Genomic DNA, 121,896 nt, shown 5'->3' with positions numbered 1-121,896 from the left:
TATCTGGCCAATCAAAATAAACCTTATAAATCAGCTACAGCTGATTCAGAATTCTGCGGCCCGAGTGCTGACCAAAACCAGAAGGAGAGAACACATTGCACCTGTTTTAAGTCAGTTTCCGTATTGATTTTAAAATTCTTTTACTTGTTTTTAAAGCACTTCACGGTCTTGCACCGGCATACATGTCTCACATGCTCACAGTGTATGAACCGGTATGGCCCTCAGATCCTCTGGCACAAGTCTGTTAGTTGTTCCAAAGTGCAGGACTAAACCTAAACACCTTTGGTGAGGCAGCTTTAAGCTTTTATGCCTTGAGCCGCTGGAACAGTCTGCCTGATGATCTGAGAGCAGCTGGAAGTGTTGAAATCTTTAAATGTAAACTTAAATCCTACCTCTTCAGCCTGGCTTTTGATTAAGTCTGGTGTTTAGTGTGTTGGCTCAATTTTATCTGTTTTATATATATATATATATATATATATATATATATATATATATATATATATATATATATATATATATATATGCATGGAGGGTTCCATCCCAAATCCAGCACCCTGAGACTGTACGCTAGCCGTAAGGAAGGCGGCCGTGGACTAGTGAGTGTGAGAGCCACTATCCAGGATGAAACATCCATGATCCACAAGTATATCCAAGATAAGGCCCCAACAGATGACGTGCTCAGGGAATGTCTCAGGCAATGGGGAACAGAGGATGACGTGCTGGAGGAGGGACCATCATGGGAGGACAAACCTCTACATGGGATGTACCACCGGAACATAACTGAAGTGGCTGATATCAAGAAGTCCTACCAATGGCTAGAGCGGGCTGGATTGAAGGACAGCACAGAGGCACTCATCATGGCTGCACAGGAGCAGGCCCTGAGCACCAGAGCAATAGAGGCCCAGATCTACCACACCAGACAAGACCCAAGGTGTAGGCTGTGCAAAGAGGCCCCTGAGACAATCCAGCACATAACTGCAGGGTGTAAGATGCTGGCAGGAAAAGCATACATGGAGCGCCATAACCAAGTAGCTGGCATAGTGTACAGGAACATCTGCACGGAGTGTGGACTGGAAACCCCGAGGTTAAAGTGGGAAACACCTCCAAAGGTGGTAGAGAATGACCGAGCCAAGATCCTGTGGGACTTCCAGATCCAGACTGACAGAATGGTAATGGCGAACCAGCCTGACATCGTGGTGGTTGACAAACAGCAGAGGAAAGCCATTGTGGTTGACGTGGCGATACCAAGCGATGGCAACATCAGGAAAAAGGAACATGAGAAACTAGAGAAGTACCAAGGGCTCAGAGAAGAGCTGGAGAAGGCCTGGAAGGTAAAGGCAACAGTGGTGCCCGTGGTCATCGGAGCACTCGGGGCAGTGACCCCCAAACTGGAGGAGTGGCTACAGCAGATCCCTGGAAGAACACCAGACATCTCAGTCCAGAAGAGTGCAGTACTGGGAACAGCAAAGATACTGTGCAGAACCCTCAAGCTCCCAGGCCTCTGGTAGAGGACCTGAGCTTGAAGGATGAGACCACCCGCGGAGGGTGAAGGACAAAGTATATATATATATATATATATATATATATATATATATATATATATATATATATATATATATATATAATTTTAAAAGTAGATGTTGCCCATATTTTGATAACATTTTCAGATTGGAGGAGTTTTAGAGGGTTTTGGGTGTCATTGCATTGCAGCCCGGATTTTAGACATGTGCATTTTTCATTAGATTAAGTGAGATAACTTTTCATTTCAAACTCTACTACTGTACACTTTTACTGGACTGTATAGGTCTTAAATATGAATGTGCATGCATGCTGAACGTGCAAACTGAACTTGGGACCTTGTGCGTGTGTGCCTCGTCTTCAAGCACCGCCCACGTCTGCCAGTTGACCTATGAACGGCTCCGTCTTAACTCGCACATGCTCCCGACGTCTCCTCGCTTTGGTCTTCCGTGTCAACATGGCGGCATCCATGGCATCCCAGGCTGCAGTGAGAGGACTGAGGACAGCAACCTCAAAGCACATACTTCTGGACAAACTCAAGGTACTACAGCTTACATGACCTAGACTGCGGTTTTCACCTCTCACGGGTGTGTTCCGCTGTCGTATGTCCGTTGTCATCGTCTCAGGGAGCTGTTAGTGTAGCTACGTGGCTAGCAGGTTAGCATGTCTGAGCAGAGGGGTTTGACAGAGCAAAGTTGAACAGTGTGACAGTGCGCTGGTCATGTAACGGCACTCTCTTCAATGGAACCTGTAGTGCTGTAACAATTGTAATCATACAGGTCATGTAATGACCGCTGTTCTTCAAAATTAGAGTTATTCGACAGGAGCTTTTCTGAGGAAAACTTCATTAAACTCTTCACTAATGTCTGCTATAGAATACTAAATAGGCTACAGCGTTTATCTGTCACTCTTGACATTAACCTGTTATGTATGTATAAGCCTGTGTGTGTGTATATATGCAATTTTATTATCATTCAGGTTTGATTAGTTTATTTTAATATTTGTACAGTGGGCTGTGTGAGCACTTGGTTCATTATTAACAGCACCTACATGTTCACAGCTTAGTTATAAAGCCAACTGAGGGAGATGTACCTAAAGACTGCCACCAGGACATAATAGTTCAAAGTTTCTGACTGCAGCCCCATTTCAGATAAGACCACAGTGAAAATGTTAACTCTTGCACTTTGATCCTCCAGTGTCTGTTTGTGAGCTGTTGTTCACAGCTCACAGAATTTATCCGATTAGGTTTATCTACGTACACAATGGCAAATAATTACAGTTATATCATCCGCTTTGGAAACAAAGCATTAGGCCTAATGTTTAAAAACGGAATGGAATAAAATGCTGCCAAAGCCACGAAAAGGAATCAGAAATAAAGCCCCCTGGCTTGTATTGGTTAGTATATGTGTTTGTAACACTTGTACAGATGTCCTGACTGAAAGGACAAAGTAGGAACCTGTTGATACTGTAAACACTGGTCCAGTTAAGTAGGCGCACTCTGTTTTGCACAGTGTCAGCAGTACAGTTGGACTTTTGCAATCTCATGTCATGTTTACTTTTTCATGTCTGCTTTTGCTGTGTTGCCCTGATACTGGGCCTTTTGTCTTGACACTTGAAATAGGTTTTAAATTGAGTGGAACAGGGTGTTTTTGATAGCTGGTGGTGTGGATCTCAGTGGTTTGCATCAAACACAGGATTGAAAATGTATTGTACTTTACAGTATATTGCAAACACCAGTAAAATGAAAACATTTCATGATCCCGATTCTCAAGATCAGCATGGGATATCCCTTTTCTAATATTAATTTTTAATAATATATTTAAAAAAATCAGAAAATAATGTCCATAGGAACTTTCCAGAACCACAGTTGTTGGCCTCCAGTTGCTTCTTTTCTTGTTTGAACAACAGTTACAAAAACCAAAAGAGATTTATTAAGTAAAACAACGGCAGAGATATTATGATACTTTGGCTATTTAAAGGTGGGGTATGCGATTCTAATCCAATACACGTCTTTTTGTCAAATTCAGCGAATATCTCCTCACGGTCCGCTCGCTGTCTGTTCTGTGTGTGCGCTGAGAAAAAACTCTCTGCTGTTTGTACACTGCCCTGGCTCTGTAAATTGGAAATAAACAAAGTGGCTCGGACCGAGCCACACAACACTATTCCAGCCATTCCAGCCATGATTTGTGTGTCAGGTAACGTTAAATGACTTGCACACGGACATTCAGCTTACTTTCTAGTTTGCTAAGATATGCTGTTGTTGTGATGTTAGCTATAGTAGCAGTAGAGTTGTGAGTATCGCTGTCTGGGGCTGGTTTGCTGGCTCTGGGAAACGTCTCGTCCTCTCTGGCTGTTAGCTTCTCAGCAGCATCTGTAGTGACAGTTTGCTAACCCACAACCTAGCTAACGTTAGTTATTTTACTTGCTGTGTGGTTGTTCCCTCTATATTGTGGTATTTGTCATGGTTTTGAATTTCTCTAGAATCGCATAACCAACCTTTTTAAAGCATCAAACTGGTGGAGGCAATCCCTAACAGGGCTAGGCTACTTTAAGTTCAACATGAAACAGATTGGTATATTGTTAACTATACCTAACATCTGTTCCAACAAATGCATGTTCCACAAACTTAGTTTAGCATCACCATCCAATAAAGCAAGTAGAGTCTACAACACCAGGAAGTAGACCTATTTCTTGGGGACGATCAGAGAATCACTCCTGCAAGCAAATGTAACATTACCTCTGCTCTGCCAGCGTTAATAGACCCATCACACATGCTGTTGCTTTTTTTAATGGCAAAAGACATGGTGCAGAGAAAATTGTCACATTTAAATGGAATTAATCTATTATAACTAAAGTAAATTATAACAATTACTTCTCCACATACAAATATCAAATTTCTGTGATATAAAGCATCCTTTTGGTAGTGGCCCAGATATTGATATCATCATATTATTATTGTTGAATCATTCTTCCGGATGTCTAAAATGTGTTTCCCAAGTTTGGTTTGCTTACCTACCCTGTACCGTGTTCATACATCACCTACATACATGTAAGACTCCATGCAATCTGAACAATCTGGAGGTCTACCAGTGTTCCCAAAATGTATTGTTTTACTCAGTGGTGTATGCAGTGGCATGCCCTTAAAAAGTAAACTCTTGCAAAACTTCTAATCTCACATTTACTGGCTGTTATACCTGCTTCTCTTCCACTACTCCCACTTCTCTCTCTCTCTCTCGCTTTCTTTCTCAAGCTCTCTCTCGCTTTCTTTCTTTCTCTCGCTCTCTCTCTCTCTCTCTCGCTCTCTCTCTCTCTCTGTCTCTTGGGCCAGGTGATAAGAGTAATGATCAGGGATTCTCTCTGGTCTGTAGCACAGTATCAGAGCCTGAACTGATTGACAGCCAGGTATCTCTACAATAGAATCAAATCAGCTTTGACAGTATGTCAGCTAAGCTGAGGAATTCAATTTGCGATGATTTGTCAACAACAATGCAGAGGACATCACAATATTCACATGGTTGAGCCCCAGGATGCTCTTAAAGGGGGAGTGGGATGTTGTGTTTTTTTTTTTCCTGCTCTGTCTCACTCTCTCATAAATCAAATCTCCTGAATTCTTGTCTGCTACAGCGAGATAATCCTAAGGCTGTTTTTCACTGTCGCTGCACAGTGGTGAATTTGTAAACGTTTGCTAAGTTTTTATTTTTTGTAAGGTGTCCCTGCTTAGTAATAACCCAGCAGTGTCGAAGCCCAGCATGGTTTGAAGGGAAACACTGGGAAGAGAGGTGGCTCAATGAAACTCAGTCCTGAATATTTTACAGAGGGGGGTGGAGAGCCCTCTGCAACGACTTCTTTTGCTGGAACTTCAAACGATGGGCGGCTTCCCCATCTGTCTCAGCAAGAACACATTTACATTTCCTCCCCACAAGGGATACTAGAGGACGAAGTTAGCTCTAACTGGATTTGAATATCGCTTCACCAAGGTTAATAGCCATTTCTGTAGCTGGTGAGGTGCTTAGGCTTTTTCAATAATTTAGGAGGGCTGCAATCATTAGGAAATGTTGGCAGCCTCTGAAATGGAGAATGCAATGAGTGAATGCACTCCTATCAGCTTAACTTCTGCTGTTGTTCCAGTGTAGATAATGAGGGAGAAGTGGGAGTGATGCTGAAAATTAGTTGAGAAAACAATGTCAGTGATTGCTGACAGCTGTAATTCATTAAAAGTGCAGTATGTAGAACATTATATTCAGCTGCCATACTAGCTTATCCATCATCTTTGAAATTAGACTTCAAACATATCGTAAGTGTGATTTGGATTTCATCATTGAGTTTGCCTGAGGGCCGCTCCCTATGAACTTTTTTGCCTGACCTGCCCTCATCAATGGATGGAAATTTCGACAGGGTCAGTCCGGCAGCCTGATTGTATGGTATTTTTGTTGTAAAAACAGCGATGGCAGTGTTACAGTGTGACTATACACTCTGTGTTACAGAGCAACATGGCTGCTGCTAGTGGCAATAAAGACACCAATAAAGAAGCTAACCTAAAATTGTCTCCACACAGCTGGCAGTTTACTCTACTGATACAGCCCCAGACGCTTTGGCTGGATGTCAAATTTTGACCAGCTGTTTATGTATGTTTGTCCTAGACACAGTTGCCATGATAATTGTTAAAGTGATGCAAACTTTGTACGTTAAACTCTGTTTGCTGTTTTGATAGATCTATTATGAACCAGTCAAGGCACATGATAACCACCACCAGTGAATCACTCTTGTAGTGCCAATAATTTGCTATTGTTGTGTTAACGATTCATGAGTTTGGCCCCAGGGTATATGCCTGTAACCAAGTTCATACATGTGGACTTGGATGTAAATGGGGGTGAACTTTGACTTAGTTGCACATCCTTGTAATTCCTTGTCATTAATGCGTTATCTTCCCCTTAAACTTGACACCTTTGAATATGACTCTGTACAGCCTCTCATATTAACTATGCTAATTACTCAAATCCCTATCTGTAGAGACACAACAGTCAGGTTTTCCTTTCTTAAGCCTGTCTGCAGGAGATTAGACCTACCCTGCCTAAAGACCTGCCAATGATGCAAATCTCACTGATCTAAATCCTGGAGCCATGCTCTACTGCTCCCGCCTCTGTTTCTGCTCTACTGTTCTATTCCCGGCTCTCTAACAGACAGATGTCATTTTTCTCTTCATACTCTAATGGTCTGGACACGACCTTAGCTTTTAAGTGGCAGATCATAGAAAGCGACAAGTGGATGGTAGCAGTAATGAGAGCAAAAGTACCTCTTTTGTGCCCGTGTGCACGTGTGACGTTACATGATTTGTCTCTTCTTTTGCTCTATAGATGAATGGTCAACATGATATGTGATATAATCAGAAAGTAGGCTGGACCTTATGAGGTTTACAAAAAAATTTACTAAAAGTAAAGGCTAATGATTGTGAATACCTAGATGTACTGTGTAAATGCAGTTGATTAACCTGCAATGTTACTTTTGTGTGGATGAGTCATTATGCTTTTGTTAAACCAAATGGCAGCGTGGCCTTAGATTTTAACAGTAATACATCCCTACTATCTTTGCCATAACTCCTCATCCAAATCTATGAAGACAGGGCCAAAGCTGAGGACTTTATAAATTAAAGGAGACCAGGCTAGATGGCTTTCTGAATAAGCCCACTAATGCTTCATGAGGCATGCTCTTGCTACATGGTTGGCTTTAAGTGGAAATATGCCTGTGATTCACACTGGCCTGTTTATGCAGAAAATCCACATCAACTCTGCTTCTTTGCCTCCTCCATTTCCTTTACTGTTTGTCACCTCCCTCACGGCTTACTACACAGTGCTTGTCTAATTGCAAGACAGCCGGTATTTATGAGTTGCAACTAAGTAGCAAACTGCCACCTCATTAGCAGAAAAACTGCAATCAGTATGGCAATGATTTTGATAGTTTCTCTGAGTGCTGCTCTCTCTGATTCAGCCTGTGCTCATGGAAGTGGACACTATAAAGTTCCCCTTTAAATTCTTCCCGGATGGTTAGCTAAATGGATGGGGAAAAGAGACGAGTTCATAACCTGAATGGGAACAAATCAATTACATAGAATTGGTGAACTGGCAATCTGTTAATTTCTTAAACATTTGATAATGTCCCTTAAGGAGCATTCTGGTTAATTAACTCTGTAGTCATTTGTCGTCACTAATAAGGCAGTGTCATTTCAAAGGGGTTAGGGTCCGACCATGACAAGTAATGAGGATTTTAACCTCACCAGACATCTGGGAGTACCACTGTATAATATGAGATATTCAGTGCTTCTGGAAACTCCCGTTGTCCACTCGCTGTGGTTAGCAGTTTAGATCAACATGCACAGTTTTATACAGGCAAGAATTAGGGATTTTGTTGGGCAGGAAAGAACATGTCGTTTCTAGAACCTAATTCTGCAGAACTGCATATTCAGTTCCCACAATGTGGTAATTCATGATAAATGGTATGTGAATGTGGTATACAAGACTAAGAGTCCTCAGCTGTGCTAGCGACTCTGTGAGGTTGTACTTAGGCACAGCAATGCTTTGAGCTGAATGCTAATGGCAGCATGTTAACTTGCTCACAGTGACAACGCTAACATGCTGATGTTTAGCAGGTATAATGTTAACAATGTTAACTAATGGTTACTAACTGTCATGGCAATCCATCCAATAGTTGTTGAGATATTTTATTTTGGAACGAAGTAGTGGGCCGAGAGACGCCCCGTTGACAGACCAGCATTGCCATCCATAGGAAAAATAGTCAGTTGTCTTCACTGAAAGGCTTTTACTGTGTACCTACATCAGGTTCTAAGTTTACTGAAAGGTCTGCCTTGTCTCGTTCTTACTCTCGTTTTTCTACTGCACAAATTTTCTATGATGAGGAAAAAAATCCACTAAGACAGGCCACCTCAGATTTTGATAAGAGAGGAATACCCTGTGGTCATTACGATTGGAGTCCTGTAAGCTTAACTTCCTGTTCTTAAGGGAGTGTCATGGGCCACATCAATACAGATTTGCAATTTCCTCATGAATATGCCTGCTTAAAATTGTGGCTTAGCCTCAGTAGCTTTGAAAGCAACAGCGTTTTTTTAAATTTTTTGCATAGACTCTCTTAGGAATCCATCCTGGATTGACACATTGAGAGTTTCCCCAAATGGAGCTATGCACTATGTCCAGCCATTGAGACTTGTTAATGATGATAGCCTCTGTGTGAGTGGGGTAGTGTCTTGTGCTCAAGGTATATTCTGAATCCCTACTGTTCTTTACTGACTTAATGCAGCTCTTCATAGTGCTTTATCTGTATTCATAATTTATAAACCGTTGGAAAAAATCTCTCCATAAAGTAATTTGTTACTTTTTTATTGACTTCTGAAGGGTAGTGAGTGATGAAGGCTCTTGTTCAGGTGTCCTATAAGGTATCGATTCTCTCATGCAGCAGCAACCACTTTGCATGTGTCTTCCACATCATCAATCAGAGCAATCTTTCCAATATGTCTGCTGCTGTACTTCATCTAGCAGTGCACTGGGTACCATAGGTTCTCAAAGTGATGCCAGTTAAACAAAGAAAACACAACCTGAAAAAGCACAGTAGGACATGTATTCACCAATTGGGTTGGACATTATTTCATGTACAACAGTTTATTATCGCATGTACAGTTTATTACGGTAAATTTGGAGTTAGAAATATTTGGTACACCCTACATTACAATGCCATACAACAAGCTATTTCCTTACTAATAGCGAGTTGAATCAACACTTCTCTGTTTTTAAAAAACAAACAGTAAGGGTCACAAAGATAATAGTTTTATAGTTTTTGCAAGGCTGCTGTTGTATTGGTTTGCATACATGTCAGTGGGGCTGCAGCTAATGATTATTTTCATTATAGATTAATTTACCTATTGGTTAATCAAATAATTGATTGGTCTATAAAATATCAGCAAATGGTGAAAAATGCTGGAACCAGTGAATTTTTGCTTAAAATATTAGTCAAACAATCATTCGACTTTTAAAATAGTTGCCAATTAACTTTTTGTCAATGGATTAGTCAACTAATCGTTTCAACTCTACGTGTAGGTGTTTGTGATGTTGTGTCTAACCCCTATTTTTACAGAGTAATATAGCTGAAATTAAGATCACACAATTAAGATAATTTTAAGGATTTAATTTAATATCAATATACATCACAAAAAGCCTTACATATGCACAATCACATGCTGAGTAATAAAATTAATCAATGCATTTAACCACTTGTCTTATGTGTGATGATTAGATGTATTCGTAATTAATTACTATTAAAAATTAACTATTGCTCCACATTAGCATGTATGATTTTTATGGCATTACTAAAATATAGTGTTGGCTGGATTGTTAGAACCACAGTGCTGACGTCCTTAGTTAGATAAATAGCGTTCAGAGATAATGTTCCCTTAGTGTTACAACTGCCAGGGCAGAATCACATCTTCACTCACTATTGGCTGGATCCTGTCTGGCTTCACTTCCATTCAAGAAACAAATGCGTTTTTTGACCTGCGATGTCAACCCTTTGAATTTTTGAATGACAGATTAACGAGCAGTGCAGCATTGACTGGCTGCTGTTTATGGGCCTGATCAAAGGTGATTGCCTGCTTTGTAACCTTCCCCTGTAAATTAAGGCTTATGGCTCTAATAAATTTCCAAGGGAGCCAGAACTACTCTGTCAGATGGTGACTTTTTGACATTGTTCCACTCTCTCATAGTGATAAAGACAACTGCTTTAAATTAGCCCTAGGATATTGACTCCTTAAGTTTAACAGAAGGGCAAACGACAAAGTAGTGGCATGTCTTGAAGTGACTTTGCAAAGTGCCAAGATCAGACATCCCCTCACTGTGATGACACTTCTCACAACAAGTGTGGTTTGACATTGTGCATGCTGCTCTCAACCAAACACAAGACTGCACAATTTTGTGCCTCTTAGGAGAAGTCCTGATGTTGCATGATGCTGTGCTGAATACCATATGGACCAGCCACAGAAGTGTTTTGGGAGTAGCGTTGACTACACCAAGATTTTGTCCTTCAATGCCACTCGTGGTTCAGTACAGCTGTGACAAGGACTTGGCAATCTGATGCAGCTGGTGCCATAGCACTGTCTGTCCTTTCTGTGTCTTTGTGTGAGGGCACAGCCACTCTGAGTGCTCAGTGAAGAGAGCGGCCGTATGGTGACATAGTTTATTCAGCACATTTCAATGTTCCAAAGATTCCTTTGTTCTTTTTTTACTTATGAATGTCAACACAATTTCATTTTAGGAAATGTCTTTGTGAGTTGTTTATCCACTTTTCTCCTATATTCTTTGCATTTAACTCAACATTATTCCACCACATAGTTTTTGATCAAATTGGGTTGATATGCTGCATCATTTTTAATGTTGGTTTTTGTTAAACATTTCAAGTGTTGTGATTATTTTATTGTGTCAAGAGATCACCTTAACAGAGTTCTGAATTTTACTAACACAATTACTAACAGGGCTGCACTAACTGTTTTAAATATTGACTACTAAATGTCAGCTTTAGGAGGTAATATAAGTACAGTATATATTAATGGGGATCAGACTGCAAATTTTATAGGCTACATGAATTTTCACCAACAGAAAATATTTTTGCATGTCCTGTATCTATGGACTACCTTTTTCTTCTGCAAAACCAAATAGGCCCTATACATATGATTATATTTGCATGATTTGGAGATTTAATTTTATTTTGAGCCATTAATCAAATGCAAATCCATCAAAACACATTGCACAACTCTTCCCCAGTACACCATGCTTTATCAAATGTCTACTGTTTACCAGAAATAACCTCATACAATGGACTGGTACTGAAACTCACACTGATCTGCACCTTGTTGTGTGAGTGTTCTCAAAGTTAGACACTTTGATCAAAACATTCATCAAAGCACCATTTAGATCTGATCTGGTTGTTTTTGACTTTAAACAAAAAGCCTTTTTCTAAGAAAGAAAAGTTCCACCTCTGCTATATATATGTATTATATGTGTATTTCGATGACATTTTGTGATCACTCGCTGAAAGTCAAGACTCTTGCTGCAAGCCTGCTGAAAGCAAAATTCTTTCACAGAGCAAGTGCTTCCTCAATATGATTTCAGCTTCTTTCTCCTTTGCCTAATTTGAATTTTGTAGTAAAGGTTTTTCTGTGCTTTTGCATCAAAAGTGAAATACAGTTGCTAGGGTGTAAAACATAATGGAGACACTGATGTGCTATTATTAGAGTGGTATCATATTAATACTGTATGTCTTCATGGGTTTGGTCATGGCATATTTTTAGCTCCCTGGAAATGCATGTGTCCCTGACCTAAAGGGAAAGCCAGGTACATGTTTTGTGGGCCTTTTTGGAACCTGCTTCTGGCGTTTTGATGATGAGCCAAGTGCTTTGTCAGAATGGCTGATTTGAACAAATACTGGAAAGCTAAAGGCGACAGAGTTTTGCTTGTTGATTCATAAAGGCTTGTTACTAATGTGCACGCTTGCATTTCAAATTTCCACCTTGCAGTTTTTTTCTACCTGTATTCTATGGCATTAGTGCTAATGAGAAATCCTGTCTATTTTGATTTGCAAAATGAATACCTGTTCTTTAAATGTCTTTTTTTTTTGGCCTTTTTCTCCTCATCTCCATATATTAATAGAGAACATTGCTGTTTATCATTGTCACCACTCCGACTCTCTCTTGCCACTGGGCTGCACTTCTTGTCACTTGGATGCATTCATGAGAAAGATCTTGAGTGCTTTTGTGTGTAGAGGAGTTTGCTGTGAATATTTATGCCATCTAGGGCCCGTTTCAGAGCATACAACTTTGTTTGTGCCATAGTGTGTCTTCACCAGAGTGCACAACACATCCCATGTGTGTCTATTCGCTTCTTCTTTGTGTGTGTGTGTGTGTGTGTGTGTGTGTGTGTGTGTGTATGTATTAAGAATAAGTAGAGCAGTAGTTAGGTAGAAGGACTGGGTAGGATTGTCTCTAGAGTGCTGCTGATGATAATTACTGTAGAGAGAGTGTCTCAGGGGACTGCAGGCCAGCTGCCTGCTTGCCTGCCTGCCTTGCTGCCATACTGTCATTCGCCACTTACTTCTTTCTTCCAGGGCAGACGTAGCACTCGGATTATTCCTTTCCCGTCAAGACCTCAGCAGTATCACGATTTGACTATCTGATAGCATTAGCCTAAGCATGACTAGGAGTGACTGAAACCATAACTGTGGCCATGATTTGTCTGAAGGGTAGTGTATTCCACACAGAAGGACTAAAATGGGATCTCTTTATATGATATATCTACTTTTAAGGAGGCAAATGAATCTGTATTATAATTCTGTGAGTACAGAGTTGCACAATTGGTAGTCAGTATCAGTCCTTACTCCTGTCCTCTGTCCCCCTCCCTCCCTTTGTCTCAGCCAGCAGTAAGTTTACAAGAATTTGGCAAATTTTAAGGTATATGGCAAACTAAGCTAAAAGTTAGACTACATACAGGTTTTATTGCACTTACAGTAATGAACGTAGTTGCCCCAGCTTGAGTAATCTTCGAGTTATCTTCACTGTCTCCACCGCGGCTCTGCTGGCCGCTGTGCGTGCGCGCGTGTGTGTATGTGGAGGAGCTCGCCTCCGAGACAGAGAGCAGGGCAGAGGCTGCAGCGTGATAATAAATACTACGGTCTCTAGCTCCAGTGCCCGTTTAAAACCGGGTTTCGGTATCCATCCCTAAATTAATTGATTTTTCTTATTCATCGCGCTTCAGGCAGTCTTTTGCAATGTTTATCGCGCATGTTCATTTTGCGATGATGATGAAAATACGATTTATCGTCAGCACTACCATGAGCCTCAACCGACATCGCTCTGGTAAAGCAGGTCAAATATGCAAAGCAGAGCTATAGTTAATTCATAATGGTTCGTCATTGCATAACACTACATTATGATTCATAAATTCCACTAGCACTGACCCAGAGTCTGAAACTGGATGGATTTAAACTCTTGAATGTATTATTAGGTTTCTACAAAGTGTAATCTTTAGCTTCAGATCACCGTTAGCCATGCTTTACAGAATTTGAAACTGTGATTGGATGTTTCTTACCAACATGATCAGAGTGGGAATCAGAGTTAACTTCTCTCCTTACATTTTTATGTACACAGGCTTGTACCGTTGTACCGTTTTTGGACATTTTATGCCTTTATTTGAAAGTGGACAATAGAGAGGTGACTGGAAATGAGGGGAGAGAGACAGGGAAAGACGTGTAACAAAGGTCCTGAATCAGGGATGTTGTGATCATAGTATATGTTATGTGTCTTAACCACTAACCTACCACAACTCCCCAGAAGCAGAGTTTTTCTAACACAGTTGTTTATCTTTTTTACTGATGATTTCACTTGAGCTGCCAGTTACTTTACGTTGTCTATTCAAAAAGTGAACAGAACTTTTCCTTCTGAAACCCTGGATGCCTGAAATTTCTCCTCATACTTTGCAACTTGTGGGGGGGGGATGACATGCAGCAAAGGGCCACAGGTTGGAATCAAATCCGAGCCGCTGCAGTAAGGACTCAGCCTTATTGGTACTCGCTCTACCAGGTGAGCTACCGGGGCGTCCCTAAATATTTCAGTACTTTTAATGATATTTTAAGTAAGATTTCTTTTAATTAGCAAAGCAGCATATTACATTGTTTTATGGGTTAAAATCTATTTTTATAAATAATGAGAACATCGCTTACACAATGTTTTGGCAGGCAAAGCAACAGGTTGCCTCCTGTTTTCTTACTCGGTGTTTTAACTCTGGATGGTGTCAAGACAGTTGTGCCTGCATGCAGGTGGTATTACAGCATTTATGGACTTTGCCGTGACAGATTTCACAAATGGCTGTAGTAATACCAAGCCTCACTTCATCTTTTTAATTATGAATTCAAGCAGTCAAGAATACATGCACATGTCAAAACGTCTTGGTAGCACAATAAGAGAGTAGTAAACAATAGAAAGATTTTGAGATTTTGGCATCAGGCCATCATCAGAGCATAATTAAGAATACAACATTCACAAAGGACTCAGTGATTCCCACGCAGGTGAAGTTCAGAAAGTTCATTAATACAACTAGTCAGTCATGTGTCATCTCTCAGATCATCACTAATGGCAGCCAGGTAAAAATAAAAAAGTCTCAACATCATCCTTTGAGTCTCTAATATCAGACAACAGTTGTATTTACAATAAAGTAAGTTCACAAAATTACATATTTATGAAGTTACAGTAAGTTCATAATTCATCATTTCTTACTTGTGTATTATCATCATCACTCGTGTTTGTTTTTGCTTTCCATCTAGTAATATGACCTGCACTGTCACAAAGGAATTGAATATGTCGTTTCAGCCAAGTGCTATTTTATGCACTTTGAACATAGTAAAATAATTACATGCCTCAAATATGCTGACTAAAAATATTGATTTATTATGGCGTATTAAAAATCATCAAGTAAAAAATTGCTATTTGTGATTAGATTTTTCTCCTGCATCCCCAATGCATTCCCATTGCAGTCTATACCTGCTAGCCTAGTGTGGTAATAAAGTTTGTTTTAGTTCGTTAGTTGGGGAGCTCAGTTGTCCACAATGTGGAAAATTGTCTTCAGCTTCAATACTCACAATATAAATTAAAAACAAGAAACTTGGAATATTATAAATGTAACAACATTAAAGCATAGCAATTTTAAGACACTTAGGGGCTAATTATAAATAAAGAGTTAACTGTAAAATATAGAAGGATAGGGTTATTTATATGTTTATTTATATGCCATGCTATTAGTAGTTGAATTTGGCACAGAGTCTTGTTTTCGGTGGCTTATTTGAAGGTAAAATCTCTAAGTATGCGAAGGTTGGGAAGGATCACTACACATAATCTAAACAACATTGTTCTTTGTATTTAATATGTCTTAACTCACTCAGCTGCTAATGGGTTCTCTATGGAGTTCTATCAGTTTAACTAATAATTAATGCACACGAAAGGATTCACAAATGTATTTTAGGATTTATATATAAATGACTCCACAAAAATATTTTTCAATGCACACAAAAATACAGGCCCAGGAGGAGAGCGACTCAGCCATGGCAGCTCACGTTTTTGTTCCAGTAGCACCAAAACTGCAGAGAGAAGCCCCAAAAACGGGAGCTGCCATGGCTGAGTTACTCTCTTCCTGGGCCTGTCTAGTTCGTAGCATCCTTGCTAGGCTTTAGCAGACGCCTGGAACTGTATAGCCAATCAGAGAACGAGTAAGGGCGGGTCTTCCCCCAAGGCATCCCAGGTTTTGTCTCTCCCATCTACATGATTGGCTTAAGCGTAAGGAGCCATCTGATTGGCTACAGATAATTCTCCATTGAAAAAAAGCATTTGTGAATCGAGCCACGTCAGGGCAGTCTCAAAAAACCGAACCCACACACAAATGCTGTTAAGTTCACAAATGACAAGCAGTTTGTAAATGCAGGTTCAACAGTTTGTATATTAATGTAACAATATCCAAATATGTTTTTGATGAAATTTGCTAATACTTTCAAATCCATGTATTTGTGGATTTCTACCTACATTTATTTAAAACAAGAAATATTTGTGTGTGCATCAGAAATACATTTGTGTACCGTATTGTTTTATTTGTGCATTTGATTTAGATTTATTTACAACAATAAGTAGTGTTGTGTGCATTGAAAAATATTTATGTGGAGAGAGTCATTTATATATAAATCCCGAAATACATTTGTCAATCCTTCTGTGTGCATTCATTATTAGTGAGACTGATCTAACTCTATACTTTTCCATATCTATGTAGTTATGTACCAATGTTAAACTTGTTTGAGGTGATGGATTGGAGATGACGGCAACAAACAAATAAAAGTTGTGTGTCTATATCAAGTAAACTGAAACTAGGCTACACTGGCCACAGTGGTCATAAACAGAACTGAATAATGAATGTTCTAAATGTTGTCTCTTTGACAGTTGTTCTCTGATTTGCTTTTTTCTTTGCTTAGTAACTGTGTTTAGAAAAGTGCTAAAATTTAATAAAGTTTATTATTATCAATATAGTATCATGATTATGTACACTTATTGGCAACAATAAGACATCAACATCAGCAGACAGTTGTAAAGTAAAAATACATCACTGGATGACTATTTCTGTGCAGGCTGCATATGAAGGTTTATTGTTATTAGAGTGCCAAGTAAGAGCCCATCTTTGATAGAAAGTGTCTATGGGTCTAGGACATACTAGAAAGTGCCCTAGGTTCCTTTCCATTCTCTGGTGTTTTGCCCAAGGTAACTGTCAGTGCCTGGAGGGACACCTCAAGCCGCACTTGACTTCTCTAGTAAGCAGCAGCTGTTATTTTGGGAAGCCTGCATAGCTATTTTTCCTCCCCATCCTCACTCCTCCCTTTTTTGGCTGACAGAAGAACCATTTTTAATTGATATGTATTGGTTTGAGCTTCTTAGTTAGCTGGTTTGGGAAGGCTAATAGCAGATTTACATGATTGCTGCCTCTTTCTCTACAAAGGTGTGCCTTAATTTTGGCAGGAATTGGGATCAAAGATTTTTCTTTTCCTTTTAGACTATGGCAGTGGCTTTCAGGTCACATTATTGTCATCCACCAGTGGTTTTAGGACATCCTCCCATGTTTTTGAGTCTGTGTACTACAACAGTGTTCCTCCATCTAAGAGGCAGTGCACGTTTTCTGTATTCTCAACCTTCCTAAGACTTTTCTGTGTTGGCTAACATGGTTTCACTATTACTTGCAATGGATCTTTATGTGATCAGATGTGCCAGAATTACCAAACTGTTGTACTTTTGAGAATTTAATTTTAACTCTGTTTAGATCACATTAATATTTCCAAGCAAAGTTATAAATAATTGTTGGATAACATTAGTGATGCATAAATTAGAGGTGCTGGAGCCTGCAGCCAGCAGGGGGATTTATGCTGCTAATGTTATCTTGAACCTCTCTCAGTTTCTCTAAAAGTGATGCCAAAAGTGACGATAATGTGTCGTCACTGATGGATTGTTATCTCTAACGCTAAGTTGCTTTATGAGTTTCACATGCAAAAGCTTGGACCAGTAGAGTTGGGAATGACTGTAGGGTGTCATATTGCTGACGTAACCACCAGTGTGTCCATATTGAGCTTAGAGTGTTGCTGTACACACCTTGTCAACATCTGATCGCAGTGCAAGTTTGACCATATTTTGATGTTCTTTGAGTGATGAATTTCAAAATCTAATCCTAATGGTTAGACCTGCCAGTTAATGTCTCGGTGTGATCTGACAATACTTCCTGTTGAAAAGACGTGTAACCTGTCCCTGTGACAGGCTTTCATCTGCCGTTTTCTTTTGTAATGTAGACCAAAAGGTAGACTGACAGATGGAGACATGCACCCAGGCGGCAGAGCTGATCCTCCCAAGGCGAACAGTTTGAATGGCAAGGGAAGTGGATGTTTTAAGAGAGGAGGCCCTGCAGGTACCTGACAGCAGTCAAATGAGTCCACAAAACAGAGAAATCTTGTTCTGCAGCTTGGCTTGTTAAGGCTGTGGGATATGTTCCGCTTAAGTGGACATGTAGGAATGAGCTACAGGCAGAAAAAGAGTGAATGTTTAGAATCATACACACTAGCCAAGTTTTGCTCAACAACAGACAGATACAGACAGAACCATTTTGTCCAAATCTATTTTAATTTTTCCTAAATTCTGTTCTAATTTTTCCTGTCGTTGTTTTTCAGATTTATTCTTTTATTTATATTGCTATACAGATCTTTATGCAATCCTGCAGTTCATTTCTTGCCCTGTCTTTGAACCTCTACAGACTCCTGCAAGAGAGTCACATCATCAGTATTGGCTGTTTATAGAGTGCTTTGGGGGATAGACTTGAAAGCATAGCTCGACATGTACAAATACAAACTGCAATAACTGAAACATATGAATAGTATGGTATTGTAGACGAGACTGCAGAGGTGACCTGCAGATGCCCCTCATTACTGTATTCATTTATATGAGAGAAGAGGCCAATATGGATCAGCATGCATGGTTCTCCTAGAAAACAACCCATTTTGGCTCTAATGAAGTCTCCCAACAGGCTCTCACAAGAGTTGGAATGGCGAAAAGCATACTAATACAGTGTGCTGTGGCACAGAGAGGGTTGGTTTTGGTGCTGATTGTGAATTACGAGTCATGCGGTTTTGTTTTCAGTTGAGGCCCATTGATGATTGTGCTTAGTTCTAGATTAAAAAACGGTTTGGCTTGGCTTTTCCCAATTAGAGTGACCATGTCAAGCTCATTAGCTTTTAATCACTAATAACCATTAAGGGTTAGTCGGGATTACATTTCACTCCCTCCATCACTTAATGGTTCAGAGGTGTTGAACAAATACACTCCCTTTCAATCCCCTCACCCTTGTGTTCCTATTCTTTCCCCCTCATGAATGATGGAGTGACTGACAACTTTGAAAGGCACAGAGTGGCCTTGTCACGCCCCATGCACCACTGAATCAAATCGCAGCCTAAAAACACACACACACATTGCATGTGCATGCACACACATGTCCACAAAAACATCTTGGTTGTCACCGTTTCTTTTTTTGGTTACTGCTGTATGTAGAGTCTTAAAAAATGGATTTGCTTGATCAGCACCTCTGTCTTTTGTTGCTCTTGAATCCATCCATCATTATTCTTTCATTGTATATGCAGTGGTTTTAGTGATATAGTGAGTGTGATATGTTTGCACACATGCATGTGTACATATTTTCATATATTTCTCATGCACACATGCAAACATTGTTAAGGTAATCTTGGGGTATCTGGATATTGAATGAATTATTATGCATGAGAACACATGCATAATATTTATTATTTTTTGACTTTATAAGCCTTAAAAATATGACTGTGTAGTCCCTCATTCGTCCAGGAGTGTTCTATCGTAGAAAAGGTTTCAGTCATAGTCATCTGGACACTGTTTTCAGAATCAAGACGTCGGCTTGAAACGTCTTGATTCTGAAAACAGTGTCCAGATGACTACGACTGAAACCTTTTCTACGAAGCCTTAAAAAAACACAAAAAATGACAAATTTTAGAACTTCGTTCAGGTATTTGTGTAATTTGTTGCAGGAAAACACTTCAAATAAAGAATGCAATTCAACGAAAACAACAAAAACCATTAACCCTGAGTCCAAGTGTCTTGAGGTTTTTAAGACCATTCCAGAAGATTTCATTTTAGCTCCCTTCTAAATGAAGCAGTTTGCAGTCAAATGACCTAGCATAAAACCTGTTGACTCTTGGTCATTCATGGAACATGCTCTGTACTACACAGGCATTGACAAACATAATTTAGGTTTATTGTTGTGTTTCTCCAGTTCCCTAAACCCCTAAAGTTTAGTGGCGACATGTCCAAATGAAGACATGTCATATAATGCAGCCTAGACATGCTGCCTGTAGTCACTGTGTGACTCAATGCAGGTTTAAACAAAGTTAACATAATGGAGTATTCATATAACCACTTCAATATCTCTCTATATATCTTTTTAAAATTATTAATGATGTTCGTGTTCATAGCAAAAATGTTGCTTTCAACTTTGTGCCCCCAAAACACCCACTGTTGTTCAATTGTCCCATTTAAGACACTATTTTTGCTTGAGTGTAAAAGTTCTTGAGTTAAGATTGTTTTGTCAAACTACTATTTTTATTTTCTTTCACAATAGCATATTTTTAGATACTAATACTAAGGTTCTCTAAATATTCACAGCACCACTATTTTCATCTTGTAACATTTGGTCATGTCGGTTGGCCACCTTTTTGTTGCCTGTTTCAAAATAATTTCACTTGACTGCTGCAATTGTCAGTTTAGAAGGACGCAGATTCAATTTCAAGGTGCGGTGCGCTGCTTGATGCAACTGCCATATTTTAGGTTGTGTGTTTGTCCCCACAGGAATGTTTTTTTCCCACTGTGTATGCACAGAACCGACCTGGAGCAGCTGGCTACTTCTTTCAAAAACTAGTGACTGTTGTTAAGAGAAGAATATCGACCGTGTAGACTTAAGCACAGCTGTTGGGATGGGGCATTTGATTTTGCTGTATTCATAATGTATTACAAACAATGTTCCGGTAGTGTACAATAATGGTGGCATATGCCAACAACATACTATACAATAACATCTTAATAGTACCACAAGATGTCATCATCTTCTGCATTATAATGTGCACATGTGCGCCTTACAGTATGTTCATGCAGGTGTCCTCAAATAACTAGTGCATAGTGTAGCCCTAACAGAGTAACAGTAGATAACAGCTTAGGTCAGTTTAACTTAGTCAGCAACATAATGCAGTGCAATTCTGATGTTATTATCATGTTAGTTTAATCTTCACTAGGTAAGGAAATACACACACTGAAGCATCATTTAAATGCTGAACCACAATTTACCTTGCAATCCTTGTTTTCCCTTTACTTTAATGGCCTTTCTCTCCTTAACGACTCCCTGAAGATCTTTCTTGTGAAAACATTTGAATACACGCACACATACCCATACGTGCACACACACACACAGACACACACACACAGACACCCATGCGCATAGTAGTGTGTGCTGGTGCAGAGGGATTCTAACTCTAACACTGCATGTGTCTCCCCATCACATTAAAAAGCCAATTTCCTTTTAATAGCAACAACAGCTGGAGCTGACAGGGCCTGTGTCTGCTGATGGAGCAAACAGCTCGAGAGCTGTCCTGCAGCTTAGGCCCGGCTGCCTGCCTCATTACAGGAAAAGGAGAGAGAGAGAGAGAGATGGTAGGACGGGGGAGACAAGGAGGAGGAAAGAGGAGAAAGGATGTAGCCTGTGCACTCCGAGGCAGGTGTTAGACATATTTTGGTGTTGTATATGTAAAATGTGGCAGAGTGCACAGGCTTGGAGAGATGTTGAGCTGAAGAGGAAAAACTGTTATCATTAGGCATGATGGAACCCTCGAGATGGGTACCTTTTATAGCACTGTGTTAACTATCTTTCACTTACAAGTCACACTTAGTCATTCTGCCTCCCTCTTTCCCTTCCTCCCTTCCAGTGCACCTGGTTGAGTCCCAGGAGATGGTTGAATCTGCAAGAGTACCAGAGCAAGAAGCTGATGCAAGAGAGTGGTGTGGCTGTCCAGCGCTTCTATGTGGCCGACACAGCTTCTGAGGCCCTGGAGGCTGCAAAGAGACTCAGTGAGTAGAGGGGACACACACACACACACACACACACACACACACACACACACAGCCATGCAGTTCACCTATGTCCACTCGACCACAGAGAAAGGAGCAGCCTGCCCTCTAGGGTTTTTTAGTTGTTTGAAATGGTTTGATACAAGTGTCAATAAGATGCCTGAGTTAAGGTACCGATAATAAAGTCATACCTTACTTTGAGGAATTTATTTGTTTTCTTTGAATCCTTTTTATTTATTCAACGCAACAAGCCAGGCTTCTGAAACAGCAGTATGTAATGTTGTACGAACTCAAGCAACCATGGTCTACAAGAACTTTGCCAAAATAAAATATTGTAAAATTGGCAAATCTCTGACTTAAGTCAGGAAATACCATTCAGTGCTAATTTTTGATACTTCACAGTTGTCAACTCTCAATGCAGTGTCAATACTGTAGACACATTTGAGTCAGTAATTAAAACGTATAGAGGGTTGATTTTCAGCCATATTCTAGCTGGGTCGATTTGAGATTAGCTATGTGACAAATAAACTGATGAGTCTGCGTGCAAGTGAAAGTTTCTGTTTTGGGCCGAGTAGAATTACTTTTATTTAAAACTTCTTTGAAATGTCACGTTTGCCAATCTCAGTCTTTTGATGACATGGCAATATGATCTGGGATGAGTAGTAGTGTTCTCATTATTTGTGGTGCACTTTGCTCCAGTAACACATGAAGCTTGTTGAAATACATAGGAAATTGTCTGTTCGTCCCTTAAGCACGTGGGCACGACCTCGCTTCACCGCACAACTATTCTCATGTTGTATAGATTTATACATATGGTAATTCTTTAGTACTTTAGTGTTGATAATAAGTTAGTTTTAGGGTTTTGTAAACTGTTTTTTGGTTTTAATTACTATGTAATTGTACTGCTGTACACTGTGAAACTGTCCTATTTGTGCTGCATGGCTCTTTGGCCCTGCTACAGGACGTGCAAATGGCCGTGGTTAATGAGGGTGGACGTTTTATCAAGTTTAATCGCGTCTTTATGCTGTTTACTTATGTGTGGAAGGCTGAGTTTTTTGAGCTTAGCGGTTGTGTCTCCTTGGTTTTTCATCACGCACTCATCTGCGCTAATTTGTTTCACAACCTCTCGTGTTCAGTTTTTCACGTTTTGCATGTTTGTTTATTTTTTATCCTTGGTTACAATTTGGATTATTGCCCCCACACACTCGCACAAAGCCATGCAAGGAAGTGACTGTAACTCTAATTTTATTCTTGTAACCCAAATCTTCACAAATACATTGTACTTACAGGAACAAAGATGGTTTAACACACATTTGTATGCACCCACACATAGCTTTCTCTTCCATCCCCTACCTTCCCTGTTCTACTCTCTTCCCACACACCAAACTGCCCAACACATACAGTGTATATTTCCACCCTCAGCTTTATTTTTTATTCAGTGTCCTCTCGACTACAGCAGCGGCTTTCAAACAGCAGTTTGTTGGCCAGCGAGGTGCCACTCTTACCGCTACCTTTGGGCTCCAGCGCCTGGGGTGCTGCTTTCAGTGGCCCTGGTTACAATACAGACAAAGATAAACTGAATAGGAGGAAGAGTATATATATTTTCATGACAGTACCTATATTGCTTAGTAGGGGAAGAAACGGAGAGACAGAAAACTTGGAACGGAAGAGTTAGAAGGGAACAGACAGCTCGATAAAACCCAGGCCAGACTCAAGGTGTGATTTAATTATAACTCGGGATGCTTTTTTAGACGCTAACAAGTCAGATAGCATTTGTCCATAGTTATGATATAGTTGTGGGGCTGCATTGAATTTTTGTCCAGGCAACTGAAAAGTGGCACTTCAAAAAATTGCATGTTTGGGTTATTGCAAAATCTGTTTTAGGACATTTCTATGTTGAACTGCAAAATACTGTATGTGCAGAGTGAAAGAAACTTTATACAAATGGTGGCTGAAAGTGATTTATCATTGCAGGCAGTTCAGAAATATTTTAAATGTTTTCTTCAACCAGTATGTCAAGCTCAGTAGCAGAACACTTTCTTTTGCGCTCCATTGCTTTCGAGAAATGGACAAGCCTCGTGTTAAATAGCCCAGCATCAGGTCTTAATTAGCAGCAGTGCATTCAAATGAACTCGACTGTGGCTGTGACCACTTAAATCATGAGTGTTAAATTGAAAACATGCGGCAAGACAATTTTTGCAGTTCTAACCGTTGCGGTTGGCTTAGTAAATCAACCCCTCTATTCCCACAGCGTACTGCTTTGTCTTCTCATTTACATGTATGCACTAAGCTTTGGTTTGGTCAGTGTCCTAGTACGTGTGTGTGTGTGTGTATTTCTCACACTTTGTGTATACTGTGACCATTGCTGGCTCACTATTTAAGCATGCAAGTGAGCATCTACTGACGCTTTATTTCTTCAGATACACACTGTGTCTTTTCATGCTCTCACATGAATGTGTATGGCTCACTCTTGGGCCACGTTAGGTCATACATGAATGTGATAGAGAATGAGAGAAAGCGGGAGATCAGTAACCTCTTTAGTTAAGATCCGTTGGGCTAAAATGCAAACTGAGACTGTCAAGCGCTGACTCCCAGGGGGTGAGGGGGAGGCAGGGTGTGAAGCCAGCCCTAGATGGAGCTCTGTTTCATGGCTTTCCACTGTAGAGGACATGAGGTATGGCTCTGTACAGAGGATATGGATGGTTGGGGTATCTGAACTGACCAGGAGCGACTCCAATGGATTTCTGCGTGGTGCTGATATCCTGCTGTGAGCCCCTGGTTCCCTGCACACACAATAGAATGAACCAGTCAAGCATGGAAGCACAGACACAGATGAATGACATATGTAGGGTAAGCTTGCCCATATGAGCACGCAAACACACAAACACTCACACACACATGCTCACCAACCAGTATTTTCCTCTCTGCTACACTCATTTAACCATGAAGTGGTTAAGTTGACAGTTCAATTGCTGCTATGCTATAAAGAAACTCCTCTCACTCCTCTCATGTACTGTAGAGTGGTCCAACTCTCCTAAAATGGACACAGATTGATTTGTTCTATTACAACTGAGGACAAATAGCTTAAAATCTTTCTCCTTCTCTATCAAAACATAAAAAAGTATCCGACATGGACCATTGATTCCCTTTTAACTTGAATGACAGCTCTTAGGGGAGAGTTTACATTGTGGCAGATGGGTGACTCACAACAAGCTAAAGGCTCATGGAAAGTAGGGTTTGATTTCTGTGGCCCCATACTGGGAGAGCCGTGCAGGGAGTTATTAGAAAGTCCAAAGTTTTTGTAATGTGTGCTCCACTGGGACACAGAGAGAATGGCCCTGTAACTCCTGCTGTCTGTCCAAAACTAGTGACCCATATCCACTATCTCATACCCAAGCTTTTAATTTTTGTGTTGTGTGTGTGACAGCCCAAGCACTAAGCTTTAGTTTTGAAGAATACACTTTTGGACCTTGAAGTTACATAACGTAACATAACATAATGCATATATATACAGTATATGTATGTATGTATGTATGTATGTGTGTATGTAAACACAGTATATAATGCAGGTTTTTCACAAACACCTGGTTGCTGTCTAGCACTTTTGAGATTTCAGGGCAAGTCCAGTAATGAATATAGATTTCGTCTTTGCCTTCGAAGCAGATATGCACGGCCATGCACATGCACACAAATATACACAGACATATACACATACCTGTGCCCTGCTACAGTCAAAGAGAATGTGATTATGCAGTCCACTTTGTGTGTCGCCCCCACTTGACAGATGCATCTGTTGAGCAAATCTTGATGGATTTTCAGTCTGAATTCTAAATCAAAACCACATCTTCCCTCCCCTTCCTTGCTGCGAGAGCCCTTCATGTCTGCCATGCCTGCTGCCTCCCCCAGCAATCATTCATTGACAAAGCGGCGATGGAAGAAAACATTGCTTTGGATTCTTATCTTCACCGCATGTTGAACCTGTGTGATGAATGGGAACAACATATACTCGTGTATATGAACACCTCATATCAGATGAGTTCAGAATATGTTGTCCTTCTTTACCATTGTCATCCTCCTGACTTTCCTTTAACAAATTGTGTTGCGATTACATTTTCTCTATCTTTTTGTTTTTGTTTCTGTTTCAGTTACCTTAATTTCTCCCACTCCTCATTCACCTCAGTTTACCTCTGCTGCTCTTCTTCACTTCTTTGTGCTTAGCACAGCCTCACTGCCAGAATGACAATTAACAGAGGTAGGAAGCATTTTAATTTATTTCACTCGGCTATGAATATTCAGTGTAAACAGAGCAGTTTTTATGCATGGCTGTCAAATCTCATGTGTGCTTATTAGAGGGATAGTTAGTTTGATATGTTGGCTTACTGAATAATAGCGAGCTACCTTGACATTAACTCATTAATGAGACGTGTGTGTGTGTGTGTGTGTGTGTGTGTGTGTGTGTGTACAGATTTGGTTATGCTTGTGCTTCTTGTGATGGTGTATGAGGGAGAGGGAAAGAAAGAGATCTATAGGATCTATTCATCTGATAAATGTGTCTCCATCAGTTTCAATCTGCCACGCATTGCTGTCTTAAGTTGGCATGCTTGAAAGCATTCAAAATGTAGTTGACTGAGGTAAACATCAGTTCCTGCATTGAAAACATTTTGTTGGCAATGCTTATATATAGTGGTTTATTTTTTAAAAAAAGGAGAGAGGCTCTTTTTTGGCTACTGGGGATCTTCAAGAGCCCTTAAAGCCAAGTCATTGAAGCTCACACTGTGTCTCAGATGATGTGTAAATAAAAGTATCTCAAGGCCAAGGACACTGTTGTGTGTATCTTAAAGTGATTGTTTTCAGTGTGCTAATTTAGTTGTTTGCTCTCAGACTGTGGCAGCTCAGACTCCCTCTGTCTCTCGCCTGTGATCTGCAAATTGAGACAGATCTCATTGTAAACCAGGAGCTAGCATCTTTCCACACAATACTGGCATAAAGTGTATTGCGACATGTCTGCTGTTTGTGTTGTTGTGCCAGTCTTCTCGGGGAGACCTAAGCATATGATATCTTGCATATTATGTCGGCCAAGTAGCCAGCTTCTGACAACATCAGACAATCTAGCACCCTCATCACAACTCTTCTAGTGTGTGGTGTGTTTTGTTTTTATACCGATGTTTAATTCAAAGCCAAAGTCAAATTTGTGTATGATAATATCAGTACACATTTTATTAAAAAATGACAATGGATCCTCGCGTAAAAATAAATTATTCATGTGTCCAGTTTGAAGTCAGATGCTGCATGGTGTACTGTATTTGCTGAAAGTAAAGCGTGAGGAGATTGCAACAACCCAACCTGCAGCAAAACAGCTGAGGAGTGGAGGCATGCACTAGCAAACGTAGGGATGGGTGAGATCATATGATCTCTCCTTTCATGAAATCCAGTGGTATGGGCTTCCCATTGTGCACCGAACGCAGAGGAAACTCACTGCACAGCAGCCTCTGCTGGATGGACTCCCAGACTCATCCACTGTGTTTCCCCATCACCAACAGTGGGGAGAGACATGGGATATACCAGACACAGAGCCAAGGGCTTGTTAGAAGGACCCAGTGGTATAGAAGACCAGGGCAGCTATAACTGTGACAACAACTGGAAGGACAGACAGGATGTTCAAGCCATAAAATCCTGCATATTTGTGCTTTGGTGTAGAGAAGAAGCTATATGTTTGTTTGTTTTTTTATCACTTTCCTTACTACAGGTGGAGGAAAAATGTTCAAGGCCGGTACTGTACCTGCACTGCAGTGTATTGCAGTTGCAGTTCTCTAACCACAGATGTATGTAGATCTGACTGACTAGAAATTAATGGTCAAACTCAGTGTATGCAGTGCAATAAAAGGTAATTTAGTACATTATTGCCTTTCCTCAGTTGTGAAAATATATGTGAGAAAAGGGTAGATATTTGATATTATTTTAAGTAAGTAAGTAATTTAAGTAAAATGTATGCATGACACATTAAGGTAAATGTGACTGTTTTAAAAAAAAAAGGTTACTTTTGACTCTTAGATTCACTTTTTGACATTAAAAAAGTATATTCCTAATATCAGTCTGGGTGTTTGCTTCAATTTATAAAATGTTCAGTTCTCAGTAGTGGTGATATATTAGAATTGTTTTTTAGTAAGGGTGTGAAATAAAATGCTTAAGTCACCTAAGATATCGCATAACACACATGCTCATACTTGGTGTGCCTCCACATTGTTTTTTGCTGGGTGATATCAACGGTTCTGCTTTCTCTGGCAGGGTGCAGAGAAGCATTTACACCTCCGACTGGGCCTGGCGCTGGTGTATGAGATCATCTAGAGAGTGCCATATGTTTCTTCACTAACCCAACACACTGCCTAGCCTGTACCATCTGTCATATGAACACTCTTCCCCACCATGGGCATCACCACAAGCCGTTCTGAGGACTTCCTTATCTGTGCGTGACGTTTGCATACCCGAGTCCTCCCTCATACTACCCTTTCCCCCATCCTGACTGGCCTATGTGGGGGTGTTCTGCTATGCTTCCTCAGTTTATTTAGTCACATCTTCTTTTGTTTTAACATGATATTAGATGATTAGATGATTGAGACCATTAGTATGGCAGCTGCAAAGCCCCACCTGTTTGTTGTGGGTGGAGACATTTTTAAGCATTGATGTCTACCACTGTTTCAGGGTAGACTCAATTGTTTAATGAACATGCAGGGATGTCACTTTTCATTTGAAACTGTAACTACCATTTGAACATGGGGAATTAAAAAAAAAAAAAAAAAAAGATCTGTAATGATCTGTCCATTATTCCAAATTGACACTGCATAACAGATCAGGCCTTGTACTCCAGCAGGGGGCATTTGTCACTCTGATATGTTGCAAACTCTGTTACCCCATCAGTAAACCAATGTAAGCTAGTATCGTTCTCTTTGTTAATGCAACATGGAGGAAACTAACAAGCCGTGCTGAATGGATAATCCATCTGAGAAGTTGTGTGGAAGCACTTTAGATTCAATGTAAAAATCATGGATAAAGGTAAAGCTGTTTGCTACCTTTTTAATAAGGCAACTGCATTACAGTGACATTAACATGCATCTGAAGTCACCTGTTAGCTTGTCACTCAAGTGAGGTAGCGGAGATCACAGCGAATGAACAGAACAACGTCTATCCTATAATATAGTACAGGATTAGGCTACGTAGGCTGCGTTCAAATTAATTTGAATCGATTGAACGTGATTGAAGTGTCAGTCAAACTTATGTTTAGTTGCATTTCATTTATTTCTCTAGCTTTAATGTGTTCATACCCAGTGACTTCCTGAAAGCTTGTACTGCAGATAGAGACAGCTACTAAACCAGCATGAGCATGACAAAGATTTGTCACAAAGAACTTTATTTGACCATAAATTATTAGTGCTATACATTTGATTGACTTTTTCCTAATCTAAAATGATATGAAATGCCTCTATACATGGTTATACACATGGTTGTTAATTTCTTTGGTATAAGACGTGCAGTGTAGAAGGACTTCACAAATCAAAAAGAGATTTTGAAGCCCTGTCGCGTAGTGATTTGCTACTGTGGCACATTAGCAGCTCATGCTTCAGTTCCTCTTTTATGTCATTGTGTCCCAACACTTGCTCAGTGATAAAGCCATTATCTGGATAATACTGGCCTAAATTGCATGTTTTATTAAGGCTATTCCATGCTTCATTGAGCAGTGAATTAGTAAGAAGCAATGCAGTGATATTTTTTCCCCATTGCTTTCCCTCTGTGTGCCTTTTTCTTTTGTATTCATTTGAGTTTGGTTAAAATTTTTGCCTACCTAGATTTAGATAAGTGTTGTATAAGACCTATGTCATTTGTCATCAATTATGCTTGGCTCTCTGTGTATGATATCAATCCTGTGTCATCAATGACTAAGAAAATGTTTGGACATACCCAACATTTTAATAATGTGTTGAATAAAAAAAGGAATGTAATGGCTGTACTATAAACCTTATGGACACACGGGATCCACTTTCTTTTCATCTAGGGACAGACAAATATATCTTACTGTCAAACATGGAACATGGTCAGACCTCTTCTCACTGTGCATCCCCTCCCTTCTCATTCACAGTCCCCACTAGAGCCGCATCGTGCACTTCAACACTTAAGCGCCTTTTAAGATCACTTTCATCTTCCCCTTTCAGAAAATGAGGCAGAGTCTCTGGTGAAAAGCGCTGACAGTAGCAGTTAGTGCTGCATAGAGTTGACTCAACCATGGCCCTTTCACTTATGTCTTTGTCTGAAGTAGTGAGGGATAAGACGACTCTCTTAGAGCTTTGTGCGTTTGTGTCCATATGTACACCAGCTGGAATCCGTGTCCTCTTCTCGCTGGTCTACTGGACAGAGGCCCCTGAGGCAACTGCTCATCTATTGAGGGAACTGATCTTACAGTGGGTTCTTGAACTTCAAAAGAATATGCAGCCTCAGTCTTATGCCTCAGGATATTGCACTTGTATTGTTGCCATCTTCATGCTCTTACTGCCTGACATTCCATTTCCATCAGCGAGCGGTTACCATTGCCATTACTCGACTCGACTTGCTTTTGGTACCAGGTACTTTTTGTTTTCCACTGCAGCTAGTACTCCCTCAATGTAGGCAGGATTCTTAGCTGATTGTCATAGCAATGCTGCCTGAGACTGCCGTGACATCATTTTCAACGCGACACACTCTCTGGATCCTTTCATCAGCGACCAAACAGAGGAACGTCTGCCCTTTGTCAATTGACCACGGCGTTGTTTTGCTGGCTGCCATTTTTTTTTAAATCTGGGTCGAGTGATTAAAGAATTGCAGCCGCTATTGATGGCCGGTTTGTGCAGGATGTCCCGTGTCGCACAAGTGACAATTCTAGTGACTCTTCTCTCTTACCAAACAGTGGTCTGCAGTGTTTTAACTCCACCTTTTAGTATTGTCAAGCCGTGCCGTACCATGCAACGGAAATGAGGCAATAGTGTCAGAGTTAGATGAGAAAGTGTTTGGTGGTTGCAGTCCTGCCATGGATTTGGGATTTTTTTGTGGCTATTTTTTACTTGGTTACTCAGCTGAAGAACCATCCAAGCAATGGCTTGCCAGCCAATTTCTTGTTTAATATTATCTTAATAATACCAGGACCGGGGGTCATGGAGGTCAGGATATTGATATAGCTCAACAATACGATTCTCTCCATCCATTGTGACAGCTCTAACATCACAGATGTGCTCTCACTGATATCAAGATACAGCAGTTTATGTACCAGTAACAATGTACCAGTTGAGGGGTCAAGCAAGAAAATTGACCTGTGTCATCTCAGGAAAATATGAGTTGTGTTGGTACTGAGTGTTTTTACTGTGTGTGCGGGTTTACATGGAAAAAATTATGGGTGGCTGTTTTCACACAGGTAGTTTACAGACATACATCAACAGACTTAAACTGCACATTTAAATGCGTAATTCAATTTGACCCTTTAACAGTCTTTGGCGTCTTTTGCACATATATTTTACTGTGCTCTAATGGTGTCAGACACTGTATGCAACACGTGTGACAACATTGTGTGAAAGAGGCTTATATTCAGACTTGATTAGTTTGTGTCTCGAGCCTTTGATTTACACTGAGATAACTTCTTTTTACACTACTGACATTTGGCCATTTTGTGTTTGACCACTTTGTACTCAGTACATACTCGGTACTCTGTCTTTGTGTCAACTGTACACTGCAAATGTGTAGTTAGCAAAAGAAAAAAGTTATACAATTATGGAATAATAGATTGTTTGACTTCACTTTGCTGTTCCTTGTTCATTTGTGTGGAAAATGTGGATATTACACTAGTTATATATACTTATGAGACTGATCTGGTCTGTGCGCACTAATAAAAGGAAATCACTTGACAAATTTACAACCATTAACCATGTTGCTGCTGTTTACGTGGCCAGGGTGTGAAACAAGTATTATGTTAATAACTTCTACATAAATGGTTTGAGTACATTTACATAGCTATTAACTGGTAATGTCAAGTCAAAACAGCTTTGCTCTTCCTTCTGCATTTTACCCACACATTCTGACCTTTCTCTTCTCTGCTTTAGCCCCTCTCTTTTTAGCCCTCTCACCTCTTATCTCTTTTCCGCTCCCTCCAATTTGTTCACTTTTTCTCTTTCATTCTCCCTTTATTTCAGTCTGTTGTTGCTCTCTTACTTATCCACTGTGTCTATAGTTCCTACCACCTCTCAATTTATGCCCCACCCTCCTGTAAAATAAACGTAGTACTACAGCAGTACCTCAGTGTCCTTGTTTGCCAGTTTGGTCACATTGTAGGGGAAATAAATGAGTGCAGGTAGTTAGCTGGATTGAACTGCAGGTATCTCTCCCTCACCACCCCACTCCCTGCAGGGCTCCCGCTGATGGACGGAACAGCTCTCGTCCCTTCAGAGGGCTGGCCTGTAAGACAGGAAGACAGATGTTAGTCTGCAGTTTTCCTGTCTCCACTACCTGCCAAGATAACACACACCCGATGAGAAGAGAAGATGCGGAGGTTCTGGTTTGTATCAGAAGGTTATCAACACGGCCCAGCGGCCCACTGACAAACACTGCACCAGCTTCATTCAGAAACACGGACTGAAGCACATAGACAATACAAGAGCTCAGGCACAGGCACACATGCCAGACACGCATTACGCTGGCCTCTCCAAGGAATTGTTGCCATCTCATATATTAGCTGGCTCTTAGGTCTCTCGTTTGGTAAGAAAAAGCCATGCATCTGAAATTGTCTTAACAGCTGTAAATAGGCTTTGCAGGGTAAAGCGGCCTGTCTCTCAAAGAGCTGATTTCTATAAGCAGCTTAGTGTTTCCACCTCCTCATTACGCACCCTAACCTATTCATGTTGTGGGTGAGATGTGGAATTATTTCTCACACATCCCATATCGTATTAGGATGATGCTAATGTGCCAGTAGAAGTGAACATGTACCCTATTATTTGTCAGGGTACTTTGCGTAAATGAAGGCTACCTACTCATGTTGGTATTACTTTGAGTTAAGAGTTCAGCAATAGGGATTGTACTAGTGGAGTAAAATGTACAAACATCATTGTGCTTTGTTGTAGGGACCTTCAACCATTAGGCACCCTTCATTATTCATATAGTAGAAATGGCATTGCAAGTAGTCCTCTTGCCCGACAGTGCATCAGCAGCAGCAGATGTTGGTAGCTTTTAAAATAATTTTGTCTGCTATTGTTCATGCTGAACTGATGAAAAATGTTCAGTCAATAATGAGAAGTGAGCAGCTCATGTTTGTGTAGACTCTTGTTCACTTAAGTCACTTTAAAATATTTTTATGGAGATTTTCTGGAACACTCTGTTGTCTGCAACCCAGAGGTAGTATTTTTCTAGTTAACTGTCTCATGATGTGACTTGATACAAGTAAAGGTCTTTGCATGGGCTTCGTTCTCAAACAAATGACTCCCCCTACAGATATCCCTGTGGTCATTTAGCACCCATCATTCCACAACACCATTATCATTATCGTCACCCCTCTGGTTGTATGGCAGTGAAAAACTCTCAGCCAGGGGTTTGAACTGCACCTCTCTGTCAGGAGACCAGGGCCATCTCAGGATGTCATTAGAAGTGCTGTCTACCTCTGAAAGCCAGGTGGACTTGTCCTCTAATGAGGACTCGGCAGTCATGCAAGTGGTGACTGGAGGAGGTGTCACACAGAGGTGCCACTGTCGGACCGGGACGCTCCACTAAGTAGCACTGAGATGCCATCATTAGAGGCAGAGACGGACACAGGGACGGTGGGCTTAACCAGACAAGACAGTGAGATGGTAATAATGGATTTAGTTGTAGCGAACAAAGAGGTCAAATTGTTATCTGTCACTTTTTTTGTGTCTAAATCTGTTTGTTTCTCCCTTGTTATACAATTCCCAACATTTGGTCTTACAGACGTGCCAGTAGCAAGAGGACTTTGTAGAGAGGGTTGGGATTTAGCAATGTTTGTTGACTTTTCAACCTCATCTGAACAGGAAAACCTATTTAGCTTTAAGAATTCCAAGGTCATTACATGTCAAGTTGGATGAAAAACTGAAGGTTTTACTTTCCTTTTGGTTCACCTGCCATCATTGCATGAATGGAGAACCATTTTCTGTCTGACCTTTTCACAGTCTGGCAGAACTGGAAATGGTAAAAGTTTATGGAAAGCTGAACTTGTTGAAGATAATACCAGCGTTACTGCTGTGGTTAAACAACATCATCACACAAGGAGTCTAAACATTAAACAGTGACCTGTTCCATTTACTGGACCTGCCGGTGCCAAAGTGTAATTAAAACATAATGTTTTGGCAAGGTTATTACACTGAACATTGTACAGAAGTAAGTGTTGGCCTAACTTTACCTTTTTATACACATGCAAGGAAAAAGAGCATGTGCATATTCAGTTTTCTGCTTATGCAATTAGTAAAGCTTATTGAGCTTTACTAATTGAGCTCTGTTTTAAGTCATTAATATCCTGCATTGCCTATGGTACTTTTCGCTATAGTAGGTTATGAGTTTATTGTTCCCAATATAAGTGAGACATGGATGTGACACAGAGCCCTGTGGCGAAGTCAGTGCTCCAATAGCTTTCTTTTGTTATCAGTATGCAGTTGACAACATAATTTAAGTTATTTAAAGACAGGCCATGTGCCACTAGATGGAAGCAAATGGAAGGACAGATTGTTGTTCTTTATTTATAGTACTGAAATACCCCTGAATTATGAATTATATTTCAGCTGCTTGGAACAAATTGCAAAAAATACTGTGAAAAACTGTTTTAATGGTCTTGAAGACTGACATTTAAGACTAATTTCCGCCTGTTTGGCAGCAATCAACACTCATCATAACGAGGAGGTGTACTGCCATGATGAGCACAGATGCTGACGGTTGAGAGGTCTTTCGTTTTTTTCCCCTTCCCTTTAGTGTTAATGGCATTTATCCATAGGAAGGCTCAAGCTCTCTGTGGTGTTTGATTGTGGCTGTGTGTGCTTGTGTTTGTTTTCTCCTCCCTCCCAAGAGTTTGATTAGTCTTCTCCATTTAGCCGCCACATTACTTTCATTACAGCACACATGCACGCTGGGGAGGGCCTTCCTGATCTTTTTCTCTCACCATGCAGATGGTAGCCACATCTTACTCTCTCTGGATTGGCGTAGAGCCTACATCTGTCCCTTGCCATCCAGCATCCCCTTTATGGCACAGCCTTGAAGGCTTAATTAAATATCAGACAAAAGCTAACTCTGCTGCTGGCCACCCATGGGCTACCTGGAAAGGGACGAGGGGTGAGAAGAGAATAGGCCTTTCAAAAGTGCACAGAAAGAAAGGGGGTGAACGAGACACAGATTGTAGGCGAACATCCTCTTTGCCAGCTGTTGTCACTGGCAGACTGGGAGTTGATTTGCACTCATTACTGGGAAATGAGTAAGGCCTGAGGACGATGACCGCATTACTGCATGTGATGTGATTGGAGATGTTGTGCGATGTTAATCTCCTCCCCTGTGTCCCCAAGATGTAGAAAATAAATGGAGATGAAAATCTTTCTCCGATACAAATAGTAAGCGGAGAACTGATTATGCAACCACGGCTCCCTCCCCCCAAGAAAAGAGTTTTCATTCAACTAATATCCAAACCACTTTCTGCAGGAGGTATTTCTAATTATTGTGGCTGCAACAAGTAAAGAAATTATTTGTTATGCATCCAGTGCATATTCACTCGGCGTATTTTGCACTCACGGTAATGGAAACATACTTTCAAGGAAGCATCTTGGACAGAATGTACACCATATTGCAGTCTGTTAGATCATACTCAGAATGCTATGTGTGTCACCCTTCATTAGCATGACCTCTCAGTTTACAGATTTAATAATGCATTTTTTCACTGTATGAACACCTGAAGCTCTGACTCTCCCAACAGTGCTCGCTGGTGTCTTTACTGATTAACTTCAGACATGTGCCCTTCTTTCCCCTTGGTTCATCGCAGTGTCTGGGTCGAACATAAAAGCATGACTTGTCTCTGATTTTACATACTACTACTGCTTTTCCGTCCACTTCCCACTCTGCTCTGCACTCATTAGGGACCAGCCTTTGTCTGAGTGTTAGAGGCCATCTCATGTCTGTCATACTACCAGATAATGGTCGCCCTGCTCTTTACCATTCACCATGTTCACTGTGATCTTTGAGGACATCATTATCCTCTCCATGTATTTCAACAGAGTGGTGTTTCAATTTTAACCAGAGAATTTGCTATGATTCTACAGATTTTTTTTCATTCTGTGAGAATGGTACAGCATACCTTTTTTGTCTTTGCGTCCTTGAGATGCAGTGTGAATGCATTTTATCACATTAGATCTTTTGTTCTTCTCGTTTTCTTTCTTCTTTTATAAAGTTTCCTCTTGTAATCAGCACATTGCTCCTTCAGTGCCCATTCATAATCGCTGATATTACTACAATATCTTGTTGTGTGCCGCATAATAAGCAGGTTTTCTATCAATTACTAGTGCAGCAGGAATGAACACCTGCCTCGTTCTCACTCCATTACCTTCCCTGGCACATTACATGCCTTTTAATATATTTAATATACCTTCACTTTAAAACCATATCTTGCTTTTTTTTTTTTTTTTAAATCCTCATCAATGTGTCAATACTCTTACCTTTCTCCACACCTCAAACAATGCAATCTCCCTATTGGGCTACATCTTTGTTCTTCCACTTGTTCCTTTTTTTCTTCTTTAAAGCAAAAGTAATTTCCTCTGTGCCGTCCCTCTCCACTGCACATGCCCGCAGGATACCCTATTTCATCTTGCTTTGAACTCTTTTTAATTTTGCGCAGTAGCAGTTTTTTATTAACATATTTATTCATTTATGACTCCTCTCAAAGCCCTTTGCATATGAGCACACCTTTATTCTCTCATTCTCTCTCTCTCTCTCTTTCTCCCCTATCAGCATTCAACTCGACACAGAGAACGGGCCTCACTAATGCAGTGTTAGTTTAATCCCTGCCACCCTGTCAGAGGCTATTTTCTCTGGGTCCTTTTCTTACTACAGCAGCAGTGAGCACAGCCAGAGTTTTTAGGCTCTCTCGGCTCACCAGCTCCTGTCTAGATGTTCTCCAACCTGCTCATAGAGCTCAGTTGTTTTTTTGTTTTTTTTTTACACAGTCAAGGGGGAGGAGCCTGTCTCCAGCATTCAAGGTCAAGGTGTCTTTCTAGCCATCGCACGGCGGATCATCCTCTTCCACTCTCCCTACCACCCACTTCCCACCTAATGGCAGCCACCTGTCAATGGCTGAACTCCCCCACCTAGATAATAATAACCTAGCCAGAGACCATCTTTCATCATGTGTCCTCGCTCCATTTGAATAGAGGGAGATTGTGGGCAGGATGCTGAATAGACAGCTGAGGGGCCTCCTCCTGATGTGCGAGTTCTTGCAAGGTGGCAGTGACAGCAAAGGTTATGCAGGGTGGTTATATAATTGGAGCAAGGTCATGTTAAAGTTCCCAACAGTTGTGCAGTTGCTTATTTCCCTTCTTGCACTGAGATTGTAACCAGATGCCAGTAGTAAGGAAACACATCAATGGAACACTTAGAGGGGATATAGTATTTGGGTGGTATGTTTAGCCATGCTAGCAGCATGGTTCTAAGGATAGCAATGTTGGTCTGTTGGTCAGTCCACCACTTTGGTCAGGACTGAAATATCTCTAAAACTACTGGATGGATTACCTTGAAAGTTTGTACAGACATACAGTACATGTTCCCGAGTAGCCTACTGACTTTGGTGATCCTTTGACTTTTCAAATAGCACCACCAACAAGGTCAAAGTTATCACTTACCCAGTGAAATATCTCTATCTGCTAACGTCAGCATGTTAGCATGCTGACGTTAGCATTAGCATTCGCTCTATTGTGCAGCCTGACAGAGTTGCTAGCATGGCTCAAGACTCTTACGTCGTTGTTTGGAGGATCTTTTATGTACATTTCAATATAGGTACAGTAATTCCTGTAATACAGTGTAATTATTTTCCTAGTGGATGGGTGCTGAACTCCGGAGTGTAAACTTTCTTTCCTTGCTGACGTAATCCCTATTTTTTTCACATATCACACTCACCTCTCTCTTTTCCTCTTCCCCTCCTTCCTTCAATCAGATAGACAGATAAGTGGCAAACTCAAGGGGGCATTCAAGGTGCTGAGCTTATATCTTAAGTGCTCTGTCTCTCTTTATCTGTCTTTCTTTCCCTCCTGTTGTCTCTCTCTCTCTCTCTCAATCCATCTCTCTATGTCTTTCAGATGCCAAGGAGATTGTGCTGAAAGCTCAGATTTTGGCCGGTGGCAGAGGCAAGGGTGTGTTTGACAGTGGCCTTAAAGGTGGAGTGCACTTAACTAAGAAGTAAGTATGCCCCTATGTGAATTTAAAACTGTGAGGTACTGTAGGAGATAGATTCATATTATTTCTCCTACGACAGCGGCTTTTAGAGTGAACAGGCTCAAAGAGCTCTCTGAAGATGCTCCCTAGGCACAGAAACAGTCAAGATTACTTGCGCTACAAATAAACAGTTTTTCTTTCTTCCAGTGTCTCGTTTTCGAATAACTACCCTCAATTAAATGTTGAAAAAGTGATTTTAAGGTCAACAGAAGCGTTATGCACCCCATACTGAGTTTTCCTCTCTCAGGTTGATTGGGTTTTATGCTGCTCCTGAGGTTTATTTTGTTCTAGCTTAGCATTACAAAGTGTGATGGGTGTATTCCTCCGATGAAGGCTCACACTCGTACATTTTTCAAAAGGCTAAACAACAACTTGAAAGAGCTTTTCTTTGCTCAGGCACTGCATTTCCCTCTACCACGTTTTCATGTACAGTGCTATCTTTTTAGTAAAGATACCTACCACTTACTGCCGCCTTAAAGGCAAAAACATGATTTATGACAATTGTCCTAGACATGTATCATCGGCACCCTACTTCAGAGTTCGGAATGGCTGGAAACTTTTTCAAAGTGAGATATGCTGAAGTTCATCATCCCCAGACAGTGGCATGAGTGCACAGTTCACCTTCCTCTAATCTATCAAAGGTTGAGTACAACCCCTGGCTTCATTTCTATTCACTTACAAAACCAGAGCAGGCTTACAGAAGCAGCCCCGGTATGCAGGCTGCTTTTAAACAGAGAGAATAAGTAGAGGTTCATTCACAGCATGTAGATGTACCAAAGTGTCTCCAAACGTGTCTCCGCTTTGTCATACTATATTGCATTAATGCCCAGAAAATGCTGAGGCATATCTCTCTCTTCAGCTGAACAAAACGTTGGAGGAATAAAGAAATACTACTTATTCATGTTGTTGTTTAATAATAACTTAGTATACTGTCAGTTTGCCTGCTTTTCTCATCTTTCATTTTGTAAGTGTATGCTTTTCAGTGATTTTTAAAAAAATTAAGACTGTTGGTTAAAAAAGGATAATGTTTGACCTGTAACCTCTCTCCTTCAGCCCTGCGGTGGTTGGTGAACTGGCCAATAAGATGCTGGGTTTCAACCTGACTACCAAACAGACACCGAAAGATGGAGTGAAAGTGAAAACGGTGAGCCACTGTGCAGACTGAAGGAAAGAACGATATACTTTGCTCTTTCTTCTTTTTTTCTGACCTCATTTCAAGGCATTTTGAGTCCAGTAATGCAGTTCTGTAAAATTAATGACTGTGAAGGCAGTCTGGCTCTACGGTTTTTGTTTTTTTCCGCTAGGTTTAAATAGTAGCTGTCCACTGTTGTTTACTGTGGGTTTGCGCTGGCTGGTGTTATGGCTCATTGCATAAATTGAACTGGGTCCACTGTGAATTTAAAGTGTTTGGTAAACAACTGTTTCTATGTGCCACTAACAAGCAGGAATATAATTTTCTCTACTCGCATGCTGCATGCAGTACCTCTTCAAAACAGACATTTCCAGGTGATGAAGCCTTCTCAGTCTGTGACTTGTGTGTGGGTCCCGCTCTCTTTCTTTGTCTCTCCTCATTGCTGTTTACCCCTGCCACCCCCCCACTCCACCAACTCCTGCTCCTACTGCAGAGTTTAGGTGGAATCCAGTGAGTGTCACACTTGTCATTTTTATAAAAAGCACCTGCAGACCAGGAAGTTCACAAGCTCAAAATTAACAAATTAAAAGGCAAACAAACAACAAAATAAACAGAACAAAGCTTGAATTAGATGTGAGCGAGAGGAGATGTGACCTCCAGTTGGCCATCTAATTGTCTTATCAAGAACATCCTCTGAAATCAGCCCTGGCAAGAGCAGCCGTTGACTGATCTGAAGGATCGAGTACAGTAACAGTGTAGTCACAACCTGGCCTGTCAGATGACAGCCAGAGCTTAGCTGTCAACCTGCCAATGAAGCTCACATCAACCCTCAACCCATACTGCACCACAGAGCAGAGAACACCACAGGCTAAGGGGCAGCACTTCAGCATCTACATGGATTTGCTGTCATGGATAGAGATACACTGATAGAGATATGAGGAGAGAAGATAAAGGAAGATGAGACAAGGGGTGTAAAAGATGGTGGTGGAAGAAGACTGTAGGAGACTAAAACAGTTACAGGGTTTGAGGGGAAAAGGAAAGAACAAGACGGTGGGAAAAGAATATGTTTAGTTTGAGTGAAGAATCAGGCTACAAGTCAAACGACAGGGAACTTAAGAGAACGTTTGAGTGACTGGAGAAGACAACATTTGGACAAGGAGATAGGGCTCCTATCTGTTAACACATGGAGGGTAGAGAAGGCTATCCATCCTCATTCGCTGGGCGATAGGGTGGAAGCAGAACACAAGGGCTGTGCTTGTTTAAACAAACACCCCATCCAGAAAACCTGCTGTCCATTAACCACCACACAGCTGATAGTTTCCTGTCAGTTTTTTTTTCCAAAAGAGCCTCATAGCTTGCTTCCTGTTTCTGCTTATCTGCCGGACTCCAAACATTAAGTTCCTCTCTATTTGCGTCCCTTTCTCTCTTTCACAGCATATGAGATTTTCTCAGAACTATGCTTCATAGATTCTGCCAATCTATGGACACTGCTTATTTGCCTGTGTTCTATTGTGTTCAATCTAGTATTGAACATTGTGAACCTTTTTTAAAAATGCACTGTAATGTAAAAATGCAAGTTTGCAAAGGTTTGTCAAATACTAGGGGGAAGTACAGATAAATCAAATGTGATTTTTTTTTTTTTTTTTATATAGGCTACAGTAGGAACCCTTTACGTGATTATGAAGTCAATTTGGTGTTGTAGCCACATTTCTCCATCAGCCATTCTTTCTCCTGCTGTGCCATGTCCAGGTGATGGTTGCTGAGGCCTTGGACATTAGCAGGGAGACCTACTTTGCCATTCTGATGGACCGCTCCTGTAATGGTCCTGTCATGGTGGGAAGCCCCCAGGGAGGTATGGATATCGAGGAGGTAGCCGCCAGAACCCCAGAACTCATCTTTAAGGTATATGATTTGTGGTTTATACCCATCACTACATTATCAAAAGAAAGGAATAAGAAAATGAAATTTATCTGCCTCACAAACAACGCAGAAGTTGAAATCGATTGATCTTGCCCGGCACAATGGAACTCTTTAAAAAGTGCAAACCCCTCGCCATCTTTGCTTGAAGATCTTACTCTATAATTGACAAAAGTTTAATTTGGCTTGAAATCATGCCAGGAATGAATTGCCCAGTGGGTCTTACAGATAGAAGCTGTGCTTGTTTGTATTTTCTGCTAATTCAATTAAATATATTGTCTGCAGCAGCTGAACATGACGCACATATACAGCAATACACTGAAGCTAAACATGAACAGATACACACAAACAGCCTTCTGTGTTTTATATTGCTATTAATTACATTCCATTTACAGAACTTAAATCACTGAAGTCAGTTGGCTACTTGGCAACAGGTCCTTGTCATTGCTAACAGATGTACAATTTAAGCATTACAGATGGAGTTTGCCTGCATTTCCTATTGTTATATATCTTTCTTTTGCTATAGTCTACAGATGTTAGAACAGATTGTAAAGATCCTGCTGAGATTTATGTCATTTATTATTTTCACCGAAGATTTCACATTGTATAAGCAATACACAGCTGTGGTGTTGCTATCTAACACAGATGATAGCGCAGTACACCCTTCACACATCTCATTAAAATCTATATGGTCCAGACCTAGAATATACAGAATTGGTTCATACCAGCTAACGACAGCTGCTGTTTTATACTTTATTTTCTTCACCACTAAGTACCCTGAAATCCTTCATCCATTTTTATAATTATGAAAAAAGTTAAGAGAGCTTCTCTCTATCTGAAAGTCAAAGATACGAGTGTCTGATGATCATAAGTCTATCGTTTCGTCCAGTCTCCCTTTTCTCCATGTCTGGCAGCTTTCCACTACTTAATTATGATGTCAGCAGTTTAATATGAACATCCGCTTTGTATCAAATTATAGCCCAGTGTTTGAGCCTCTTGTTCTCTCTCACTCCCTTAATCTATTTGTTTCTCTCCCTCTCTCTTTCACTTTCGCTGCAAATCTTATAGGAAGTCATAGATATATTTGAAGGTGTGCGAGACGACCAGGCACTTCGCATGGCAGCTAATTTGGGTTTCAAAGGACCTCTGCAGAGACAGGTAATGGGCACACTGAAGGCTTTAAAGCACAATGCAAAGAAGGGGCAGAAAGATCGATGATGCTCTCACACATATATACAGACACAGATGTATCCTCATTCACAAACAGTCCAGACTTTGGCTATTATTAGTTTTCTAGAGGCAATTTGCGAAGTGTTATTACACTACACTCACTTGCCAGGTGGTCTATTGTCATATTTGGCAGTGACGCACAGCGCTGTTCCAGGCTGAGGGAGCTGACATCACTAATGGTACCATTATTTGATAGAACATCCCATTGATTTTGTGAGTGAATCATGCAGTAGGAAACAAATGCATCTGAATGGGCAACCTATAATTTTGAGGACATTGAAACATTTTTTCTTGTCTCCTCAAGTTTTACAAATCTTCAAGTAGCATTGGCTAGTAAAATGAGGCCACGAAAATAACAGCACAGAAACAACCCAAGTTCACATTCAGAATTGGGTATGTGTGCTAAGATGTAGAGTTCATTTCAAAGCCATTTGTCTCTTGGCATCAGATCACTAATTTGTTTTCTTTTCCACAGGCACCGTGGCATGAGAAATCAGATTAGCTCAGAATCTTAACACATGGAATACGTATATATCAGCCAAGTGAATCTGCTTCTGAGAAGCAAGCTGAGAGTCAACGATGTTCAAGCTTTGGTTGCATCCCAGTGCATTTGATCCTTTTTTGCAGGATACTGAATGGGCATTGATTTTAAACAGGCAAGGAGAGAAATAGAAAGTGACTAGTTAAGTGTCTGCATTGTCAGTATGCTTTCCCTTGGTTGCTGTGAGTCAGCTTTCAGACTGTTTAATTTGGAGATAATTACAGATCTTCTAAAATACCTTTAATATCTTGAATAAGTCTATGGGATGTCAGGATCTTTGTGTAGATGCAAGTGTGTGTGTGCATGCCTATACTGGTTGTGTGTGTGACAGAAACAAGTAAGTGAGATTGGTGGACTGTGTCTGGATCTGTGCTTTGAGAAGTCTTTCAACGCTATTTCAAGCTGTCTTCATTACTAAAGAACAGTTGCAGCAATAGAGGTATCAATTGAGATCCTTTTAAAATGGGGATTTTGACAGTGATGATTTAAGTGCTTTTTGCTGTATTCACTGGCTGAATTCATCTTTTGCCCATACACTGCTTTAAATCCTATATGAAAACAGCAATAACAAAAAAAAGCACGTTTGGATACTGCAGCCAGGTGAAATTTACTGAAATGTGCATTATAATGTTAAATTAATATGTAACTACATTAGATCAAAGTGGGCTTGTATGTGTAATTAATCTCCTATTTGCCACTCGTCACAGAAAAGTGAAAAACATTTTCCCTTTCAGCACAGAGACATACACACGCATGCAAAACAAACTCAGACAGTGTGATGTTGAAGGTGATTTGCAATGTTTTATGTAGCCTGCGTGGGAGGCTGAGTGGCCTTGGCGGGGCCGGCTGCTCCGAGCCGAACCATCATGTAATTACTGTCCTATGTGGACTTCGTAGGCAGCAGATCAGATTAAGAAGCTCTATGATCTGTTCCTGAAAGTCGACGCCACTCAAGTTGAAGTCAATCCTCTTGGAGAGACTCCCGAAGGACAAGGTACCTTAGAAAATGCCTGTCTTTGTGTGTGTGTGTTGACTTGGCCTCTGGCTTTGTGTGTGCATTATTTGTGTCCGTGCATGTCCCTGCATGTGCTTTTTCCTGTCATTAACTGTCCCTAAATCATGTTAAACATCTGTAATCATTTTAACACTTTAAATAGAGGAGTCTACATTTTTTCATGAACATGCAGCCACCTATTACTCACTGACTGTGGGATTCAGGCACACTATCTCCTTGGGTCTGAATGCATGTAAGAATATGAAGAGTAACTGCAACACATTGACATCAGTTTCTTGTCATTATTGCTGTGTCTGGATCAAAATCCAAATGGCTTCAGGGAGCAGAGCTTTCCATATTCATAGGATGTTGACGTTTGTTGATGATTCCTAGTTGTTGATGATTAACTAGAGGTGTACAGTCTATCAACTAGTAATGAGGAGCTACAATGAGGAATGAGCAGCTACAGACACATCAGTCATTTACTCCACGGTCGCCAAAGAGTATCCACTCAAGGATACTCAATGAATATGAATTAATTTTACATACTGTATACATACTGTATATCAGCAGGCCTTAAAAGTGATTGAAATTACTTACATTTGAACTGGTTTTTATTTCAGTGTTAACATTTTTCTTTTTTTTTAAATTAGAATTAGTCTAACTCTTCAGCAGCAAAATCTGGAGTTTTGATAGCTTATAAACCCTAAGCTAACTTAATGCTTAATGTAACGTAACTGTTGGAAAATGAGCTGTTTGAGCTTTGTATCTTGGCATTAAAAAAAAGAATCAGGTAAATCCTAGCTCTTACATAAAGTCCTATTCAAAAATCAATAATTGTTAGATTTATCACACCATTCACTTTTGTGCCCTAAAAAAGCTTTTTTTCAAATATGCTAGTTGTAAATCTACCTTATTCTGAGAGTTGACAATGAGCTGAACCAAAAATACTTCCATACACCAGCCTGGAATATTTCTGTTAGGAGAGAGAAATGTAGTCCCTTTGAAAATAAAATAAATTGAAAGGTTAGGAAATGATCATCCTCAATTCACTGCCTTTAAAGTAATGCATCTTAGCCTATTACATGTTCATTCTATTGAAATTAATTAATTAAATTCAGGATAAATGTGTTGTGTAGTCGTGCAATAAATAATGTCTCTATTACTAGTCAACTCTTAGTACTTCAAATAGAAATTGTCACAGTGAGACTGAAGTCTAAAGTCAGACCTTCAGCTCATCATTGTTATGCTGTAAAAGCTGTGTAAAATAGTGGTACTACTGTTAGATTAATGGAGGTCTAAATGGGCAGTTGGCCTTTCTCAACAAGTGACAGTCTCTGTTGTACCGCATTAAAAACAAGTTTTCCATTTTCTCATCACTTGTCAGCTTAAACCTTCCCACATGATTTGTCCAAAACACATAGATTTTTTTTTAATATCTGGTCTTTAAAAACATCTTTAAAGGTATTGAATGCAACTGAATACAACTTACATGGCCTGCTTTTCTAAATTGTCTGAAAAATAGAAAAGCTGGAACAGTTGATTCTAAACAGTTGATTCTCAACAGTGTGTGTTCTCTCTTTGGGGGCGATTCTGCAGTTTGAAGCTGATAGGCTTCTTATGTGTCAAATGATAGTTTGCATATATATTTGGATCACTGTTTACCATAGCTATGGGTCCAGCTTCAATTCATGGGCTCAAAGCCTGCCTCAGTCCACTTTCTATAGTCTTTGCATGTGGTTTTCTTCTCTCCCTGTCTTAAATGTTCCTTGATAGATGAAAACACTTGAATTCACAAAGAAAAACAGAGAGATGGTAAATTTCAGTCCCCCATTGTCACTTAACACAATAAATTGACACATGACACAAATAGAGGTTAGCAGGTTACGATTTTAAATGCTCATCATGCAGATGAGAAAGACATTATACAGAGTCACGAAGCATATTCTAGCTGTTGTGATGCTGCTTTTGTTGAACTTGTACTGAACCTTCTCCCAAAGATATGAGGGCTTGTCTTGTCTGTAGCGCTGAACACAGATTGACTGTGATGTGTCCTATCGAGACTTATTATAACACACTGAAGATGCATCTTTTCTTTGATGTTATTTAGTCTCCTCAAAAACAGATTCTTGTTCAAAGTATGCTTTATCAAAGATTGACAAGAGAAGTTTGCTGTTTCATGATTTCTTATGAATATTAATGAACAAAATGACTCCTTTCTAACGGTGGATTTTTACTGAGAGGTATGAGTTTCCTTTTCTACCAGCAGTAGGAGGCAATGGCTGTGATTGAGGCAGGCTTTGTAGACAAGCTTCACATTAAAATCGACTCATTCTTTGGTTCGATTTGTTCACATGTCACAAGGGAGCGTAGCTATTTTCCAGCAGCCATTCAACAGACGTGTATTAGAAAGGAAAATTTCTCAAGGGTGGAAAATTTGTATTTTTTGTTTCATTTGATAATAGCTGAATTCATTTTGCAGATGGACTGCAATAATAGATGTGTCAAAACAAAAACAAAAGGAATTGTGGAGTGGGTGTGCTACTTTACCTGGAAGACACAGTATATGTCTATTCCCCAGTCCCAGGAGAGTCTGCCTGCTGAATGTGCTCTGTATCTATGTATGTGTTTTGTTTATGTTTCTCTTTGTCTTTATGTCACTCCTAAAGCCAATTCCCATGTTTCTATACTTTACCTTTTCTTACTGTTACACGTGGGTTATCTGGCTGTCTGTTTACCTGCAATGTACCATTCATTAGAAAAGCTGATGCTGAAGGTTTTATAGACATGACCGTAGTTTCTCTTAAAACCATAATAGTTATATTTTTAATGGTTGAAAGTTTACAAGCTGTCCTTGGTATGGGTAGACAAGTACATAAGTGTACAGTTAGTTATAAAAACTCTCAATCCAGACTCAAACTCTAAACTCAAATACCTTCAACACTCACAGGTTATTGAACCGAGCCAATTACTGATGTCTAAAAGATGAATTAATAACAGATCCCAGCTTGCTAAGAACTAGCTGGAATTTCATTTCTTTAAATGAATAGTTTGATATTATGGGAAATACGCTTATTTACCACTCTCACATTTGTATGGTTGATATGGTTGAGCTATAGCTTAGCACAAAGACAGTTGCAGTTATACATTTCTTGGCCATGCACAGTGATTTCCTCAAGTCTCTGCTGGTTGCTTGGCAACTTCACGTCAACGACAAGACAAAGCTGACTGTGCCCAACCAAGAAGTAGTCTGGCACATGCACGTAAAACTGCAATGTGTAGGTTTTACACTTAAGTTTTTGCATGAATCAAACAAACAAGATTTTTACTTAATGAGCTTTAAAGGTGCTGGTTGGCTGATTTTGTTACCTTTGGGCATGGTGTTTCCCCGTTTCCAGTCTTTATGCTTCTAAACTAAGTCTCAGCAAGAAAGCGAATAAGCGCCCTTCCTAAAAATGCCCAAGTACTCCTTTTAAGTTACAGTCACTATTAAAGTGGTGTTGTGTGTACAAAAAGCCCTTAGACTAATTTATTACATTTTTTGCATGCTATTTTTCCAGGTAGCTTCATGAGTGTGGTCTCTTTGAAATGTAAAGGAAATATCCATTTGCTATAATGGTTTATCCCATAGAGGCAGTGTCAAAATAATGAAATAATTAAGACCAGTAGGCCGAAGGGACACCCCTCAGTTCATTAATTTCAGGTTTTAGAAATTATAATTAGTTGGCTTTTTATGTCTGAAGTCCTCCTTATCTTCCCTTTTTCCTTGCCTGCCATCTCCCTCTTTCTCACTTTTGTGCTTCCTCTGTTGCTGTCTTTAGTCCTTACTCTGTCTTTGTCATCTCCCCATTCCTCCAGTGGTTTGCTTTGATGCTAAGATCAACTTTGACGACAACGCTGAGTTCCGTCAGAAAGCCGTGTTTGCCATGGACGACATGACTGAGAGCGACCCCACAGAGATGGAGGCAGCCAAGTGGGACCTCAAATATATCGGACTGGACGGAAACATTGCCTGCTTTGGTATGGAAACAAAACCCTGTAACATTCCTGCGCACACACACACACACCAACCATTAAATGAATTCTCCCATAAGCGAACCCCTCCTGGCATAAGGCTTTTATGCATCTCTTAAGTCACATAAGTGAAAAGCTCGGACACAGTTAAAACTTAGTCAAAGTAAAGGCAGCCCGGGCTCTTCTCCAGTCCACATTAAAAGCAGCTTTCTGAGGACTCCAGAAGGAATGCTGCCGTAACCAATGCGTTCTAATTAGCTATAATCCGCCCAGAAAGTCTCCAGTGAGCCAGATTGTTAGCATTCTCATTAAAGGCCCCCTCTCTTGTCATAAATCAAAGCTTTTACAGTGTACAGCAGCACTAACAGGTGCGCTCGCGTCTTACCCCGTAGCCTCATAAACACATTAGATGTCTGTTAGCACTACCCCCCCTCCCCAACACACACACAGCCCATTCTGCATTCCCAGCTCCCAGCCTCTCTTAAAGTAACAACAGCTTTTAAGGCCCTGCAGCTTCCTTGAGAGCTCCGTAAGCCACCAAAGTGACAGCTGTTAAAGTGAATTTCCCTTTTATTGAGACCTCGGTCGGGGAGCTTGCCAGGACACAAGTTCAGCTTGGCTAAACCAAATGAGGTAAGACATTTTTGTGCACTTGGCTCCCGCACAACTCAGCAGGGTAGCCGCGCTGGCAGTTGGCTAAATTATGACACAGGCCGCAAAAAAGCGTAGCAGAACCTCTTTTAATCAACGCTCTTTTCTCTGAAGTCAAGAGTCAAGTCATAATCAAATTTTCTCTGTGTTGCTCGACTTGAAGCATTGAATGTTCCTGATTAGAAGATTTTCCAACCGATTCACTTTTTAAGTGTGACATTTTTTTCAGCTATTTGCTCTTCTTTGGTTGATAATTCACTGCTGGATTTCTTTGTGGGTGTTCTTACAGTATATGTCATCTATCCTTCAGCTTTTGTAATGTTTTAATGAACTCACGGCTGCTGGCATCACATTTTCGTCTCAGGGACTTTTGTTTCAATTTCTGGACTTACAGTAATGCTCAAATTTTGCTTCATTATACCTAATAAATGCATTTAATACATTGTACATTAGGTCATTATTAGGCAAAATACCATTAACACTCCCTCAACATATAAAATGTGTTCACCTGACACCATAAGTCTCACTCTGAAAAGGCACCTTCCACTTGGCTAAATGTGTGTCTGCTTTTCAATATACATTTTTTGCATATTAATCAAACTGACACAGGGAATTTTTTACAGTTAATGGAGCAGGTTTGGCGATGGCCACATGTGACATCATTGACCTGCATGGAGGAAAGCCAGCTAACTTCCTGGACCTGGGGGGAGGAGTCAAGGAGAGGCAGGTGTACGAGGCCTTTAAGCTGCTCACTGCTGACCCTAAGGTAGGAACGAACCGTTAAAAAAGTGATTTTTCTTGGCGAAGCTTGATTGTAACAATTGAGTCCTTATTTTAAAGCACAGCTTTAAAGAAAAAGTCAGAATAAATAAAAGCTATTTTACGACGCGTTGCACTGTCCTTGATATTGCAGACATGTATCTTGTCATAGCACATTCATAAAGCCCTGTCTATCTGGTTAACACTTTGTCACTGAGACAGCAGTGCTAGTTAGACTAGGGACCTTGGCATATGTCCATGTTTCACTGACGGAAACAGAGTCTAGGAGGCTGTGTGATTATATGCCATCATGTCTCTGTACACAATAAAACTCGGCTTTTAAAGACTCGTTATTACACACATGTAAACACGCATATTAACACACAACATTCATATGTAACTCAAAATGAATGCACACATACAAATTTAACTCAAAGCATGCCTCTGAAAGTCTTGCAGCTCAGGATGAGTGGCAGCTTGGGGTGTTTTACAAGTGATTCAGCTCTATGTTCAGAAAGCTAATAACGCCAAACCAAACAACATGAGCATTGTAACGATACCGCAGTGCTGATTGTGTGTTGACAGTCATCACACCGCTAATTCCCCCTCTGCTGTCACTCCCACATCCCTGGACGGATCTGTGGTTGCCTCTGTGTTAGCATCTCTGGCAGGGCTTGGTTGTATGGAATACAGTAGTAGCATTTGATACCAATTCTGTATTCCCCCCCCCCCCCTATTTTTTTAACCTTTATTTACACATGCTGATTTCACTTGGCAGGAAATTCTTTCAAAAATGTGTTTCTCACTAATATTAAAAGACATCTACACATCTGGGAGTTGCCAAATTCAACCACAGCTTTCCAGTACTGGTTACTAATCTACTAGAGAGGTGGCATCTCACACTTTCACATTTGTCTGCTTATCTAACCTTAGTAGAATAATGCTGTCTTACTTAATTTAAACATCCAGAAACAATGGAGAGGCTGTGAATACAGATATATTGACTGTGATACACAGTCTGCTCTTAAAATAGATATTCTGTCAATATTAAACAAAATTTCATCTAAACCTAATACTCAGTTGTAGAATGTTTCATACATCTCAGTGTTAGTGGTGAGGGCCTGGAAATTGTAGCATTTTTAAAGAGTTGGTTAAAGTTAAATAGATCTGCCTCATATTTATCACACAACAGTGAACAGACCAGTGTTGCACACCTTTTTATAGATGAATGTTAAAAGCCTACCAACCTTAACACCTCAGCAGGTGATACATTGCCTCACTCAGATTTCTACTGTGTGTAGATTTTATTTGGTCTCACATGAATTCAACCTGATGGTCTGTAGGGGAAAATAATAATGAATATGGTGGATAAAAAAGAAATTGAATGATCAATAGGGGAGAGAGAAAACTACAAAGATTTGTCACTCTCTCCTTGTATGGGGCCATCATCTATTATTATTGAACCCTTTTAAAATGAGGTGGAATTCTGCAGAGGCAAAATCAGGTTTTAAAGTCTGCATTCATTGCACTCCCCCCCCAAAAAATATTCCCGCATGGACAAGAGGAGCCTCCTCCACCCTCCTCCTGTTCCTCCTCTTTCTGTCTTGGGCTTATTCCTCAGATCCAGATGGGGGAGTAAGCCTGCTGTCTGTCCCTCCTGCTGCTGTGTATGGAAATAGAGACAGGGAGCTCCTCCCTAACAGGGAAAAAAGTAGAATAGGATTGACATTAAACTGGGTTGGAAGCACCATTAGCATTTCAACCAGGGGAGCTGAGAAACCTGCTCTGATCTGTGGAGGGAATGTTAATCATTTCACAATAAGAGCAAGAGAGAGAGATACTCATTTGCATCTAGTTTTCTTTTCTTTTTTTTCTTTCTTTTTTTTAAAAATTACCACTCCCAAACTCAAAAAATATGAGCAGAAATTAAAATCACGCCCTAGGCTAGGTGGATATGACAAGGCAAAAATGATTGATTCCAAGTGTCAATAACTTATGCTTCTGATTTGCCTTAAATATCAAGGCAATCAGTGCTTATGGCCTTCAAATATGCAACCCTTTGTGGGCAATTGTTTCACCGTTTGTCCCTGACGGACTGGTTTACTTGCATTTCACATCATTCACATTATTATTCTGCCTTTTTAAAAACCACATTTCTCCTTCTTTCAGCTAATAGTTTTGACAGCATATGAGGATGCTCATTTCCACTGGTACGGCATAAAATGAGTTCGATAACAGCTGCAGGGAAAGGCCATTAATGTTCTGCTGCATACATGAATATGTGCTTTTCATTAGAGACCACTCTGACTTTTGACTGGGAAGATTAGAATGGTGTATATGCTGTGAAAAAGACAGAAGTGCATTCAGCAGCCAGGCAGGCAGTATAGCAGGAAATATCCCGCTGTAATGACACCATACATTTCCACAAAAACAGGCGTTTTGGTGTCTCTTTTCTTTCAGTGTTTCTTCCTCAGTTGCTTTTACGCTTTTGTCTCCCTCCCTCCGTCTTTCTCGCTCTCCCCCTCTCAGTCTCCACTTTGATGTCTCAGGCTCATTGTGCTGAGAGGAGTAGAAGTGATGTGAGTGTACTGCTGGCACTGAATAGCAAAGACGTAGTCTTGGGATGACAAAGCCTCCTTTTTCTTGTTTGCTCACTTCTCCAGTATCTACCCTTACAGCATTCATTACCTTAAACATTATTATTCTCTGAAAGAAAATGGAAGAGAAAACAGATGAAATGGGGATACTGTATGTGAAGTGGGAACAACATAGAAAAAAAGTCAAAATGAAATGATTGGGACAAAAAAAAGAATCATAAAGGTGTGTGTGTGTGTCTGTTAAATATGTGAGATGTTATGTAGCTCAGCTGGGTGTACTAGACCATTCAGCTTTGTTTGAATTTCAGCCCCCAGCTTTTTAAGCGGGGACATATTTATTTGTCATGCTAAAATAAATAGCTCCACTTTCTTCATATCCACGTATAGAACAGTTTGTTGACAGAATGGCTGAATTTATTGAGGTTTCCCCCACATCACCTCTAGGCACGAAGCAGGAGCAGGGAGCAAATACCAACAGCCAAATAACCTCGTTATTGCCTTGTGCCTCTGCCATAAAGAAAGTGGCAGATGGATGTTTTGTCCAACTCGACATCCATTTTGTTCTCAGGGCTTAAGGCATTTTTCTGTAATTTTATGGGCTAGACTAAATGATGACATTTTTTTTAAAAACACACCCTTGTTGTTGGTGTATGTCTGTATAAGGGCCACCACTATATCAAACTATCACTATCATGGCAAAAAAATTATTACATTTATTACAAAAATTCACAATAACTTAAAATAATAACATCTTTAAAATATGCATACAATTAATAACTGCGTAAAGCAGTTGTCTCGTAAAAGTCCTCAGGAGACCAGGAATGGGGAGACAGTGGCCCAATGCCATCTCCACCCTAAAGCCTAAGCCCTGAACCCTCACAGACTTAGCTGACGTCACCTGGTAAGTGCTTGAGTGCGAGAGGCTGCAAGGGCCCAAAATGGTATAATGGAATAGCACTTTGCGACATATCACGTTACCTTGACAACTCCAAAACATGTTACGTACAATTGTGGGTTTGGGACTTAAGGGACCAACTCTATGATTTGAACCCATTCCAGGTCCTTGCCTTACAGAGTGGAGAGGTAATTTTCAAATAATCAGTTTACTCGTTTTTATCAAAACAGCATCATACACTTACATGTAAACTTCTTTTTTCTTGTAGTCGCTCCTTCCATGTTTGTTTCCCTTTTTTTTTTTTTTAACGCCTCCGGGCTTCCCCTGGTAACCCCATGTTTAACGTCACAACGCTATGAACTGTGGGTTATTCCCTCAGACAAGGTCTGCAGAGATGTGGACTTCTGGAAAGTGTGCATAAAGGGCTCAAAAAATCTGCGCGGGCCTCGTGCACATGGGGGAAAAAAGTCTGTGAGTGCAGAGCTTGGGATTGGGCCAGTGTATAGTATGAATGCATGTGAACATCCATGCTGGCATGTGCGTGCGTGTGTGTGTGTGTGTGTGTGCTGTGTGAGGAGCCTGGTGAACGTCACTTTAACTGTATCTTTGGCGTTCACTTAGCAAGCTTACATTCTGGTCATCTGAATGTAATATAAACTAAAGTAATAGTGCTACAACTTAATTATGCAGGATGACTATGTCAGAATAACATTTTGTTCTACTGACGTTGAGATGGAGGAAGAACAAAAATATACTGTAAGAAAAAAAGGACAAATAAAAGAGAGCAAGTTTTAAAAGTCAAGTGGCAACTGTACATCCATGTACCATACACACATTTACACATTTTGTTACACATTATCCATAGAGTATGTGATTCAATACAGTATGTGAATCTGTATAAAAGCTTGTACGTGCATGTACATCTGTGTGTTTTCTTTCTCGGCTGTTACCTGTAGGCTTGTTGCATGCAGCTGTAGTTCGCCGTGCTGCTGCTGCGTTGTTTGAGGCGAAGCAGGCAGGCAAAGTGAGGAGGCTCCGCTCTGAGGTGAAAGAGGCACAGACTGGCACATTAGCATTAGTTCAGCTGGGTGACCCACCTCCCGGGCAAATATGGAGGTGTGTTCATATGCATGTGTTAATGTTGTTGCATAATCACACTGCTGATCATGAAACATCTTTTCAGCTCCCACTGGCATGTGTGTGATCTCAATTTGGAATGCTGAGGCTCACCTGTGAGTATGTGTGTGTGGGAGTAATTTTTAGTTTTTCCTTCTGAATTCTCCCTGCGTTTTCACCTCCACTGTTTGTGTGGGATTATTGCGCATGTCCCCAGTGCTTCAGCCCCCATTGCCCTCAAGCAAAACTACATACTATTTTCCTTCTTTCCAGCTCAGTGACTCTGCTGTAACTCACCTGTGGTCCCCTTTTAACCACTTTCCTCCTTGTTACAGTGACACTCCTGAGCCCGGCCAGCTCCAAGTCCAATCTCCCCCTCTACAGGGGACACACCACTATTACTACCTTTCACTGTCTTCTGTTTTCTGTGAAAGTGTCTTTAGTGATATTATTCAGCACTACTTAATGTGGTGATACATACCTAGACATTTATAGCGGTGCCCCAGTGTGTCGTCCTGCCTGTCTGTCATCTCACTATTTCCTCTTGTGGTTCCTTCCTCTCCTTTCCATTTCTGCCTGTTCTTTCTCTCAGTCTCTCTGCTTCTTTGTATCTCTCTTTTCTTCCCTGTAGCCTTTCGTCTAGCTAAATCCTGTTAAACTCAATGTGAGGAGCTCCCCTCAGTTTCATGCCTGCTAGCTAAATCCTGCAGGAGCCCAGGCACTGCCTTTCTCATCCCCATATGTAGATGTCAGAGCCCATGTCTAATGTGCTTTAACATGTATGGAGTCACAGAAAGGCAGTGGCTCCAGTCCAAGCCAGGTGAGCCAGAGAAATGTGTTGTGAAAAGTGCACCATCCTGTCTTCAGGCTACACCGGAAAGAAGGAAAGGAGGCCCTATTTTACAGGGCTGCGTCCTTAGGGTGTTTGAGCACATGACTGTGCTGAAAATCACACAGCTCATTCGATCACCGCGCAGAAACGCAAATAGGTGCAAATACACACTTGTATTATTGCACACACATCATACACACATCTGCACACACATGCAGCCCACCAGGGACCCCAACAACTTTTAATCACAAGAGTCACCTGCGATGTGAGAGCCCCATAGTGTGTTATTTTAGAAGGAAAGAAATCACCTTTCCACCGAAAGCCGAGGGCCTGTGGGAGATGCTGTTCCCTGTGTTATAAAGAAAAGCAATGCAAAGCCGTTGAGAAAAGGAGAGAAAGGAGAAAACAAGCTACCACGGTAATGGAGTTCATTCCCAGCGCGCAGAATATTACACAAGTACTAAATAGGGGGCCAGCCATGGAGGGACGAGTACTTAGTCCAGCCAACACAGCGGGACTGCCATATCGAGGCCAGGCCACAGACAGCGTGGGGGTTTCTGTGCTTTAAGTGGCTCTCTGGGTGATGTATTTCTTTTTTTCTGTTATATGCTGTGCAAGTCATTGTATTGGTTTGCCATTATAAGAGAACGGCTCCACCTCATGTAATGGTTTTCCTGCAGATTTGCTTACAGTGCATTAAAATCCTACTTTGGTGACAGAGAGAGATATAGGGTTGGGTTTTTGTCTGTCATGGGACCTCTTCTGCTCTAGTACATTTAAAATCAATGCACCGATTTGGGAAGCTTATGTTAAAAGCTAAACGCAGAGTGCACTGACCCTGTCTTAGTCCTTGAAATATATTTACCATGAACCTGATGCAATGTAGTTGGTTTGTGGGCACATACACATTGACACACACTCAGTTCAATATATTAATGTGTGAGTTATTTTTTCCATTATAGCATATACAAATACATAGCATATAGCTTGTGTGTGTGTATATACAGGTTACAGTTAGGTTAAGGTTAGGGTAAGGGGCTAGGGAAAGAGAAACAAACGTGTGTGTGTGGGGCGGGGGGTAGAGTGGTTTAGAAGGTAGAAGTATTTTACATTGCTAGTGTATAGGCATACAAATAACAGCAGGTAATGAAAAATATCCACATGTTGATGGTACGTGATACATGTTGCATATCTGGCATGCGCATAGTTTTTTTGGCATTAAAGGAAATAAAACATTTTTACAAATGTAACGTTATAGTTGTTAGACTTCTGTTTCACTTTGCTAGCGTTGGTGGGACTTTGTCTTCTAGCCTTTTATATATCTAGTGTATCTGTTCTGTAATTGTAATATGATGGAATCATAGATGTCATCTAATATCTGTTCTCACTGTGTACAATAGAGGCAATGTCTATAAAGATTTTTCCTCACTGCTCACTTTACTCACTTTAATTTATTGCTCTGCTCTCTAGTCTTGTAGCATTCCACATTATTGGTCATCAGCTCAGTTAAGTTTAATTAATACAGCATTGCATATGAATGCCAGCTTAATTAATTTTCCTTGACTTTCTCTGTGTAATAATGCCATCCGCTCTAACTCTAACTCTTGCTCTCCCTCTTCCAAAGTGTTTCTTGCTGCCACATGTCACATTATGGCAAGCGTGCCATGCCACCAGGATTTGTGCGAGCTGAGCATTTCAGTTCTTCAGCAAGATAACAATCCGAAAACACACCTCAGTGCTGTACAAAGAAAACTGACTTAACATGGCCTGCTCAGTCTTCAGAGCTCAACCCCACAGAACTTGTGTTGAGCAAAGTGGAGAGAAGAATTGATTCAAATCAACCTACAAGTGCATACATCTTTGGAAACAGCTGCATAAGAGCTGGAAAGACATTCCAGTGATTTCTTGCTAAAAACAGAATTCCTTGTGCGGCACTTACTAATGTAACAGGTGGTTATGTGGTGCTATTTAGAGAAAGTTGCTATGATACTTTTGTTTTTTATATTGTATACTGAATATTGAATATTGTATTTGATATTTCAGTTATCAAGCAGGTTTAGTCTTTTGACTGCACTGTACATGTAAAATATATTTCAGTAACATAAGCATACAAAATAGCCTTAATTATTGCATAATTTGGCAAGTAGTTTGTTATTTTAGCTTTACTCATATTGTATTATATTTATACAATAATGTGCCATAGGCAAGTTCATTGTCTCCTGGAAGACTGATTACCCTTTCAAAGCAACAGTGTTTCAGTTGATCTAAATGAATCAGGGCAATGTTGTTCCTGACCAGGTGAGCGCGATTTGGACACCAGCTGGCTTGGTAAACAGATGTTTCTAATAGGGATGGGACTTTCATTTGATGTTGTGATTTGTTGTGAAACAACATTTAGCTTTTGAAACAAACTACCTGACTTGTCTAAAAAAAGGTTTGAGAGAAAGAGAGAGAAAGAGACAAGAGACACACAGAGCGCACAAGTGGGCGACTAAGAACAATTCGGCTGCAGAGTCGTGCATGTGTGTAAGCTGAACTGAGACACAATTAATGGTTTGCATTTTAATCAATTTATATTTCCAATTTCATGGGCACCTTTGGACTTGGCCAGAGTTACAGACCTCTAACTTGAATGGCTATATTTTGAGACGGGGCAACAGCACTCGCTCATTGTTATCTTTCACACATATGCCGCCGCTCTCTCCTACTGACATGTACAGTGCATCCGGAAAGTATTCACAGCGCTTTACTTTTTCCACATTTTGTTATGTTACAGCCTGAGGAATGGCTTCCGTCTGGCCGCTCCACCATACAGGCCTGATTGGTGGAGTGCTGCAGAGATGGTTGTTCTTCTGGAAGGTTCTCCTCTCTCCACAGAAAAACGCTGGAGCTCTGTCAGAGTGACCATCGGGTTCTTGGTCACCTCTCTGACTAAAGCCCTTGTCCCCCGATAGCTCAGTTTGGCCGGGTGGCCAGCTCTAGGAAGAGTCCTGGTGATTCCAAACTTCTTCCATTTAAGGATGATGGAGGCCAGTTTGCTCATTGAGACCTTCAATGCCGCAGAAATGTTTCTGCACCTATCCCTAGGTCTGTGCCTTGATACAATCCTGTCTCGGAGGTCTACAGACAATTCCTTGGACTTCATGGCTTGGTTTGTGCTCTGACATGCACTGTTAACTGTGGGACCATTTATATAGACAGGTGTGTGCCTTTTCAAATCCTGTCCAATCAACTGAATTTACCACAGGTGCACTCCAATCAAGCTGTAGAAACATCTCAAGTATGATCAGTGGAAACAAGATGCACCTGAGCTCAATTTTGAGTGTCATGGCAAAGGCTGTGAATACTTATGTATATGTGGTTTTTTCGTTTTTTATTTTTAATAAATTTGCAAAGATTTCAAACAAACTTCTTTCACGGTGTCATTATGGGGTATTGTTTGTAGTATTTTGAGGAAAATAATGAATTTATTCAATTTTGGAGTAAGGCTGTAACATAACAAAATGTGGAAAAAGTGAAGCGCTGTGAATACTTTGCACTGTATACACATTTTCCCCATCGCCTAAACTCTTGAACCCAAACAACACATCGTCCTAACACATCCGTACACTGTCATGGACAGAATAACAAATGCATACACGCGTCATGAATTTGGGCAAAAATGTACACTTTGCACCTAAGGAGGAAGATTCAAGATTCAAGTGAAGGACAAATGGGGTTGTCAGACTCCATACATTCTCCCCCTCATTCCTCTTGTGAAGGTTAATTTGAGGAAGTGAAGGAATTGTCCAGAGATGCACCGTGGAGCTGATGACTTGTCGGATTGATTTGCCCTTCAGGGAACTAATGCCTTGTCTGTCTCCGTCTCCATTTCATCTGGGTTAGGACAGCACAGCATGCTTTTAAAGACTCATGTCATTTTCCACTGCACCCTCAGTAGACAACGCTATTACTTAACCATCTTGTATGCATAAAGACTATGGATTGCTAATGTATTCACCTCATCCCAGCACCTTGTCTTGGCACCAATTCATCCCGAGTTTCTCTCTCTCTCTCACACACACACACACACACACACACACACACACACACACACACACACACACACACACACACACACACACAGACAGGTCCCATGGGCATGTCTGATTGAGCTTTCTCCTGTCTGCCATTCCTCATCCGTGGGAAATCAATAGAGGATCGGGGATTGGAGCTCCGGCTAATTGAGCTCTGCTCTCTCTGTTCTCTTATTGCTGCCAGGAGCGTTTTGTCATCGCAGCACCTGGTTCACACCATGGGGCCAGGGGGAGCTAGCCAGCGATCAGATAGGGCCTTTGGATGCCACAGGGAGGGGAGCTGCGTGTAATAGAGCGAACCTTGTGTAGTCGAGAACTCAGAGGAAGGGCATAGCAAAGAAGGGCTTCATTTATTCTCATGTTCCTCTATAGAAGCTGCTTGATGTTTCTTCCTCTTCACCTGATGATAGAGAAAATAGAAACGTATCTTCTGCTGCACAGTTTAGGAGGATTGAATCGTTACAGTAGTGATTATCACTCTAAGTTTCATGTAACTCTACTGTCAAATATTTTACTTGCTGCAGTGAGGCAGGTCCTTGGTATCCATGGTCATTGCATCCATTTGCATGTATTTCACATCCCACTGCTAACCAAGAAACATCCAGAGAATAAATTAAAATGAACTTAAACCATTGTCTTGGCAGTATCACTAACCCTCGATTCTCTCCAGCTATAAATATCATGCCATGAGAGCGGCGGTTCTGCTGTGTTTACACTTCACACATGGCTTCAACATAGCCATGGATCAGTAACCCATGATAATACCTTATATTAAATGTGGCATGCTCTTGCTAGCCAGTGTTATCCTTACAAACTGCTTTTCTACTCTTCTCTGTATTAGAAATGGAGGTTCCTTCCATCCAAACCATCTGCTGTCATCGCACCACCCTTTGCCACCATTCCAGTTCTCCATCTCTCCATCTCTCCATGTTCCAAGACTTGAGGGAGTATCACTATCACAGATAGCCATGTCCAGTGCTGAGAGACATTGCAGCAGAAGTGTGACTGTTAGACCTCTCTCATTTCATGCTCCCCTGGCGCTTATGTGTGCACATGCTGGGAGATTATGTGAGGCCATTCAAACACCCATTTGATGAGATCATTCGTGCTCTCTGAGCCATGTACTGACACCACAAACACTGTGCCCTTTCCTGTCCTCTATGGCTATTAATGTGGGTGATATAAGTCACTTGTTGAGGTTAAGCCTGCGTCATTGAAACACAGGTTAATTGCAGTGATAGCCATTGAATGTTGCTGTAAATTAATTAGCAGAGTAAAAAATGATAGCCAACAAACAACTTGCAAAAAGCCTTGAAAATATTTTTTTTCCTTCCCTCTTTGACTGGAGGTGGTCAAAGTGCACCTCACATCATTTACTGCAGTATGAGTCACTGTAAAGTACACATTTTACAGGAAGCACATGGACAACAATGCTTAGGCACCAATACCTACGTATATATTAACAGATACTTTTTTTTAGCATCATATCGGCTGTTGAGGATTGAAAGGATAATTAATGATAGCTAATCATTCTAATCATAACTTCTTTTTAAAGGGGGTACTCCAGTGATTTTAGTCTTGTACTTCCATGAAGTCGGATAACTGACTAAAAAGAATGATCAAAAGAAGCATCAAAGACAGAGATATCCTGCCTTTTGGTCCCTACTATGGGTCAAGCTCTACAAACGCTGGATCCTGCAATTCTAATAATGCAACTCAATAGCATCTTTCATTGGACAGGGTTATTTTTTTTGAGTTTTCGAAAGCTCCTCCAGAGCCACAGAAGACATTATACAACTGTTTTCACAGTTTGACAAGAACTCCCCATGACGAGTAAACTGAACTTTATGTGTAGCTAACAGTCTGAAAATAGTGGACAATTGTCCAACCTTATTGGCAACAGATGACATTCACAAAAGAGGGATAGAAAACTGCAGCTAAATGCTGCTATCATGTTAGTAGGCTACTATTTGCAAAGCCCAAATAAATCTGCGCTATTTTCTTTGACTGTGGAATTATATTACTGCTTACAGCACAGACATAACTTTATTGTAAGCATTCACAAATATACTTTGTCTGTTTAAATGTCCTGTCTCTCCTCAGTGCCCCTCCTCCCCGCCCGTTGTGTTTCAGGTATTTGTTGCTTTGTATGGCGAGACATGCCAGCAGCAGTACAGCGAGAGATTATACTCAGTGTAATTGGCTTTTCCAGGCCTGATTTGATACGAGCCTCTTGTCTGATCCACACACTTCTTTATTATCGAGCGTAATGGAAAGATGTTGAGGCTCACATAAAACATTCGCCTCATCGTATCTCCAGAGAAATCGCCTCTGTCGTTTTCTTTCTATGCTCAGGGTTAGGATAGAAAGCAGTGTTTCTGTGTGAAGCTGAAGCACTGACAGCATACCCACATACATAGAAACAGACACAATATTAGCATTACAATTATCAGCATTTAAAACAAACACTATATACCTTATGGTAACTGTCTGTATACAACAGTCTGTGCATTTAAACATTCATAAATATGTAAGGATTCAGCAAGAGTTAACACTTCTGCATTATCTGTGTTAAACCATTATGTACCACCTCACATTTCCCTTATCCAGATCTTATTGTCCCTTCATTCCTAATAAGTGACAGCTGGTGGGAAGAATTTGGTATCAGATTGTATGATCCAGTTCAGTCCCTAGTACGCTGTCCAAGCTGACATGACTGTCTGCTGCTGCAGCAGTCTGCCTTGTTCACCAAGCAGCAAAGCCAATGTAGAACACGGCTCTCCTACACTATTATCTCAGTCGATATCTGCTACTGCCAGAGGAGGATACAGATGGACAAGAGATTTGCATTGGGAAAACTGAGAAGTACTCTAATGCAAGGGAGTAGATTGTAGTAGATTTATAAAATCTTTTTTAGAGATATTGTACATTTTTACAAAATCCCAATTTTTCAACACAATAAAAACTTACAGGTTACATTTAATACTAGAAAATTGCTGATAGAAATGTATGCCAAACAAAAAAACTAAAATTATGCCAAGCTACAGATATAGCTAAATCTTTCTTTGCTTCATTTGCTAAAATGTATTGGCCCAGTTTAAGACACCATTCACTCTTTCCTAATACTTGCACTACATTTTTACAGAGTTGTCATTTCCTCTTATTCCTTGCCATTCTAGTGTGGGTGACATTTGCTTTGTAGAGGTTTGGTTGCCAAGCCAACCTCTGAGGCCTTTTACTCACTCTTATTTTAAGCACTGTAACACACAATATCAGCACTCTGAATTATAAGTACATTTTTAATAAAGGTAAATAGCTGCCTGAGACTTGTGAAGATCAAAATTTGGACTAGTGCACCCATTGTAAAAATGTTCTTTCACTGTAATGGATTCTTAATGGATCCTGGTGGATGCTTTTGATAAAGAAGTTCAACTTTCCATTTTGATACCCACTTCAGTCCAATTTTGTAACATCTACTGCTCACTGTCCCTTTTGATATGGTTTGATTTAATCAAGAGGGAACAGTAAACTTTCAGCTGAAGGCAGCAGCTTCAATATGAAAACATCTGGTTACATTGTATCATTGTATATTAGTTCTCTGAGAAAACGAAGTATAAGTAATCATACCAGCATAGGTTTCTTTTAGGTAAACTGTAGGGTGTGGCCAGGCAAGTCAATATGTTTAAAAGAAGTATCAAGGTACACGTACCCTTACCGTGGGGGAATCATTCCCTGTACTTATGGCATGTACTGTATATTGGAGTGGAGAGATATGAGATTTGACAGAGAACAGCAAGTAACTGATAAATTGCAGTGCTACGACATGTTGGTGAGGTGTTGGTGTCTTTGACATTCTGCTGACACTAAAAGTTCAAGGATGTCTGTTTTCAGTGTAATGTCCCTCAGTTGATAATTTGGTTAGTCTACAAAATGTAGAAACAAAATTGATAGCAATTACAGAAAAACCTGAATAATGTAATTAAACTATTGGATTATAGATTCTTCAACCAGATAATGCATTTAAATCTTTATCTGTCATCTACAACTGCATGCAAGCAGTATGAAGGTCCTCCCTTTCGGCTAATAAAATCCTTATAGCAAACTGAAGACAACAGTGTTCCTTCTGCAGCCTCTATTAGAGTCACTGGTTGAATGTACAGGATAGACTTTCTCTGATAGTGTTGTTTACTGAACAATTTGAGAAAAATTGCACAGACACCAATATCTACTGTATAGTCCCATTATATTCAAAAAAAGGCAGAGATCTCTACGGTTAATATCTCCAAAACTCGGCAACTCACACCAAAACAATCAAGTATGAGGAAAAATATGTATTGTTGATTTTGGGGTGAACTGTCCCTTTAACAACTAGGTTGTAGCATTAAGCTGACTGACCATTTAGGTAGTTGCAATCAGTGCTTAAAAATAGTTAAGTTTTTTTTCTTTAGTTGCCATAAATGTTGTCCAGATAGTAGCAGTAAGATTCAGTCTATTTCTTTTCTCTTTTTTTTTCCAGAGTTTGTTTTTTTTTTCTTTTTTTACCAGTAGCAAGCGTGGGAATGCCTGAAATAGTGTGTAGAGATGAGTAGGAGATGAATAGAAGAGCACTGACAGAGAGGGAGTGAGTGAGAGAGTTGTGTTGAAAAGAGCGATAAAGAAAGGAAAATGAGAGAGTGCAGACGGTGAGGCGAGAGGGAGGAAACAGGTGTAGAGAGCAGTAAAGTGGGTGGAGGAGTGGGGGGTGGGAGGGGGTTCTAGCAGTGATTACATTGTCCATCAGGCCACAGGACGGCCTGCATCAGCCCACAGGATTGATGTTTGACAGAATAATTAGAAAACTGTCTCAGCCTGTAATCACTGGAGCTCATCTTGCCGGAGAAGACTTCCATTCGCCTTCTGCCACACATGCACCCACATACACACACACAAAGAGGCTCGTCCGAGCCATCCATGGTTGACTGGTATATGGGACAGTGGGTTGATAGAGTGGTAAGATGGGGGTGTTCCTGTTTATTCTTGAGGAACTGAAAGAGTTTATCTGCAGAGGTGGGGATTGGAGGCAAGTGTGGCACCTCACTCACTGGTTCACTGAAGACAGGAGTGGAGTACACGCTGGTGATTTTAAAGGTGCTAGAGTTAGGGTTTATGGACTGGGGAAAAAAATGAATTAAGTGGAGTTTTACTACAGCGGGTGGCAGAACGAATGAGATGTGGGACTGAAGACCCCCTTAACCTCACTATGACTCTTTCAGTGCTGTTGTGTGTGTTAGAGGAGTGAGAGGACTGTATAGACGTGGTTCCTTAGAATGCTAGTCAAAATCATAGTTAAAATGTTAAACCACATAGGATACATGCAGGCAATATACATAACAGCCACGTGCTCCCTTGCAGCAGTGAATAATGTCCATCACACACATTTCACAATTCAGTTTTGTAAAATATTGCACAGTGCTTCTTGTGTTTACACAAGGACAGATCATAGTAATATGGCTATGCATAATTTTCCCGGACAACAATCATAAAAATACATGTATATATACAAATATACATATCTAAGAAATATCTAATTATTGCATTCATATAACAAGAAAAAAAGGTTTGTTCAATGCTTCAGTGATGTGAACAGGTCTGGCAAAGCAAGCATGAAGACGTCGAAGCTGTGAAGAAAAAGACGTAACTGAACTCGATGACATTGAAACACAGTAAAATTGGATCTGCCACACAAAAGCTTGATGGAACATGTCTAAACTATGTTTGGTAGCCATTAGGCGTTAGAAGACCTACCAGAAAGTCCAAACAAATGTCACATTCCCATTTTGTCCTCCTCATGTCTCCTCCTGGGTTTTTTAAACTTGTAATGAAGCTTCTTGTGGTGGATTCATTAAGCAGGTATCTTTGCTTTGGAAATGGAAACATTTTAAGCTGGTATTGGTAATGTTTTTAAATTCATATATAGATGATACAGTACGTTCATGGTGTGGTCGAGTGTTGTAAAACACAGATACTGGGACATTTACTCTATATATTCTGCTATTGAAAGACGTTGATCGGGTTTTTAGGGGACCTTATTGTATTTGTTAGGATTCTTCTTTTTCTTATGCCCTAAAAGTATCTGGGTCTCAGAAACCGTAACAGCTACTGTTCCCAAACCTGGCAGATAGGTTGGAAATCTCACCCACTACTCAGACAAAACAATATTCACTGATTGGCCAGATGGTGGCACTATAATAATGAACTTTTCATTTTGGCGTATAACTTTTGAACCATAAGAAACAAATTTAGAATTTTGTCCAAATCAGTTTTTTTGCTACTACTCCTACAAATTTGAGCAATCGGCATGAAAATCAGCACATAGCTTATCTGAATCAGAATCAGAATGTCAGAATCAGAATCAGTAATACTTTATTGATCCCCGAGGGGAAACTCTTTTGTTACAGCAGCTCACTGTCACGTCAGTGCACACAAGGAGTAGAAGTACTAGCAAAAAAATATAATACACTATAGTACACTATAATACAGGTAACCAAATAAATTAAGTACCAAGTGGGTAAGTATAAAATAAGCGTGCAGTACCAAGTGGATTAACAGGTTGATGATAGAAGTACAGTATAAGGTAATAGTGCAATGAGTAATGTCAATAACAATAACAATAAATATGAATTTTAAACTAAAATATTGCACAGGAGTCTTGCATAGAATATTGCACAATTGTGTTAAGTATTGCAGAGATGTAATCATCAATGTCCAGTTTAATGACTTAGGGTCATATAGACCCTCATAATAAGCCGCACGGATTTGAGTGAAAAAAAAAATTCTCCACATGTTCTATGGCTATGTTCAATTCATTGTATGAAGTTTGGTCACGATTGGCCAAAAGGGGAGTGGTTTATAAGCATAAACTTAGTTTTCATATATATTGCAGTCAAAACTTCCCAAAATCATTTAAATTTCACCGTATGTCCTAGAGAGCTGAATTTCACATCCACTGAATTGTGACAAAAGTTTGCCTCACTGCAACCTATGGTCAATTCAGAAGTCCGTCACTCTATATTTTTCAAAATATGCAAAGTCAATTAATATCTATAGCTCCACAAGTCTTCATTCTTTCATCACTATTGACACATTCTTTAGTTAGTAGATGTCAAGTATTTAGATCGGTCAAATGGTAAGTCTGCAGTGATATTCAGTATCTTGCTGTAATTAGTACTGTATGCACAACATTTTCTTTTTTGCTCAGTGTTGGATCAAACGTCACCAAAGTATTTGACAATACACCTGGAACATATAATGACACTCACCGACTCAAGGTGACGCTGTAATAATCAAGTTTACGTTTTTGGCAATTATCTCAAACAACTTGGCCTAGAGTCAAAATTCTTTTAATCTCTCAAGTCATCTGCATCTGGTCTTCTGCTCTAAAAATGTCAAATTTTGCGATTTTCCTCTCTATTTTCTGAAAATCCTTTTTTTGACATCAAGTCAGAAACCGCTGGGCCAATCATCCCAAGACTTAGTCATGATCTACAGACCTCACTGATCTTAAGTTGTTAAAGGAATTTCTATTCAAACATCCACAAGAAATCAGGAAGAGTTAAATTAGTGAAGGTCTGCGGTCTTCATTAGGATAATACCCTCAGCCTGAATCTTCAGTTCAAAGGTCACATCATTTGTCCACCATATATGGCCTTCTTGACATGGAGCAAGCCCGTAGACCTCCATCAATATACTCAGCCTCTTCCTTTTCCTCCTGAGGCTTTTATTGGTTTTTCTGATCCCTCTAATACCTGAGCAAACCCTTAATGACTAATTGATATGCTACTCTGTTCTCCAGAGCTCCATCAAAAGTCTGCAGGGCAAAATGTCAGCCTTGGAGCCATTGGTCGCCCCCCTCCCCTGAAAGACAACTAAAAGTCCTTCGCATTTGCACATAAGAGCGGACCACTCCATTTGATGAGACTTAATGATATGGGAAAATTTTATGTGACAGCTCCCACTGCAGCAAGAAAGTATGGGGTAAGGGTGCTAACATGCCCAATTAGTGTATGTATCCATGTCTGACTTTTTGAAAATTAAATCCTGATTGTGCCCATCTGTTTCGACCAGGTTTGGGTGTTTCTGGCAATTTAGCACCCGCTTACCCAGACCTCGCAGGACCCACAGGGGGTGAACGTGAGGAAAGGAGAGGAGGCTGGAGTGGAGAGCGAAATATCTCTATTCTATAAATTTCCAAATTACTCATTAAGATAGAGCTGAGTGGCATCGAAAAACATGTCTCCTCATCGCGATATATGGAGACATGATGCACTGTCACTGAATGGGACGGGGGTCTGCAGAGGCTGGGAGCGGGTGCAGGGACACCAGTGCAGACCTACATTCTCCCAATGAATCTATAATTCTCAGAATTATAGCTCTCTGGGGGTTATTCCAGCCCTGCCAAACAACAATAATTACAAATTCTACCCTACTAAGTTTTTTGTTTTCTCTGTTGTTGGCCCTAATGTAGTGTATGTCATTGCTATGTATGTTTGTCTGATTTCACATGGTGAAATCTCACAGTAGACGATTGATCATCTGCTTATTCTTGCTTAATTGACTGCTGTTGCATTCTTTCACAGCTTGGAAGAGCCCCTAAGGCAATGTAAGTTCATATGTATTCTTAGAAAACTGTTGCACTATTGTCACAACCTGGTTCTTAAGGATTACAAAGTGGGAGGCACACCATTACAGAGATTAGATAAAGTAATTTATTTAAGAAAAGTAACTACAGAACATCAAAAGGCATGGGGTGTATATTAGTGGTGTCAGTAGTGTAGGTTGTGCATCAAGGGTGATAATGGTGTGTGAAAAAGTGCATGAAATAAACCAAAGGGAACCGAGGAGGAACTAACGGCACCATATAACCAAAGGGGTGCCTGCCGGGAGAGAGAGAGAGAGTGAGTAACAGAACCTAGATGTTATCAGCTGGGACTAGACTAGACTAGACTGGTTGTCATCATATTTGTCCAATAGGAAATTCTGTGTCACCATTAATAACTACATGTCATCCTTTTCCCATATCAAGTACAGTGTGCCTCAAGGTTCAGTTCTGGGTCCAATACTGTTCTCCTTATACATGCTTCCCTTGGGTGATGTCATCCGCTGACATGGGATTTCTTTTCATTGTTATGCGGATGACACACAGTTGTACCTCCCTGTCAAGCCCACTGACCTTAGTACGCTGAGTTCTCTGCAGGACTGTCTGTCAGACATAAAAAAAATTGGATGTTGATACATTTTCTACAGCTCAACTCAAATAAAACTGAAGTCCTTGTTATTGGGCCCCAACATATCACTAACAAATACTGCTATCTACTGGCTACCTGTCACAACATATCAAACCTGTTTGTGGCCTGTTTGATAGCAATTTATGTTTTGAGCAACATATCACTAGGCTTGTCCAATCATGTTTTTATCACCTCAGAAACATTGCAAAAATCTGATCTATTTTAAATTTAAGTGATGCAGAAACTGTTGTACATGCTTTTATCTCCTCACGCCTTGATTATTGTAACATTAAACAACTGCAGACTGTACAGAACTCAGCTGCAAGGCTTTTTACCAGGACCAAGAGGTACGTCACATCACACCTGTTTTAGTCTCTTTACATTGGCTCCCTGTTTGTTTTAGGATTGATTTTACAGTATCTCACAGTACACCCCTCACATTTTTGTAAATATTATATAATATCTTTTCATGTGAAAACGCTGAAGAAATTACACTTTGCTACAATGTAAAGTAGTAAGTGTACAGCTTGTATAACAGTGTAAATTTGCAGTCCCCTCAAAATAACTCAACACACAGCCATTAATGTCTAAACTGTTGGCCACAAAAGTGAGTACACCCCTATGTGAAAATGTCCAATTTGGGCCAATTAGCCATTTTCTCTCCCTGGTGTCATTTGACTCGTTAATGTTACAAGGTCTCAGGTGTGAATGGGGAGCAGGTGTGTTAAATTTGGTGTGATCGCTCTCACTCTCTCATACTGGTCACTGGAAGTTCCACATGGCACTTCATGGCAAAGAACTCTCTGAGGATCTGAAAAAAAAGAATTGTTGCTCTACATAAAGATGGCGTAGGCTATAAGAAGATTGCCAAGACCCTGAAACTGAGCTGCAGCTCGGTGGCCAAGACCTTACAGTGGTTTAACAGGACAGGTTCCACTCAGAACAGGCATCGCCATGGTCAACCAAAGAAGTTGAGTGCACATGCTCAGCATCATATCCAGAGGTTGTGTTTAGGAAATAGACGTATAAGTGCTGCCAGCATTGCTGCAGAGGTTAAAGGGTTGGGGGGTCAGTTCTCAGCACACCGCATTAAATTGGTCTGCATGGCTGTCGTCCCAGAAGGAAACCTCTTCTAAAGATGATGCACAAGAAAGCCCGCAAACAGTTTGCTGAAGACAAGCAGACTAAGGACATGGATTACTGGAACCATGTCCTGTGGTCTGATGACACCAAGATAGTTATTTGGTTCACATGTTGTCAAGCGTGTGTGGCGGCAACCAGGTGAAGAGTACAAAGACAAGTGTGTCTTACCTACATTCAAGCATGGTGGTGGGAGTGTCATGGTCTGGGGCTGCATGACTTCTGCTGGCACTGGGGAGCTACAGTTCATTGAGGGAACCATGAATGCCAACACTGTACTGTGACATACTGAAGCAGAGCATGATCCCCTCCCTTTGGAGACTGGGCCGCAGGGCAGTATTCCAACATGATAACGACCCCAAACACACCTCCAAGACAATCACTGCCTTGCTAAAGAAGCTGAGGGTAAAGGTGATGGACTGGCCAAGCATGTCTCCAGACCTAAACCTTATTGAGCATCTGTGGGGCATCCTCAAATGGAAGGTGGAGGAGCGCAAGGTCTCTAACATCCACCAGCTCCGTGATGTCATCATGAAGGAGTGAAAGACGACTCCAGTGGCAACCTGTGAAGCTCTGGTGAACTCCATGCCCAAGAGGGTAAAAGCAGTGCTGGAAAATGATGGTGGCCACACAAAATATTGACACTTTGGGCCCAATTTGGACATTTTCACTTAGAGGTATTTAGACATTAATGGCTGTGTGTTGAGTTATTTTGAGGGGACTGCAAATTTACAAGCTGTACACTCACTACTTTACATTGTAGCAAAGTGTCATTTCTTCAGTGTTGTCACATGAAAAGATATAATAAAATATTTACAAAAATGTGAGGGGTGTACTCACTTCTGTGAGATACTGTAAGATCTTATTAATTATTTTTAATCATGGCCTAGCTCCAGACTATATTTTAGACCTTGTAATCCCTTATGAACCTTCACGTACTTTGAGATCTTCGGGCAGGGGTCTTCTGTCTGTTCCTGAGTCCAGGAACTAAGGGGGACAGAGCCTTTGCTATCAGGGCCCCTAGGCTCTGGAACAACTTGCCCGAAGAAATTAGGTTGTCTGAGTCAGTGTATTCTTTTAAGTCTCTTCTCAAAATGTATTTTTATCAGGAAACCTTTTCTACGATAGAACACTCCTGGACGAATGAGGGACTACACCGTCTTTTATCAGAAAGCATATCCTGATTTTACCTGAGCTGTCTGTTTATTTTATTGCTTTTATCATTGACTGTGGTATTTTATTTCTCTTTGTGAAGCACTTTGTTTTGATTAGTGCTCTATAAATAAAGCTTTATCATTATAATTATTATTAACACTGAGGTGTTTAATGGGCACTGATGACCAACCTGTCAACCAAACAGCTAAGGGAATTATAAGAACCCCGCTGAACAGACAACAGCAGGCGTCGGCAAAATTGTGTTGCTGTAAGACTCTTTTAACAGGAAAGAAGCAGTTAAGAAAACTGCAGGTATGCCACTTATTGTGAGAGGGAGGTAAGTGAGGTCAAGAAGTAAGACTGGAGAATTTCTGTTAACAGACATAGACTTCCCTGTCAACTTGTCAAAGAGCAATTAGTGCTTTCACAAAGATATGACTAAATAGTTCTCTCATGCCTGCGCTGTGAATATGCAGAGCATAGTGTAATTGGATATTATTATGGGGAAATCAGCCTTTAGACCAGATTTAACCTGAAGCAAAAAATTTAAAAACATTAATCAGTATATTTCTCATTTCTCTCCATTTGATTCCAACTTTTAAACCATGAAATGACTTTGTGATCACTTTAATAGAATAAGGAAAGGACATCTTTATTACCTTTTGAATACTTTTGCTCAAACCAGCTTTAGGTGGCTACTGTTTTTGTAGCAGTTGACCATGGCTACACCCACTGTATACAGGATCTTGTTCTGTGGCCTGACTCCTCCTACACAAGTTAAATGCTAAGTTGTTTATCCATTAGTGGAATGCACTTTACTAAAGGTGAGCGGATGGCCTGCACATTTAGACATGCAAATGGTGGGTAGGTGACAAAAAAAGAGGGCTGGGGCGATGATTTGCCTTGCAAAGCACACCCATCTGCCCTTTCGATGGCTCATTGGCTCCCAAGATCAGGTGCAATCTGAACTGGAATCATTTGGATAATTGACCTTCTGTGTGCATACATTAGAATAAATTAATTTTGATTGGCCGTGCAGCATTAGAAACAAAGCGGGAAATGTTGGCTCTTTTATATTCAGCTGCTGGTTTGTTGTACCCAGTCTCAGAGGTGATTATGTATGCCATTCCCCAACTATTATGCATTTCTTCAGTTTAATAAAAATAATTCTTGCTTTGAGCAGAGTAGAGCACAACACAGAAAGACACGGAACCATGCTAAACTTTTTAGGTAAAGCTTCAGTCTCACTAGCAAAAAAAGTATCCACACAAATCTGTGTGGGTGCACGCAAATGTAAATTTGTATGCAGAATTCAGGTGAGTGAGTGGGATTTTGTATATAAATCTATGTATCTTTCCCCATGTAAACATGCTTAAGCAGAGTATTCGTGCCTGCCTCATGTGGCTTCCTGTTCTCCATAAGTGACCTTGCTATTCCAATGAAAGTGCCCACATTGTGTGTGTCTACACCAGGCCCATGCGGCCTTGTATGTCTCATTGCTGCCTGATGGACAGCCATTAACCCTTGGTGAAGAGGTTGAGGAATATTTATGTCTGCCTGTCAGCAGTGACATGACACCCTCTGGGGATGAATAATATGCCTGCCCTACAGTGGCTCCAATTGTTGAGTCCAATTCACAGCAAAGTGGTTTGTGTGTGCATGTTGGTGTGTGTGCTTGCTGATAGGTTTACAGTGTGTGTGTGTGTGTGTGTTTTGGTGTGTGTACAGTAAGTTGTGTGTGGATTCAGGGGCATTCTGATACCCTGAGGTGAGCAGCAGGAGACATGTTACATTCCTCACTGAAATCTGACAAACCCCTTGTTCACCGCATAGGTTGGTGTCTCTCCTCCTCACTTTATGTCATGCATGGCATCTCTCTATTGCTTTGTATCTGTTTTCGGTCCTTTTCTACATAAATATGCTTCTTTCGTCAGTGCCATTCCTAGCTCTCCCAACTGGTTAAAAGCTATTAGTTGATGACAGAAAAGAATATGGACATGCACAGCAAGTAGCACATTCAAAGCATGCTCGCTATTAAAATTTTATTTCTTTACTTACAAGGCAAAATATTACAAACAAACAAGGACACAATAGAAATGGGGGGGTTGAGGTACATAGAGAACAACTGATGGGATAATACCATAAAGGCTAAGTACATTGTGTGTTTCCATGAAGTTCCTAACCATGTCCAAGTGGCCGCCCAGGCCTTTATCAAAATCTTTGAGAAAAACAGAAAAACTGCTGTTTAACAAGAAAGATAGTCATCCAACCAATTACTTGTTGCACAGCAGGATGGTTTGCACTCTTTCCAGTTCATCAAGACTTTTCTTTTTGCCGAGAGACATCCTAGACTTCGCTTCAAATTTCTGGTCCAGCAGACATACTACAGGACAAACCGCAAAATTGACACATAAGATTTCATTCATTAGCGAAACTAACTTGGACCAGAAAATTTGCACTTCTGGGCACTCCCACAATAGATGTAACAAAGAACCCCTTTTCTCATATCTATGCCAACAATGGTCAGGATAATTGTCCTCAATTTTGGAAAGTCTAATGGGAGTAATATAAGCTCTGCATAAAGTTTTATACTGAATTACGTTATATCTTACACATTTAGAGGACTTAATAGCCTATTTCCATATATTTCCCCAGTCTGTACTAGTTAAGGAGGTATTCAAATCCTGTTCCCATGCAAGCTGGGTGCAGTGCTGTAGACATTGGGTGCTACACAGGCTAATGATCTATACATATTGGCAACTGTACCTGTGGAGGTGGTTGCCTTTATAAGCCATTGGTCATGTTCTGAGCAAGAGGCAGGGGCAATACCATCCCTGTTTCCCTGTTTCTTGTTAATCATTTTTAATAATAGTACACATGTTAAATTTTTTTTTTTTTAAAAGATGAATCATTATATGCTCAATACCTGCTTGATTTGAACTATCCACTGCTGCCCCAGTGTTTTTACAGACCCTTCAAACCCTTCAACAACAAGTTGATTGTACCTCCAAGCCAACACCATGCACACCCTGCCTTCATCTCCATGACAGAGGGAGACATGAGGAGCGACAAAGTATATTTTTTAGAGCTGACCTTCAAATTCAGCTTTCAGGCACCACAAGTGCATTAAAAAACAAATACTGTACACATACACACTATCATGACACTAAGAACAATCTAAGGTTTTCATGATGGTGAAATATGTACATTATTAGTGGAATGGCAGTACTAAAGTAATAGTTATTACCATGGGGTTTTTTATAACTTTATATATCTATATCTATTTTACCAAAGTATTATAACAAAATGCTAGAACTGAAATTGTACAGCAGCAGTAGAGGCAATTGAACTACATTACCAAACACATCTTCACAAATATATTCACTTTGCCTGAGGCAGCAAACGGTTGGTCTTAAATTCAAACTGTGTCAAGAAAGATGAAAGGTTGTTTTTTATATGTGAATCATAATGTCAATGATGACTAGATGTCTGCACAGTATATTTTTGGATATTTGTTTATGAAGATTGCACTTTTTTTTAAACTCCTTGTCAGGTCGTGTCTGAGTAGTTGCTGGACCCTCACTTGAATGTGACATTTTATGCTATGTGAGAGATACCAAAAACTCCACACAAATGAACTGTACATCAAAAATCTGAGGGCAGGTGGAACTCTGTGAAGGCATACTGAAAGGGTTGAGCAGGACAGTTTTGATTTCTAATATCTAAGAGCAAGGACAAAGCTACATGTGCACATGATGATGATGGAAGAGTGGAAATGCCACCTGGACAAATCCTGGTTTGTTGACATATTGATAGCAGGTTTAACAGCATGAATCCACTGAAGCATCGTGCTTGGTGTCAGCAGTGTACAGTGTTGGTGTTGTGGTACGAGGATTGTTTACTTGTCACCCTTTCATTTTAAGACAACATCATACTTAAACATTGACTTGGCGCATCCATTCATGGCCACCATAAACCTCAAATACATCCACAAACATAATGGATACATGTTATAAAGCACAGATCGCCTCAACACTCAAAGTCAAACTTGGTTGACTTCTGTTAACTATTGGCAGTTTTCCAAATAGTTAGGAATACCCATGCTGAGCCATGCATGCAGTGAGCAACTACAATCAGAGCTTGTGATGTGCTCACAGCGTGAGTTTTCCATGCGACAGGATGCAACGGTAAAAGGTGTTGTTTACCCTGATGACGTGTTGGAGGTTTGCTGGTTCACATAAACTGCAAAGTGCCTGTTGTCTGCAGCTCTTCATCTAACTAGTTCACTGTTTTTGTTGTTTTTTCTAGTAGTGGTAAATGTCATTGCATTTCCTGTTACAGCTTCACAATAAAACCATTCCTATGGTTCTGCTACCTAGCAGTGTGGATGCTATCTGTTAGATGAAAATAAGTACATGAACACAGAAGTGTAACAAAACTCCAAACCACAGAGATTATTATTTATGCAGCAGCTACAAAACATAGCAATGGTGCTTTCTCTCTAACCACCTTCACACATATTGAGACAATCAGTTTATCACAAGACACTGCATGGTTAAGGTTTGGCCCTGATCAAAATGCACCTCGTCAAGGCTTGGCAAGACATGCCGTGGCTAGAAAACATTATGCTGGGCCTGTGGAAAAGGGCCTCATTTTGTGTTTTGCAGCCTCCAAATCTACTAGAGCACTGTTGGAAAAAGATGGAAAAGGATGTTTTGGGGCATCAGTTTAAAATAATCTCCTGGAATTGTATAAAACATCTAAAATACTGGGCTTTCTGTCACAGACGAATGCAGAAAGACATCTGCAATCATCTGTCGTCAGCTTGAGTATTGCAATGCGCTCCACACTGGTCTACATAAAAGTGGGAACAGTCCTTAAGGTTTTTGAATCCTATAAAGACTAGTCACCTCACAGATAATTTATTTCTACCAACATTCACAGATTTTAGTCTTGACAGTCAAGAAAGAAGAACATACTGAACAACAAAATATAGTGGTAAACTGACTTGAACTACAAGTAGACAATAATTAATATGCGTCACTAGGCAACCCCAAAAACCCATGGGAACAAAAACTGTTGCATCACTGCAGCAAATGGAGATCCATCAAAAACAGCCTCCCTTGCTCATTTATGCTGCATTTTCACCGAAAACAAAGATTTTTTTTCTTTAAGTCATGACACACTGCACTGTTTTATTTTAGACAGTTTATGTTTAATTAGTATTATTTGTGCTGCTCGTACCTGTCAAACATGTTTAAAATAATCTTAATGGGAATGCCTGGCAGGGCCTGGATCAGAAGGCATGTGATTACAATCATTAAACACCACATGCTGTATTATTTTATCTCCCAACTGTCAACACCAACTGGCCCAGACTGGAGCGGACTTGATCCCATTTGGTACGCTCACTCATTACACCCAAATCATAAATGTTAGTGGCCCAAAAATTGCTATGTGTGTTCACCCTCTAAAATTACAGTTTTTTGTTTGTTTGTTTTTGCAGCATGAGATTTAGTTTGGAAGTGACTGACCGCAAACATAGCTCCAGAAATCTTCTCACTGGGGCTGTTATAAGAAACCCAGCCCCTACTCTTAACAACCTGCCCACCCCGACCCCATCCATAGCACCATATATCCAAGCTGCCCCGTCAAATGACTCTTCCCCCCAACCCCTACCCTACTCATGACATCTTGGATTTGTCTGTAAATGTGAACTTGTGAAGAACTGTTGCTTTTGTAAGCCTGTCAAGCTCATTGAGTAAAATAGTAAGTACAAATAAACCTGACTTGACTTGTACAGAACATTGTGCAATGACGGATTGATTGAAAAGCAGTGCAAAAATACTGCCTTATTTCTATGACACAAAGTATAGCGGCACAATGAAGGGTTACACACAGCCGTGAGGCAGCGGTCACGGCCCATGACCCCACTGCTCACTCACAAGAGATAGCAAACCTTAAGGCTGTAATGGCCATCTCCAGGATCCATTCTCTGGTCACATGGGTTCTGCCAGATCTCACCTTTTCTCATTTCCCTCACCCACCCATACCTTCACAACCCTCTTTTGTCTGGAAGCAAAGCCATTCCTACCTTGATTGGTTTCTATTCTTTGGCCTGTAGAGAAAAATGGAGCCAGAGGGTGCTGGAGGTGGGAGGTGGCTGAGTGCTCTTAGCCAGGACAGATGTGAGAAGATTCAATGATGTGGATAAATGTGAGTGAGACATATTAATGTAGAGTAGGGTTCAGGCAGTAAAATAGTCCTGCTCCCCTTACAGGACAAGAGGACTCAGAAGTTGTAGTGTGTGTCCGTGAATGATTTTGGTTTTGGTTTAAAAAAGAATCACTGAGGCAATCAGCATAATTTGATTTCAGGGAATTGGGATAATTTGCCCACAGCAAGTACAGTATATTCCATGGAAATATATAGAGAATTGTATTTTGAAAGAGCTGAGTTACATTTTTCAGTCCTATTCATAACATGAAATCAGTCCAAAGGTTTGGAAGTGTCAATGGTACACATAAACAGGAACTAACATAAGGTAATGTAGATGGTAGACTCAGTTTAGTGATTACATCTTTATGTCCCCCAGATGAAACCTTGTCTCCACCAGACATCAATCAAGCAGGTATCTAGTTGCCTGTTGCAATGGGTTTTTTACCGTCAAGTGAAACTTGACGATGCCACTGTCTGTCAAGAGGTGTCTCCGCCAATGACATGGCCAGTCTTTGACATAACGCTCAGTCTTTCTCTCCGCAGTGCCAAGAAGGAGCTGTCATGCTTCAGCAGGCCGGGTAATTATTTCCCTCTTATCCCCTCTTGCCAGGGCCAATCCTAGCCTTCAATGGAAGCCAGGGACCGCACCACTTCCCATCACCTCTCTATGTCTCTTTTCTTCTCCATCTCTCTTCTATCTGTTTCACTTCGCCTCACTCTCTTATTTCAAGACCCTCTTTCCCCTCACTCTGTCTTTGTTTCATTCTCTTTTTCTTGTTCTGTATCCTCTATAAATAGATTTGCACAGGCAAAATAGCTCCTCAGTTTGACAGAATTGATACTTAAAAGTAGAAAACGTAGCATTTAAGAATGCCATATGAACATCTTTATTACATGGCTTGTCTCACTCATTTGATGTTCCCTACACATATGACAAAGAACACATGAAGTTCCTTTCATCCACACAGCCTTATCATTCTCCTGTGCGGTGAAGCACAATACAGTGTGAGCAATTTCAAGGAATTAAATGATTCTAAGAAACTGTCGGCTGTGTCTAAAGTCTGAATGTTGTTTTGTGGCAGACAGTGTTTACCTTTATCTTTTGTAACACGGCAGTATATTGCTTATTTGTGTAGACTATGTAGAGAAGGCTTTATTTTTTCATTTTTGTCATCTATATTCAAACATGTATCAACAATGCTCTGCAGTGATAATTTGATACCACTGCAATTTTTGCTTTGTGTGGGGGGGAAATGTGTATTCAGTAATTCCATCAGTGGATTTACTGATGGGTCTAGATGTAACTAGTTCTCACGTCCCTTTTGGCTGTGAAGTAAATGGTGGCTAGCTAAGCTCAATACTTTCTGGTTCGGATGCCACATGACAGGTAGAAGCCGTGACATCAAGTCCAAACAAAACATATGAAGAAATGCTAAACAACAAATTGACCATGTAAGGCAGTTTACTCCTATCTTACTTCAAATGTGGACAGAAACAAAATAATAGTTTCTCACCAACAGCAGTTCCGTCATTTCCAAGATGTGTGATTAGAGCCAGCAGGCCTGCTTTGATTTGGAAGCCGTGCATGTTAACCTGTGGCCCCAGGGCCGAGCGCGGGGCCCCCAGCAGATCGAAAACAAATAAACTAGGCCTGCCAGAGCAGACGGTGACAGAACAGGCTGTCTCCAGTAGATAAGACAGAACAATAGCCATTAATAGACCACAGAGAGACACACACCCATCTCCAGCCCTGCTTTTTCTACTCTTATCTGCTTGCTGGTAACAAAGGAAACAAGATGCTTTCCCTTTTCTTTCTTTCCTGCAGAGAGATTAGCGGCGCTTAACAGGGGTATGGGCATGAAAATGTGTATTTGAGTGATAATTCAGCAACACACGCACAACTTGTGACAAGGAGCCTTGCAGAATGAGAAGAATGCTTTTATTCCCCACTGGGTTGAAACTTGGAGGAGAAAAGTACATCGTGTTTGTTTGTGATTTTTAGCAGTCCATGGAAGGAATATGAAGACTTTCTGAACATGTGATTTTACTTCTCAGTGTTGTCTTTATATTTCAGTCCATGCAGATGTCCATCGAGGTATAATTTGATAGTTTTATAATTAGACATGCCTGTGTCCATAATCACAACAAACACATATTTTGTTAAACAATGTGTCCAAGACACATTTCATGAAAACACACAGACAGGATGTGTACAATACATGAGCATGTCAAATTGTCTAGGCTACATTTCTTACTTGCCCTAAATGCAGTTAGTGAGGCGTATAATAGCAGGCAGAAAAGCCTGTTTCTCCTGTGAAGGCCCTTTTTTGACTTTGACACAAAAAAGCTTTGGCAGGGTATCGAAATGCCAGCAGCAACGATCCTATTTTGTAAAATTTGAATAATTTCACCGGCACCAAGGTAGAAGGCACCAGCTCATGCCGTAACACTGCCTGAAAGAACACACAAAGATCCCCTAAAAAGAGCGAGCTGGCACATTACACCTGATGCCTTTATGCTGAGCTCTGATGAAAGAAATCCAACCCGCTGCCAAGTTAGCTCACCTGAAATGAATGCCTTTAAGGAGAGAGGCTGTACTTGGTTCTGTGACAGGAGGTAAAATGCTACAGAGTGTGATGTTGGAGATTTTAGACAGATTGGAGTGTGCAAAGCTATTTCATACCTTAAAGCTGGATTTCTGAGACGTTGTTAGCTGAATAGAGCAGAGCAGTATTAGACTTTTGATTGCAGAACCAAGGAGATTGACCCTAAATTTGGCTCCCATTCTTTCGGCCAGTTCATCATTGTGACATTTTAACCCCATACAGTACGGACCATTACCTTGCAATATGAGAATATAAGAAGCAATATGTTTTAAAACTAATGTGCACATGGCAGTCTACGACAAATGGGCCAATATGCTTGACTAAAGTATATATTGCATTTTAGAACTGAATGAGCTGTCCCAGGAGAGAACATGATTAGAAAGATAAATAATATGCCATTTTTGCCTTTCCTGCTCTTTTACCTCCATTGTCTCTGCATATTTTCAGTTTAAGGCTGTGCTCTCTCTGGGCACACAGTATCCCGTTATCTCACATCAAATTACAGTGAGGTGGTGTTGTAGCTCTGGATCTGTTATCTTTACTTGGAATAGACAGTGGTAGAACTTTTACATCAAATGTCTGCGTATTTTTGGTTGTCGGTTTGTACCAGGCAAATAATGTTCCTTAGGCTTTACACTTGCTTGTAAACCAAAACCAAAGAAATTATAAGAGAAAAAAAATCCTCGTCACATCCATATTTCTATAAACTGCATTTACTTCTGTGCCAAGCTACATAAATCATGTCTTATGAATCATTAATATACATGGGTGTCAATAGGAGAAGAAATATGGTTCTTCCCAATAGAGACAGAGTTGAAAAATGGGCTGCAGATAGGGCGAGAATAGAGCCTTCTCTAGTGAGACATCTAAAGGCATCTAAATCTCTGCTGCCCCCCAGTGGGGGCCAGATAATGCTGTGTGCACGTGTGTGCACGTGTGTGTGTGTGTGTGTGTGTTACAGTATGTGATGTCTTACCCACCCAAAACCCGATGTTCCCACATTGATCACAATGTGATCCCACATTGCTGTGGCTCAGTGTCTACTATCCAACATGAAGAGCAGTCTAACACCACTGTCATATTAAATACATTCTACTGTTAATGCATTACGCTTTCCATGTGCTAGTAATACAGCTACAATTACTCCTTACATCCAGTCATTTCATCTAAGTATGTTTGCTTCATGGGATCTTTGTTTAAAACTCTATATATGTTCAGCATTTTGAAGCAATTTCCACAGACTCAAGCCTAGGGATTTGGTCAATAATATTCAACATCCACATATGCATCTCTCCTTGATTTTGTTTTTTAAATTGCCTGTGTGCAAATTCAATGTGGCAGTGGCAAAGTTGACCTTGTACCCCTGCTATGGGCCAGTGGGGAAACACACACTCACACATGTGCCCTAAGGCAGCAGAGAATATAGACACATATACACATGCACACACACAAACACTCTCACACTGTGTTCACACTGTGAACTGCAGATTGCACCTAAGGCTGTATTCAGACCAAATCAGGCGTTGTGACGAAAACGCCAGTCCTCCCAGTCATCTGAATGTGGGTAGTCCACTTAGGCTGCGGTGGTGGAGGCCGCAGGGGGTGCCAAAAAAAAACGCAGCAGCCCTAAGCAAGATGTAGAAACAGAATCAACCTTTGGAGGAATGCAACCCGATGTCACGCTGTGGTGGCCAATCACTTAAGCCGGCTATCAGATATGTAGACGCCCACAAGAAGAACCTTGTTTACCATGTAGCATTGTAGTATTCTGCTGTTTACCGAGCAACTGTGGAGATGGAAGAGAGACTGAGCTGAGAACTGTGCTTTGGCAACACATGTCAAATGTCATGCCAGTAAGGCCTATTGAATTTAATTGAGAGAGAGAGAGAGCAGTGGTGGTCGAGTGAGCTAGAGTCAATTAAGAGAGGGAGCGGTGGTAGCAAGAAAGTCGGTGAATTAGAGAAATAAAACGTTATTTTCTGATTGTTTCACAGCGGTTAAGTTCTAAAGCACCCCCACACACTGCCGCACAACCACCCTAACCCTGCGCTAATCGCCGCAACGCCTGATTTGGTCTGAATACAGCCTAACACGGCTGAGGTTTGAGAACCAATGAGCCGGTATCATTTCACACCTCTTTCTTTCCGTCTGCCTATCTCCCACTGCTGAACTCTCATGCAGTCTTTTCACTGTCTGCCAGTCTTCACACATTTACATTCTCACCGATCATTGAGTAGACTATATCACTAATATAGTTTTCTTTAAAAAGTGTGTAAATGTTTTGACTGCACATTTATCTGTAGTAAAACTGTACAAGTGGGTGTGTCTGTAAGAACATCTTGTTGTGCACCTGGAAGCTATGATCACTCACATTCATGTCTGCTGGGATTGCCAGCCAACACGTGCACACATCAGTGTGGTGAATGTATGTTGGAAGCAGATTCCCATCAGTAGTGTCATTGTCAAATGAACAATGTTAATACTGCCCATTATACCCACTTGGTACTTAATTTATCTCACCTGTATTATAGTGTATTATATTTTTTGCTTAGTACTTCTATTCCTGTGAGCACTGACGTGATAGTGAGCTGCTGTAACAAAAGAGTCTCCCCTCGGGGATCAATAAAGTATTTCTGATTCTGATTCTGAACAACACGGATACCTTTAGGCTTGACTTGAAGATGGGTTTACTTGTCACGAGGAATGCTACTCATCCTGTGAAAACAGTTGTATATTGTCTTTAGTGGCTCTTCCTAAAGATTTCTAAAGTCTAAGAAAATAACCCTACTGATGTCATCAGGGTTTTCTCAGAATGAGCTTGTGACTACAACTTTTTAACAGAAATCCCTTGTTACGAGCTTGGGACATGGAGTTTGAAAGATGTAGGCAGGAGATTGCATTTTCTAAATCAGGACACTTCAAGCATAATTTTAGAGTTTAGTTATTAGTCTGAATGAGCACAGAACATATATTAAAGTGCAAGTAACCTTAGTGACAATACTAACTCACTGATGAAATTACCCTAACCTAGTTTAAATTGATTCCAACAAAAGCTTACAAAATGGATAATAACTTGAAAACATCCTATTGTACCTTTTTTCTTTGGTAAGTGTCCATTGTATAAGTGAGAAAATGCTATCTGATGTTTCCTGCTATAGAAAAAATGAACTGCCATTCTTTGCCTCCACCTAATCCATTATTTTAATAATTTAGAACACCTCATCATGTATTATTACATACGTAATCTGGATGTCATGATTCATTTTGGGTTTGTTTTTTTTTTGTTATTCATTTGAACATCTGAGTCATGGTCATTTGCAGTTTGGGGCTAATGTTTGCCTGCCTTTTCCCCTTGTTTTTTGCATTCCTGGTCACATCCCTGTGTGATATACTTAATCAGCATGAAACAGTATCTGTGTTGACCTAACAGCTAGCTCAATTCCTTTGCATTGCGTCTTAATGCTACTGCCTACATCTGTGTTTGTTTAGGAGCTCTCTTCTGGTCTTGACATTCTCTGCTGTTTATAAGGAGATGCTCATTTGGATAGTGTGTAGAGGACAATGCCATGCCTGTTGCTCTGATAGCTATCCAAGTCCTTGATCTTCTCTCCCTATAAACATCATTACCACACTGAGAACATACACATTCACAACAGGCGCGCACGCACACACCCACAAGCTGCTCATCCAAATCGGTGCTAACAGATTAGCAGTGATTATAAACAAACATGGAGGATTAATCCTGTGTGCTCTCAGTCTACTTTTCCACTGAGCTAGCCAGGGTAATTACCAAGTGCTAGATTGTTAGTGTAATCACACACACACACACACACACACACACACACACACTAGCTGCCTTGCTTCACTACTTAGGGATATCAGTTTCGTGCTCATTTTGTAAGAAAGTTGAAGATATCTTTTGCAAAGAAACTGTAAGACAGCTGAAGTTCACATAGTACAGACTGTGTGATTGTTTGGCACAACTTTGCGTGTTCAAAACTTAAAGGTTTGTTCTTGATAGCTGTTGGGGGAAATGGACTTGTGAAAGAAAAGGACATCTTAACATTTGCAAATGATAACAATTTAATTTGAATTACAAGGTCACTAGCAGGGTGGGAACTGACTATTGGATCTTTTGACCACTGTGTGTGTACTTGATTCTGTTTTATTCTTTTACTAGCCAGTCTGATTTTTTTTTAACTACACGTAAATCTGTTTTAAAGGCTACTGTAACTGATACATGGTTTAGCCACTTTAGAAGGTTTGAAAACCAGCCAGGTGTTTAGCTTCTGTTGTTTGTCATGTCACCACTTCCCATTGAAATATTGCTTTATTATTTGGCCCCAGTGTTGCCTCTTTCACCTGCTGCCGCCCTCTTAATTACAATTAACAATTAACAACAATATGCCGCTTTATTCTGCCTGCAGCGTGACAGTGTTGTACAGCATCTGGGTGCGTGACCTACACGAAGTTGGTGGTGTGGTTGCTCTACTAAATGTTTTCTTGTGTAGTGAGATTTCAACCTTGAAACATTTAGTTTTGCACTGATGTGGTTAACTGTCGTGCTTCAGTTTGGACAAATTTCTCCCATCATAATGAATGTTGGACATTATAAATGTACATCTTTTGCACAATACTACTTTCCACATGCTTTTCAGGGCTCAGTGCTAATACAGTGCTCTCACTTTTCAATGCCGCTACTCTGCTATGACACACAGATGGTAAAGATGAAAATATATAACCATCATGTTATTTAGTTTGCTTTTTGTTCACAGGTGTGTCTCCACCACTGGATTTAATGATTTATTCATTCTCTTCTTTCACAGGTTGAGGCCATCCTGGTCAACATCTTTGGTGGGATCGTCAATTGTGCCATCATCGCCAATGGCATCACCAAGGCCTGCCGAGAGCTGGAGCTGAAGGTGCCGCTGGTGGTCAGGCTTGAGGGTAGGAATGCGCACACATGCTGCTTACACACACACACACACACACTCACACACACACACACACACACACACACACACACACACACACACACACACACACACAAATAAATCTAGGTTTGGCCTGTCTGACCCTCTTAGCAAACTGGTCCCCACTGACTCAGACAATACACAATACGCACGCCAGCGTAGGCGTCATGCAAACAGACTGTGGTTGAGCCAATCTCTAACTAAAAAAACTGTTCACCATGTCTTCAGATGGTTTTCCTATAGCTCTTGTTATCACTGTGACCACTAGCCCCATGGCCACAACCCATATGGCTACTAGCTTCAACTTCCATGGAGTAAAGCATACAAACACAGGCTCATAATGACTGATAATGTAGCTAGCTATATCTAATTTTAAATGTATTTATTTACTGTTTTGAAGTGACTAATGTTGTATATATTATCACTTTAGTGTAATTGTTAAACAGCGCATCAGGATTTATAGCACCTATTTCCCACCTTGTTTTAAACTTTGGAGCCATTGTATTATTGCTGCTGTACTCTCTGGAGCCTATCCATCTTCATTGTGGCCCAGTGTCCCAGTAAGAACAGCAGTGCATTTCTCATACGTGTCACATTTTGCAGCACCCGTCATTAGCGTCAGGCAGAATAACAGTAGAGACAGCATTGATTGGCTCACCTTTCACCTGTAAATGCTAATGAAACCTGTTCAGTTGTGTGTGTGTGTGTGTGTGTGTGTGTGGGATGGCAGCAGTGACTCCCAGAGGCGTGGGGCCAGTTGGTGGTTAGCTTAATTGTCAAGATCCTGCTGAGTGGTGTGTCCAGAGTACAGAGCAAGGGTGTGTGTGTGTGTGTGTGTGTGTGTGTGTGTGTGTGTTAGCCCTCAACACTTCATACTGTATGTCCTCACACACTCTGCTAATATGGTTTGTAGGTCAGGGCGTGTAAGCAGTTTCTAGAACCCAACTGTGCACAGAGGCACTACTGTGCAGTATGGACATGGCTGTTGAGAGCGCAACGGAGTGTGGAAAGTTTAGTTGTCATATTAACACCAAAAGTATTTGTTCGCAGTCAAATAAGGCCTGTTAAGACATACACGCCTAGATAGATACATTTAGCAGAAGTCAGAGTCTAGATCAGGATAATGATCACCATCCTTTAAGAATTTGTGACATTGTTTTCACTATTTTCCCTCTAAACAAAATAATATTAGTGTTTTTTTTGCCTGAAATAACTTAACTGAAATAACACCAAAACTGAAGCTATAACAAGGACAGATGTGTGGCTTAAACCCAAATCCCACAAATTACCAATGCACACAAAGTTAACACAGAAACATTGGTGCCAGTTCAAATACTCAAGGTGCAAAATATGCATCTGTGTCATTTACATCCACTATCTGTCTTCATGTTGCCCACTGACCATGTGGCCGAAGAGTGAGTACACAACTGTTGAAATGAGTCGCCACAGAAGCGACTGGATTGGCAATTAAAACAGTCCCTTAATTAGTCACCACACATTTCTCATACAAGGCCATGTTATTCAACGTGACTCACAAACAGGCTGAGTCCAGAAGGTCACTGCTGGTGGTCGGTCCAACCACATTTTCCTGGCCGGGGCCTAAGCCAAGCTTTAGCTGTGGGTCATTACATCCTGGGCTGCAGTCTTGTGGAGAAGATTGGTTCAGAATCAATCAGCTCAGCTTGCTAGGCTGACCGCAGGGCAGTGAGAACGGCCCAGCGCTCTTCAACAGGATCAGAATGGATTAACTGGCACACTTTTAATTGGGAAGGCTCTTTTAAAAGGCCTGGGTTGATTGCATTGGTGGAGAGTTATGTATTCCCATATGTGGAGAAGAAGGGCCGTGTGGTCTAGATGCTGATAGGGTTGCATGAAATGTTTATTGTAGGTTGATAGAGAGTCTAACTACAACACAGCCTGTTCGTGGGCTACAGTATTAGCACTTATGTTCATACATTTCAAATTCATGCAATAGATTCAGCACAGAATGGACATACAGACACACTTGTACACACAAATATTTAAGGTATTGATAGGAAGAGATACCTGAGGAAGTACTGTACTGCCCCCTTTGGCCACAGTGTGAACATGGACATATTGCTCTGGGTGGATGCCTTCTGCCACTATGGAAAAAATTCCCCTTAAATGGCCCTCAGGGTCCAGGGAAAAAGGTGACTGCATTCACTTAACTCTGTTCCCTGGCCTATTGATTTACTGAGCCATTCCCCAACTGTCTGTCAAACAGTAGAGTAGAGTTTTCTCTTTAAAAGGAGATCTGACCATTTTTCTCCTCCCATTTAATTAAAAAGAGATGCAAGGTCCTATAGTAAGGTTGAGATGGACATTTTAGTCCTGACAGTGTCATTATAGCTTAAATAGCCATCTGCTGGAGCTATACACACATAAACAGATATACATGTAAACACACACACATACACGGAGATATACAGTATATAAATATGCGCACACACACTGGCTTGTTTTGACACTGATACCTGACCAGTCCATTGTTGTTGTTTTTTGCCTTTTAAATCTATACTTTTACTAAATGTTTAGTTGTAAATATTAAACAATGACCAATTTTTCATTCTTTTCTTCCCTGACAAATTCACCATTAACTTACTTTCATATATTGTATATATTATTCTTTCTCTTTGCGTCTAAAAAGCACCCGGCAAGAATTAAATAGGTCACGAGAATGAATGCTGTACACTTGCTTCAGACACACAAAAACTGAATACAGTGATGTTATTTGTTTATACACTGAGGTTCTTTATCAGTCAGAGATGCTCTTTAAATCTAATAGAGTCTAGACAACATAAGAATCATGAAAACTTTGATTAATGACTGGCTAGCACATCAAAGGAAAAGCGTGTGCACCGTTCAGGGGTATCTCCCTCCGTGTTCAAATGAGAAGCATTTGATGTTTAACATGCAGGATGAAGGAGGGAGGAGCAGGACTCATCCATTTTTGCCTGTGAAGGCAAAACTCTCACTGTTTGGTACTGATTATTATGAGGATTAACAATCAAAGTCAGAACAAGTATGATGACATTCATTGATGAAAGAAAATGGTTTTTACACCAGTTATTCAAGGGAACTGGGGTAGCAAGACACCAAGCCAAGGTCGGACTGGGAACAAAATTCGACCCTGCCAACAATGCTGTCGAAAGATTCGTGGACGTTGTGTTGTTTTGAGAAAATTAATTACATTCCCGCTGAAAAACAAGCATCCTAGAGGAAAAATGTACAGATCCGGTTCGACAGCATCGACCATATAAGTCACATATAAGTATATAGCTATATATAGTTTATATAGTTTGTTCCAGTTGCACATTTAATTATGTTGAGACAAACACTGATGTAATAAAAATTAAAAACTGATTCGCAGAAGCATCACTGTTTTGCATGCCAAGGCGCTGAAGTTAGCATGCAATTCCCTCCTATTTTCAGAAAATATATAATGCACTTCACCAACTCACCAGGAACACCAACAATGTGCGTGGACACCTTGGTCCACGCATATTTTTTTTTACTTCTGTCCCTTTACCCAAACAGGAAAACGTTGTAGATGATTGGGAACTAGTGTGTGATCGGAACCAAGGTTTACACGATTGTGTTCTCTAGAATTCTCTCAGGCGGAGGACTTCTAAATTCCAATTGGATGCCAAACCGCGTCATAGCTCATTACCATAAAGTTGCCAGGACTTCAACTTTCCTCGACGCCCACACTGTCCAAGATGCATTGCTGCTCGCCGCCGGCTCACATAGGAAATGAATGACTTCCGGTCACTTTGACGCTCTCACTGGCGGCGATCTGAACACTGGACTTTTTTGGGGGGGGGGGTTATTTTTTCAAAAAGCCTCAGCAAACGTTTCAGACACATGAGGACTCTCCTTCATCTCCAATACTGTTATAATTTACCTTTTTGTCTCGTCAGAATCCAAAATACTTTTAGATACATCACAGTAGGAAAAGCACAGGTGTAAATAATAAAATTGGAGATTATTGTGCATACTGGCTTACTGTCACACTGTCATGGCTTACTGGAACACTTGAATAGAAAAGAGCCATCGTTAATGTTATTAGTAAGACCTGTTATTTTCCTGCTTTGACAAGACAAAATGTGTACTGTGAAAGAGGCCCATGGTAAATGCTAAAACGTAACGTAACAGTAGCACAAGTGAAGAAGAGTCATAGTCAGCAAACTGACTCAGTAATGCCAATTACACAGCAATACTTTGCTAAAGGTTGCTAACATTAGCCACCATTAGCTACTAGCCATACCAGACCAAGTAAGACTGTAGTAAGAAAACCTCTTAGTGTACTGAATTGAGGGTGTGTTTTATTACTTATGAAGTCACCTATTCATTCGTAATAGGAAGTTGTTATTTCTTATAAGAACCGTTACATAGTCTCACTTTAAGTGATAACAAAGTACAGAGCAAATGTATCAAGCTAACTTCACAACCACAGAAACAGATTTAGATAAGCTATCAAGCTTCACATCATTTCTTTTCTTATCTTTACCTTATACAAGAACACACTCTTTCTCTTGCCCATGACATACAGGGAACCATTAGAACTGTAGTTACTTTGTAGGTCCCAGACTATGGCAGAGTCTTTTCCCCTCATCAGGTCATAGCTTCACTAAACTCAGCTTGTTTAGACGGAATTAGGCACAAATTTAGGAACTGCAGCATAAACAGAACTCCCTTGCCATAAGTCTTTGGCACAGCCCCAAGCCTTATTATCTTGTTGAAATATGGTGGCCTATAATTGACTCACACATTAAAGTGACATTTTCACAATAGTCACAAGTAAGCTTGCTAATTAGAGCGGAGATCCAACAGAAATGTGTTGTGAAGTGGCAATATATCACATGGCAAAATACTTAGCGCTGCCTGGTCTTTTGTTGTTTTGGCTTGAACAGTGTGTTTAAAGACTCATAGCTGAGCTTTGTTGTCAGGCTGGTCAGCTGATCCATCGTTCAGCAGTTTGGACAGCATTCAGAGTTGTGGGAAAGTGGTGGTGGTGTGGATTGTGATTGAATTTAAATTTCAATAGATGCTTGTTAGAAAACACATCTCACTTGCTCTAGTAATTAAGTCATTGGTACTAATGAATAACCCCATCAAACCCTGGAGATAATGTATTTTGTGATCAATTTCTGCTATGGGACAGTAAAAATCTTTTATTTTGCTCCTTTTTAAGGCCATACTTTACAGTTAATCACATGGAATTTTAAAATTAAAGTCTTTCTTGGTGTGTATGCCTCACATGTGTGCATGCATTATACTGTACACTGTATGTCTCTGGGTCCAAGCTGTGAGTAGGTCTCTGGCAGCACCTAGTGGCTGCAGGTGAACACACACATTCATATACTTGGCATACTCTACACACACGCACACACATGCACACCTAGTGATGCTGTATCCAGCTGGGCTCTGTCCTTGCCTCTGCTACTGTGAGCTATCAGTGCTCCCTACTGCTCACAGTGGAACTGCAGCCAGCGCTCTCTCTCTCTCACTCACACACACACACACACACACACACACACACACACACACACACACACACATATATGCAGAAAAAGACCCACGTAAATGCATGTCTATTCTTTCTCACTCCCACATATGTGTGATTCACCCTCACACATTACATGGATGTAAAGGTGTTGTCTAAACAGTGCTGCACACACTCCAACTGCTGCAACTTTGTTTTAATCATCTGACAGATAAGATAAGCCTGTCAGTATGATAATATCGATCCGTCAATCCCAATGAAGTTCCCGGATCAGCCTATTGAATGTAAACCATACAGTACCTCCTGTCCTCAATATGAGCGACAGCACTGCCGATTGAGACTATAGATTTGTCTGTGGACACACAGAGAGAGAATATTCTATGCTATTTGATCAGAAAATGACTTGGGACACCCAATCCTCTGTTTATGTGCCAGAGCAAGGTCTCTTCCTGCTCTTATTCTAATTAATTGCTTTGCAGAATTGATTGTTTGGAGTGTGAGCCTGCAGAAATGTGTTTGGAATGACTTATTATCTGGCTGGACAAAAGAGATGAAATATTAGGCGTTAAGTGGCGCTGGTAATAGTATTCCTCATGAAAGGTCTATTGATCAGGGTGGCTGGGGCCGCCGGAGAATTCAAATACCATGCAGTCTTAATTACACACCAGCCAGGAGAGCTAAGGTCAACCTGTAAGCGTCTGAGCATGCACACACACACAAATGGCTTCACCCGTCACAGATTTAGTCAGAGTGAATGCAGAGAGACACCAATGCACACAAGTGGCAATTATCGTCACATCAGGCATTTACAATTAAACACATACAGTAAATACTGAACATGTACAGTATGTAAGGCTGCAAATAATGATTATTTCCATTATCAATAAATCTGCAGATTATATTTTCAGTTAATGGTTTGGTCAATGAAATGTCAGATGCCCATCATAAGTTCCCAGAATCCGTGGTGACTTTTTCAAATGTCTTGTTTTGTCCGACCAACAGTCCAAAATCTGAAGACATTCGGTTTACTATCATAGAAGAGTAAGAAAACCAGCAAATATTCACATTTGAGAAGCTGGAATCAGAATTGGAATTTCTGCCATTTTTGCTTAAATGGCTTAAACGATCAATTGATTGTCAAAATTATTGCTTATTAATTTTCTGTCAATCATCTGTCATTGTTGCAGCTAGGGCATAACATTTATCAATGTGTAAATGAGGAGCTAACTAGAATATAGTTTTGGAGGAAAAAAACACATTTGAGAGAAAAAGATGATACACTTAGTATAAAGTAATCAGATTACACAATGCAGTTTGACTTTTTCGGTTGTATATGATGACCCAATGACTATTTGAACTAAGCTAAACCTTTATTGATCAAGACAGAGAATTAATTACAGATAGATAGAGAAAACATAAGAAATGAGTAAAGAAGTAAAATAAAATAATAATGATGAATAAGACTTGGAATAAAGGTTAAAAAGTAATTAGAAATATTTAAACCAAAAAAACCCCAAAAAAATCAAGGATTCCAAGGCCAGATAGAGTAGAGAACTGTTGATACCAGATCAGACAGATTCTGTGCATGGCCTTTTCTTTGCCATCATGTGTGAAATCAGTAAATGCCACATAAACAGCTGGCTTTTGTTGTCTTAGCAGCGTGGGCGAATTCTGCTTCATTTGACCTTTAGCTCTGTTGCCCTCTCTCTCCCTCTCATTCACTCCCTCTCTCCACCGTCGTCCTTCCGGCCGCTGCGGCGCCCCCTGCCCTGTGTTGTGACAGGCTTGTCAGGCTTCTGTTGGCTGCGCAGTGTGCAGCGCTGGGAGGCAGCCAGTTCAGTATGTAGCGCTCCAGGGACTGTGGAGAGTGTCTCCGGGTGTCTCTCTCTCTCTGGTTGGTTGCTGGTCTACCGGGGCATGGGCGCCACCACATCACCCTGCACCTGCTACCCCTGACCTCGCTGCAGCCATGAGGAGCACACACACACAAATTGCCCTCTTGCCTCACTGACATTGTTCACAAACAAAGCTGCTGTTGAATTTGCCACCGTTCACCCATAACTCTATCCATCTGGCATCGGGTGCATTGATTCCTCCAAAGGAGCTCTTCGTCTTTCACACAGTGTGGTTTTTAAACTTGTTAAGCCAGTTTTTGCAGTCGTTTTTGTTGTTGCCTGTTGTAAAGATGTTTTCCTGTGTCTGCTAGGGACCAACGTCCATGAAGCCAAGAGGATTCTGAGTGAAAGCGGCCTGCCCATCACAGCAGCAGACAACCTGGATGACGCCGCCAAGAAAGCAGTGGCCGCCATCAAGAAATAGAAAACTCTCAATGTAACCTAACTGCACTCTGTCCGCCCATCACCAACATTAATAACAGCCTCAGATCATCACCGTTAGCCTTTTCTTACACATGCAGACCTCCAGAACTTTGTTTTAACACTGGTTTCCAGTTAATACTTCCGTTGCTAACTGAGTATCTGTATAAAAGGTTTTGAGGTGCTGTATCACTTCAGCGCCTTACAGAATTGAACTTTTACACTCACATCCCCTGTGTAGTGCAAATTATCTTTGATGGGGGTTTTTTCTGTATTAAATGCATAGTAATTGGGATAAATCAATCTCTAACTCTCAGGCTTGTTATTATTTTACATTATGAAAGTCAGCATAATCTTGTCATGGAATATCATAAAGCTCTAGTGACCAGAAATTGGGAGACCCAAACTTTGCGCATTCCATTTTCCAAGGCGAAAGACGTGGCTTTCTCTCTGCATATCGTGGCATTTGTATGGGAAATTAGTTAAGATAGACATTCTCCATTTTCACCTCCAGCCTTGGCTTAATGTACAGTATGACTGAAACACAGCCCGTTCATGAGCTGTGAAATGACGGCACTTAGCTAAAACGAAAGGCAGCATTACAGCGAGCAGTTAACTTAGTGACTCAATTGTCCAAGTTAATCCACATCCATTAATTCATCCAATGCCTTATCTATGTCTCAAATGAGGTGGATGAAGTACGAAGACTGTGAATTTTGTACATCATGTCTTATTTGTTAAGTGCTCTATGGTTAAACCGCGTGCTAACTGCTTAAATCTGTGCCTATTTCATGAAGGCTAAAGGGTTTTGTAAACTATCTTGCCAACTCTCGTTGAGTCCCAGCAGTAGTTTCATACAGAGGTGTTGAGAAAACAAAATCAAAAATACAATTGTACTTAGCTTTTTTATAATCATGAATGTATATTGACAGGATATCTTGAATACAGTGTGAAAACTGTGTATATAATCTGAGAGATTAAAAACGAATATTTCAAGTTTACTGTCTTGTTTCTTTGCTCACTTCACATTCGCGTATTCTTGGGAAAAAGACAGAAGCAGAAGGAAAGTAAGGAAGACGTGGAAAGAAAACTTCAGTCATTGTTTCTACTGGCTTTACCCGGAGAGAGTACATTTGCAGAATAAAAGGCAACTCCAAATCTGACTTTTTAGGGGAGATGATCATTAATACATACACACGCACTCAAGCTTAACCCTTACACACACCATTGCAAAAATTGTTATGGATGAGAGGCTGTTGATCTGCAAAATGAAATTCTGCTTTACAGTGTCAAGAATTTTTAAATGAGTAAAGAAAGATGGATTTTTCAAATGTCGTTAGAATTTTGTTTCTTGTACCTTGTGACAACAATATACACAGAATTTGCTGTCTTAAAACGTTTTAATCAAAGGTTACGCAAGGATTAAATTATACCAATTTCTACAAAAGACTTTAATCTTTCTATTTATTATATTAATCTGCAGTAGTGTGAAAAGTTTACCACTGAGAACTTGCTCATGTAGTATGCAAAAATATGCCATGCAGCATATCTTTTACAGCATACTGTATACAGTACGTAATTTACACCTTTTCATCTGTGGATTGGTACACACACATACACACATACATTTAAACTCCTCAAATCACACACCCTCAGTCCTCTAATGAAACTCAAGCGTACGTCGTCCCAAGAGAGACTTGAGAGGACTGACTGTCCTTCATAGGCCCTGTGTGAGCAGTGCAGAGAGACAGAGTTGACTGAGACCTCTTCCTGTCAGACACACTGACTGTGTGATGGATTATCTGTCAGGCAATCTGAGAGGACGCACAGGATCGACTGCCACCTCCATGAAAGACACACACACAAAGCTTCGTTTTTTTTCCCCCGGTATGCACCAGGAGGTTTTCTCTGAGAGGAACACTCGGAGAAAACAGAGTCTCTGTCTCAAACTGGAGCTCGTCTCTCAAACACAGGTAACTTGTTTTTTATTGGAGAAAGTCAAGAGGACTCCAGACGTGGGCCCTGCGGTTACTGCACATCTTTGTTTTCCATAGTGACATGCTGTGTATAACTGCCAACCTTGACACAAAGTAGACAAAGATATTAAGTGAAGCTGTTGGCTAACTACTATAATGTACTAATTTATTAATTTTAAGCGTCTCTATCACCAAGAGTCATCTCAAGACACAAATCCAGAGGTCTGTGGCTCTGCTGCACCGTGCCAGCCAGCCAAGCCGTAGAAATGGGCTGAAGGGTTCAATAATTGCCTTATTTCATGCTCTTCCCTCCGTGTGTCAGAAATATCCCCGCTGATGGATTGGACGGAGGAATTTAAGGCTTGTTAAAGCGGGCTTCTCGGGCCCTGATATTGTTTAATTCAGTGTCAAGCTGGAGGTCACGACGAAATGTGCACACTGATTTACTGGGCAAAATTAGTGCCGCTCCTTCATATAAATATAGATGAGGGGGAAAGAAGCTTTGGAGGTCAGCCTGAAGACTTTTTTCACGTAGCCCGCTGCTTTTAACTCGGTTAATACCTCTTGAGGTGAGAGAAGGGAGTGTTGTTTTAAACGACCCTTTGGGTGGGCTGCTCCTTTAATTAAGCTGAATTATTATGCCGGGGGAGTTTTATTTTTCACCCTTGGTGGCTCGCTTTATTTCTCTCTGTAATTGTCCATTTTGCTTTCTCAAAACAAGGCAGGTTTTTTTATGTGGTTCTGAATTGATGTCAAAACAGTAATTGCCACTTTATGAAGCTGCCTTCAGTGTTTAAGCGTGTTGGGAGAGCCGGTGCTCGTGAAAAGCATTCTTTCAGACAACAGGGTCATGGCCGTCTCTCAGGAAGTATTGGATATTTATTGAGTCATTTGGAAGCAACAACTATGAACATATTAGTTCATAATAAAGCAATAGAGGTATGAATTGCCTCCGGCTATTGTACTTCATCTTTCAGGGACATAGGGTTGCTCAATATTTACAATTTTCTGCCTGTGCATCTGTTGACCAGGCAGATAATGGGCGTGTGTGTGTGTGTGTGTGTGTGTGTGTGTGTGTGTGTGTGTGTGTGTGAGGTCGATTCTGATGTATCCATCCTCGTGAGCAGTGTGAACGTGTGTGTTTATGCGATAAGTTCTTGAGAGCTTTATATAAAGACAGCGTGGGAGCCTCCAAACACGGAAACGTTGCTAGTTCATTCACAGAAATGTAAAATGAGAGAGCAAGTCCAGCCTCACCTCTCCACAGCCGATGTTGCCTTACCACCGGTCTGAAATCATAAAGAATAGTCGTTGACAGGTTTTATGGAGGAAAAGCAACACAGTGTGGGAGAGAGTAAAAACGTCAAGAGTGAAGGAGGAGCTGAGGCTGTCGGCAGTGCGCTGCCGTTGAGGTCCTCAGATTTGGCCTTGGCTCGCAGATGAGCAGAAAAATCCATTTCCCTCTCTCCAAACTGTTGTCAGTGTGTCTGTATTTGAAGGACTTCGAATCGATTTAAATTACCTTGGCTGTCTCGAGAAATTGAGCGAAGAGGAGGCCGATTTAAAAAGTTGCAATAAGCAACACACCTCCTGAATCTTCCTTTTTCCATGACAATGTCTTGTTTTCAGCCAGTCTCCGAGCTGCTCTCACAGTCAATACGATTTGAGGGTCTCTTCTAGTTTCAAGTGCAAAGTTTGAACAAAGTTTGGTCTAAAAGAAATTTTGGGATGTTTCCAGTACAGCTGCTCTGCCGAGCTTTTAGCCTTCCTATCATGCTTTGCTTTCCTTCCATCAATCAAACTTGTCCCCTCTTTTTTTGTTCTTGCATGATCCATCTTTCCCTCCAACATTGCATTTTTCCTCTCCTCTTTCCTTCCTTTCTTCTTACATTACTTTTTTCTTTCATTTGCAACCTTTTTTCACTTACTCTGTTCCATCCTTTTTCCACATACTTTTTTCTCTTACTTTAATCCATTTGTACTTTTATCCAGCTCTCCTGTCATCCTTCCTTTTTTTCTTAACTTTGCCCATGAATTCTTTGTCCTTTTCCTAAACCCTATCCTGCTTCCATTTATCCCACCTCTCCATCATGCTTCCTCTCCTTCCCTTCCATCTTTCCTTTTACCTTCCTTCTTCCTTGTCATGTTTCGACAACTATTGTATGTATTGCAATTCAATTTGGTACATTCATGTCTCCCTCAGAATGAATTGTAATCACTTTAGTGATTCCTGTCTTTTCATCTAGCGCCATCATCGGGTCAAAATATAAATGTGTCCAATACTTTGGTTTATGACTAAATAACTGCAAACTAATGACATTCCCATCAGCGTCCGCTGTACTTTGTGTTTAGTATTAGCAAATGTTAGCACGCTAGCACTCTAAACTAAGATGGTGAACATGGTAAACATTATACCTGCTAAACATCAGCATGTTAGCATTGTCATTGTAAGCATGTTAGTGTGCCGACATTAGCACGCGGTGCCTAAATACAGCCTCAGCTGCTAGCATTCTGTAGACTCTTAGTCGTGTTTAAAGGGTCTTCACTATACATATTCCTTTCTTCTTCCCTTCATTTCTTTTCATTTTTTTCCTCTGTCAGATCCACCTTGCTGCTCTCCTCCCTGCCTTCCTGCAGTTTTTACTTTCTTAATGTCATACTGCTGTCCTCCTTTTCACCCTTCCATCCTTCCATAGTCATTCATTTATAATTCTTACTTTTCCACAGTTTTTCTTATCCCTTTCTTCCTTCCTCCCACCTCCCTTCCTGCTTGCCTCATTCCTTAGTACTTTTGAACTCTCCTGAGAGTGAGCAGGTAATGACCCTTTTTCAATAAAAGCAACAGCTATCAGAGGCGACGGAAAGAAAGAAAAGGAAAGCGGAGCTGAATACATCCAACACTGTCTTTTCAAGTGTACAGTATATTTTTTCCCATTTGCAATCCCATCCTGCTTCTATCCATCCCATTTCTCCATCATGCTTCTTTCCCATCTTTCCCATCCTTCCTGCCATGCCTCTGCCCTTTCTGCTCCATCATTCAAACATCCATTTATTCGTTCATCTTTTTTTGTAATTTGAGATGTCCTCCATTCATCCTGCCATTATGCTGTCTTTCTTCATCTTTTCCTTCTCATTTTTACCTCGGTCAAAGGATTATCCTCATTCCACTCCTGTGACTTCTTGCAGTTTTTAATCTCTTGCTGTCATGCAACCTTCCTTCCTTCCTTACTTCCACCCTTCTGTATTCCCTTCCTTTCATATTTTTTGTCACCTTCCTCTGTACCTTCTTCCTGTTATTTATCCATGTTTCCTCATGTCACTCATTCCTTCCTTTCTCGCTTCCCACCTGCCTCCTTCCTTAGTAACTTCCCATTATCATTTGAGTAAGCAAATAGAGGCAACTGAATGAAAGAGAGTAAAGTGGGGCTAAATACATCCCATACTTACTCTTTTAAATACTCCTTAGTTTGCATTTGCACAATAAACGTTCTTAGTAGCTAGCGTCAGGAGAGCGGCCTTCAGTAAGGAAAGAAATCTTCTGCTAGAATGACAGTAGTTAAAAACTCATTTGGTGTGACCTCTGAAAGCCAACACCCCCTAATTAAAACAGCAGCAGAAGCAACAGAATTCTGTTTCAAATTGCTTGATAATTAGGCTCCTGAGTTATCCTGGTGGAGCGCTCGGCAGGTGTTCAGCTGACACGCTCAGACACTCCATTGTCCCACAATGCCGCGCTTTCAGGCTGTCTGCTGAGTAAAAATAAAGGCGATGCAATCCTCAGGGTGTCGACAGCATGGTACAACACAGTGCGGAATTTCAGGGAGACGCTTTTGTTGTTTTGTCATTCACACTTTATTTTATTTTTATTTTTCCCCCCACATGGCTGAAGGTGTGTTTGCTGGTGAACAGTGAGGCGTGCCGGGGCTGGTTTTGATCTCAGGTTTTCAAAATAACATACACTCACTCCATCGCGGCTTGATCCATCAACTTCGTGAATCATGCTAGTTGCAGCACATGAATGTGTGTGTGTGTGTGTGTGTGTTTGTTTTGTGTGTTCAGCGAGGGCTGTGCCTCGGGGTGAAGGTGACTTTGACAGTTAATAGCGATAACGGTAGCTTTTCACTGCCTTCGTTTCTCCCTCTGCCGCCCCACACTCAGACTGAATATATGAAACCTGTGTGTGTCGGGTGCTATCGCTGTCAAATGACTCTGCCTGCAGCGCGTGCTGAGAGGAGGGTTTGTGCCGAGCGCCCGGGAAAAGTGGCCTGTCACCTGTGATTTTGGCAACAATATAAAGTGGCGCAGTAATAGCAAGATGAAGGCTGCTGCCGCGCTGAAGCACTCACACGCATCCAGCTATAAACAGACCCAGTAAACATGGTGATGAAGTATAGCATGTGGGCTAAGATCTGCCTTGTTGAGGATCTTTTTTGATGCGGGAGCCGTGGGTAATCAGAGTAGGTGTGTTAGTGTTTATTTTTACTTGTGTACTGCGGATGTGTGTCAAAATCCACCTGAACAACAAATCTGTGCAGTGTGTGTGTGTGTGTGTGTGTGTATTTATTTTCTGTGGGACGATATGATGAGCTGTTTGTATGAAATATGCTTGAAGCTTTGTTTGTATCCAGGCTTTGCAAGTGAATTGCTTTTCCCAAAAAGGTAAACTCGTGCCAGCTGAGCACATCTTGGCCTGCAACATTTAAATCATATGAGAGCAATTTGCATGAACTGAATACGTTAGACAGCACGATGACTAATTGTAAACTTTGTTTTACTTTTGTTTACCCGCAGTAGTTTTGCTGAGCACACAGGCTCAGTGTGTTTACACTGTAGCACATTCATTAGTGGGAGTTTCCACCTACTGTGGAGCACAGCCCTCCTCTTCTGCTGGCTGCTGAGAAGCCACGGTGGGGATAAAATGCTGTATTAATGGGCACATTGATGGTAGCTGGGCAAGACAGTGTTTATTCGGGCTGGCTTATTTGGTGCAGTGTCTTGGCTCATCACAGTTACCGGGCATTCAGACCAAAAACACTAGGAAGACCAATTGGAGTTGTAGATCCATGAGTGTGAAGGTTTATCAAACACCAACAACACTATACAGTGGCTAATAATACACGGAGACAGGATTCTACAACTCATTTTATCCTTTGTCATGACAATCACCTGGTAAACAGTGTGTGCTTGCAAAAGTTGAGCCAGGACAACCCTGTGTTTTATTTTTTCTGAGCCCTCTGCGTTGGCACCTCCGCTACATCCACTTAATGATGCGTTTCTTTTTCATGCAGTGCTAATGTCTTTCTGAACACGGCCTTAGCAGTGTTCATTGGTGGGAAGCCGGTGAGGGATTGTGTCCTAGCAACTCTGTTGGGGTGCTAATGCCAAAAATCTGAAAACGTGAATTGCAGGAATGCAGCTTTTTTGTTGTGTTGAATGTTGAACAATGCAGAACCTGTGAAAGTCACATTTTCCTTGACAATACTGCTGTGTCACTTAGACTCCATACGATACATGCATATATTGTATATTAGTAAGTTTTCTTAGTGAATTTTTAAAAACAGGGTTTCTGTTCACATCCACACCCCTACCCCCAGATATTTATTTTATTGTACTTTTTATTATTATTAATTTTGAGTTTTACTGTGGATTATGGGGTGTTCAAGGGGATAGGTTATTATATTTTGGAAATTATGTTTTCATGACGCAAACTGTCCCACCACCATCCATCACACCCGCCAATGTCTAAACACGTACAAATAAAGTTGCCCTAAAATACTAGAACAGAACTGTGTTTGCTTTTTGAAATACAACTGTATAAGTACAGAAGCAAATGTTTATTGACAAGCAGTCACATTTCCCAGTACTGAGTTCACTTTCAAAACTTGTGGACTAAACTGTGTATCAGTTTTAATTACTTTGACACTAGCTGCATTCAATGACCTCATCTCGTCCTTTGTTAACTCAACCTGCAGCAAAACTGAATGTATCTACAGCACATTTTACTAACATGCTCTTTTCAAAACTGTGAAAATCAAGTTCAAAGCCTGACATAACAGACATCAATTTTCTGTTCTCAAATAATATTACATACTGCAGTATTATGTTATATGTGCATAAGCTACACCAATGTGTCTATGTGTGAGAGAAAGGGAGAGTTAGGTAGTATAGGAATGAAAGCAGGGCCTGCTCTCACAGATGGACACATTACCTACATCCAAAGGATATTTCAAACACTTCCCCTTGTAAAATTCTCCATTACATGGGTCAATAGAGGGCAATGGGAGAAGAATAAATACCCACACCTCTCCCAAAGACCGCAGCCCCCTCCTTTGCCTGCACATACCCCCCCTCCACACACACACACACACACACACACACACACACACTGGCTGACACTTGCTGTCATCCCATGTGATTGCCTGTTAGGGAGTCTCACCCACCACGACAAGTACCCTTTTTCGCCAGGAACCATTTTCCCCGCCATGTCAGATATGGGGATATTAATGAATGCACAATGACAGTACTTAGGGAGCCGAGCAGCTATCCTGCCTCTGCAAATTTACCCGCAGGTCACTTTTGTACGACAGGAAAAAGAAACTATGGAAACAAACAGGTGCGGGTCAGAAACTCATCTCCTCTCCCAGATTAAAAACTCATCTTTCAAAGCAGCACGGCGTTATTGAGGCTGATTCTCGGGGCTCTCCATGCAAATGGATGTGTGATTAGACACATGGGGGGAGAGGGGTGAATGGTGTGTCCCTCTATCCAATTACCTCTTTAAGGATAACTGAGAGAGAGAGAGGGGGCCGGCTCCGCCACCGAAACACTCATTAAGAGTCAAGGTTTTGTGTACTTTTGACACAACATTCAAGCATACACACTACTATACTATCTGGTAAACTAAAAGTAACACACAATGTTTTTCGTGCTGTACTGGACATTCTGTATCATTTGTTCATGTGATAAATTGTATTTAAGCTGTAATACTGGTGTGCTCCTTTTAACCTTTAACATCCTTTCTTTCAAAGACAATTAAGAGCTTCTTTTATATTTATGTGCTGCCATCAACATGTTAGTGGAAACCTATCTGTATTAGCATGTATGTAATCTTACAGTATGTGAGCATTAGTGGATGGCAACATTAGAATATTTGTTGGAAAGGGGTGGAGGAGTTACTGTTAATGTTTGCTCCACTTTTCCACCAAAGCTAAATAAGACTGAGCATCTCTTTGAAAAGGGAGTTACTCTCACATCCATGTACGTGGTGTATGTGGAACTTTGATGAATTCACAGGTCATTAAAGCACTGCTTCTGATGCCTTTTTAATGAAAAGTGCCCCGGTAGAGCAAAGCCAGCCGGGATAAAACGAGGGAGATTTTATCTGCCGTTGTTTCCTCATTAACCTTAAATTATGCAAACCAGTACAGTTCACATTCGAGCTTGTGGACAGCTCCGTTCACTCGTTCTTACAGTACCACCCCCTCCTCTCTCTCTTCCTGATAGCTGAGCGCTTTCATGTTGGCTCCAACAATCTGAGGGTCATGTCTGCTTTTCATTGCCGCCGATTCCACTGCTGCTTTCCTCTGTAATGAGCTCTGGTAAGCCGACAAGGTCATATGGCCCAGACACATGGAAAGATATTTTCTTTTTGTATGTGCAGACTGCCTGTGTTTGCACAGGCTCATTTCTCCATCTTTAGATGTGTGTGTTTGCGTGTGTGGAAGCACATCAAGCCACAAAGCTGCCACCAAGGTCGGTATAAACATACTCATCCATCCACACACAAACATTTCTCTGCATAACCCTGCTCCCTCTCCCTGAGACTTCAGGTACCTGTTCTTGCTGATATCAGGTGGAGGCTCCACTGCATCCTCAGGGTAAGGCTTCATAATAAAGTATACATATTTATCTAGCCTGCTGCCTTCAATGATCCTATCTGGATCGATGAGGAGGATTAGTATTTCTCACCGAATTAGATGACACCCAGATGCCTGCACAGTGGCCAGCGGACATTTTTTAAAGTGAGTTCATATTAGAGAGGAATATATGTGTATGTGTTCTGTTGAATCTATTGCTGCACTAGATTAACACTCAAGATAACTTTGTACTCACCAAAGTAACTGATGAGATCTGAGAACATTGTAGTAGCGACATTGCTACAACGAAATCCGACAAGGCAAGAAACGAGCCGTCAGACCTGATCTAAAAGGAAGAAGGAAATGTTTGACATTCGAAATGTCTGTAACCAGTGGGGTGGTCTGTAAACTGTGATGGATGTTAATAATGGACAGTGTAGGTAATAATTTTACTGTTTCCCTTAGTTTTCTCTTCCAAATTACAACCTGTATGATCATCAGGCAGCTTGTGTTTTCTTTTACCGTATGTCTTTGTAGGGATGTTGCTATGTTTCCAGATCTCAGCGACTGATCCTTCGCTAAACCCGAGTTGCAACCTCCGGGGCTGGAAAGTGAAGCCAATGCAGAAGTGCCTTAAACCTGTATTCTTTCTGATGACCAGCCGGGGGAGACTTCACTGGTTGCAAAAAGAAGTCCGATTGTATAGAAGTCTATGAGAAAATGTGAGTATCCACTGCACTGTGTACATTTAACTAGCCATGAATTTGTTTTTGGGTGCTGTTGGTTGTTTCGTCTAAGAACTTTAACCCTTTCACTGTGTGTTTTCACTTCATGAAAGTTAATTGAAACTTTTTTGACGGCTAAAAATGTTTTGTTCAGCGTTCGGTTGTACTAAAAGACACTCTAGGAGTCGGCTGTATATTCTGGTAAGTACATTTTGTTTTAAGCCTGTTTTTCGCTAGCCAAAATTAGCATCCCAATTAGTATCACAATTAACGTGAATTACGAATGCTCCTTACTAACCTAGCTAGCGCTAGCGTTAGCTGATAACTTAGTGTTTGCTGTGCTCCCCTGCTCAACCCCCTCGTCCAAATATGGTCACTTCCGTTCAGTGGTTGCAAGAAACCAAGATGGCGACGGCCAAAATGCCAATCTCGAAGCTTCAAAACGGTAGTCCACAAACCAGTGGGTGATGTCACGGTGACTACGTCCACTTCTTTTAAACAGTCTATGGCTAAACCCGTCCCGTCCCCATTTGAAATTCTTTGTCATTTTTTAAACAATAGGTCTTCGATTTTACACAGAAGTAAACAAAAGCAGGCTTCTCGATTCTCGTCAACGCCTGTCATGTTGGCTGAAATGATGACTGTTGCTATCAGATTTTATGTGCTGTAGCTAGCTAGAGTAAGCTAGTTAAGGCTTACTGCTGTCAAACTTTGCATTCTTGCACAGCGCATATGTAGTTTACAATGATAATGGTGGCATATTCACTACTCGAAATTTGAATTTGTGAATCAACGGATCCTTGATTACTGACAGAGTTAGACAAAAGCAGGCTAACACCTCTAGCCAGCGATGATCGATTTTGCTGGCTGAAATAACAACTTTCATTAGCAGATTTTATCAGCTGTAGATAGCTAGCTAATTAAGCTAAGATTTGGTCCTTGAGTTGGTTGCAACTCTGTCTCCAACTGACTTTAACTTTAAATGACTTAATGTTTCAAGCTGACTCTTTTTAAAAGGAGGACCCTGTAAAGGGGTGCTACATATGCACGTGATTGCTACATACATATCATGCTAAAAGACTAAGGCTAAAACTGCACATCTTGGGCAAAAAGTCATTATCCTCGCCATGATCCATGTAGAAGACATATAAATAAGGAGCAGCATTGTTATTCTATTGCAGGGTAGAACCAGTTAGCCTCAGTATTAGGGTGCAGTATTTGGAAATAAAAATTTAATAAACATAACCCCGTTGGATGCTTACTTTAAACATACTTGGACAAGCGACACAGATTTTAGATATATGCTTTATTGTTTGTATGTTCGAACTGTAGCCTATGTTTCACTTTTACAACAGAAGAAGCTTTGAGGATGAGGACTAATGTGTTTAGCAAATGTAACACTATCTCTGGTATCAAGTTTGGCTGGGGTTGCGGCAGTGTTAACTTCCCCAAACGAAAGCTGCTAACGTTAACCTACATTCTAGAAGCTTCCTGTTTAACATGTTATTGATGTTCTGGTCCTGAAAAGGAGCTTTTTTCTAACTTTGGCAATCACTGTTCAGGGTTTACTTAAAGGTCAATTAACCTGGAGAATACAGTGTAATTATTACCAATAGTAAATACTGATGGCCAAAACTATATGGACATATTACAAGCTTTAATAAACTTTAACTATTCTTTAACCCCAAACATCCAATAGTTAGAGATATGTTCTGAATAAATGTATTTTGTTTTTTTGTTCTTGTTTATTTATTAATTATATATGTGAAGGGACTGCAAAGAATTGGCAGTTGCAATTGCTGCCAAGAAATAACACTACCTAATTATGAGCTGGAAACCAATACATGTCAGTTGGAAAGTAAAACTGTAGTATATAGGACATACAGGATCTGATAGAAACACAAAATATAATATATTTGGATGCATGGCATCCAAGTTACTGAAACTGAAAAAAAACAGTATGAAAGCAATAGTCCACTTACATTCACACCAAGGCCCATATTAACTGATATAGTAGACATCCAGACCACACAGCAAAATGACCCTAATTTACCTGTCAGATCTTTGGATCAACGTGTCAGCATCACCCACTGTTCTTCATGAGTGATTTCACTGTGGTTCAACAGAGAGTAGGAAAATAGGAATTTTAAAACGGCTCTCTCAAGCAGTGAAACAGCTGTCAATTTGCCATCTTAGTGGAGCTACAAAGCAGCAGCAGTGAGCTGGGAGATCCCTCCTGTCTTCCTCCACCTGGATCCATCGCCCTTGACACACACTTTCAAGGACATTTGACAAACTCCATGGTGGAGTTCGATAATGTAGGCAACGATCCCAAAGAGTCATGTGCAGCAGCTGCTTAGGCATCCACTCAGGGAGAAGTGTGTGTGTGTGTGTGTGTGTGTGTGTGTGTGTCTACTTGTACTTGCTACATAGTGAGGACTGAAACACATTTTTTACCTACAGAGTGAGGACATTTTTGAAAAGGGAGGACATTTTGGCCAGTCCTCAAAACTTCAAAGGGCTGTTTGAAGGTTAAGACTTTGTTTTAAGGGTCAGGTTAGAGTGAGGGAAAGGGTTGGGGTTAGGCATTTAGTTGTGATGGTTAAGCTTAGGGTAAGGGGCTAGGGAATACATTATGTCAATGACGGTCCTCACAAAGATAGAAGTACAAGTGCAACAATTTGAGAAATAGGCTTTCTTGCAGAGAGTTAGATGAGAAGATTGATACCACTTTCATGTCTGTTTGTTCAGTATGAAGCTACAGCCAGCAGCTGGCTAGTTTAGCTTAACACAAAGACTGGCAACAGCTAGCTTAGCTTTTTTCAAAGGTAACAAAATCCACCTACCAACATCTCTGGAATGTAAAAATTAACACATTATATCTCATTTGTTTAATCTGTCCAAAAACAATAGGTGGCTTGAGCTTAATATTTAATTTTCTCATCTAACTCTTGACAAGAAAGTAAAAAGGCGTATTCCCAAAATACAAGATACAAGATTGCTCCAGGATTGGAGATTGTGTTGAATGCTGAGCTGAAATCAACAACATTCTGAAGTAGGTGTTGTTGTTCTCAAGGTGTGTGAAGCTTGAGTGGAGGGCAGTGGAGATGGCATCCTCTGTGGATCTGTTGGTTTCTCAAAGCAAACTGGTGAGGGTCCCGGCTGGCTGGGATGTTGTTCTTTATGTGCTGAAGAACCAGTTTCTCAAAGCACTTCATCAGAATGAGGGTGAGAGCCACAGGGCAGTAGTCATTTAGACTAGACGCTGCAGACTTTTTAGGTACAGGGACGATGGTGGCTGTCTATTTTACAAAATATACTGATACATTGTGATACTCTCAAAGGAAGTGCCAGTTCCCACAAGCTGCCAGTCCCAGTATCCAGTCCTAGCTGTATGACATGTGTGCAGTTTGTCAGATTTAGGGGAAATAAGTACACAACATGTATGAGTGTTATGACCAATGTAGTTTTCTGCGTACGTGGCTTTTGTTTTCCTTTATTTACTTAATAAAATTCAAATTTGGTTTATCCAGCTTTGTTTCTTCCTTCATGTTGCCTACATTGATCCAGTTTCTATTTTTTATGTATTTTATTTTTTTGTGAACTTTCTGGAGGGAAACCTTGCAGGTGTCGCTGCTGTCTGCCGGTCTCTGCTAGAACTAGACAAGGCCGTGGTTCACTTTATTTATTTATTTATTATTATTTAAAACCTCTGAATAAATGATCAGCTCATCTGCTGATAGTTATTACATGGAAATGGAATCAAGTTTATTGAACTGCTTTTCTGTAAGCGTTTGGAAGCAAGAATGTGAAAAGTCAACAGGGAGGCTACATGTACTGTATGTACGTGAGTGTGTGCAAACTGAGACAACACCAGCCATCTACTCGCCCCCTCCCAGCACCTCAGAGCAGCAGAGGACATTTCATCAAATATTTATGAAAAACAATCTCCGAACAGCGTAATTAGAGGCCGCGTTTAATGTCGGCCTAATCCTTGGGCTCCTATTTCGCCCGCTGTCCTCGCTGTGTGGTTATGGGAGCCAGTGCCGCAGTGTCTACAGCCAAACGGGCGACCAATGAGCACCCTGCCGAGTGATGTCATGTAGAGCACCTCGTCGGTGCCTCACCTATGAATCAACATTTGATTTCTTCCCCCTCTCTCCTTTCTACTGTCATTCCTATTTATCTCACTCCCAGATATGTATAAAGCAGCTACACTGTAATATGCTGACAAGACACACACACACACACACACACACACACACACACACACACTTGGCAGTAGCCACTACATTTCCCCTGAAAGGTTTGCAGAAGAGCTGCTGCTGAGCACATTGTTATATTTTCAGGTTATTAATTACTTTCCAATTACTTAAACAAATATGCTACATTGAGTGCCTAATTTCCCTGCTAAACTGCAGCAGATGGATGTGGCTTTGGCTCGAGCCGGCTAGCACTCGGTACCTCAGCATAAAAGAAAAGCACAGAGATGGAGAGGAATATCATGCGCCGGTAGCTACTGTCTGCTGTCTTAGCTGTAGCACATTAGTTCATTAGTGAACCCTATAGCAGGGCAGCAGGACTTGTATGTTTTTCTGTGCAGTCTTGCAGAGAAGCAGCTGTTATTTATTATTCATGCACTTTTAAGAGGAAAAAGTTATGAGCAGTTTTGCAAAAGCTGTGTATTTGTGATAAATGATATGTAGATCGTGGTAATAACTGTTTACTTTACCACCTTGGCTTTCTTCACATCCGTTTTACGTTTTGGGGGAGTGATGGCTATTCAGTTGGAATTGAAGAGGTCTGAGAGTGCGCGTGTATGCATATACCACACGTTGCAGCCTATGTTTGTGTGTGCGCGTTCATCTATTTACACACACACTGACTCCCGCACTAAATAGGAGCCAAACTCTTAAGTCACATCTAAAAGCCTAATGGGAAATCTCTCCCCTAATTAAGATGCATGAATAATTCAAGTGGTGGCACGCTAATTAGTATTCCATCAGCCCTCTGTGGTGATGACGGCCTGTCAAGGCACATCGCAGCTAGTTACGGTCTGTACGCGAGGAAGATGGCTGAAGTGAAGGAATGTAGACACCTTGAGAGCTGCTTGACAGAGTATCGTATCATTACTGTAGAGAGAGCATGACAAGCTTCCTATTTTTCTCCGTCTCTGTAATCAGCAACAACATGAATCCTTTGTCTGGGGAGAATCTGGTGAATAAGATATAATTTGGGAGAAAAATGCCTTGAGCCTCGGGAGAGTGACTTTTTTTCTCTTACATCTAACTTCAACCAGAGAAAAGCAACGTTACATTTATTTATCTGAGTTTGTGTAGTTTCTAGTCACCCTGGGTGTAGTGAAACTTCCATATACACATTGTACTGCTTTAAATGCATGATTTAGCAGTGCTATGGCCCTGCAGTTATTGCCTCTCTCTCAGAGGGGCTGTTTAATGCTAGTAAAAGCAATAAAGAGGTGTTAAGATGGAAATTAAGTCTGGATAAATCACAGAGGTTAACTCTACTTTGGCTCACGATTACAGTCTGCCTTCAGTGAAATTCATTACTTTATTTACAACAAGAGTATTAAACCTATATAAAAAAAATTGCTAATGTAGCTGTCATATACAGTAATCCCTCTCTGTAAATCTGACCCAATATCATCTTTAATTTAATTACAGCTAGTTATTGTAATAAAGCACACTAATGATGAGACAAAATAAACGAAAGCGTTAACCCGTAGCTTCTGTCCAGGCCTGTGGCTGTGTCATGATATTTGAGGATTCACCGTTTTATTGCCATAAGGCGCACTCACGGTGTCACACACACACACACACACACAGTCACACAGACACACACATGCATGGAAAGAAGAAAGGCTCCTGTGGGCCTTTGCCTGTGTGAGTGTATGTAGCCCCAGGGAGGCAGGCTGAGGTTTTGTGGTGTCTTTGTGCTGGGTTTAACCTTGGCTCTGGGCTAAACACACAGGGAATGTTCTGAGAGGACCTTCAGCCATCAGCAGTGGCTTTTCATATACTGCTCCACTCCTGTGGGAGCACCGCCACAAACACAACTATTGATCCACTGTCATACTCTCACACACTCCACCCCTCGGCTTTTCTCTTTTCTCTTAGCGGCCTGGGTTGTGTGTGTGTGTGTGTGTGTGTGTGTGTGTGTCAGCCAGCCTAAAAAATACTCTCCAAAGTGGTCCCAGATCCCATGATGTTGTATTGGGGGTATTCTGGGGTGTCCTGTGTATCCTGTGGGCTTTGGCTTTTGCATTATGTTTCTATTTATTTTCATCTATTTTTTATCTATTTATAGCCATCCATACCATGCAGTGGATGTGTTCAAAATATGAACTCTGATCATTTAGACTCCATTATATGGGGACTTTAACTTTCTGGAAAACAGTCAATCATTCAAAAGGACCTCACGCTGAACGTCTAGGCATTACATGACTTACACTCCATTGATTTACAATGTAGAATGATCCTTCATTGTGCTGTGTTATATTATGCCCCAACATCCTGTTTCAATAAGAAATTCATCACATTAAGCGAAGAAGTGAAGACTACATTTTCACACACACTTTGAAAAGAAATGTGAAAGTGCATGCTTGTCCTTCGCCTGGAGGTTTCATGTCTCTAAAAAATACGTTTGATTTTTACAACACTGTTTCTTGTAATCACAGTGGAACATGGAACATTTATTCTAGTCATGTTATACAGTGCAGACATAGCAAATCAATCAGGATCTATGTGATACATAGCCAGAACATATCGCAAAAAATGTTGGTAACACTTTATTTTACACCGGTTCCGTAAATAATTTTATATGATGTTTACCGAAAAAGAACTATGTAATTTGGTACTAATTACAGAAAAATATAGACAGACTTCTGTGATTTAATTGTTTTTAGTTAGTTTGGTAAGTCGGGTTGAGTTTACAAGTAATGGTTGATTTCTAGAGGAATACCCTTGAAAAAAAATTATTATAAATAACTTTTTATTGGAAAATTTTTCAAAGAATTTTTCATGTATGTTGAATTTTATGTTTGCCTGTAGACACATTTCACATTTTTGCATGTTTAGCTGACCTGCTGTGCATCGACTAAAACACTTTCTAGGTTACACTAGCAGTTTCAGTTTCACAGGAATTCATTATTTGTAAGTGTAATAACTGTAATTAGTACCAAATTTCATAGTTCTTTCCAGGAAATTATTGATTGATGATTATGAAATTACAGACCCGTAAAATAAAGTGTTTCTGAAATGTCATAGGCTACTTTAACAAAACTTAAGATAAGAGTACTTTTTTGTTAAGAGTTTGGTTCCTTTCTCCCTTTTAAAATTTTGAATATCCACTGTGTGTAGGTAGATGGAAATTGCTCCTCCCACTCGACACCAGACACCTAACAATAAGATAGACAACATCAGCCAACGCAGATTGAAGAGAGTTGTAGAGTTTGGTAACAATACAAATAAATAAATAAAAACTGTAACCAGAGACACATATCAAGATCTAAGACAGTGTCCCATACCTCCATACAAATCTTGAACCCAGCGAAATGAATCAGAAGTTTTTCAATCAGATCTGAGGGAAGATTCGAGCAATAAAATGATTTGAGTAAAGTGTGGAGAAAGTATTTCATGATTTTCCGGCTATTTCAGTGGACACACCTGTGGATAAAAGTTTCTGTTAACCCAAAGGTGAATAGAACAGAATATTTTGTATGCGGATTGTGTAAAGCTTTTATATGCTTACCTAATAGCCTCTGGCAGCTTTTATGTCACCGGGATAGGAGCTCATCTATGTTCCCAGGGCCCTATGTTGCCCAGCTCAATATCCTCTTAATATGACCTGTCAAATGGTTTTATGTTCTCAGCAATGTTTTTTTCCCCCTAGGTCAAATGTTCAATGTGTTTCCTGGGTCAATATGTTGAAATCACCCACCTACTGATGTTATACTCCTTGAAACCTACGCCCTCACATTTGTGAGCAAGACAGTTGTCTTGACTTCAGATAGATATCTCCACAGTGGCGGGACAGATTTTTACCATTCAAACTGCATTTGAAACGTCAATGCTCTCTTCATTCTTTTGGAATTTGAACTGGGAAGATAACCCTCGCCAATCTCTTACAATGTTTATGTTCATGTCAAGAGACACACATGCTCAAAACTGCAACACAAGGCTAGACCAACTCAGAACAGAAGAAGAGCAACAGAACACAGCTCTGAAATGGTACAACGTAATTTCACAAGGTTCAACTTGCCGTGATCGTGTGAGTCTCCTCTTTCAAACCATAATTTGAAACTCTAAGTTAATGTCATTTTTAATCAATAATCACCAAATATTTTTTTTTTATATTTGTAATATTTATCTTTGAAATCACTAGGAAGACAGATGCAAAGTGTGTCTTATGTGTTATATTAAGGGAACATAGAGCTGGGGAACACTGGGATATACACACCTACTCCCCAATTATCCAACTGCCCTAACCTGATGAGTCTTTCTTATTTAGATACCTGCACCATCATTTCTGTCAGCAGAGACCACACCAAAACAGCACAGATATTTTGTTGTGACAAGAATGTAATAATAATAATAATATCTCCTTGTCCATGCCATACGAAAATTAAAAAGATGTTTTTATTTTCACTTCTCTCTAACCAGCGAGCTGACACACTGACACTTTTTTTTTATCTTGTGACCACCTGACCCACAGATACACTTCAGGGCCCTGCAGACTGCGAGTCAACCGGTTCATCAATAATAATATGAATTCCGAGAATTTTAAGTGCACAGGGAATATTTCAAAATATGGAAAAGCAAAATCCTGACAGATAGAGAGAAGAAAGACAGGAAGAGAAGGGAATTAAATGCAGAGGAGGAGAGAAGAGTTGAATAGAGACAGATTTGTGAAAAGAAATAGATGGAGAGAGAGAGAGAAAGAGAGAGAGAGGAGTCCGAGGGACTGCTTTGCCTCTGTACACTGAATAAATAGCAGGCCATTTCACATCATAAATATCATCCCCGCTTAATGTGCTGAGCGCCGAGGTGGGCCCAGACTGCGCTACCCTGGGTGGTATTTGAGGGGGCGGTGCTGGCTGCAGGGAAGGATCCCTTACCTGCAGCCAGCCTCAGGAGAGAGGGCGAAGGGCAGCTTAATCCCTGAAGCGGGTACCATATCTGTCCTGGTCCCAGCGGGGCAGATGTGCTCCAGATGCCAAGATGGACAAAAAGGTGCATTAATCATTTTCAGCTTGATAACTCTCCCTTTCATTTCCTCAGCCCGAATGAGTGTGTGTGCAGGGGGGGGAGTGAGAGACATGCACACACATATCCATATGTGTAGTACTACTACAAGTCCTTGCTCAAGGAATGCCAAGACCGCTGATCATGGGGGACCAATTGTCAGAATTTGAACAAAAATAGAAGATAATACTGTATGGGTACACATTTTCTTTAAAGCATCTGTTTTATCCCTTTTGAACGGAGACCTCTCATGGTTAGCGAGCCGGTGACATTGGGCTCTGATCTATCCTGACGGGTGGAGGGTTGAACTAATTTTTCTGGATGTCAGTCCTTGTCCCCGCTGATGAATCCCGGGGCCCGAGGCCTGGGCGGATTGGCTCGCACGCTGGCTACAGGCAGGTGATTGATGACTGGAGGAGTAGTCTTCAGCTTTGCTCCGATTTCCCCCGACCAGCCTATCTGACAACCCCCATCGCCAGGCGGACATCTGAATCGGGCCCACCGCCATCCAACGCCAGAACCACTGGCAGATGTCACAGCTTAAAGTGCCTGCACTGCTCTGTGTTTTGAAACAGTGGAAAATATAAGCTAGAAATGCCTGTGCAATGAAAAACAACTGCGCCTTTGGAAGGCTGTGGTGTATTACACCCACACAGACATGAAATAACAATAAGCCGGCTGTTTTCCACATTCAAGTGCAATTAAGACGGATTTTGAAGTACATCTGGGGTCCCATTCAGAATAGCTTCTCTCAGCATCCTTACGGGTGAGGAAAGCAGTGAGCCAACGCCTCACTTCACAGCCTAGTTTGAAGCCCCTGCATCAGCTATTTGGATGAATGCTCGCCTTGGAACACACACAGGTGGTGTATCGCCTCCTCAATTAGTACCTTAACCGAAGCCCCCCATGTCCCATTCCCTCCCACAGTATGGGTGTGAAATTTAAAATCCTCCACCAGCATGATTGCTCTTCTCTTTGGGGCACCGCACTGCTGAGGCAGCATAATGACAATCACCACAGTGGCCCAAGATGGCAGAGCTACAAAACAGGGGTGTTTACGGGGGAAGCACCGTGCGCCAAACTCAGCGAGGACCGAAGACAAGACAGTGACTTAACAATGGAATTAGGAGTGTCGTACTGCGTATCTCAGATGAGTCATCAGGTTTGCTCAGCCACACTTCTCCATACCAGTCCTGACCGTCTGTTTGTTTCATGAAAATATCCGTCATTCCCTTCCACCCGTCCCTCGTGTCAGACTCCCTCTTTGTGTCCCATGGCAGCTTGCCAGGGGGGCAAAGTTGCGCCTGGCAATTACCGCCCACCCACCTGGGAGCGAGGGTAAACGTCTGGTTGGTTTGAAAAGGTGTGATTGGCTGTGCCTCTCCCTGCTGATGGATGGCTTTTTGGGCGCCGGTCTCAGTGGAAGAGGTGGCAGATGATGGCGGGTGGGGGTGGGATTTCTTTCTGGATGTTTTTACACACACACAGCATTTTTGTTTGTCTTTTTTTCAAAACTGGAGCTGTCATTGCAACTGGTTCTTTTCTATCAGTTCTCAGATCTGCTTGGCTTTAATTCTGGAGGATGATAAAAGCACAGAACAGACCCATCACAGTTTAGAGCTCAATTCACAAAAGAAGGATCACTTAATTTTCAATTCGCCAACCCACCCACCCCCCCACACACACAGCCTTTGGTTTTTGAAAGGCTAAAAGAAGACACCACCCTTCAGACTCTTTAAATGGTAAGTATCTCTCTTACTACAGCCCTATGAACACTCGAAATGTGGAAAAATCCAAAGCTTCACAGGTCTGCTGTGTCTAGTTACAGTTGCTACAGTAAATGAGAATAACACTTACAGGTACTGCTGTACACAACCAGTCATTTTCACATATTTAAAACTTTTAAGGGCAAATAAAGCAGGTAAATCTATATCTGTACTGACAAACATGGCATTACAAAAATTGAAGTTAGTGCGTGTACAGTATGTGTGTATTTGTCCGTGTGTGTCCCTAACCATATGGATTATCTCATCTCTAACCCGATCCGGCCAGTCCCCTCCCCAGCCCAGGTGAAGCCATAAATTCCTCCTCTGACACCTCCACTTATTCACCTTCAGATTCTTATACAGCCTGGCCAAACATTTGTCATGTTGTTAGCATCTTTCTGACAGCCCACAGGAAGCACGGGGCTCCTGTTTCCGGGCCCCCAGACCCCTGAGCTGCAGCACCAAGTAGCAAATATTATTAAATCACAACCTGCAGCTAGTCGAAGATGAGAAATAGGAGGAGGGGGGAAGAGGGTGGAGGGAAGAAATGCACCCTTGCAGCCAAGACAGCCCAGACACATTACTATGGCAGTCTTCCCAGTGTCCTACCCATCAGAGCCCAATCAAATATTCTATTACATTATTCTCCAATTTCTGCCCCCTATCAGCCACGGGGGCCCAGGGGCCTCGCTAGCACCGTCGGCCGAGGAAATGTTTCCTCTGCAGCCATCTGTGGTGATGGGAGGACATATTGGAAATCAAAGCAGGAACAGGAGGAGAGTGCAGAGGGCAGGTCCCCCGGCTCAGGAGGCTCCTCTTTGGCCAGGAATTACTGCTCTATGGAAGGAAAGAGTAGAGAGAGGAGAAGTTGTACACTGCATACACACACACACACACACACACACACATCGCTTACTGTACATATATATGTGCTCCTGCATGCTCTGGTTCAACCATGGTTCAACCATATGCATGCAGGAGCAGAAAAACAAGCCAGCACATTTTTCAAATACAAGCCAGTCACACAGGACTTAAAAGACAAGAGTACAATAAACTTTGAGAAACACAGGCCAGGATCAGCAGAGTCAGGCATCTTCAAGTTGAGGAATCAAACAGCAGCGAAGAAGCAAAGAAGTAACAGAGAACAAAACTGTGAGCAAAGAGCGAGGTCAGAAAAGTAGACACGCCAAAACTGAACAGTAAGAAAATGCTGATGCCAAGGCGTGAGAAAAAAAAACATTCTTCAAAAAGCCGTGAAGACTGGCAAGGACACCCAGTGAGGACTCTCGCCAATTAATCCGTCCTCTGCTCGGGCTGCCCACTGCTTCCCTCTGAGCGGGCTTTACTGAGCACTCTGTAATCTTCCCCCCAAAAAATCCCCCTTCAGGAGACACTTCCTAAGGCCTCGACTCATATCTCTGCAATACAGTTGGTCGGTGTCGTGGTCCCGGCTTAGACGTACAGCTGCCGAGATTTTGGCTGCACGCTGAATAAATTTAGAGGTGTCGTTCACTGTGGAAGGAGAAAGGATTTGGAAATCTGGCATTAACAGACAGGCTACTTAAAATGTCTAATTAATTTCCATGAAAATATCTAAATAATATTTTTTTATCATTATTAGTATTTATAAATGTCTGCACGTCCATTACATTTACACCATTCCACAAAATACATTCATGGCATCTCACATTTCCATTGTTTTTCTTACAGTTATCTGCTTTAAGCAACATTAAAGCACACATTATCATCTGTATATAAGTGAGTCAAGGCTACTAGAAACACATACTGAACTTCACAGCAATACTCGACTGTACTTGAAACAAGCTACATTTTGCTGTCTAAAATTATACGTTATACTCAACTATCACTCTAGGGAAGCTTAAAACATCTTCAGTATGAAACATTTAGGCTTAAAACAGCGGCATTTACATCTTCAACAGGAGAAAATACAATATTAACATTTCAGTCTATCTTAAAACAATACTGACATGCCCATATGAAGATTGAAAGTTTTTGGCTGTTGTAATTGTTCCTCCTGTCTACACTGGCTGCAAAGAGATCCCTGACTGAGTGGTAAGATACAATCTTGATCTGTCTAACTCAGACTGCTGAAGCCTCATTTTAACATTGGAATGCATTTTTACACAGAACAAGGACTGTGGAGTTTGTATCCCCATCACTTTGCATCCAGTACAGACAGGAGGAACAATTACATGCAACCAAAAACTATTTCAACGTACAATTGAGCATGAACAATGTTCTGTGAAGTTGTGAAATATGTAGGAGCCCAAATAATAATACTGTGCAAAGTAAACAAACCTAGCGACACTAAAAGAAAGCTATACACACGCAACGTGGTGGCTACCCACCCAGCTGCACCTGAATCTGCCACCTTAGACTGTGGTGGATTTTCAAACTTTTTAAGTGAAAAATAAAAAAATGTGATTATCATCCTTTTTATTATCATCTTATTAGGATGATATTACGCCCTGTAGATCTAAAGAAATTTAGATCAATTTTGGGGTGTACAAACATTGGTTTTCCAAATGTGCCCCCCTTTTCTAAGCCTGTCTGAGCACCAGTCTGGCCCCTCCGTTCAAAAACCCCTGTAGATATGGATGGATTCTTGCTATCCATCTATCTATCTAGGGGTCAAAGGGTTGGAGTGAGACAGTAGTTGTTTGTAGCACTCAAAGGGAAAAAACGCTCGAACAGCTTTTTGCAAATGGTCACACGTAAACATTTCCCTGAAGACAGTGAGACTCCGATCTGCAGTCTGTGATTGGGTGAGAAAGAAGAAATCATGTCAGGGACTTTGAGCACAGGGAGTGTGAGGTGCGGCAGCCTTTCTCACCTCTGGACCAAACACCACCACCGCAGCACTCCCTCCTCCTTCTCTTCTTCACTTCACTGTGTTGGTTGCTCTCCAGGTGATCACATGACCTGCCCAGCAGCTTTATGAATTATGCAGCCTGAACAAACATGCAAGCCACTGGGTCACACAAGGAGAAGACTGTTTTATTTCCCCCCTCAGTCCTGCAGGTTTCCGTTCTACCTTTGGAAAAAGACAGACAAAGACAGACTGGACAGATGAGGAAATGAGCGAATGAAAGGAGGAGTGGAATAACAGACAGATAGTGGACAAGATATCGGCTGGTTTTCCATTAGTGAGGTCCACAGATGTGTGACATGCTCCCAGTCCTGTTTTCCTTCCCCTCAACACACATACACACACACACACACACCCTGTGCCCCCAACTCTGATCACCACCTCCTGACTGCCCAGCAGGAGACTGGGTGTGATCTCACAGCAGTGTGACAGGACAGCAGAGGCCCCGAGGTGGGGGACAACAAAGGTTGGTGGACGGTGGGGCATGATGAAAGCATATGTGTGTGTGTGTGTGTGTGTGTGTGTGTGTGTGTGTGTGTGTGTGTGTTTTGGGCAGGGGGGGGGTAGCCACTGCCCATTAACAGTGGCCAGGGCTGAAGATCAAGCCAAGGGCACCCCAGCCAGCCTTGTCTCTAGTGGGTGTGTGGGAGTGGGTGTTTGTGTCGCAGCACGGTGTGTGTGTGTGTGTGTGTGTGTGTGTGTGTGTGTGTGTGTGTGTGTGTGTGTGTGTGTGTGTGTGTGTGACTCACCTATGACCAGCTCTGCTTGCTCGGAGGCAGCTCTTTGTCTTTGTGCTGACAGGGTGAAGATGACTAAACGCTCTGCTCTTCCAGTTTTACGCCACAGAGACCAAGAGCTTCACACAGAGAACAAGTTTTACACTACGTGCTGGTGCCTCGCTCTGTATCTGCATATCATCACCTGTAACATATTCATTTCCAAATAAATAAAATATGAATAGAAAATATACCGTAAATAAGTGTTGAAAAAAAATGTAGCCTGTAGTGCCAAAATCCTACTACCCAAAAATGAAATGTAGCTATAGTTCCTATCTGAGAGAGTGAGTGACTCTCAGCCCAGAGGGTTACAGTACACTGTATATTAGACCATTATTACTTTTATTCATCGACTAGAACTCTCAGAAACGATACCTTCGTCTGTGCTCTAACACTATATCACTCTTTACTTTTGCTGAGATAAGCCTAAATGGTACAAGGTTTAAAAATGAAAAGAAAAAAAATCACTATGTGTATGTGCTTGAGCAGGAATGCATTAAAATATATTTGATTTAAGATCAGGAAATAATTGTTTTTGTGTGCTCTTCTGTGTCCGAACCACTCATCTGTTCACAGTGTGATGTGTCTTAATGAAGTAAAATACTGCTCATGTTTATGGTGGTGTATTTGCAAAGTGATTACACACAGAAACGAATGGATTAAAATAGGAAAGGGGTACAAAAAACCCACTAATAGAGTACAAGAGGAGGAAGGAGGGAAAAAAATAGAAAGTCAAGTAAAAAGGCAGCATTCCAGGGGACAAAAACTGACTCACCTAATGTGTTGATCTATGGGTAAATTTATTTGCAATCAATAGGCTGACGCGTTTCAGCATAAAGCCTTCATCAGAGCATGTGGTAAGCTCCCTCTTTAAAGGATACATCATGAAAAAAAGAAGGAAATGGAATGAAATGTAATTAAATTATATTAAATATAATATTTTCTAAAAAAAAAACAACAACATCTGAATAAAATTAAATTTTATTTTTGATTGAGTTTTGATTTTTTGATTTAAATAAAAACAATAAAAAAGTAAAAACCTATGTAAAACCTGCAGGTTCTAACAAACTAACAAGCAAACTTTAGGTGGCATATAGATTCATAACAAAAAAATCAACATGCTTGACAAAATGAAATACAACTGAACTTACATGTGAAATTCAGAGTTGGCATGATCTTTTTTTGTTGTTGATCTTTTAACATTTTTGCATTTCTTCATTGGTTTACCTTTTTATTATCAGGGCATTAACAATGTGGTCAAAGCAATCTCATGGATTTACTTATAATAAAGGCTAGTACATGAGTCGAGAGCTGAAACAATTAATCTATTAATCGGTTGACGGAAAATTAATCTGCAGCTATTTTGATTCATTTTTTCCATCAAAAATGCCAAACACACTTTGATTCTCCCCAATTTAACAAAGCAATAGCAATTTAAAGACAGCAATTCTGGACTTTAGGGAACTTTAAATGGCATTCCTCACTATTTTCTGACATTTTATAGACAGTTGAAAAAAACAATCGTTGCAGCCCTACATAAGTCGATAACATTTTACAATAAAGAACTACACTTCTCTCATTCTTTGCAGAAGCAGGAGATGGTGGCAGACAGCAGACTGTACTGTTTGTCCTCCTCTCCCATAATATCATATTTCTAAGGCTGCTGATACCATTATGTTGACAAGTGTGTGCTGAAATATGGAGTTTGGCTTGTGTCCCTGGAGAGCCTGTGCTGTTGGAATGATTAGTAAAGCATGTAACCAGCCTGTATCTTGTTGAGCCAGACAGACAGGGAACATATGTATGTGTGCTGGGCCTTGTAATCAACACATGGGCTGCGAGGCTGCAGCTACTGCCAGAGAATGAAGGCACTTCTTCTCTCTGTGGTTCGAGGGAAATAAGGTAAACCACAATGCAAGTGTATCCAAATTACACACCCACACAAGTGCGCAAACATGCTCAGCTATAGAAGCCAAGAAGCAATAAAAAAAGAAGTTCATGGCTACTTCTCTACTGAAAGAGATAAACAAAATCAGATTTACAGTGTGTGAACAGACAGGATTATCCATTCAGTTTTCACAGCCACCCCCACACACACACACACACACACACACACAAACAAATCCAAACACAGTTGTCATTTGAATACAACTGACCCTAAACAGCATTATGAAGCTGACAGGCTAATTAATTTCATTGGCAGCCACCCCTCCCGTGTTAAGCCTCCAGTGTGTAAGATGTGATCAGTATTCGTCTCTGGTCGTCAGCAAACTGAGAGAGCGGTGTGACAGTGACCCTCTGGGTGCACACAGACCCCACTGCCTCCTCCCTCTGTCTGCCGTCACTCCCGTCCCGCCAAAGGCTGCCTGTAATTAAGAGCCACACACTGGAGGAGTGTGTGTGTGTGTGTGTGTGTGTGTGTGTGTGTGTGTGTGTGTGTGTGTGTGTGTGTGTGTGTGTGTGTGTGTGTGTGTGTGTGTGTGTGTGTGCATGTCTCTGTCAATGGAGCAATACAATGAGTGAGTATTATCCATGGAGGTAATAAAGCGAGAAGGGGACAGATTAACCCTGAAAATAAACTGGAAAATCCATCGCCTTTCTTTTTTCTTTTTTTCTTTTTAAATATATGGAAATCTTAAAATGTAAGGCTGCAATATTTTCTATTATATATATTTATATTGTCGACAAATATTATGAAAAGACTCAAACCAACTATGTCTGTGTGGTCAAAGCCTGCTATAGCTTATTCCTCTATGCCGTAGCTCTCCATTGTTGTCCAAGGCCACATCAATGAGCCACACTGTTGCACTGGGTGAACCTGATCCTTCATTATTAGGAACATAGGCACTGTAGTTTAATTTGAGTCAATTCCACATACACCATCACAGTCCAGTATCGACAGGAATAGCCCTCCTCACACAGGAACTCATTCCAACTTCTCCCATTAGGTCGCAGTTATACAAACTCTCTGACCAGAACAAACATATTCAAAAAGTAATTCATTCCAGCTGCCACTAACATGCCAAACAAGCACTGAAGGACTCAGTCTGTCCCTTACCATAACCAAGTGTTTCAGTTGGCTAAACTCAACCATAACCCTAACCATAGTTTCTTTGCACATACTGTATAATGTAGAAAGAAATGTTGTCATTGGAAGCTAAAAAAAAGTTTGTCATTGAACGTTATCCGGGTTTTTCCAGATTCATCCAACATCAGTGTTCTGTCCGGCCATCTAGTTGCCTGTCCTGCTGCCTGTCCTCACTAGCGCAAATGTGTTTTAATCTGCGACTGCACATAGTACCCAACAAATACACTATTCAATCCTGTTTGAGTAATGTTTGGTAAAAACTACAGTGCCCAGCTGTTTTAGAAATGTATGGAGCCTTTTTCAGAAATGAAACTATATATTTGTGACTGCTTTTTAAAGATTTATGTCTTAAGTAGACGAGAATGGACGTGGGGCTGAGAGCCACAGACAGGCTGGGGTAGTCTGAAAATACTGAGAGACGGATAAAAAGCATTGTTGCTTATAATTTTTCCTTGGGATTTGCTGCCAATAAGAAAAATACACAAACCTTATCCTTAAGATAACGGCCAATACAGTAGACCTTTAACAATGGTAACTACACTATGCACCAACTATGCATCCTGTATATCACAGACAGAGAGGTGAATCGACCTGTAACGGCCATCTTTCGAGCCTCCAGCTCACTTATAATGCATAAAGGTACCCTTAACACACTGTCAGAGTAAGTGAACACGCAGCATGCTGAGTAGGCATGTTCATCACAAATTATCCAGAGTAAATAAAGTTTAACTGTCCGTCAGATGTGAGCTAAGAACAACTCATCCAGCCATCTTCTATTCACGTTTTCCTTCTTTGTGTCTTAAGTCTGCTTCCCTGATGTGGCTGTCAGGTCAGGTGAGAGAGGAAGATGATGGGCTTCACTTCCTGCAAACACTCTCATCAGTGTGTTGCATCGATTGCATTAGTAACTCCTTCTCACCGATCAATGGCTCTCTGTGCCGTCCTGAGCTGTGCTCAACATGCAGGATTTCACCTTACATCATCACATCGACACATCTCTCTGGTCTCACCGCTGTTTTGTCTCCATCATGTATGGCATCTTACACTGATATACAACCTGCTATTAATGTGTAATTGTTTAAATAATAAAACAAAAATGTGAAGGCCTCATATTTACATCGTTTTTGTGGTATTTTTTTCCCCTTTTTCTTTACCTATCCTCATTATTCAGGGGAGAGAAAAAGAACAGGAAGATCAGGAATTACCGCGATCATTTGACCCTCAGCTGAGAGAGGAGTTCTCTGTCTCTCTTGTTCTCTCCATGTCTGTGACAGGGAGGCAGGTGTTAGATGAAATAGAGAAGATGAGCTCAGTGGAAAGACCCATTAGAAGCCAGCAGCGGGGGCTCAACTGAACAAAAAG

General features: G+C 40.9%; 1 protein-coding gene across 3 annotated transcripts; it reads left to right on the top strand.

Moving 5' to 3' along the window:
- The first annotated feature begins 1,902 nt into the window (after positions 1-1,902).
- Positions 1,903-93,190, top strand: suclg2 (succinate-CoA ligase GDP-forming subunit beta). 3 transcript variants are annotated; one of them, XR_006374562.1, is made up of 11 exons: positions 1,903-2,059; positions 21,631-21,772; positions 38,107-38,206; positions 39,296-39,386; positions 41,124-41,276; positions 42,360-42,449; positions 43,960-44,056; positions 47,915-48,076; positions 49,345-49,487; positions 59,838-67,009; positions 67,100-67,418. XR_006374562.1 is itself a non-coding variant. In XM_044166564.1 (11 exons), the coding sequence occupies exons 1-11, from the start codon at positions 1,910-1,912 to the stop codon at positions 92,196-92,198; spliced, it is 1,362 nt and encodes a 453-aa protein (XP_044022499.1). In that variant the 5' UTR covers positions 1,903-1,909; the 3' UTR covers positions 92,199-93,190. The 3 variants fall into 3 exon arrangements, 2 of the variants coding, with proteins under 2 accessions (XP_044022499.1, XP_044022508.1); XM_044166564.1 differs by lacking the exons at positions 59,838-67,009; positions 67,100-67,418 and adding exons at positions 84,206-84,326; positions 92,086-93,190; XM_044166573.1 differs by having other exon boundaries at positions 59,838-67,418.
- Positions 93,191-121,896: the final 28,706 nt, after the last annotated feature.

The sequence above is a fragment of the Siniperca chuatsi genome, linkage group LG2, assembly GCF_020085105.1.
Source record: "Siniperca chuatsi isolate FFG_IHB_CAS linkage group LG2, ASM2008510v1, whole genome shotgun sequence".
NCBI lineage: Eukaryota > Metazoa > Chordata > Actinopteri > Centrarchiformes > Sinipercidae > Siniperca > Siniperca chuatsi.
The sequence above is the reverse complement of the archived record's forward strand: the minus strand, read 5'-3'. Positions and strand labels throughout refer to the sequence as shown.

What these genes read in the sequence shown, in the direction of transcription:
- suclg2 (XM_044166564.1), top strand. Translation starts at nt 1,910, where the DNA reads ATGAACGGCTCCGTCTTAACTCGCACATGCTCCCGACGTCTCCTCGCT. An exon ending in GGAGTGCACTTAACTAAGAA is followed by an intron (nt 38,207 to 39,295) that starts GTAAGTATGCCC and finishes TCTCTCCTTCAG; the next exon opens with CCCTGCGGTGGTTGGTGAAC. An exon ending in GCTGGTGGTCAGGCTTGAGG is followed by an intron (nt 84,327 to 92,085) that starts GTAGGAATGCGC and finishes TGTGTCTGCTAG; the next exon opens with GGACCAACGTCCATGAAGCC.